Raw genomic sequence first — 144,179 nt, 5'->3', positions numbered from 1 at the left:
GTTGATTACAGTAGATATGATAGAGGAGTTCTGGCTTACCATAGGGGCATGTATGTCTTGGCAAGTTAACAGCAAGCCAGTCTATTCCTTGGGCGTGTAGGGTGAGAATTTGATCACTGTTACTTTGGCTCAACAGGAGGAGGTGTTTAAGCACCAGAAAAACCTGTCTATGTAAACTATTCAAACAGTCTCACTCAAAAGAAACCGAAGATATAGAGGTCAGAATGTCAATTTATTAATTTTCCAAGGGGAATTTATAATGAGAGAATAATAGCTCTACTTGACCAATTATATTACACAATATCTTTTCCTTAATCAATGATTCTCTATAGCCCTGAATAAATTTATTCAGTTTCTCTGTCACCATCAACTTACTTAAGGTTGGGTGAGACATTTTAATGCTTTATCAATGGTTGAAACCCTTGAAATGAATCAAAGCTTTTTGTACCTAGGATTCACCAAACTCAAATTACTCTTTCAAGCTTCATTGACTCCATTGCCTGGGATGCATGCCTGTTGAGTGAGATGTCTGACACAATTGTCTAAGTTAAATGTAAATGATTTCTACCTTGGGCCTTTTCCTGCAGTTTAATTCAAATAAATTAGATATATGTTTGCTGAAACTCCACTGTGCGTAGCAAATGACTCTAATCTGATGTCATTCTCCAATGCGATAGGGTGCAAAGAGCAATGGGCTCTGAATTGGAAGCACGGTGTGTGTGTCAGGCATGGAACAAATCACTCATCTTTGAAATATATTTCTTCAGTTAAGCGTTGCAGGGTTATATATGGTATATCTTACAGATTTGGTTTTTGGATCAAGTCACATGCGACAACTGCATACAGATGCTTTTAAAAACACAATTACTATGTCAATGAAAGATACTGTAATAAAAGACACAGTAAGAGGTTGATCTTAGCAGTGATCTAGAAGACTTTGGGCTATGCCCCTGAGTCAATTTTTTTCTGAATGCGCTGAGCCCTTCCTGGAAACGGTCATAGGGGATAAAGAATTGATCATCAAACAATATGCAGCCAGCTGTGCTCCTCAATGGGAGGTCACCTCACTAAGATAGGAGACCGAGGAATTAGACATTCCCTCCTGCCGGGAGCCGGTCCATCCTTGCTGTTTCAAGGGACCTGGCATATATGGCATACTGTTCTTAATATGTTTGCTCACCTTCTTGGCACTATGTGTTTTAACCAAGATCACCTCTCTGAGAAAGGTTGTTTCCCCAGGTAGGGATTTTCCCCTGAAGTTAGGGAGGGAATAGAACCCCTTAACTAAGTGCCAGGCGGGTAATTAATCACTTTAACTACGAACAATCATGCTTAAGCTACATAATCTTTACTCGCTGGAATGGAGATAAGAAACGCCCTAACCTTTGGAATAGAGATTGATAGGATTGGAATCAACTGGTATAAATACAGATGTAACAAGACAACAGGACACAGAACCTAGACACAGAACCTAAACAGAACCTAGACACAGAATGTAGAAGGCAGAACCTACACACAGAACCTAGACACAGAACCTAGACACAGAACCTAGACTCAGAACCTAGAGACATTCCTTCTTCGCTAACTCTGTCCACACCTTTGGGGACCCCTGGACCTGCTGGGGTTGGACCCCAGAACCCTCCTAATAATAAAATAAAGAGAATGAATATCTAGGAGATGATTTTCATTTCCTTGATGATAAATTCTGAGCACTGTGTTAGTTTGCTAGAGCTGCCATGACAAAATACCACAGACCAAGTGGCTCAAGCAGATGTATATTTTCTCGCAATTTTGGAGGCTGCAAGTACAAAGTCAAGGTGTCTGTGGGTGCAGTGTAGCCTGAGGTCTCTCTCTTTGGCTTGAGGATGGCCGTCTTCTCGCTGTGTTCTCATGTGACCGTCTCTTTGTGCAGGGGCATCCTAGCGTCTCTTCCTCATCACATAAGGATACCAGGCATGTTGATTAGACCAATATGGTACTACGACCTCTTTAAACTTAATTACCTCTTTCAAGGCCCTGCCTCCAGATGCCATCACATTAGGAGTTAGAGATTCAACATGTGAAATTGATGGGGGCGCAATTCAGTTCATAGCAAGGACCTGTTCATAGCAGTGGTGATGGGAATAAAAGGATGTACAAATTGTGAGACATTTTTTGAAGTAGAAGTAAAAGCATTATTTGAGCAACTAAAGGTAGGAAGCACATTTTCCCTTCCTCTCTGAAATAAGTAAAAATATATATTTTTTAAAAAGTGGAAAAAATCTTAAATCAGTGAAAATTGGTGTCATACCACATGGTATTTTTAATAAGAGGAAAACATAATAATATTATTTAAATGAAGTTTGATGTGGGCTTTTTAATCTCCCCATAGAAAAATAAAACCCATATATATTTTCTAGAGGAAGATGATCTGATTAATGTGGGCACTGCCAATACTGCTCTGTGGTAGCACCAGGAAAACAAACCTTCAGTGATGGCACATGACAGAGAGGATGGAGGACAGAAGCAAACTAAGAATGCATTAGTGAATGTACCTGAAACATGCACGCTCGCATGAACCAATGGCCAGTAGGTAGCTCATGTCTGCTGGAGGACTTGTAGATGATAGAGAAGAGAGATTCAGGAGATTCCAAATTTGATGAGAAACCATGGAAAAATAAAGAAACCTTTTCCCTTGTTTACTATTGTACAGCCCACTCTAAGTGAAATCACCTATATTTTGGATAAAAGTATTCTCCAAGGGGGAAACACCTCAATACTCAGTATGCCATAACATGGCAAAACTTTGCAATAATGAGGACTGTCAAAAGGTAGTGCTTTTCAAATGAAAGGATCTGAAGCAGCCACAGAAGCTATTTGAAACTGTCTACAGGAAGAGCCATAGATTAAAGACTATAAACTATTAGACACCTTAAAACAGGAGAGGAAGAGACAGCCGGATGATCCCAGGGACAGATAACAAGACCAGATGGGATTCGCAGCTGGAGAGCAAACTTGGGGCAGGCGGTGAGGGCAAGGCGACCATAAAACTCACTGCCAGGGAAGGAGAAGGGACGATGCCTGCAGACATGCGGAAATCTCAGTCCAAAGCCCACGCTGACACATCCAAGTGCATTTTCTATCTGATTTGCTTTCTCTTCCGCTTGGTACTATGTTTGGCTTACATGTTACCGAATGTTATCTTTCCAATCCATCTAGAGAGTTCTATTTTCTGAAGATTTCCTCTGGGCCACATTTCCAGAGCGCCTGCTTCTCATTAGCTGGGATAAACAGGAGTGTGTTTACAGTGTGCGCCAGACTTGACAGAATTCCCCTGTCCTCCAGGGAGGCCGGGCAGGCAATGAGCAGGCTGGAACATGGATTTCAGGGCTCAGCTGGGACATGGCAGAATGGCGTCATTAAGATAATCTTTAAAAAGCAAGCTGCCTCACTCTATGTGACGCAAAAAGAGAGCCTTGTTTTGAATGCAATTTTAAGTGGTTCTAACATATGAAAGTCCATTTATGTCAAGCATATAGTGTGTAGTGATTATAAAATGTGTAACTTCTGTTCAGCAAACGTCGACTGCCGACTGTGGGCAATCTAGAGATTATGAAGATGTCTAAAACATTCTTAAGTAGTTCACAGTCTAGTGACTAAGCTAACTTACTGTAAAAATAAAACCCTTAGAAATCACTTTTAATACTATAGGGGTGCTTAGAAAATAAAGTTGTCAATCACACACTGACTTCAATTGCAAATAACCACTATCCTATAAACCTGAAATAAATGTAAAATATATTGAATGTCAACTGTAATCGACAAGTAAAAAAATTATATATAGAAGTTGAAAAAAAGTTTTAGTTCAGTCAATTACAAACAATAGATTTTTATCAGTGGAAGTAAGTAACATTATCAAGGAATTGAGAAAGTTTATAAATACGTTGATGAAAGAGAATATTTGCACATACTTTTTTACTGCTGTAAAATACTTCTCTAATGTCTTGACTAATAAAATTGATCATCAAAAGCAAGGGAAAATCCACTCACAAGTAGGCAATCACACTATCTCCCCTTCATGGAGGTAATTTCACTATCATGATGGTCCCAAGCTATCAAGACCATAAGCACAGAGAGACTGAGAAATTCAGACAAAAAACAATAAAGGTAATTTACATGTAAGTAGTTGGGAGTGAGGTATTTAATGAAGAGACAGTAGAATCTGATTTAGAATAGCATATAGAGATCTTTCTGAATTTACACGTAACTGTTAACTGTACTACTACTATAACTGGAATAGTATGTATAGAATATTAGAAATAAGTATGCAATAGAGTTCCTTTAAATATTGAAAAAAAAACGTATACAGAGAATTTTTAAAAAGAATATGTTTTTATTACTGACTGTTTAATATTGAGCAGAAGTCTAGTCCCCAGATATTTTCAGCAATATTCTGGGACCCCTCCGTTTCAGGTATTAAAAGATAATATTGAACTAGTTCCAAAAGAGAATATTTAATCTAAAAAGGCTATTTATTTCCCAAACAGCTCATTAATTACTTAAGACTCCATGCTATCCCTACATATCCATATGACATTTAACTTTGTTATTTTTATTGCTACAATATAAATTGAATTTTAAATCAAACAGTTATTTCTCTTTATAAAATAATTTTTAAAAAAGGAATTTACACTTACATCCTATTTTCCTTGGTAATAAAATAGGAAGGTCAAGTTCAAACTTTTATAAAATATAACCTGTTTCTTGATGGCTCAATCAATTTCTCTGTGGGAGCTAAAAGACTCAAGCATTTGAGAGGCTGGCAAGTGGAGTAAAAAAAAACCACTTCAGCCATTCGGTGTAAAGAGAGAAATTTACATATATGGGGACTAGAATCTTTTACACTAATATTTATCATCATTACTTTTTCTGAGTATTGAGAAAAATATATTATGAATCTACAGCAGCAATAGAATTCTACTTCATATAGTGACGATCGTGTCTCACCGTGGAAAAGAAATCTGCAGAATGGTTTGGCCTATGAGAGAGAAAGAAGAGACACAGGACACGAGGAAGGAAAGGCAAACAGGCATTTGTACCATCGGGAGCGAGCTAAACAGAGTCGGCGCAGCGAGCATGAGCGCTGCTCACCTGGAAGTCATCCAGGGTGAGTTGCTCTGAGCACTCCACTCCGGTGCTCCCTGCAGACGGTATCTGTTGGCTGAAGCCAACAGCTGAAGCCCAGCTGACCATGGACCTGAATGCAGCTTTTGAGCATAGCTTAGAGGATGACAGGGTCCCACCCACATTGCAGAAAGGGAGGTGTTCGGGACGAGGCCCAGGCACACAGGCCTTTGTCAGGTGCAGCGCTTTCATCAGAGGATGGAAAACATCTTTCACTAAAAGAGAAACCTGGAGGAGCCATGGTACATGACTAGCGAGTCTGGCAGCTAGCACCAAGAGCCACTTTCCGGGTCCAAATGTAGTTCATTATTTCCCTGTATCTAATCAACAGCCAGGCCATTGGTTTACAGTCATTTTCTCAGGAATATTCAAAGTTATTTCATCGTCACAACATACCTCCAAGCTGACGCAAAGCAAAACACGAAACTCTCACTTCCTTGAATTTTAGCTGAATGATGTTTGGATGAGCAGTTCGTTTCTCAAAAGTTATTTGTAGGAAAATGTAAACTACTCAGAAGAGGAGGCTTAGGGGCCTCGGACCTAGAAAAAAGATGGAACGCCTGAAAATAAACGGAAAAAATATCCTCAGGCGAGGATTAACACTAACAAAAAGAATCAACTAGAAATTCTGGAATCAAAAAGTACAATAATTAAAAATTCACTAGAAGGTTTCAACAGCAGGTTGAGATAGCAAATGAAAGAATCAAGAGCTTGAAGATAAGTCAGTTGAGACTATCTAATCTGGGTAATAGAAAGAAAAAAATAATGACGAGAAATGAACAGAGCATTTTCTTCTCCTTTATTTTAAATATTGTTATTGATTTTCTTAGAGAGGGAGGCAAAGGGGAAGAGAAAGAGAAAGACAAATGTGAGAACAGAGCATTGATCTGCTGCCTCCTGCACGTCCCATCTGGAGATGGAACTCACAACCTGGGCATGTGCCCTGACTGGGAATTGAACCGGCAACCTTATCATGCCCAGGACCACACCCAACCAACTGAGCCACGCCTGCCAGGGCAAGGTCATTCCTCTAAGCAGAATAGTTGTTGTTTTTTAATTGAGCTAGAACTCACATAAATTCATCATTTGAACCTTTTTAAAGTGTACCACTTCAGTGGTTTGTAGTACATCCAAAATGTGTAACCATCCCCACTATCTAATTCTGAATAAATTTCATCCTCCCTCAAAATAACCACATGCCCAGTAAGTCATCATTCCTAGTTCCCTTCGCCTCTGGGACCCTGGCAACCACTTCCCATTGCTTTGGAATTGCCTATCTCTGGATGTGCTCATTCTGGGCTTTTCACATAAACAAAATCTAACAGTATGTGACCTGTTGTGGCTTAGACTTTGTTATTTGTGGCTTCTTTCATTTACCACAAATTGAGAAATCAGCTGACAGCCATATGGGCACTCCCTTGTAGGTAATCAACTGCTTTTCTCTTGTTGCTTTTAAGATTCTCCCTTTTGTCTTTAACCCTTGGCATTTTAATTATGATGTGTCTTGGTGTGGACCTCTTTGGGTTCCTCTTGTTTGGGACTTCCTGCACTTCCTGAACATGTAAGTCTATTTCTTTCACTAGGTAGGGGAAGTTTTCTGCCTTTACTTCATCAAATAGGTTTTCAGTATCTTGCTCTTCCTCTTTTCTCCTTCTGGCATCCCTATACTGTGAATGTTGGTACGCTTGAAGTTGTCCCAGAGGCTCCTTACACTATCTTCAGATTTTTGGATTTTTTTTTTCTTTTTGCTCTTCTGATTGGGTGTTTTTTGCTTCCTCATGTTCCAAATTGGTTTATTTGATTCTCAGAATCCTCTACTCTACTGTTGAATCCCTGTAAATTATTCTTTATTTCAGTTAGTATATGCTTACTTTCTCACTGCTGTTTTCAGGATTCTCTGTTTTGGTTTTTGACAGTTTGAGTATATATCTTTGTGTTCCATGATTACTTCTTCAAATATCTATTCTGCTCCCCTTTCTCTCTTCTTCTGAGACTCCCATTATAACTATGCTTATATGCTTGATGGTATCTCACAGGTCTCTTATGCTCTGTTCATTTCTCTTCACTATTTTTTTTCTTTCTATTACCCAGATTAGATAGTCTCAACTGACTTATCTTCAAGCTCTTGATTCTTTCATTTGCTATCCCAATCTGCTGTTGAAACCTTCTAGTGAATTTTTAATTATTGTACTTTTTGATTCCAGAATTTCTATTTGGTTCTTTTTGTTAGTGTTAATCCTTGCCTGAGGATATTTTTTCCATTTATTTGTAGAGAAATTGGAAGGGAGAAAGAGAAGAGAAGAGAAATGTCTATGTGAGAGAGACACATCAATTAGTTACCTCCTTCACACACCCCAACCTGGGCCGGGAATGAACTTGTAATCCATGTATGTCCCCTTGATTGGGAAATGAACCCGCCACCCTTTGGTATGTGGGATGGTGCTCTAACATTGAGCCACACCGGCCACAGCTCTGTTTGGTTCTTTTTTATAATTTCTGTCATTTGACTGCTATTCTCTATTTGGTGAAACCTTAGGCTCATGATCTCCGTTAGTTCTTTGGCCATGGTTTCCTTTATCTATTTGACAGATTTAAAATAGGTGACTTAAAGTCTTTATGTATTAAGTTTAACTACTGGCTTCATCAGAGCACTTTTTATTAATTGCTCTTTTCCTGTGTATTGGCCATTCTTTCTCGTTTCTTTGGATGCCTCATCTGCTTTTGTGAAAACTGGACATTTAAAATATTGTAATGTGGCAACCCTGGAAATCGGGTTTTCTCCCCTCCCCGGGGTTTGTTCTCTGCTAGTTACTCTGGTTGTTGATGCTTGTTTAGATATTTGAGCTAAATGTGTAAAGTCTGTATGTTTGTCTTATTTGGCCACTGAAGTCTCTCTTCTGTTAGCTTAGTGGTCACCAACATAACAGTGCTTTTGTTGTTGCTTTACCCACATCCTATTATTTTGTTTTGTTTTTTAGTCAAAAAAGAATGTAGTGATTAGACAGTGTTTTTAGATCCACTCTGTGTGTGTATTAGGACATGCCTTTCACACTCCGCGAGGCAGTTTAACCTGGCCTTCGCCTTCGCTTTCCACTTCTGCAGAACTTGAAGGTCAGCCAGAGGTGAGAGTTTATGGCATTTTCAGGACTCTCCAGAGAGAGTAAGTACAAAGCTCTGGACCTACGAATGGCCTTATAGATCCTCAGGAATATGTCAGAGATTTTTAAAGTCCCTATTCCCCAAAGCATCGCATTCCCCTGACTTGCCTCCTAAGCTCTTTACTTAGTCTATTTTTACCTCAACTTTCATCCACGGTCCCAGGCAGCAGCAAATAATACACTTGCCTGTAAATGTTTTTGACAAACATTGTTCTTTTAGCCAGTTCTCCAGGGAACCACCATACAAGTAAAAAAATAACCAACTCCAGTTCTCTGCAAATGAGGTCTATTCTGCTCCCTTCAGTACTGGCATCTGCACCAGGAATGTGGGCTGTTATCTTCAAGGCCACTGCCAGGGTGGTGAGTAGGGAATGGGACCAGGGTAAATTAAAACACCACAAAGCTCTGTGTCCTTACTGGGATTCAACCTTTTTTTTAATTTTTAATTTAAGCATTCCACTGCTTGCTGAAAGCTATTGGTTATATTCCAGATTTCCAAGGATATTGATTCTGACAGGTTTTGCCAGGATTTTTGCAGCTTTTTAGAAAGGATCAACTTTTTAGTTTTTTACTGCACCATTTTCTCTGACATTCTCTAAGCAAAATCTCTACACATGGATAAGCCAATCAGAGGTTTATGTGAGTTATTAAAGTGTTGTGTTGTTGTTTTACTCACATCCTATGATTTTGTTTTGTTTTTTATTAGTCAAGAAAGAATGTTGAATTTTACAGAACACTTTAGAGAAAATAGCAATGCATAGAACAATTTCCTCATTTTTCTAAAATCAGTCCCTGACCTTCTAAAAATTATTAAAAATATGTGACACAAAATAAATAATTCTAGCATGATTGTATGTAAAGTGTGCAACACACTCTCACCTGAGAACCATGCCAAAAATAAATTTTTGGCCTAGATTGCTCACTACAATAGTTCATTGTTGACAATCTTTCATGGATAAAAAACAAATACAATGTGTTGGTATAAACATGCAAAAGTGATCTTCAATTACTAGAATTCTAGTAATTCAGTTCCTGTTTTTTCAATATCTCATTATACAGTAAGCAATAAATGTATTATCATTGGAGTTAATATTATGATCAGACCCAATATTATAGGTGTTGTTTTTAAATTTTTTTGAAGCCATGCATTGCAATACTTTCATAAGTGGTTCTCTACACAGTGTCTTTGGTTCACACCTTTCAATATGAGAATTTTTGGCAAATGTTTAAAGCATTTTGGTACAGAATTAAACAAAATTGAAAATACTAAATTCAAAACAGCACACACAAAGTAAGTTTCATAGTGACTAAAAAAGCACATTGTGTTTGCACTGTACACTTGGTGCACTGTAGTTTGTGTATGTGTAGAAGTGTCTATTAATCCAAAAATAATGATCTCTTATATACTCATGAAGGCAAGCATTTGCACTTTCTAGTAAGAATTTTCCTTTTTTTGGGGGGGTGGAGTGAGGGTGGAGCTGGGAAAGAAACAGTCTTAAATTAAATTAACTGTATCTTGTACTCATGGCTAGATATGGCCTGGTCTAGAGTTCATTCTAGAACCTGAACTTTCAAACTTTTGATTAGGGTTGGGTATATATTAAGCTGCTATAGTCCAGGATTGCTAGAAACAGTAAGACTCAGGTTTTGAGGAGAGGGATTCAAAGAACCTTAGAGTGGTTTTCTTTGAAGAGCTGAAGGGTCTTTCAGGAAGTTCCTCTGCAAATAATTAAACCACTGATTGGGAAAGTCCTAGGAGAGTAAAAAAAAAATGCTAGTGAAGACAGCAGAATGGAAAAAGCATGTCAATGTCATCAGTGAGGAATGATCTCTGTTCCCATTGCGCACACGGAGTGTGTACATGGACAGTTTTCGTTTTCATGGAACATCGCTGATGCCCATACATGTTTAAGAAAATACTATGCTTCCGATTTTTATTCGTGATGCATCTCTTCCTATTCCCATTCTACAGGGTTGTCTTTCGATGGTGCCTGTAGATGAATACCAGTGACTGTGTCACTAAGAGTGTGGCTTTATGAGTATTAATGCCACTCGGGGGAAGGAATTCAGAGCATGCTTTGTAGCAGTCCGCTTATCTTCACTTCTGAACACAATTACCGTGACACTGATGTATTTGAGAGTATTGTGTTTGTGTCAATAAATAGTCACTTTGAGCTATGATTTTCCCTTTAAGAAACTCTCAGGCAAAAATAGGAAGTAAAGATGCCCAGGAAAAAGAGAGCTGAGTGTCTAGACAACAAGATTAGTCTTCCTCGCTTGACCTTTACTAACAAGAATTAAGCTCAGATGTTTCGGCGGTGACAGTTTTAGAGAATTCCACTTTTTCTTTGCCTTTAACACTGTAGGTGAGAAGACTACAAGGATTTCTGCTCTTTCCTCGTCTATGGTTCCATTGTCTCGCTACACATACAGGAAGTGACCTGACGTGAATGTCACCGGCTGGTCCAGCACCATGAACATGACCTAATCAGGACCAGGACAAGTGCCCTAAGGTCTTTCCTAAAATGCATCCTTGTGATTTCCAGCAGGTGACATTTCCTCCATTTCCTCCATGTACATACATGTGAAGAGTAAAATATAATGGGCATTGCGAAGCAGGCACCTCGCATTCTCATATTTTGCCATTTAAATCATCACAAAGCATGGGCACTGATGACAGGGACACCGTTTCTAGTTGCAGGAACATTTAGGGGCCAAAGGTCAAACCAGCCCTGCTTTTGGCAGGCCAGCAGTTGCTTTTAGAGGCAAGATGTAGTCCTTGCTTTTGTTTAAATTCATTTTCTTTGAGATAAGACTCCATATCTTATTTTAGAATATTTATTTTAAATCAATGACAAAAATCAAGTGTCCAACTTAATACTCAATCTTTTTTGGAAAGAAAAGTCATGTCCATTTATAGACGATAGAGTACACCCTATAGTGTATAGTTTCCAAGCACAGCGTGTAAAATTACTAATCAATCACGTGGACAAGAACAATGGTAGGTACGTGTGTCAGCCCAAAGGAACAAGCTTTTGGTGTTGACAAAGGTTGCCGACCGCCCCGCTCCTTGTGTACAGAGCACCTCAAGATTTACTGTGAACGAGCAAGGAAACTCCGCAAAGGAGCGTGGAGGAGATCACACTTCCATTTCGTGTGCCTTTTGAGGAAATCCCAACAGAGATTAGTAGGCAAGATTTCCCAAGGGAGACCCCATCCTGCTAGAGAGGGAGCTGAAATCAGCAACAAAGCACAAGGTCAGGGGTGAGGGGATAGAGCTGTAAAGGTTAATTCCTTGATAGTGAAGACATTAGCAAGAGAGAAAATGCACAAAGAGCAAGCAGAGGCAACATCTGGAGAATTCAAGTAAGAGAAGAAATATGTGAGCTCAAGCGATGAGGCAGGACTGGAGATGCTGACACCAAACCACAGAGCTGATGGAATCCCCCAGCATGAATGGAGGCACGAGGCAGCTGGAAATGAGGGTGAGCTCTTCCCAGCATGTCTATGTGTCCGAGCACCTTTGATGTAAAATATTGTGATGCAGGCCTCCTTGGGGTCTATTAATAAAGAGGAAACAAAGAACGCAGACTAAGCACCCATTCTGAGGGACCATCACATCACTGGAGGCAATTCTGAGTTCTGCAAGACCTGTGTTCTTAAACCACCCTCAGATCTGGCTCTGTGTGCTGGTGCCAGTTAGTCAGTAAATCAGTGTGACTGGGCAGAAAAGAGAGGATAAAGGGAGAAAGTGCAGGATTTGAGGGGCTGTGCCCCCAGTGTGGCCAAGGAGCAAAGATGAGGGGCTGGCCAAGTGGAAAAGACGGGAGGCTATAGTCTGAGAGAAGCACCTGGAAAGTGGAAGACTTCAAGGGCATAACGGTTTCATCTGAATGCAAAGTCCAAGGTGTGGTCCCCACAGAGGAGAGAAGCGGAAGGCAGGTGATGTGAGTTTGGTTGGAAGAGACCAGGGGATTGAACATGAGCATGTGAGTTGCTTGTCCACACGTATCTAATTCAGAGCTAGAATGAGAGCTGAAGCTGGGATTGTGGGTAAGCAAGGTCCTTCAGCACTGGGGAGCTCCCTAAGAAATGGTGCATGGCGGTGAGAAAAAGAAAGACTGCTAGATGGTGTGGGACTGACCACGGGGCATGGAATGATGGTCTAGAACTGCACTGTCCATTCTGGTGGCCCCCAGCTTCCCATGGCTACTGAGCACTTGGACTTCAGAGGAAGGTGCACTGAGCTGTGTCAATAGCAATGACATGCCAGGTGCTGAAGACTTTGTACAATAAAAGGTTGTGAAATAAGCATCCAATTAACGATTTTATATTGATTTAATGTTGAAATAAAGATATTTTGGACAGATTGGGTAAAATACGTATATTATTAAAATGAACTTCACCTGCTTCTTTTACTTTTTTGGAAGATGGTCACAAGAAAATCTAAAATTTCCTTTGTGGCCACTCATGTGGCTCACGTTATATTTCCATGGTCACAGCTAGTCTAGAAGCTTACAGGATGCCAGATAATCACTCCATCCTTTCTTCCTCCTCAGTGCTGAGCCATAAAAGCCGGACCTAGTTCTGTTCATAGATTTGATTTGGAGTCTTGTGATACAGGAAGAAAACACGAAGTTATTAAAAGTAGATGAGTGCTGGCGAGGAACTCATATTGGGACCAAGCTGCAGCCCCCGACCCCCTTCCTAGAGTCTGGGTCGGGGTTACTGTGAAGCTACAGTGAGCACAACTCATCCCTTTCCTGCTTCCTCGTCCTCACACAGGTTCCTGGGAGGAGGGTGTCAAGCTGGGTCACACATCATGTGACAGATAATTTTATATTAATATGATATTTTAAACTAAAAAAAATAAAGTTATAAATAATATTTATTACTACGTATACAGTTCCAATTCAACTGGTGTAATAGAATTCATGTCTGATTTGGGATGTCAGAAGACTTTAAGCTGCAACCTCTAATACAAACCAGTCTTTTTAAAAACATTTATTTCAGAGAGGAAGAGAGAGGGAGATAGAGATAGAAACATCAAAGATGAGAGAGAATCGTTGATCTGCTGCCTCCTGCATGCCTCCCACTGGGGATGGAGCCTGAAATGCTGACAGGGAATTGAACCTTGACCTCCTGGTTCATAGGTGAAAGGTCAACCACTGAGCCACACTGCCTGGGCCAAACCACTCTTTTAAAACAACTCCCCCAATTATGAGTCATGCCTCACATTCACAGAGGATAGAACATCCCCCCTCTCAACCACACCAATGTGATTTTTCTTCACACATGCGATTGTTTCCATACTACAAACAAAAGCATGGCTCTACAAAGAATAGCTTCATAGACTATGTCCTCTGGAGCAGACACCTTTTTCTGTGTGGCGACATATCTTTAGCGGTAAGTACTGATAACAGAAGGCACACTAAAACCTACAGTGACAGGCACCATCAGTTTAAGAGCCGGCCAAGGAGGACAAGGAAGCAGGGAGAAAACAATGGTCGTGAAACAATCGGAAGCAAACCCAGGAGAAGCCTGGCCAGTCCTCCATGATTGACTTCTCGCCTCTCGAGGTGGGTCGGATACTTGGCAAGGAGCTCTATAGCCCCAGAGAAAAGAGGGAACACAGTCCAATGGAATATTCATAGTGACCGTAAGAGCAGAATAAACCAGTTACCTTGGCAAACTATGTGTTTTCCTAGCAGCAAGCCTGAAGAATGATCCCTGCTGTGGTTCTTTCAAAGGAACGGACTACGTGATATTGTTTATTGATTCCGAGAGGAATTTCGTTTTTAAAAATCTGTAATGGAATATCTACATCCCTGAGCACACGTGCGCGCACATACAGTCCCCCCATCACTCTTTTTGTTGGCCTTACACAAATAATTCTCTGATGGTTCGATTTCCCTGACCCATGTTAAAGTGGCCTCGGCCTTATCATGCTTTGCCCATTAAAAATTAACTCTCCAGACTAACTTTTCAGCACCCTGGTCTCTCTAAGTAACTCATCTGATAAACTGAGCCTTTCCCGGAAGCAGTAGGTGATAAGGGGTTAATAAGTGGCCTTTCCGGAGAACTGGATTAACTTAACGGCTTCTGGTTATATGTCAAGCTTTGCTTTTATGGAGCAAAAACTGCTTTTCTCTATTTTGCAAAGTGGGCCCCTGATGTCTCAGACGCACAGAAGGAGCTGCCCACGTTAAGGGTTGGGGGGTCTGGAGTCCAGCCAGCCTTCGCTCTGCCTTTGACCTTCGCCCTCTGCGAGGACCCTCAGCCACACCCCAGCATTTATAGAGTGTTGGTTCAACACCACCCCCTTAAGCAAAAGGGATGACAAACTCCTACAGAGACAGTGGGGATGCATGAAGACTTAACCCCTCAGAGATCCCCACCTCGAGGGGTGCCCCTCTGCCTCTGACCAGAAGCTCCACTAACCTCCATGTTGCATAAGGTGTCCCAGAAGCAGAAAGTGAATGGGGGCTCTGGGAGATGTGGTGTTGGGTAGGGTGTACGAGGACTACGGAGGGGAACGGGGTGCCTGCAGTGCAACAGGGGCAGAAAAGTCAACTTGAAGGACACGGGTGATTCTCTACGGGCCGAGTTTATGAAACAGACAACGGGGCATGAAACACCTGGGGAACCAGGTTAAGATGCGAGTCAGACTGAGTGGGTCTGGGTCAGGGCATGGGATCCCAAATCTCTTAACTAGCTCCTCCATGATGATCAGGCTGTTGGTTGGAGGACTCCCCTTTGGATAGCAAAGCTCTAAGGCACCTCCTAGTAAATGTGACCTGGGGGAAAGAAACTCACTGAAACATACCCTTACCCGACGATCCAGAGATACCATACCTTAGTATTTACCCAAAGGAATTATAAAATGCTGTCCACGCAAAAACCAGCACACGCAGTTTATAGCTGTTTTATTCATAACTGCCAACATTTGGAGGTAACTAATGGATAAGTAAGCTGTGGTCCACCCACCCAGATAATGGGATATTATTCAGCACTGAAAAGTAATGAGCTAAAAGCCAGGAAGACATGGAGAAAATTTAATACAAGTTAGTAAGTGAAAGAAGCCGATCTGAAAAGGCTGCATCCTGTATGATTCCTCCTCGATGGCAATTCTGAAGGAAAAAAAAGCAAAACTATGGAAACAGAAAAATGTCATTGGTTTCCAGGGGTGGGGCGAGGTGGAGGATGAGCAGGAAGAGCAGAGGATTTTTAGGTCAGTAAGGCTAATCTGTACGGTGCTGTAATGGGTGAGTCCATGTCATTACACATTTGTCCAAATCCATGGACCGTACACCAAGAGGGAGCCCTAAGGTAAACGATGGACACTGAGTGATTATGATGTGTCAGTACAGGCCCATCCTTGGTGAAAAATGTACCACTCTGATGAGTGATGCTGATCACGCGGGAGGCAATGCATATGTGGAGACAGGGGTTGATGGGAAATCTCTGACCCATCCTTTGTTTTTGTTGTAAGGCTCAAATTGCTCCCCACCTCAATAGTCTTTTTTTTTTTTTTTTTTTTTCCTTAAAGCAGAAATTCATTGAAAACTACTTCAACTCCACACAGGGAGGACCAACGATGCTCAGAATTTCCTGGAATGAAGGTTTAGGTTAGGAAGCCTGATCAGCTGGGATGCTGAGGGCAAAGCAAACAGGATACATGGAGAGAAGGAGGAAGTTCGCAAATAAGGAGCATGACTCACAATTTCTTTCAGAAATGATGACCCATTGATTTTTTTTTCTGGTTCTGTTATAGGCTAATTTATTATTTTTTTTTTCTGTATAGCATGCCTGTCTTATATCAGGTGGGTCATTGGTAGGTAAGTTACAATTTAGTCCTTAGTCATAAGGTATCAAGTAGTGGTTGTGGCTGAAGCATAAGATAAACAGTTAGAAATAAAAAAACTATGCAACACACTCTTAAATTTGCAAACTGGAATTATATGTTCAATTAGACATCATCTGTAACAGAATTATACACTGGGCAGTAATCATTATGAATTGTGAGGGACAAGGAAGTCAGTATAATCTAATTCACTTCCATAATTAAAGGAAGTACCCAGAGGGCTTGAACAACGGTGATAAATTCAATACTTCTCGACACAACCATTCACAAAGCTTTTATTTCTGTACCATATACTAGTCTCTGTTAAATGGAAAAAGGGTAACAAAAACAGTTTACTCCAGAACTTTCCGAAGGGTCAGCTTAGCTTTATAAAATAGTGGGTGAAGTACAGGTGAATTTGTATATAACGTGTATGTGGCCTATTCTGGAATATCTCAACATAATTTTGGATAGTTCATCGTTAGGTTATTAACTTAGCTCTTTTTGTTGTTGTTATTGTTGAGAATTTTACCTCAACTCCCCAGAAACAAAACAGCTTCTGGAAACAAAATAGAAAAATGCCTGGGCCCATAGAAGGAATTTAGGGGCTAAAAGGGCCATTAAAGTTCCCTTGTGTTAATTCTGAGAATACCTTTCTCATGATCTAATTACTGAATGGTGTTAAAAAGTCTGAGATTGTCATTGTTTATATGTTCTCCTGTCTTTTAATTATATAAAATATCATACCTATACAAAATAAACAGGATATAAAGAATCTCCACCTATCATTACTCAGTTTCAATAATTGTAAAAATCTGCCATTCTTATAAAGGTTTTACAAAATTCATTTTTTATAATTTCCAAATATTTTGGACTTTTCTACTTTTTAAAAAAGATATCAATTGTTAATGATTTCTAATCTAATTTCATTATGATGAAAAAACACACTCTATAAAATTTCAATATTTGAAAATGTATGTATTGAGACACAAAATAAATTAGGGTTCCAGGTTATGGTCTATCTTAGTGAATGTTCCATGTTTATTTTTTAAAAAAAGTTCATATAGATATAGATATAGATATAGATATAGATATCAACATGGTTAATAGGGTCAATTACCCAGCATGTTTGGTGGTGTCATTCACATCTTGTATGTCCTTATTCATTATTTTTATCTAATTGTTGTACTGAAAAGGGGGTGTTGGAGCCTTCCACAGTAACTGTGGATGTGTCTGTTTTTATTTTGGCCAGTCATTTTTTCTGTCATGTATTTTGAAGCTGTTTTTATAATCATACATATTTATAACTTTCCTGTTTTCCTGATGCACTGATACTTTTACCATTTTCAATGTCCTCTTTGCCTTTAGTAAACTTGCTGTCTAGGAGTGGCTTTTCCCAAGGATATAAAGCAGCCATTCCAGCTTCTTATTAATAGAGTCTGCATGGTATACCTTTTCCAAAACTCTAACTTTCAACTCTTTGTGTCTTTGTAATTAAAGTATCTCTCTTATAGAAAACACATAGTTGAGTCTTACTTTTTTTTTAGCGGTAAAGAAGAACATTTTATAATGATAAGAAATTCATCTATTATGAAAGAAATAATAAATATTAAGTGAAAATAAAATAAATGGGAAATATAAAAAACAATTAAGAAAATCAACAAAAGAATCATAGCCTTTGAGAATATCACAAAATTGACAAACTTTTAGCTAGACCAAGGAAGAAAAAAATCAAAGCAGTTAAAACCTGGAAGTAAAAAGGGAACTTCCATCACTACTCACCGTACAAAATAGAAAAGATAATAAAGGGAACGTTATCTGTCTTGTAAGCTCTACCTCTGGCCTTCCTAAGGGGGCATTCCCACTGATGGCTTTTTTTTTTCTCTGTGTATGGGCCATACTCTACTGTTTCTCCACATGTCTCATAATTTTTTGTTGAAAACTAAACTTTTTTTTTGAAGGGGGCGTGGTGGTCTTACTTTTTTAATCAACCTGAAAATCTTTGCCTTTTAATTGGCGTGTTTAGTCATTTATATTTAATGTAATTATTAACATGTTTGATTTAGCTCTGCCATGTTGCTATTCATTTTCTTTTGGTTTTATCTGTTATTTTGCTCCTTTGTTCCTCATTTCCTGGTTTCTTTTGTGAAAATCCAATTCCTTTTTAGTTTTTAATTTCAATTCCTCAGTTAGCGTTTAAGTGCGTTGCATTATTTTTAAAGTGGCTGCGATAGAGACTATAATATGCATCTTTAAGTGAACATAATCTACTTAGTGTTAATATTGTACTACTTCATATAAAATAAAGAAACCTTGCTATAGTTCTTTGTGCTATTCTTGTTATATATATTACAACTGTTCACATTATAAATCCCTCAATATGTTATAATTATTGTGGTGTGTGTTAAAGAAATTAGTAAATAATGTATATGCATTTATGTATGTTTAAATGTTTAAATATTTGACTACATATTTACAATTCTGGTCATCTTTATCCTTCCCTTTAGATCCAGGTTCCTACCTATTGTGTAATTTCCTTTCAGTCTGACAGGCTTCTGTTATCATTTCTTGTCGTGTAGGTCCGTCTCCGTTTGTGGTTCAAGTGTAGACATTCCTCCAGTTTTTGTCTGATTTTGGCAATTCTCTGAGTGACTTCAAATAGTTGGGGTTTTTGAGGGAGTTAGGGGATGGGACCAATTTTATAGCTGTTATCTGCAGCAGGCTTAGTCTAACCAAGCCACCCACCATTAGCCCAAGCTGAAATCTCACTGTTTATATTTTAACACACTAAACTATAGCCCTATTTAGTCATTAAAGAAACACTTCTGAAGACATTAAAATGTGCTAGACATTAACAAAGGCAACGCTTATTCAAGGAATTCCAAGTGGTTGAATATCGTTAGAAGATAGAGCATGCTGGGGAGAGTGGAGAGCGTCTATGGAGGAAACAGCCAAGCAAACATGCATATATTTTATCTTGTGTGTGATAAGGAGCTGTTGACAGGGTTTAAGCAAGAGAGAAACATAAGCAGACATGGGGTTTTGCAAGACCAATGGTATGGATGAAGAAGTTTATAGAGTAATGCCTATGGCTAAGAAAAAATGATCTGGAATATTCCTAGACTTCCTGTGGGTCTGGAGAGGAGGAGAGAAACTCGAAGAGGCAGGAGGTAGAATGTGGATGTGGAATTACAACTGGTGAGTGGTAGACTTCCCATAATCCTTGTAGCAATCACAGAAAAGTGTCAAAAAAGTGAATCATGTAAATGTATCACATAAGAAAATTCATATGTGATATATGCATAGAGAGAAAGAGAAGAATCATTGATATAAACAACAAAAATAAGTTCAAAATTGGGGAAATTCTAGAATGTATTAGGAAAAAATGAATACGTGGAATAAATACAAGAAAAGTTTACATATGAAAATAAAGGTAAAATGTCTATACCTGTATACAAGAAATCCAAAAAAACATAAGGGGAAAAACAGTCTCAACCAATTATTTGAACGTATGACCCATAATTTCACAGAAATTACACACACAAACACATACATACAGATAAACATACATGAACTCAGATCAAAAACACCGAAAGTGTGCCAGGGATAACAAATAAATCAGTATGGACATATTGTGGCAAAATTTAATAAAATCAAAGACAAAGGAACATTCTAAAATTCTCCAACAAAAAATGGCAGGATGTCTACAGAGGAAAATCATCATAACATTTTGAAAGAGGCAGCAGAGGGCGCATTACCTACGGAGCACTGGATCCATATGGCTCTCAATCCAGGGTCTCCCAAACTCGAGCTCTAGAACAGCGGTTCTCAGCCTGTGGGTCACGAACAATGAAAATACATCCTGCATATCAGATATTTACGTAACGATTCATAACAGTAGCAAAATTACAGTTATGAAGTAGCAACGACAATAATTTTATGGTTGGGTCACAACATGAGGAACTGTATTAAAGGGTCGCGGCATTAGGAAGGTTGAGAACCACTGGTCTAGAACATTGAACATTAAACAACATCATCACCTCCTCCATCGCTCAGCTTCCTCATTTACATCCCATAGATCATACTAATATTTTTGCCATAAGAGTGTTGGGAGTACTAAGTGCAATAAAATATGTAAAACCCATCAAAATACAGCCAGATACATAATAGGCACACTATGACTATAAACTATATTTGTTTTCATATTTCTTGGTAGCAATATTTGGTGGAGAAATACAATAGAATAAAATTGTCAAAGTGCTTGCTTAAGGAAAGATAGTTGATATGAGAATTTCATATCCATTTGAATAACCATTTAAATACAAGGTAGCCTGGCCAGTGTGGCTCAGTGATTGAGCATTGACCTATGAACCAGGAGGTCACAGTTCGATTCTAGGTCAGGGCACATGCTGGGGGTTGTTAGCTTGATCCCTAGTGTGGGGAGTGCAGGAGGCAGATGGTCAATGATTCTCTCTCATCATGGATGTTTCTTTCTCTTCCTCCCTCTCCCTTTCTCTCTGAAGTCAATAAATATGAGATTGAAAAAAAAAAAACAGAAAAAAACATAATAAATGTAAGGAAGAAATAAAGATTAATAAAGATATTAGTATTAATTTGTAATTACTTGTCATGCTCTATGCAAAGTGTATTGAGAGATGGTTAAATGTCAAGTATTCTTTTAAGTTCTTTATGTGTATTAGCTCATTTAGTATTCACATGAGCCCCACAGGGGGAAGAGAGGTCCACCAAAGGTCAGCAGGGTTGAGCTGATAGGCAACAAGAGTGACCTCCATGGTAAGCCTTCTTTGTGAGGCCTGTGAATGTGAGACGGGCCTTAAATCCAAACCATCTGTCCTGGCTCCCTCCCTGAGACTCTGGGAGGGAGTCCATGGACGTTTGTTTACAGACCTTATCTCTGAGAAAGGGTCCTTGAGTGCGGGTTCAGTGCAAGCAGAGCCCTTTCTTTCCAAGGAGCTTTGATGTTGGTTACCTGTCCTGTCGCGTTCTCTTTCACATAAAACACCGATTCCTGGTTGAGTCCAGTTGTGAATGAAACCAAATATTCCACTAGCTGGTGAGCACTCTGTGTGCAGAACACAGAGCTTTGTTGTTTCTCTGGTCAGATCTTGCACCTGGTTCTCCCGTGTTTGAGTCACAGCAAAGAATGACTACAGGTAGATAACGCGGTATTAGAGCTGGAGGCCTTGACTTTTCACTGGCTAAGAAACAACAATCGTTTGTCAACCACCCAGAACCTTAAGCCTATAATCCTAAGGAGAAAAATACAAAACAAAGCATGCAGATTCAAGCATGTGCACCATCATCTAAATCTAGTTCTGTAGATGGGGTGGAACTGGCCATGACCTACCGCTGCCATCTGGACACAGAGCTCTGTGGTGAACGCTCTCTCTACCCAAGGACCATCGCTTCTAAAGAATTCTTAAGAATCCCTCATTTTAAATCTCCTAAAGGAATGTCCATGGGATGGTCGGAGGGGAAACCTTGTGTCTTTTTCACTGGGACACATGAATGTAGATAGTCACTCACGCCCTCAGGTGCTCTGGAGTTTGGCTGCCGTTCTGGTGGTCAACATTACCCGGGAGCTCCTTCCACTGTGCTTCCCTGGCATTTTTTAATGGTGTCTTTTGCGATGATAAAGTCTGTTGTTTAGTTATGCAGAGGCTGCTTGGGAGGATATGAAGGAAATGCAACTTTTATCTGTTGGTGATAAGACCAATTACATTTCACGACTCCCTTGTGGTGTCCCGCCACACCTGCCCAAAGCCAGGTAGACAAGAGGAGAAATATGGAAGCTTAAAGGGAGGCCTGTGCCATGTTCTTATGGTTAGAGTCAATGATTGCTCATTCGAGTTTAAAAATACCGCCCTAACCAGTTTGGCTCAGTGGATAGAGCATTGGCCTGAGGACTGACGGGTCCCAGGTTCGATTCCAGTCAAGAGCATGTACCTTGGTTGCGGGCACAACCCCAGTAGCGGGTGTGCAGGAGGCAGCTGGTCGATGTTTCTCTCTCATCGATGTTTCTCACTCTCTGTCCCTCTCCCTTCCTCCCTGTAAAAAATCCATAAAATATATTTTAAAAAAATACCATTGACTCTCTCTGCTTTTTATGAGGTTTGATAGTGTTCAGGACAATAAAATTTCTGAATAAACAGCAAAGCTTTGCAAAGTTCTCTAGTACCTATCCCAGCACAAGGAATACCTGTGTTAGTGGTGAGTTAGGTTGGAATTCAAGGAAGTTTTTGCTACTGTCAAAATCAGACCTTTCCAGCCACCAAAAGTTTTGTTCTACCTTGAAAACTAACATGCATTGACTGCGATATTCAAGCTCCATCGCAAAATGTAGGTGTATGAGCCCATTTGTAAGTGTTCAAACATGGCTTAGACTTGGGTTCTTGTCCATGCGCATCTGCAGCTACCAGGATGCACCTGGGGCAGGTGGAACACGCATCTGGAGACATTCTCAGCAAACTTAATAAACTTTTCTCACCAACACTGATAAAATATTGCAATCAGTTTGTCCCCCTCGGGGTGGGGAATTCCATATACAATGTTTGCAAGGTTCCAATGGAAGGCTCCTGGCGGCATTAAGCAGCCATTCCGAAGGGGGAGGCCATCCTCATGCCATGGTTCTCAGCAACTCTGTTCAAACTCCAAAACAGGTGTTGTGTCCCAAAGAGTATTCCTCAGCAAGTCTTTAAGGGTCCAGAGGAAGTGAGTGCTTGGTCCTTGATTGGAGCAGCCTCCTGGGTTTCCCCCTTCCTTTCCCCGCTTTAGTTTTACTTTTCAAGGGTTTGAATACTTTCCATTCCAGTATCTGATCTTGCGGACGAAAAGGGGCCACCTGCTAACCTGACTCTCTCAGGGGAGGCCTGCGTGGCGGCCTAGCAAACTGAAGAGACTGAAGTAACCGCATAGGATGGTCTGAAATCAAAATCTCTAATTAAAAAGCAGTTTATGGCGGGCAGTCATGTCCTAGGCTAGTATCTTCCCTGACAAAGATCAACTTTGACCTTTACTAAGCCTATTGTCTTTTTGCCTCTAAGATAGCACACCTGTGGACTGTCAGGGTAACTTTTGGAACTTCCATTTTCCCGGACCCCTCAGGGCACAACAAATGGAGCCAGGACTGAAACCACAAACTCCCTCACTGTTATTGTCATCTTGTTCATTGTTGACGGTTATCCGTCCTGTACCCGCCTGTGTAAAAGCATGGGTCTATCACTTCACTTCAATCCAATTCCAGATGTTTCTCCACGCTGCTTTCTCCCGCCTCCCTAATCGATCACCAATGGATTTCATGTAACCCACATATGTCTCCTCCTTTGATGGAAATTTATAAAACCACCATCCTTTGGAGCATTGCCTGGCAATTGTATATTAATCCCCTACTTCTGACTGCAGGCTATTCAGACAGAGTGAGGAAAGGGCTTCAGTCAGACCTGCTCCAAGCTCTGCACCCGTATGTTTCCTGAAGGTAAAGAGCCTATCCCTACAGTCTCCAATGGAGCCATCTTTTTGTTTGTGTGGGTGCATGGTCTCCAAATATGTTGTCTAATAGCTATAGTTATTCTAAATTCCTCTGGTTTTATTATGGAATTTAGGGTCAAATCATACTGAGGGTAGTCACAGAGCCTTTTCCATTTAATTTTATTGGTTCATAATAACACAAATACATTGACGTATATCTGAAAACCCTCAATTAAATGTTCCTAGAACTACTGCAAAGTGCTAACCTACCCTACAGAGGTTTTGGAAAGTCTTCAAAAATCACTCTCAGCTCAGATCACGATCAGGGATTAAATTCCACCACCAGGGTCTTCTTCTGACCTGGCTAACATTCAGAGTTTCTGGCTGCCCAGAGGAACGGGAACTAGTCCGAAAGAGTGCTGGGGCAGGGACACTAGAGGGCCACAGGGTGGAAGAAGATAAAAGCTTGTAGGTTCCAGTTAGGATGCGGGCAGAGCTAAAAGAGAGACAGCCTTTCACATTTTTCACGTGTCTTCCACAGAATACTGAGAGAGGCAATTGCGGAATCTGAATTTCTCTCACGCGCTTTCTCTTATCTACCAAGAAAACACCGGTCATCGAATGGTTGCAATGTTCCTCCCTTTTCACTCTAAGGCACTTTGCAAATGAACAATTTTGTTCTTATAAAAAGTTTCCCAAAATAGCCACTGCAATTCTAAACTATGGTTGGCCAATTATGCCATTTAGAAAGAGATGCGTTTGTGTTAGTGTGCAGATGCACATACGAGGCCGGAATCTGGTCTGCAGGAGACGTGCACCAGGGATTAGTCTGAGACAGGCACGTGACCATCTCGGGTGGTTGGTCAAGTCAGTGGTTGGTCCCCCCTGTGTCCTAGGCTCCCCATCCTAAGGGCTGGGCAGTCTCCAATGGCAAATCTGAAGTTCCGGGTAAATACAAGGGTTGGACATGAACTTCCTGCTGTCAAGTACCAACAGAAAGTGCCCATGAGTAAGGGCAAAAAGCAATGTTGCTGTAACAAGGCAGCCTCCTACCAGGCATGGGTGCTCTCAAATCTATCAAAAAATCAAAATCTTAGGGGAAAAATACACCTAGTGTTTGGCAGCTGGATAAAAAGAAATCGGAACAGAGACCTACTTTGAGACTCACCCCATCCCTGCAGGCCCCAGTGCTTCCAGGGTCTGAATTGAGGGTCTTGGTTACAGCACCAAGGGAGGTGGCAGTAGGCTCTTGGTGGGACTGGCAGGTTGTGGAACTCCCCAAAGTCTCGCCGGAAAACCTTGTAATGAACAAACGTATATTTAGCAGAACTCTCTGCAGGAAAGGAGAGCACCATTTTGACAGTCTTACTGTGTCTCAGAAGAGGTAAGTCAGAGTTAGAATAACCGGAGGACTTTGGGGTCCGGACTCAGATAGGGTCAGGCAGGTCTTTCCAAGTGGGGGTGCTGAGTAGGATTGGGCCAAGGTCCTGGGAATAGTTGAGGACTGGTTGGTTCAGGTAAGCGGGGTCCTCCCTGTGCAGTACTTTACATCCCGGGACTATGTTCAAACTGCCAGTTTGTACTTCTTAATCCCGTGAAATCTCCTTTTGTTATTCCAAGTGCAATCAAAGTGGAGAAACACTGAACAGGGAGTGGTTAAAAAAGAAGCTCCAGCCTGGCCAGTGTGGCTCAGTGGTTGAGCTTCAACTATGAACCAGAAGGCAGTTTGATTCCCATGTCCAGGTTGCAACTCAATCCCCAGTAGGGGGCGTGCAGGAGGCAGCTGATCAGTGATTCTCTCTCATCATGGATGTTTCTATTTCTCTCTCCTTCTCCCTTCCTCTCTCTGAAATCAATTAAAATACACACACACACATATTTAAAATAGCTCAGCTTCTACTTAAATCCTTCCCCAGCGAGTCCTCAGCTCTTCCCTCTATCATACTGAAGACAAATATGGCAAATTGATCAAATGTGCACCTAACAGAAAGACAGCAAGAGGACTAACACACTGGCAGGGTCCGCATCCCAACTCATTCCAACCAGCTGTGATGACGGACTGTCTCTGGGAGGACAGATTTAATAAAGATACATGTCAAAGCTCACATCCCGGGCACAGTCCACCAAGTTCACGAATGCGGGGTAAGTGACGCAGGCCTGACTAACCAGCGTACACAGGAAGTGTCCTTGAGAAATGCAGTCGATTTTAAGTGCCATGTGAGTCAGCGCTGATTCTGCTGCCAGAGAATAAACTCCATCTGAGGCTGCGCCAATCAATGCACTGACTCTGGACAAGGGAGACCCTCTCTCCGTGCTGGCTGGAACCCTTTACCGACTGAGTCCTGTGCTGAGCGGTTTGCTAAATGTAGAACCAGTTAAGATTAGATCATGGCCCAGGAGGGGCCTGGGAATTGTCCTAAGAAAAGATGTTTTACTGGGAGGAAGGCTAGTATAGGGGGAGCATAACACATTTTTCAAAGTATTTGAAGAATCACACATGGACGAGAGCGTCGATTCATCGTGGAAAGTTCCAGAAGTCAGAAGCAATGGGGCGATGGAAGGAGCTTTTCAGCAGCAGCCTTGGCCATCCACACAGGGAATGGGCAGGGCAGGCAGCAGAAGGCCTCTGTCCCAGGAGGCCTCGAAGCCTCCTAGTGGCTGGTGGCTGCGGGCATTTTCCCAACTTGTGGAGTTGATTCGGATTAAGAGAGTGTCCTCTGCATCTCGGATCTTAGATGCAGAAAATGGGCGTTTCTAGAAGTAGCTGGGGAGCGAGAGGGAACCTTTTCATCTGGCACATTACTGAATCCTCAGCTTCCCTGTCTGGGACCTGTCCCCTCCGCCCCCTGGAGGGGGACCTCCAGGGCAGCCAGCGCCACGCAGCCCCTGGGTGGTGCTCCTTGGGGGGAACTCAGTTGCTCCATTGCAGTTGTCACTTCCTACAATCTGTTGGCCACATGTCTCTCTATCAGCCCCTTCTCGCTTTAACCTAACTTCTTGCAGAGTAGCTGGGCCTCTTTACTGTCCATGGCGCCTCTGGCCAGAAGCTGGGGTTCCCAAAGGATCCTAGGCACGCACCCCAGTGGCCCGCGCTGCAGGCAGAGTTCCCCATAGCTCTGGCTTCACCAGCAACACCAAGTTCCCAGGGAAAGGGGGACCTCGGCTGGAAAGGGGGACCTGGGTCCCCGCCATGGCGATGGCTTTCTCAGGGACAGGTCAGCGCTCTGGGGCTATTTCCAGACCTTGCGCTGGGCGCAGCGGGCCAGGCCTGCTGGAGTCGGAGAGGCGCCCGGGGCTGCCCAGGACAAAGGGGCTCCCCGCGCCCCAATAAGTACTTTCTCCCGCTGCCACTCTGCCCAGCGTGGTCGCGTCGCCTGAGGCTGGGCCTGCAGCCCGCGAGCCCCGGGACTAAGCCGGCTCCTGTGCCCGCAGCCCCCGAGGGGAGGGAGGGATGGAGGGGCCCCGGGGGTGGGAGGTGGGGCTCAGGGGGAGGCGCGGGCGCCGGGGGCAGGAGTGGGCGCGCTCCGAGGGCGAGCGCAGGGGAGGGCGGCCGGCCGGCACGCTCCCTCCCTCGGCCTTTCTCTCACATAAGCGCAGGCAGAGGGCGCATCAGCCATGCCCTGCCCCGCGCCCGCCGCCCGCCGCCGCCTCCCGGCCCCGCCGCCCCGCGCCCGCCGCCCGCCGCCCGCCCGGCGCGCTCCGCTCCTGGGAAGGGCGGGGAGGAGGGGACGCGGGCCCCCGGGAGTTGGAGGGGCCGACCATCGCGGGGGCTCTCGGCCCGGCCCCCCTCTCTCCCGCCAGCGCCAGCGCCACGCGGGCCGCGCCGCCGTCCGCCTCGCCCCGGCCTCCCCTCGGCGGCCCGAGCGCGCGGGGGGCTCGGATGTCCGGTTTCCTGTGAGGCGGGGACCTGGCCCCGCGCCTCTCGCCGGCACCGGCTGCGACCGCGCCGCGCGCCGTGGGGATCGCCGCCTGCGGCTCGCCCTCGGGGGTCAGCGCGGGGCTCTCGGGCGGGCGCGGGGCGAGCGGCGGGCAGCCGCGCCCCGGCCGGTCCACCATGCGCCGGCTGCGCGCCCTGTGCCTGGCGGGCGCCCTGCTCGCCGCCGCGCTGCTCCCTCCGCGCCACGCGCCCGCCGCCGCCGCCTTCGAGTCGGGACTCGGCTTCTCGGACGTGGAGCCGGACGCGGGCGAGGCCCAGGTGGGTGCCGGGGCCGGGCGGCGGGGGGCCCGCGGGGGACCGGAGGATCCCGACCCGGCGCCGAGCGGCGAGCGCGTCCCGGGGTCACCGGGTGTTGGTCGCACCCGAAGTTCGGGAGCGGACCGCCCGCGCCCGGGAGGAAAGTTTCCTGCTGTTTCCACCGAAAGTTGGTGCGGGGAGAAACGCGGGGCGCGGGCGGGAAGGGCCGGAGCGGCCGGTGACAGGGATCGCGGAGCCGCCGGGGACCCGTCCCGCGCCGTCGGGAACCTGCGCGGGCAGCGCCGCCCGGAGAGCCGGCCTCGCTGGGGCCAGGGCGGACCCCCCACCGGCTGCGGGCGCCGCGCAGCCCCGGGCTGGGACGCAGCCCCGCGCGGTGTCTCCCCGCACAGCCCCGGCACGGGGAGCCTGCAGCGCGGGGCGCAGCTCTCGGAAACGCGGGGACTTGGCCACCGGGCCGGGGGGCCGGGACGTGAGCCAGTGCGTGAAGGTGGTCAAACTGGAGGTGCCACGGGGGGTCCCGCAGGCCCAGCCCGGCGCGACCGCCCATCCCATGAACGGGTTTCTGAAAGCTGCCGGGAGCGCCGGGCAGTAAGGTGGATCGTGCGCGGCTGTTGTTTCTCAAATAAGCGACGTCTTAACTCTTTGCCTAAAATGTTGCCGAGAGCAGTGTGAGACGTTCGGATCCGCAAGAAGGAGCCGTGTGTGCGTGTTCCCTCGGGTGAATATTCACCGACAAAGCTCGGGTCTGAGGGAGGTGGGCCGCCTGCTCCCCGCGGTCTTGACCCCCCGGAGGCCGCCCGGGAGATGCGCTGGGAAGCTCCTCCGTGGACACGGTGGTCCCTGCAGGGCCCGGACCGCGTCGCCTCATTGCACCCAGGGCCAGAGGGGAAGCTGTCCGCTTGGAACTGATTTATTGACTCACAGACACTGAACGGGTGGAAATTAACTTGCCTTCCCAGTTACATTTTGGAATACGTTTTAAGGTTGAGCAGACTAATTTTTTAAATACGAGGTTACTTGTGTCTTTACATTTTTTTTTTTTTTGGAGGGGGGAATGTTCAAATACAGAATATAAGGGGTCAAGGAAAAAAAAATCTTTGGAATAAAAAGAATATGAGAGTTCAGTTGCAGAACAGGGTGCATTCTGTGACCTGTAGGATAGTTTTTAACGCACCTAGTTACACAGGTATCACTGTTGTTGCGAGAGTGGCTCCTTGTCCTTAAATGCCACCCCAATGTAGCAGGGGGCCCACTGGCACTTCTGCTGTTTCACTTCCTGTTTCTGCAAAGTCAAACCATGGGCAGTCTCGCCTGTGGTAACTCCTTCGGCTCACAGGAGGGGAGTGGGAGGTAGGTCAAAAGAGAGGTCTTTCCTGATAAGCTGAGCGCCCCTGGCAGACTGTCACTGCTGGACAGCCCCGTGTGTGTGTGTGTGTGTGTGTGTGTGTGTGTGTGTGTGTGTGTGTGATGTGTAGGCAGGCGTGCTGTTGGACGATACAAGGTAATTCATTTTTAATTTCAAAATTGTCTTCATTGGTGAAGTAATCACATTTCCCCTTTGAAAGTCTTCATGGCTTCTGTGTTCGCTCTTCATAGCTCGCCATCCTTCATGCTCTGTACGGTGAACGTGGGGTGGTTTTCTGCATCCCTCACGGACTCTTTGCCACACGATGAAGCATCAGGTTAAGTCCCTGAGTTCCATAGACCACAAGGCAGCCCATTGGTTATCCCTGCACTGAAGTGTCCCCAGGGGGTGAGGAGAGGCGTGGCGAGGCGTGTGTCATGTGTCCCTGCCATGGAATCGCCAAGAGACAAGATCCAGACTCTCTGTCTCTCCCTTGGGGCCCAAACAATTGCCTCCTTTAGACATAAGCCCTAGCGAGGAGCTGACGGTTACTTTTCTGTGAACTACCTGAGCCCCAAGAGGAGATTTGAGAAGGTAAAAAGAAGGTGCTAAGCAGATATAATCTCCACCTCCAAAAAAGGCAAATTGTTGGTAATTGACACTTCAAATGCTTTATTTTTTATATTCAAAAAATGCAAAACAGCTCATAAACTATGAACCAAGGTTAGCCGGACAATCCTCTCCTCCCCCCACCCCCAGCCGTGCAAAAAACTGGAGGTAAAATCACAACTGGAAACAGACACCCTGTTCTTCCCCTTCTATGTGGTATTGGGTCCCTCTTCTAGTTATCTGGTTGGATGACGAACTCAACAATCCTGAATTGTTGCTCTGAAGGGTGTTAGTGCAACCAAGTCCGCATCAGCAAAGTGAGGCAAGCGACCTGTTGCCTATCATGCAATTAAAGTTAATTGGACACGATGGGGGAAAGAGGAAATATTTAACACTACCATCCCACTGAGGAACACTGCAAATCCTAGCAAACCACCAGATGGTTATCTACGATCCTGTTCCCACCTGCGATTAGGGAGCGTGCACTCCGGCTGGTTGGATTTGAGGACTTTGATTTTAAGAGAAAAGTTGGTTTACAGAAACAATTAAAAGGAAGAACTACGTCATGTGAAATATACTTATGGAACTTATACTTTACAGGACTTTTATTCCATGAATTGGGTTGGAGTAGGAGCATACACACCTACATCCTTATAGGTTTTTAGAGTAATACATGCAAGGAGCGCATATTTTGCATTGCAAATACTTACGTTAAAAATTAAGCTCAGCCAGGCTGGTGTGGTCCAGTCCTTGAGCATTGACCTGTGAACCAGTTCAATTCCCCGGAGGGCACATGCCCTGGTTGAGTGCTCAGTCCCCAGTAGAGGGCGTGCAGGAGTTAGGGGGTCAATGATTCTCTCTCATCATTGAAGTTTCTCTCTCTCCCTCTTCCTCTCTGAAATCAGTAAAAACGTATTTTTTTTTTTTAAAAAGATCAAACTCAACATAAAATTTACAACCTCTGTCAACTGAGTGAATAATGTGGAAAATGAAATATTGAATACACAAATATAGCGTCTTATTTTCTATTTTACACAACTTCAAATATCTTTACATTTATAATTTAAATGCAAAAGAACTACTTAGATTAGCTTAATATTAACAACATCAATTGCTTTAATGAGAATAGCTATTTTTAGTTACTATAATAAAAGCACATATAGCTTATTGTGATTATCACAGAAAACTTCATAATAACGACAAGTAGTTTGCAGCATGCCAGGTTTTCTTCCTCCACCACTTATAATTCTGCATACTTTTAGGCTTGTTTTATTTTTTATTTACTGCTTCAAATCCATCTGTAGTGATGTTTTTTCAAAATACCATCTGTGTGCTGACTGCAGCAGAATTCCTTGGAGGTCTTGACTTGCTTTTATTCTTACCTGACATTCATCAAATCTCTGGTCTCCGGCCTAGGAATATACTGTTTTAACTAGCATGCTAAGTAACTCTCATGCACAATGAGTTTTGGAGTCACCAATCTATGGTATGTAACAATGATTACTTTCATTGGTTTTTATCATCTTCATTATATGATTGTCGAGTTAGCGAGGGAAGGTATTAGGCATGGGGGAACTTCAGGCACAGAAGCCGTTTATTCTCTCTTCCAGGAGCTCACAACTCAGGTAGAAACAGAGAAAGGCTTAAGCACAGCCCCTCTGGGAGCTCTCAGGGGAACGGTACCAGAGCTGCCTCTGGATGCGGAAGTTGTGCGAGAGACGCATCTGTGAGGCCTCAATGGTCTGGGCGCCTGGACATGAGGCAGAACTTGAGTTGTCACTTGAATGAGAGCTCCCAGCAGACGACTCCGTCAAGCACAGGGGCCCCTTTTGTGTCTTAGACGGGAGAGAAGGGGCAAGAAGGCAAATAGGACTGAGGGGTTCTGTAGGGTAAGAGTGAAGGCTCTTAAGTAAGAACAAGTTTGTAGAGATGGATGGGGTCCCATTGTATGTGGCCAGTTTCAGGAATGTGACCATCATGCTGTGGTCATGGGGGGCGTTGTTTGTGCATGACCTGAGCGCCTGAAAGACAGCTAGGAAAAAGGGTATTGAACTCGTGTATGGGGTTGATCATTCAGGACGTTGGCTGGGGTGTGTGGGGGGCGGGCATTGGTCTTGTTAAGAAGCAACAGCAACAGTGTAGAAGGGGAGCCGTGAATAGTGCAGCAGGGGCAGTGATAACAGAAGAGAAACTGTTAGAGGAAGAATCCATAGGTCTGGTGACTGACTAACAGGAAAGACACGGGAGTGGGAGAAAACGACCTTGACATCAGTGTTGTAATAGGACATGTTGAGCCTACTTTAGGCTGAGGGCGCTTCAGAGAGCGATGAGACTGGTTTTCATGGACGCGTGGTGGAAGACGAAGGCATTGTCCCGTAAATCCCAAGATTTTACTAAACGAAGCCATCTTTTCAGAAGCAAATTAAGCTCTACCAATCCATCTCACTAAAGGGAAAGAATTGTCTAGGATCAGCCGGACTTAAGCTGCATAATAGAGCAAAAGTATTTAAGTGTTTGACAAGCGTTATTACAATCCCTAAAGGAAACTGAACAGAATGCGTACCCCATTACAAGGCATTAGAAATAAGCAGGTAAGTGTTATTCCAGTAAAATGGGTTGTGATACTAGTATTTAGCTAGTTACTCGCAGCCACCTCTGAGCTTGGTGGTATGTACCTGGGGCCTTTCTCTGATGTACTTCAAATTCCCATACTTTGGGGCAGCGACCAACCATGAATCTTCAGAAGGTGGGGTCACTGTAGGGAAAGGTGCCCTGATTGTGGAAGTGGAACCCTCTTCAGCTCATTCTGCATCAATCCGTGCGAGGGCCTCGGTGTCTGACCCACTCACAGCCCTTTCTGCGCCACCAAAGGGCTGGATTCTTGTCCCCGCCCCCGCGGATCTGATGCCTCCGCAGCAAGTCTGTGGAGGCCGCGGTTACTGTTTTCCCACCTGTCTGCTAAGAGCTCTCTGACCCCAACTCTGAAAGATGCTGGGGTGGGTGGCCTTGGACATCGCAAGCTCTATGCATCTTTCGTTCTGGTTTCTGCTTCTTTATGTTCTTTCTTATCAACTTTGAACACCTGCCTGGCGGCCGTTTATCCACGAGATGGTGATCATCAACACTGCAGTCTAGGAAGCTGCTTGTTGCTGGTCTGGGCGGCTCCCCAGTGGGCATCTCCTCTTGTCTTTCTGCGTTGGGCTGGGAAGGGGGGTGGGTTGGGAGAGTTCACTCTGGGTTCCCAGTCTGGGGCTCTGGAGGGGGTGACTGGACCTCCTTGTGGGCAGCCTGGGTCCACGTGGCGTGCGGTTTCCAGTTGTCACCTGGTGCCGTGGGACACGGGAGCTGGTGTGAGTTCGGTGAGCGGTCCCTGTGCTCCCAGCAGGGTCACCTCTGGCAGCCGGAGGGGACTCCGCAGGCTCAGATCGCCTCTAGATACCAGGCACACCTTCGTGTATTGAGCAGGTGCTTCCATAATGAGTAGGTTACACCTGCGGCACCCTGAGCACGTGTGCCCTGCACCTCACAAGTTGACGTTTCCTTTGTCACTGCACCTCCGTGGGATGGATGCGATCACATGTCATTAGAGACAATGAACCTAGACTCCAAGGACTTAGCCAGGAACAAGAATGCTGCTCTCTCCCTCCCCCCCCCCCACCCCTTTTAAAGAACCTTTTCAGCATCCGTTTTAGAAAAGTGTGGTCATGTGTTTGGGCCTTCAGGGTTTTCGGACGCCCGTGACCCATCCTCCTGCCTCCCACAAGCGGTAGCTGTGCAGGCCACGGCTTCAGCCTGCAGTGCGGCCCCTGCGGTACATTGATTTCTATCCCAGGTCCCACAGGACGGTCTGCAGTGAACTGGGACCCCGCCCCCCGCTGGGTTTGCACACGGAGCCCCTTCCTAAGGGAAGGTCGGGACCGGCTTCTCCCTGGCCATTGTAAGGGTGGCCGCGTAAGGAGGGCCCCACCAGAACTCCCGGCGGCAAGTCAGTTCTCCTGGTTGCCCTCATCCAGCCGCAGTGCAAGTCTGGTGGGACCTGTGCCCAGGGACCTTTCACAGACAATGGGGCTTGGAAAGAACACGCGTTGCTTGGCGCCGGCCTCACACCTCCCCCGCCTGCATGCGGCTGTGGTTTCACCTCTCACCCTGGTGGAGACACGCTCCGCACATGCACAGACGCCTCCACGGTGTTGCAGAACCAGGTTTGTGACGGGTTTGCATCCCTCGTGAATCAGGGTGTCAGTAGCGGAGCACCTGAACCCGGGGGGAGATGCGGGTGCTTTTGATTTGCAAGGTGATTCTAAACTTTCCCACCAATGTTTCATGTGTCAGAGCAATGGCTTCTTCTCATATTTTCTCACAGGGAGCAGCCGGTGGCTCCGTCCTCAGCTGCGTTACTCTGTTGGGGTCTGTAGTTTCCCTGTTGGAGAGAAGAGGTGGTTCCTCGGTTTGCATCCACCTCCGAGCCCATCGGATGGGGCCTTGACCCGCTCTGCAGGGGACTCTCACAGCCCCTGCTGACTGTGCCCCAGGCCCCCCTGTGAGAGGGAAGCGGACTCCCCTGGGTCCTGAAACCCTGAAGCTCTTTTTCCTGAATGATTTGGGGTTATCACCCTGATCTGATCTGATCTGACTTAGAGCTGTTTACAGTCTTTGTTTATCCATCACATCGGAGTGTTTCTGAACTTGGTTAAATACCAGGTATGTATGTGTGAGATGCTGCCCTCGGCCCTGCTGGGGCGGGTGAGTTGGTGAGATGGGTGTGGCCTGGGTGCCCTGGAGGCACTGGGACCTGAGTGCCCCCTGGTCCCAAGGAGGGGCCTGCAGGGCCTGCTCACAAAGGCGGCTCTCAGGCCTCAGTCCCCTGACCGCCTGGGAGGGAAGCCAGGGGCCCAGCAGGGGACCGTGTGGACGCTGCCAACTCCCCCCACCTGTCAGTGCCTGGTTTCTGTTCTTTCAAATCCAAACTCCCCCGTTGCAATCCGCTTCCACGCGGCGTTTTAATTTGTTCTCACCAGCGGTGGCTTCAGCGCCAGGAAGGCAATGCCGAGGCGGTGGGCGATGCAGAGGATGTCCAGGGAGGAGTCCTGTCCGTAGCAAGCATCTCATCCTTCATGAGAAACATGCTCATTCAAGTACCAGAGATGAGTTAACTGTACGCCCCAACATGTCAGGGATTTTGTAAGAGTCTCCTGATCTCCCAGAGCTGTTGGCCAGGCTGCCTGGGCCGTGTGGGCAAGGTGCGGGCAAGTGCGGGTCAGGTGCAGGCCAGGTGTGGGAAAGGTCAGGGCAAGGTGCGGGCCAGGCGGGGAGATGTGAGGTCAGGGACACCAGGGAGGCAGGCAGTGAAAGCAAAGCCCAGAGGTGGTGATGGGTGCGGTCAGGGTGCTGGGGGGCTGGGGACAGAGCTTCCAGGGAAATAGGGGACATAGTGGGAGACCCCGAGACCCACGTCAGAGTTCAGGCTGAAAGCGCCAGGAGCCTCTGAGATTCTCCGACGAGAGGCTGGAAGCGGTGGAAGGGCTGCTTCTGCTTCCCGGTGCAGACGTGTCTACACAAGCAGGTCAGAAGCCGTCTAAAGCACCCCGGTGGGTGTGAGTGTGTGTGAAGGCTCCTGGTCCTGAGGGTGACAGTGACAGCCCCTCTGACTCATGCAAACACCCAGCTCCCTCCTATCTGGAAACATTTATAAAGCGTATTCATAAATGTCTGGCTTGCATTCCACGCGAAGCAGTGTAAACAGTGGCCATACTCACACACTCACACACAGTCATACACTCTCACACAAACACACAGTCATACAAACACATTCACACTGACACATACACACACACATTCTCAGTCACACACTCACACAAACACATTCACACAAACACACACAGACAGGTTCACACTCACACATACTCACACTCAGACATCTAGGAGAAGACGGACCTACTGAAAGAGGAAACGCCCCCATGTGCAGCTTGGTGTAACTACCAACACTTCAGAGTGTAAAGGCCAACTTCTCAACACATTCAGCTTCGGTCCTGTCTGCTTGGACAGGGGGAGGAAACAGACACCTGAGAGTCGTTAAAAGAGATGTGGCTTACAATACCATTCTAAATTTACAGTGAGATCACCCCAGAGTAGCTAAACGATGAAACATGCTCTCATCGAATTCTATATAATAAAAGCATAATATGCAAATCAACCGAACAGCCGAATTGCTGATGAAACAACTCGTCACTATGATGTGCACTGACCACCAGGGGTCAGACGTTCAATGAAGCAGCTGCCCCCAGCCCGCAGGCCCTGGCCCAGCCAAGGCAGGTGCCAGTGGGAGCCCCCCCCTCCATCACCCCACCAGTCACCCCACAGATTGGCCCTAATTGCCAGCCAGGCCTAGGGACCCTACCCATGCACAAATTTCATGCACCAGGCCTCTAGTTAAATATAAGAAAATGTAAATGTAGGCCTGGCCAGGTGGCTCAGTTGGTTTGAGAATTCACACTCACACTAAAAGCTTGTGGGTTTGATCCCCAGTCGGGTGTTATAAGGGAGGCAACTCATCCATGTTCCTCTTTTATATTGATGTTTCTCTCTTTCCCCCTCCCTTTCTCTAAAATCACTGAACATATCCTTTGGTTGAGGATAAAGAAGAAAACATAATCGTAAAATGTCTTGTGCAAGAGTTAAACTTGTGTAAACTTGTTGACAACAATGGGATTGCACTGCTCTGTTGGGGTGCTTTTCCAGAATGTTCTGTGCTATCCTTGAGAAACACCCGACTCCTAGGGTAAGTCTGGTCACTTGAGTGCTCTACTGTGCTCACCATGGTTGATTTTGTTTGATGGTTCTATTTGCCAGTGACACTGAATTTCTTGGTGCTGAGCATGGGATGGCGATGCATTGGAGGCGGGTTGCATTGGAGGTGCCCGAGCAGACTCGAGGAGGAAATTCAGAATAAGTGATGGACACAGTTCCCTGCTCTATAAGAGCAAACAACATATTTTTTATTCAGAATCATCTTTTAAGTATTCACTTCCTTAGGAATCCAATATAGATGCTGGCTGGAGTATTTTAGGAACTTTTGATCAGATACCATATTTCTAAACAGAGACATGTTTTCCTGACTGAATCTGGAACAATGATTGAACACTAAATTGATACTCTGCTAATGTGTAAGTGAATAAATAATCGGATAATATAGATAATACACTCTCTATACAAATTTATACATATCCATTTACATTAACCATACGAATCTACATGCAAATACTGGTATGATCTTCTCTTAAAATGATTTTTATATTTTTATTTCAGAATTAGAACCGTATGTAATTATATAAAATGAAGCTTTATATTTAAGTGCTTGTTATGGTTCCCCTGTTTGAATTTTAATGTAAAGTGATTTTCTTCACAGTGATTTCTCATTCTCATACTAATTTCTTTTTCTAAATAGTTGTGCTGTACTTATTATGGGGGGATCAGAAACAGGATTAAAATAACATTGCTTATTTAATATTATTTTGTGCATAGAGGAAATGTTCATGAAATTAATACTACTTTTCTTCCAACTTGATAAAATACTTAGAAAGAATGAAAAATCCCACTCTCCCTTCCCTCTCCCACCCAAAAGGCAGACGTTGCCCTGTGAGGGGGCACTGGGACAGCCACTCCTCCTCCCTCCTGGGCACCGACTGCTTAGCGCTGCCTTAGCCTACTGGTGCTCCAAGCTTGAGCGCCTCTTCCTGAAATGGCAAAAATAATTGCCTTGTACTGGTCACAGCCTCTAACCTTTTCTCCAGAAAACTGTACTTCTCTTTTCTTTGTTGATGCTTAAAGAGGGTCTTTTCTTCTCCTCGGTGACATCGCACACGCACCCTCACCCACACACATACCAAAGAGTGGGTAAGTTCGGTAAATTTAATCAGACTGAAATCTTTAAGAAAATGGTCTTTCTTTTTTTTAAAATATATTTTATTGATTTTTTTACAGAGAAGAAGGGAGAGAGATAGAAACATCGATGAGAGAGAAACATCGATCAGCTGCCTCCCGCACACCTCCTAGTGGGGATGTGCCCACAACCAAGGTACATGCCCTTGACTGGAATCGAACCTGGGACCTTTCAGTCCGCAGGCCGACGCTCCATCCACTGAGCCAAACTGGTTAGGGTGGTCTTTCTTTTTTTTTTTTTTAGTTTTGTTTATTTTTTAATTTTTGTGGAACTTGTTGGGTTGACATTGGGAAAAAAGGGAATGGTCTTGACTTGCTTTCACCTGGTGTGAGCACAGCGCCCATGAACCTGCGCGTAGAGCCCAGGACCCCTAAGGGAACTGCCGTGTCCTGGCACTCAGCGCTCAGCGTGCCTGGGAGGAGCCACTGACCTCACAGACCAGACGTGAGGCTGCTTGAAGCCGCTCCAGCACCCTGGCCTCCACCGTGTACTTCTCACTCTCTCCTCTTGTTTGTGTCTGTTGTGTGTATTTAGTTTATCTTTTCAAAGTCCTCTTCCAATTTTATGTTTTTTGTTTGTTTGCTTCTTTTTGAGGCAAAAAGCTTTATTGTTTCCATTTGGCCCCATGCATGGGAGAGGGCTCCAGGGTGGTTAAAGAATGGCTAGTAGTTTCGGGGAGAGGCTCGGGCAGAAGCCAGATACCAGGGGGTGCAGAGGGCCCCTCAGAGGCCTCGGGCTCCAAAGGCTCCTAGTCCTGCTCCAGGGTGAGCCTTTCCGAGAGGAGCTCGCCCAGCCCAGCCTGGGGCCGGCCGCCTGCGGAGGTGAGTCAGGTGTGGCCCCTCTTCTTGATGAGTTTCCCCTCCTCACCCCGGAAGTGGTTCTGCAGGAAGTCTCAGAGCTGAGGGTAGAACCCGGGGCTGCAGCTGCAAAAGGGCCTGGCTCAGGCTCCTCTCCAAGGCCGGGCAGCCTGAGCTTCACCCACTTGTCTTGGGGAGGCTCCTGGAGTCCTGGAAGAGAATTCAGCGGAGCTGGTTTTGCATCTCATTTAAGAGACTCCCTGGAGCCTCTCCTCCAACAGCTCCCCAAGAAGCGGCCGCCCTCCAGGTACCATGGTCGCCATGGAAACAGAAGCCCAGAGGGAGGTGGGTGTGGGAGGCCCTCAGATGCAGGTTGACCGCAGCCTCCACCTTGGTGGGATACTGGTAATTCTGGCGAATTTGGGAGCTCCTGGTTGTTTGGCGATAGGAGTTAAGGGAGGAAAAGGTGTGTTGGCTGGTCTGGGAGGTGGCCCCAAAGGCGGGGAGTGGAGGGTGGTCAGAGGCTGGAGGAAGGGGTGTCCCTGGGTCTGTTCCGTCCAAACACCGTTGAAGCAGGAGACAGATCCGGGACGGCCGAGGCACTGTCCCAAGTTTGTGTTTTGAAAAACGAACACTTATTTAGGTTCATGTTTGCTTATGGGTCGTGATATTTATGACTTCCCTAAAAAAACAAAGGATTTTGTCTCAGAGCCAGATTTCCGTTTTGGGGATGGCAGTGATTCCTCCCTTTTTGGTCTCTTTGAATCCTGGGTCTATTGACTTTGGTGTCTGTCCGTGCCAAATTAGAGTGCTATCTATCGAGGCCTGCATTACCCATGGGTCGCGGCATCACACTCAAAGTTGGGTCATTTGAAGGCGCTTTATGCTATGCAGATTGGGCATATGATGATGTCATAAGTTCTAGTGCAGATGACACATTTTTTTCCTCCCACACATATTCTCATATTCACTGGCTGCCATTAACAACTATAAATTTTTTAGTCCATGTGTTCTTTTGATAAGTATAAAGTACTTTGTTTAATTAGAAGGGATTTGGTGATCATTTTTATTTCTAGAATTGGCAGCAAGGAGGCCTGCTCAGGTGGGGACCAGTGCTGCAGAAAGTGCACCCTGAGTCACCGCGCAAGAGCATGGCATAGTCACATCGCTGTCATCCAGCACACTGTGCCGCCTAGGCTAGGAGGTACAGATAGACATATTGCCCAGCAGGCATGGCTCAGTGGTTGAGCATCGACCTATGAACCAGGAGGTCACGGTTTGATCCCTGGTCAAGGGCACATGCCCAGGTTGCAGGCTTGATGCCCAGTAGGGGGCATGCAGGAGGCAGCCATAAATGATTCTCTCTCATCATTGATGTTTCTGTCTCTCTTCTCCCTTCCTCTCTGAAATCAATAAAAACATATTAAAAAAAAAAAAAAAAAAGATGGACTCCACACAAGACAGGACCAGCTCACGTCACAGGACAGCCACGCACCCACATAGAAGAAAACATGCTCCCTTTGTATTCAATTAACTGTTGGAGAGACACTACTATTTATTTAATTCTTTTAATATTTATTTTATATTTATTTTTCATTTACTTTAAAGGCATCTTAAGGAACGGTTTTCCCTCCAGTAGCATTCTTTTCTAGAAGAAGGTTCTTTATTTATTTGCTTTTTTAAATAGATATGCTTTTTTTTTTTTGCTTTTTTTTTACTTTTGGCATTGTCTTTCTTGCTTCCAATTATAAATGTGAGCAAATATCAATAGGAAATTCTTTGTAACTTCTAGCTTGGTTAGTTATCAAAGTTTACCAGCAAAAATATGTCTCCCAGAGAAAACGGAGTTGGCCACAGCTAGACCATCAGTGTCTAGGAAGTCCAAGGTCCTATACTTTTATATTTGTGTCTGTCTTTTTATAACATTAATTTCTTTACCAAGTAGTTATTGCCTCTGTCTGTTAGTGTTTAAACTATTGAATAAAATCTGAGGAAAACAATTGTATAAAATTCCAAGATATCAACTGTCTTACCAGTACATACTTTAAAGTTTTATATATATAACTAGAGGCCCGGTGCACAAAAATCTGTGCACTCGGGGGGGAGGGGGAGCCCTCAGCCCGGCCTGTGCCCTCTCGCAGTCTGGGACCCCTCAGGAGATAACGACCTGCTGGCTTAGGCCTGCTCCCGGGTGGCAGAGGGCAGGCCCAATCCCTAGGTGCAGCCCCTGGTCGGGCTCAGAGCAGGGCCGATTGGGGAGTTGGGGTGCCGCCCCATCATGCACAGAGCAGGGCAGATTGGGAGGTTGTGATGCCACCCTCAGTCACACTCAGGGTAGGGCCGATTGGGGGGTTGGGGCCCCATCCCCTGTCACACTCAAGGCAGGGTCGATGGGGAGATTGCAGCGCCACCCCCTGTCACGCACAGAGCAGGGCCAATCCGGGGGTTGGGGCGCTGCCCCCATCACACACAGAGCAGAGCCCATCAGGGGGTTGGGGCACCGCCCTCTATCACCCACAGAGCAGGGCCGATCAGGGGGTTGGGGTGCCGCCACTCTCACACTCAGGGCAGGGCCAGTGGGGAGGTTATGGCTCTACCCCATCACACACAGAGCAGGGCCCGTGGGAGGAGGGGAGCTCCCCCCTATCAGGCACAGAGCAGGGCTGCTCAGGGGTTTGGGGCCCCACCCCCTGTCACACACAGAGCCACAGGGCTGCTCAGGGGGATTGGGCCCTGCCCCCTGTCACGCTGATCCCGGTGCCGGGAGGCATATTACCCTTTTACTATATAGGGTAGACGCCTGGTGCATGGGTGGGGCCGGCTGGTTTGCCCTGAAGGGTGTCCTGGATCAGGGTGGGGGTCACCACTTGGGTTCCTGGCCAGTCTGGGTGAGGGGCTGAGGGCTGTTTTCAGGCTGGGAGTGACTGAAGTTCCCAACCGCTCCTTTTTTTCTTTTTTTTTCTTTTTTTATTCTGGGCCAGCTTTACCTTGAGGCTTGGCTCCAGCTCTTAGGCCTCCCGCCACTGAAAGTAGGTTTCTGGCCTTTGCTTACAATGTTGCGAATCTGCTGGCTGAAGTCCAGCGGTATTTGTTACAATGTTTCTTAAACTGCCCGCTCAGAGGCCTGCAGCCGCAGGCGGGGAACATTGGTTTCCTCCGTCACTGAGGCAAGCAAGCCTCATGTTAGTTTCAAGCTGCCTGGCTGCCGGCCTCCATCATGGCTGACAGTTAATTTGCATATCTCGCTGATTAGCCAATGAAAAGGGTAGCGGTCGTACGCCAATTACCATGTTTCTCTTTTATTAGTGTAGATAGCGATTAATTTTTATGGGATGTGGATATAGACAAGGACTTAGACTTAAGCGACATGCACCTAGTTCTCCAGGCCAGTGAAAAAGCTATTACAAAGCTCATGCAGTGGCTGTTAAAAGTCAATGAATTTATAACCACTCCATTACTGTTAAGGCCAAATAATACGTATCGAAGTATGACATTTTGAATGAGATTAAGATCACTAACTGGCCGAAACCCGTTTGGCTCAGTGGATAGAGCGTCAGCCTGCGGACTGAGGGGTCCCAGGTTGATTCCGGTCAAGGGCATGTACCTGGGTTGCGGGCACATCCCCAGTGGGAGATGTGCAGGAGGCGGCTGATCGATGTTTCTCTCCCATCCATGTTTCTAACTCTCTATCTCTCTCCCTTCCTCTCTGTAAAAAATCAATAAAATATATTAAAAAAAAGATCACTAACTGGGTTGTCTATAATTTAAAACACTAATCTATAATAATAAAAGCATAATATGCTAATTAGACCAGACATCCTTCCGGACTAAGCCAGGGTTGTAGCCACCATGGCTGCGAGGGAGGGATCCAGGCAGCTGCCTGTGGCTGCAAAGGCCTACGCTTGCATGAATTCCATGCATCGGGTCTCTAGTCTATAATAATAAAAGGGTAATATGCTGATTAGACCGGATGTCCTTCCAGATGACCTTCCATATGATGCCCGGGCTGCAAGGGCCCCAGGTGCCAGAGGAAAGCCGTTGCTGGCAGCCAGGGGAAGGAAGGCCTACTCTTGCATGAATTTTGTGCATCAGGCCTCTAGTTAAAGATAATCTAATAACTATCAAAAGTAATACTTCATGAAGCTTTTATAGCTTGACAAATCCAAGTTGTTCATTTGATATGTACAAAAAGACAAAATAAGGCAAAACCCAGGCCTTGTGCATGTTAACAGCTTTCTATGTTTTCCCTAATCACTGGGTCATAGCATCACGTTTTATGTAATAAAAGACAGCCCCAGGGTTCCGGTTTGATCCACTGGGGTCAGGATCAGAGATGCTGATCTGCCGCTCCAGGTTCCCCTGTCCTTGGTGCTGCAGCTCCTGGCCTTGGCGGCACCTGGGACGTAGCCCACCCGGGGCACGGACGTCCTGCTTTCTCGCTCCGCACAGACCCGTCACATGTGTGTCTTGTGCTTGTGATCATGCCTGGGTTCTGCCGGTTGCTATTCATCTTCTTAGTGTGATTCAAAGGGTTCAAAGGAAAGTTTAAATGTAGTTGAGACCAAGCAGGGTTTGAAGTCGTGTGCAGAGACAAAGCTGATTTCCCAGCTGTCTTTGCAGCTAGTGCTCCCATAGGATAGCTCTGGCCACTGAAATACAAGGCAAAACGTAGTAGGGATTTATGGGGAAACTTTGCTGTTCTCATCGGTACTGCCTTTCTTATCTTATTTTCTTCCCTGGAAATCAGAAAATCCCTTCTAATTAAACAAAGTACTTTATGCTTATCAAAAGAACACTTTTAGACTCATGTGGACTAAGATTTTTATAGTTGTTAATGGCAGCCAGTGAATATGAGACACCTTTCTAAATTTGTATTTAATCTGTTGCCCCTCGAGTTAAAATAATTTAATATCCAAGTTGGATACAATCTTTATAGCCAACATTCTTTGCCAGCTGATGGAACCTTTTAAAATTCTCTGTTTATCTTCTGTAAAGATGTTAAGAAGTAGCCACATTTCAAATAAGTGAAAGTTCTGTTTATTAGGAAGACTATAGATTTTGTCCCTTTTAGCTGTTAAAAACATTAATACGTTAGGCGCCACCCCTGCCCAGCTCTAATTATTTTGAAAATGGTAACTAGAACAGAGAGAAAGAGAATCCCCCTAGAATTTAGAGAGAAAGTTCGATGAGCATTCTCAGGAAGGACAGGAAAAAGTGTGCAAACGAGAAGATTTGTTTATCGTCAGACAGATTAAAGAGTAAACACCTGGACCGCGCACTGTGCTGGACTCCAGGCTTGCAGAGCCTGAACTGCCATCGTGGTATCAGCATGGGAAACTGGGAGAGAAGCTAGCTCAGATGTAAAACAGCTGGGACTAGATAGAATACATGGCGTATACACGAATCTCCTCGTCTGTCAACAAGTTGCTGCAGATGCCCCTCGAATTGTTTTAACTGCAATTGTAAAACTCAGTGGAATGTTTATCTGTGATTCCAAAAATGTGATTTTCCAACACACAGAGGAGTCATTCTTAGTGCTCTGTCCACCACAAAATGTGCATGTACACAATCCCTCCGCCATACTGATGCTTAACATTGGGGGAGGGGAGAGTCACTGTCAAATAATAAATATGAAATTTGGTTCTAGTCTGAGGCTGCAGCAATTGATTTCTAGAATATTCTTCCCTACAGTCTAGAGAGTACAGATCAGCACATGTCATGTGCAGGCTGCAAGACTTTAAAAGCATGTGTTCTAATATATTCCTTTAAGACATCATCTGGCCCTAACCGGTTTGGCTCAGTGGATAGAGCGTCGGCCTGCGGACTGAGGGGTCCCAGGTTCGATTCCGGTCAAGGGCATGTACCTTGGTTGCGGGCACATCCCCAGTAGGAGGTGTGCAGGAGGCAGCTGATCGATGGTTCTCTCTCATCGATGCTTCTAACTCTCTATCCCTCTCCCTTCCATTCTGTAAAAAATCAATAAAATATATTTTTTAAAAAAAGACATCATCTGGACCTTCAAGTGTAATTTTACTTAGTGAGTTTCTATAGGGAGATCATTTTTATTTCTAGAATTGGCCATATTTTTCCATTTCTTGATTCTCTAATATTTAACTTTTCAGTTTCATCATGTGTTTTTACGTGTTGTAGCCATCTGATATATGCAGAGATCATGTTTTGTTTGCCCCAAAAATCAGTGTCGGGCAAGCTCAGCACAGATGGACTACGTGGTGTAGCTAAGCACAGTTGCTCCATCCAGTCAGAAGCACAAGGTGGGTGAAGGCGACGAGGATTCGGGCGGTGAGCACACCACAGAGCAGAGAGATGTCATATTATCAAGCTGTACACCTGACTACTTTGGAGATATAGTTCTCACACAGAACACTTATAGAACATGAGACTTTCAAGCCTGCTAATTTTATTGTGTCAAAGTTAAGTGTAGTCACCAAGAACAGAAAACCTTGGGTAAGCTAGTGCTTTTGAAAAGTATTGGAGTAATGTAGATTCTGGTTTAAGACAAATGAAATAATATCAAATAAGTAAATAGAACATTCAAGTTTTTTTTATAAATTTGTCTTTAATATATGGGTGTTAACTTTCCTTTTACTCTCTATTTTTTGTAAAGTTGGACAAAGAACATTTTCAGATTTTATTTTTTTCTAATGGCTTCGTCTCCATCGCTTAACATGTGAAGGGTAACAGGGCTTTCTTCAGCCACCATGCTCCTCTCCTGTTCAATGGGCTGTACTTTTCTGTGAGACCAATTTGGTGTTCCTGGAGATGTCCTTTCCTTTTCCTCACCTGTGTCTAGGATGAAACACGTGTGAGGAAACAGTGTTGTCGGATCTGATAACAGAAAATCGGTAGTCCTAACTTCACTGTGTTGATTAACAGACCACACACCATGTGATAAAGACAAAACTAAGCAGAAGAGGGAGATGGGTGGTTAAACTGTCTCCACACTACCAATCAAACACGCACTCCAGGTTCTGTCGTGGCCCAGGCGAGTGTCCCAGGCATCACTACCAGCAGGGAGCACCTGTCCTCACCTGGGTTCCGCAGTGCCCTGCCTGGCCTCCTCCTGTGTCTTATACTAGTACATTCTCTCATGGAGACGGGAGAATGGGGAACGTGAGCCACTCAAAAGATGTACTTAGTACATTTCTGATGCTAGTGGAAACATTTCTGTTATTCCCTTGTCGTCCTTAATAGTTCATCCTATTGACTTTATTATTCAAATGTGTAATCATATATAGTGTCCCAAAAATGTGTACACACACTGTTAGTAATTATAAAGGCAGTGTTTATTAAAATACATTTCGTTTTCAAAATTGAGCTATCAGCTGTTAAAGTGTGTGTACATTTGGGGGGAGGGGGCACCCTATATGTTAAGCATATTTTTTCAGTAATTTGTCCATTTCTCAGACTTCATGGAAATTTGACCTGAAAAGACATTTCAAAGAGGGAGGGAAGCAGCTATGACAAGAGCATTTAAACTTTGAGCTCGACCTTGTTTACCTTCCATATTATCTTATATACTAACCAGATTTGATCAGTTTATACTGTGTAACATTTTTCCCTTGCAACTGAATTATTTGTCCTTAATCTTTTGAGTTATTCTTCTGAATGCACCTCTCAGGCACTTGTCACATATGCTGATATTTCAGAGTTCACATAGAATGCATTGGATTTTAAGTATCGGTTATTTTTTTTTAGGTAAATTTCCTTGAAAAAAGTGAATTTTTGCATGTTCATTGGTTATTTGCACTTTCACTTTTAGGAAAGGTGAGAGCATTATTGTGTTAGGGCAGAGGGGGGGAAGAAATGGACAGCCCCACGGGTACCTTGGAAACCAAATCAGAATCAGCCACTCTGCATGGTAGCGGGGAGGAGGTGCCCCAGGTGTCAAAACCAAGATTACAGTCTGTTCATGCTTCTGGGACTCTGGGTCTATTTTGTATTATCCGTTTATTTGGTTCATTAGGAGGGAAGGCAGGGGAGGCTGGGTGGGAAGAGATCAACCAATGAACTTGTATGCATAGATGCATAATCCGTGGACACAGACAGTGGGGTGGTGAGGGCCTGGGTGGGGTGGTGTTGGGGGAGGACGGGAGTGGGCTGGAAGAGGTTAATGGGGGAAGAGGAGGACCTGTGTCATACTTTAACAATAAAGATTAAAAATAAAAAAAGAGGAGGTAAGACTCCAAAAACAACAACAGAAAACCAAGATTACATAACAGGCCTCAGTGGGTGCCAGCCTGTAGTGAACTCTGTCTCCTCTTCGCTTTAAACCCACCCGGGGAAGGCCTGTGGCTAACACGGGAGCTCAGTTACTTTTCGGGGGCAGTGGTCCAGGGGACACTCTGATGGAAATAGATCATTTCCAAGGTGAAAATGTCTGAGATTCTATTTTTATCCGGCTTGGAAAGTGTGCACTGAGACGTTATTCCATTTGGCTTTCTCAGGGAAAGGCCCGGCTCAGGGCACTGGAAACAACACGTCAGGTTTGAAAAGAGAGTTCACATGTAGCCAAATAAACCCGCTAATAATGCTTAGAAGATCATTCCAGGGAGTAATAGCTTCAACTGTTTCCACAATAACCATGTGGGTAACAGGATTTTCCCTTTTGCAGCGGCCTTGACCTGCCGAGTCTGAAGGGAGGCTTGGACAGGGCAGCCAATTATACTTGCTAAGTGTGTTTGGGAAAGATTTTGGCTAATATAATTTTTTTTAACAAGACTATTTATTTTAAGCAATAATATTGATTGATGTCTTTGGGTAGCTGGGGAGGGCAGTGAACCTACTCTTGGTTAGTATAACTTTTTAAAAACATTTTCAGTTTAATGGGAAAGGGGAGTAAGAGCCAGCCACAGTTGGAAGTTGGTGTGGTTAGCCTACTTGAATGCTGTTTTTTTCAGAATGACTGTTTTCAAGATCAAACATCACAATCAGATATTTGTTAAGTTGTCTGATAACTTCCTCCTACTAAATAGATGTTTCTTCTTAAGCTTTGCAGGAATATGTTCTGTTGCTGTCTCATTAGCACGGGTTACAGAAAAAGGTCTTTCAGGGAGCACAGGGCCCATGATGGATCCCCAGATAATGCCTGTGAGCCGTCCTGAGTCCTTCAGTTTTACTTTATTGTTAGAGAGCTCAGGGGAGTTGGAATAGCATGGACCTTGGGGTCAGAACTGGACCTGAATGTAGCCCTGCACTTTGGGAGCTGCGTGATCTCAATGTTTCTGAGTGAGTTTACTGTAATTGGGTAAAATAGTGTCTGTCTTAGGGCATCGGAAGAGCATGCATTTACTTTTTTAAAAATATATTTTATTGATTTTTTACAGAGAGGAAGGGAGAGGGATAGAGAGTTAGAAACATCGATGAGAGAGAAGCATCGATCAGCTGCCTCCTGCACACCCCCCACTGGGGATGTGCCCACAACCAAGGTACATGCTCTTGGCTGGAATCAAACCCGGGACCCTCCAGTTCCCAGGCTGACGCTCTATCCAGTGAGCCAAACCAGCCAGGGCGGAGAGCATGCGTTTAAAGTGCTGCCTCACGTTAGCTCCTAATAAAGCATCCGTTCCCTCTTGGGGGCCTGTCAGAACCACTGAGTCCCTCACTGTGGCTCACGCATTTGCCTTCAGAGTCCTCAGTTCAGGTCTGTGATCCAAAACCCACCGATGGAATAGAGTCAATCTAAATCCATTTATCAATGTGATATCTGCCAGCTACATCCACGGGGGCTAAAACTGACTAGCACGTGGCTCTTTTCAAGACAGTGGTGACCTTGGGGTTTCGAAAGCCAGGGGACAGTTCTCAGAACTCCTTGTTCTGTGTGATGGTGATGGTCAGTCAGGTGTGGCCACAAGAAGAGATACAAGAAAACAAAGTCTCAAAATAAAAAGAAAGAAAGTCTCTATTCTCCCAGGAAAGGGTCACACAGGGTCACAGGGGAAGGATTGGTGAGGAGGTAGAAAGAGCAGGAACAAGGGGGAAGTGGAGGCTAGAAGGAGTCTTTATTGAGGTTTCCCAGGGAGAGACAGTTGGGGCAGGATGAAGTTCAGGATGGGAGTTTGCATCATTTCCCTGGGCTCTCAGCTAGAGGGTGGCCTCCTGTTGCCTGGTGCCTGGCCTCGGGGTGACTGAGGCAGAGGAGCACTGTGCCCTGAGGTGTAGGGGCCCCGTAGAGGAGTGTGGCTCCCATGGGCAGTTTGCTCATCAAAGGCTTGCTCCCAGTGACTCAGCCCTATCTCCAAAAACTGGCCAGTCTCTCCCTGGCCAGAAGGATATGGTTTTTGTTTGTTTTTGTTTTAACTTTAATAGGTCAAAGTATTCTAATACACAGACAAAAGATATATGCAATATATTCTGTACCTTAAATTAGCAGCATTTGATCTCACTGGTGGCTCTTTCTTGTTCTCCACTGCCCATGATTTTTTGTAATTTCTCTCAATTATATAAAAACCTAAGTTTTCTTTTTCTGTAGAGGCCTTGTGCGTCTTTCGTATGGGTACCTAGGTATTTGGCATTTTTTAAGCAATCGCAGAGGGTAATTATTTTTGCATTTCATTGTCTGTTTTCTGGGTAACAGTGTTCTAGATTGGCATTTATTGTCTTTCCCTATTTTAAAGATTTGTTTCTATCCTCTTCTGATTTTCATTGTTTTCACTGTCAATATTATTACTCCGTTGAACAATAAATGACTTTTATTGTTGACTTTTAACATCTTATCTCTTTGGATTTTAGTGGTTAGATTACACTTTTAGGTGTAGCTTCCTTTGTGTTTATTCTGCTTGGAGTTCATAGCAATTCTTGAACTATTTGCTTGATGATTTCATTAATTTGAAAATTCCTAGAGTATCTCTTGAGACATTTCTTGTGTCCTGTTGTCTCTGTCTTCCAGTTGAATGGATATTTGACCTCTTCGCTATCTTTTTGGGTCACTTTTCTGCATTGTCTCCATCTGTTATGCTGTTTCCTGTGTACATGTCCTATTGACCTATCTTCCAGTTCACTAATCTTCTCTTTTGCCCTGTCTAATGCTATTCGTCCAATCTATGGAGATCTATCTTCAGTCATGACATTTTTCAGTTCTCAAATTTCTCTTGTCTTTTCTTTTTTTAAAATAAATTCCATTCCTCTGGTAACATTCTTCATCTGCTTTCTGTTTTCTTAAACATACCAGTCACAGTATTTCCCAATACCTGTTTCAGAATCTGACTCACCTTCTGTTTTTTTTTATTTTCTGAGTTTCTTGTTTTCATTTTTGTTTTCCCTTGGTCTGATCTGCATGGCAGAAACTATCTGATTGAGTGCTTGACATTGTATATGAGACTTGATCACTGCCCGAGCAATGCTGTGTCCTCTCAGAGAGGGCTTACGATACCCTCCCAGAGTCAGCTAAGATGGGGACAGGTCACCCAGTTCAGCCTGAGTATGCAGGACCAGTGGCTTGTCCGGCATCTTTTATGGACAGTCTGCTCTGGTTCACCCACATTCCCAGGGAGCTGTCATTCCAGAGATTCATCTGATGATGTGATGGTCAGTCAGGTGTGGCCACAAGAGACACAAGAGGGGCACAAGTTTATGAAGTTATGCCATTCTTCTTCCTCAGCAGGTTCTATACCCCAATTTTTGTTTCTTCAGAACTCTGAGGCTGCTGATAACATCTTTGTGCTTTTCAGATTTTTTTCTTTTGGTGTGTGTGTGTGTGAGTGTGTGTGTGTGTGTGTATGCCGGGAGCCGGTCCATCCTTGCTGTTTCAAAGGACCTGGCATATATGGCATACTGTTCTTAATATGTTTGCTCACTTTCTTGGCACTATGTGTTTTAACCAAGGTCACCTCTCTGAGAAAGGTTGTTTCCCCAGGTAGGGATTTTCCCCTGAAGTTAGGGAGGGAATAAAACCTCTTAACTAAGTGCCAGGCGGGTAATTAATCACTTTAACTATGAACAATCATGCTTAAGCTACATAATCTTTACTCCCTGGAATGGAGATAAGAAACACCCTAACCTTTGGAATAGAGATTGATAGGATTGGAATCAACTGGTATAAATACAGATGTAACAAGACAGCAAGAGACAGAAGAAGACAGAACTTAGAAGAACACAGAACTAAGAAGTCAGAACCAGGAGGCACAGAACCTACACAGAACGTTCTCTAGAGACAGAAGAACTTCGCTGGAGAGAACATGGCAAAAGATCCTGGACAGAAACTGGCCTCAGAACCTAGAGACAGAACCTAGCGAGAGAACATGGCAAAAGATCCTGGACTGAACCTGACTATAGAACATGGCAAGAGAACCTGACTAGAACCTGGTGACTGAACCTGGCTGGAGAACCTGGACAGAACCTGGCTGGAGAACCTAGCGAGGGAACATGGCTACAGAACCTGGCTGGAGAACCTGGAGAACCTAGCAAGAGAACATGGACACATAACCTGGCTGGAGATCCTAAGCAGAACCTCTTTGGAGATCCAGACCAGAACCTGGCTGGAGATCCTGGTTAGAGATCCTGGCTAGGCTGCTGATCAACTGAGCGCTGTCTCCTTGTCCTTCCTTCTTTGCCGACTCCGTCCACACCTTTGGGGACCCCTGGACCTGCTGGGGTTGGACCCCGGCATGTGTATGTATGTGTATGTGAGTGTGTGTGACTATTTTGCTTCTTTCCCTGGACAGTTTGAACATTTAGCCAACACTTCAAGTGGAAAACGTAAGTGTCTGTCTTGCATCTCTTGCCTTACCTTCTGTCCAGGACCAGAGCCCCTGAAACCCTAACTGACCTGCAGCCCCAAGCTGCAAAGCTCTGTGTCTGCAGCCCCATAGATTGCTGGAAGTCTTAAAAAAAAAACCTTTGTTGTTCTTTGCCTGAATGCCAGCCTCTCGCCCACGCAAGGACTGGCATATGGCCTAAGGAAAAAATATAGCTCTCAAATGTCACCTTTCTGAGATTATTTTTCTATCCGAGATCTTGGCCACTAAAGCCTTGGCTGTCTCTTACAGTTATATCATCAAATAGGTGTTTGTTGTTTTAATTTTACCTCATATTTTCCGGTTCTCAGCGGAAGCATTGTTTCGTCACCAGCTGCTCCATCGTGGTTAGAAGTGGGATTCCCTAAATAAGCCATCTTGATCATTGTGGCGGGGTTCGCCTGGCTTAGTGACTACGGGGGCACGGTTTTGGGGTAGGCCTGTGGCTTAAATTTCACTTACTGTGTTTGAGATACTTATCCACTGAAAGCTCTTTTCTTTATTGTTGACTCTATTACAGATATGCCCCATCCCCCCCTTCACCTCCCTCCAACCTACCCCTGCCCCGCCTAGGCCTTCACCAAATTATTGTCTATGTACATGGACTATGCAGTTTTATCATCTATAGTCGGAAAACCAGGTCTTTTTTATAAGATGTTTGTGAGGATTAATTGGAAAAAATGTGCATGAGTAATTTATTATAGCAAGCATCATATAATAAATTTAACAAATGTGCTAAAATAATGTGAAACCTTACGACATCTACAAGACTAAATAATACATTTCTGAAATTAGAAATAGCATAACTAGTTTAGTCCCAATGGATTAATATTTACAAACTCATTTGAAGATGTTTCTTTTAAATATTGACTACATTTGAAAAGACTTTTTGTGGTGTGTATCTTCATGTTACGACAATAACAAGACTACCAGTGTACCCCCACTCAAGTTAAAAATAGAACATGTTCCTTCGAGTGCTGAATATGTGTGCTCCTTATAAGTATTTTGTTGAGTTTTGCTGGCTTTGGGACTTCATATAATTGGAATGATGTTTATGCATTCCTTTGCAATTTGCTTTGTTCACTTAACATCCAGTCCCTGTGATTCATCCATGTTGATACTTTGGAGCTGTAGCTCCTTCATTTCCCCTCACTTTCCAATATAGTAAGATTGCATTGTCCATATATTACCCACCTACGTATTCTCCTATGAGTGGAAAGGGTAGGTTTTCTGACCTTTCACTTTGGGCTTTTTTTTTTTTTTCTTGGAACTGTATTTGTGTGGGTTGAAGGTGAATTTCTGTAGAGCCCAGGTGTATTGCTGTGTTAGGCACCTGCGGGTCTACACATACCATTATCAAAGGTATTTCTGGCTTAAGCCTGCTTGAACCACAAGGCAGATTATCTCAGAACACAGACCGGGTTGAGAGCTTCCGTGTGATGATGTCACAAGCAGGCGATTTCTTCCCTTCTTCCCCTAGACCAGTGGTCGGCAAACTCACTAGTCAGCAGAGCCAAATATCAACAGTACAACGATTGAAATTTCTTTTGAGAGCCAAACTTTTTAAACTTAAACTATATAGGCAGGTACATTGTTATTAACTTAATTAGGGTCCTCCTAAGCTGGCCTTTGCTACAAACATCCTCAATCTGAGGGGTCGACCTCAGCGAACATACCCCCACTTCATCTAATGCCACTTCTTCAAAATAGACTCGCCCAGGCTGAAAACCGACTTCTGCGCACGGGCCACGAAGTTTCAATCGCACTGTACGTGCGTGCCCACACGTGGTATTTTGTGGAAGAGCCACATTCAAGGGGCCAAAGAGCCACATGTGGCTCGCGAGCCGTGGTTTGCCGACCACTGCCCTAGACCCAATGTGGAGACGTCCAATTTCCTTGTTGTTTCCTGTGGACATGAGATTCCCCCGCCCCCCAGTTTGTGTGTGGATTGAGAAGACACTGTAGATTGGGGGTTCTGGCTAAATACATGGGTTTTCTATTAGACGCCCCACTCTAGGGGAGTTCTGAGCTCCCTCTACTGTGACAGGTCCATGTCAGAGCTCTTGCTCCCAAGCTGAGTATGACTGAGTGCTTGCTTAGGCTCTGGCTTCCCTCATTCACTTCATTTTGGGCATCCTAGGGTCTTTACTTGATTAGGTGTTCACTGCACATGGAGACACATACACACACATAGATAGATACATACATACATACACACATACATACACACATGCACACAAGTGCATAGATACATACATACATACACACAAATGCATAGATAGATACACACATACACACATACACACAAGTGCATAGATAGATACATACATATACACATACACACAAGTGCATAGATAGATACATACATATGCACACAAGTGCAAATATAGATGGATAGATACATACATACACAAGTGCGTAGATACATACATACATGCATACACACACAAGAGCATAGATAGATAGATAGATAGATAGATAGATAGATAGATAGATAAAGGAACTTTTTCAGGAAGAATCTCTTCCAGCAAGCTGTTAGAAACAGAAGTAACTAAAGCATGCTTCACAGGAGATTTTAGGGTTGTCCTTACGACCTGGTGACAAGAAGGTCTCATGTCCTGGGTCTGCATCTGACGTCTGCTGCAGTGGTACACGCTGCACAGCCAAGGGCATGTAGTCATGGCGACAGGGGGAAACAGAAGACTCACTTCCTCCCGAGCGTGGCTGGCACAGAAGAATGGACAGTGGCTTGGTCATAGTGAATACATTTATTCCGAATAAAACTAACAAGCAGGTCAGAGACAGAGGGGCTGCTCCCTACCACTTTCTTACCTTGCTCTGTCTCTGGCCAGATTTCCTTCCCAGGCTGGTGCCTTCCTCCTACTTGGAGTGAATTCTAGTGCTTTCTGCCAGCTCACTGTGTGTTCTGTGCCTTTCTCTCTCCTCTGTGACCCCTCCATCTACCTGTGTTGGGCCTGCAAGTACTTCCTTTCTATTGCCTTTGTGTCCCGTAAGATAAAATTAACAGAAGTGCTTAGTAGGTGTTTATTTCTCTAATGTTACTTGGGCCTTTGATAATGAGCATAGGAAAGCTGACTGACAAAGACAGACTACACACACACGCGCACACACACACACACACATTTATTGTTCTCCTTGATGCAACAGTCAACATCACAAATTTCTATACGTTTAATTGTGACATAAGTTTTTTTAGGGAGTACCTATAAAAGCTACATATATATCTGCTCCCCAGAATACTCATGTGCACAGAGTCACTAAAGAGTTTACATGGTGCCGACCTGGTTCTCTCCTCTAGCCCCTCTTATTTCCTCTGGAATTCCTACCTTCTGTGTTGAATCTCCTGGAATTATTCCTAATTGTTCTAATTTTTTCTTATTTGTATAGCCTTGCTCTTTTGAAAGACCTCTGAATTCTGGAAGAAATTGCAAGGCTTATCTCTTACTTCACTGATCTTTTGCACAGTGTACCTCTTTAGCAGTTTTAAATGAAGTAGTCCACTACTTAACTCAATGTCAACTTTTCTCATTTATCTTTTGTTTCTGGCCCTTTTTGTGGAATTTTTAAATAAATATCTTGTGCAGTACTTGATAAAAAAACTAATTTGTTTTAGCTTTCAAAGTGAATTTTTGCAACTGTTGTGTTTTTTCACAGCTGGTCATTTTTCTATGATTCCCATCCTTATAAGTGAATGAAAATTGTCAACAGTAGATGTTTGGTGGACTTTGTTAGAGGATATGTGAGTGCTTGTCTGATAGAACATTTTACATCCAAAACAGCTAAAAGAGTTTGAATTCTTTTGGCTTTATGTACAATATTTTTGCAATTAAAACTCATATATATATATTTATATCAAAGAGAATCTTGAATGAATGGACTTAGAAATATGTACTCAAGCCTCCATTTATGTAAGTTATGTATAGGATTGCAAAGCAAAAGTAAAACAAAGCAAAAAACTAGATATCAATATGATGGGCTGTTTCCATATGCCACTCTTTTAAAAATAATGTTTGAAATATCCTAATGGTTAGATTTTTCCACAAGTACCTCTTTCCACTCTCCTAGATGAATTGGCTGAACCCGCAAAATGCCAAGTCTAAGAAGTCTTTCCGAAGGGAAAGCCATTAACGTTAATTTCTAAATATACATGGAAAATATATCTCAATAATTTTAAATTTCAGCAAGCAGTATAGCATAGTCATTGAGTTTTTACCTCCGTGAGATGTTATTTTAGCTTTTTATTTGTGAATTTTTACAATTCAGTTGTGATGTTTTACTGTGTTATTTTTTTAAGGAAGTGAGATAATTTTCATAACAACGAAAACTGCCTTCTGGAGGGAGTTTCTTAGCGTTTTTAGAAAGTCTCCTAGTCATATCGAAGGGAAACTCTGGTATTTAAAATTTAACTTAACAGTGGGTTTGAAGGTGCTGATGTTGGCTCTAGTCACTGGGCGTGGATGGCAGTGGGATGTGCTCACAAGAGCTGGGACGCCCAGCGAGGGCCAGCCAAGACTAAATGCATGAAGAAACCAGTGTCTGTTTCAGGCGTGGCCCTGTGCTAGTGTGAGTGCAGAAAGGGCTAGAGCTTGGAAATCTACCGAGAAAGAGATTGGCAGCTTGCATAGGAATAAAGTCTGCTATGTGATGCAGTGCAGGGCAGTGGGTGGACATCCTAAAATGTTTCAGACTTGTAGATGCAAACTACACCTGCTAATAACCAGGGTTGGAAGAGGAGGGCATTTTCCGGGACAGGTTACCCAAAGTGAGAAAAAGGCAGCAAGTCCTGCATGGAGCCTCCTTGGGAAGCTACTCACTCATGTGTGTGACATCTGGGTGGCATGGCTGGGGATTGATAGCCACACTTAATTCAAGGCTAGTCAGCAAGAGGGGCTCCCAGCTCCTGCTGCTGAGGCTGGAAGGATGCGCTGGGCCCAGCCCCAGAGGGGATCTGCTGTGATTGATGCTTGGTCCTGGTGCATCTGAATATGAACTCACTGCTGTGAAGGAAATTTAACTGCTGGGTATTTATTTAGTATTTCAGATCAGCATGACAACTACTAAAGTGTAGCTTCTTACGGGATGAGGAATAAACCTTAATGAGAAAAGCTTAGTTAAGTTTAGCACCATCCCTTGCTTCGGCAATTCTATTACAATCTAACTGTCCTGTTTCCACTCTTTCTACCTTTGGCATCTGATCTACTCATGGCAGCCAGGGCGTGTTTTCAAAATTGTAAATGAGATAATACCACTCCTCAGTGTCAGCCCACCAATGGCTCCTTCCCATAACAGTTAGACTAAAACCCAGACTCCCCTGCGTGGACTGTAATGTGAGTAAGACCTGTCACCATCCGGCCCTGAGTGCTTCTGGCTCCATCCCACTACACTGTGCCACCCCCCACCTTTTTGAAAGACTGCACCCCCTCCCCCCCTTTTTGTCTGCCACGTAAACACATTCTTTCCATAGAGCCTGGAATGTTCTCTGGACAAGCATGGCTGGCTCCTTTTCTTGGTGGAAATCCCAGCTTCCATACCAATTGTTATGTTTTCTTTGTTCCCCTTCACTTTTTGCACCCAGCCCCCACACCCTCCCCGCTGGAAGCTGTCAGTCTGTTCTCTGTGTCTATGAGTCTGTTTCTATTTTATTTGTTAGTTTATTTTCATTAGATTCCACCGATGAATGAAATCATATGGTCCTTGTCTTTCTCCGACTGTCTTATTCACTTAGCCTAATGCTCTCCAGGTCCATCCATGTTGTTTCGAAAGGTAGGATTGCCTTCTTTTTTATGGCCGACTAGTTTTCCACTGTGTACGTGTACCACGGCTTTCTCATCCACTCATCTGCTGATGGGCACTCGGGCTGCTTTCAAATCTTGGCGATTGTGAATAACACTGCAGTGAACGTAGGGGTGCATATGTTCTTTCGAATTGGTGCTCTGAGCTTCTTAGTTTATACTAATTCTTTAGGGACCTCTCTTCCTTCACCTTCTATTCGCAAGTGGCCACCCAGAGCCTATCGGGAGCCTCAGTTTATTGCCATCCCTGCCTCATGTTTTTAAATCTATTTATCGCTTTATTTCATAATTGATTCTCTCTCTACTAGAAAGTCGGGGGGCTTTGGGGTGTTTTATTCATAGCTGAACTCCCAGAACCTAATAATGCCTGACATTCAAAAGACATTCATAAGCACTTAGAACACTTCATTAATTAAGAAAATATTATGTCGTATCATTCTCAGAATACTATTATAGATTTAATTCTGCTATTGTCACTTAGCGGATAAAAAATGCAGGATTTGAGAGGTCACCACCTCGCCCAGGGTGATTCAGTGAGTTCAGGGGAGAGTCTGACTTTGAACTCGGCTCTGCTGACATTGGAACCTCACCTGTAGTCTTTAACCTGCGCTACAGGACGCCCCGGTGAGCTGCCTTATTCTAGCAAGTTACACATGAAGACTACATCTACCAAATAACCTTTGGCACCGGGCATGTAGTTGTCCTACACTAAGTCAGCACAAATTACCTGGCTACATGCTCCATCTGTGTAGTCCAGCACCCAACCTAACAATGTCAGGCTGGCCACCAAGAGTGCTGTGGCATATTCTCATGGAGAGACAGACTTATGGGTTGGGTACTCATCCTTATGTGACTGTGAATATGTGTATCGAAGGCATCATGCTATTTTTGACTCCCTTAACTAGGATTGCGGGGATTTGAAGTAAGGGAGGTGTATTAGTAAGGAAGTGATAAGATGAAATGGGATCGGATGGGGCCCAATAAATGGCTCATTGTCAAGCGAGCTACCACGGCATCTGGTGTTTCATTCCACCAGGGACCCCTGGGATTCACCCTAGAGCGTGCCCCTCAGTTACCCCAGCTGAGGGGAAGGGGGCAGGGCTGTTTCTATGTGCACACCCTGCCTTGTTAGGCTTTGGCGAGGGCTTGTCTGGGAGCAGCATGCCAGCATGGCCGGCCACAGGTGTGCGGAGTGAGCCCTGGCCCTCAGAGCAGGCGGCTAGCTATACATGCAGCTGGACTGGAAGTGACCGATGTAGTGAGGACAGGGACACATGGCCCAGGCAGTGACAGGGTCTTCCAAAGTACTCATTTTCATCTGGTCATTTATATGCATTTATGCGTGCATATGTCTTTGTGAATTAAGGACCAACAGATGAAACGCAGCTAAGGGCAAACTGTAAAATCTAGGAAGTACTTAGCTGTAATAGTAGAAGTAGACTATATAAGTCAGTAAATTGGTTGCTTTCTGAATGTATATGTTGGTGTAGTCGGGTGACAGTCTGTATTTTAGGAATTGTGGGAACACCTGACTAAGTTATTTACTCATGTAGCAGCCCATCTACCCCGCTCTTGCCTCACTTCATTATGCCTCAGTTGCTTTAACCATAAAATGGGGACAATATCCATAAGCAGGAGAGACTCAGATGTCCCCTGGCCTCCCCCTGCCTCCCTCCCCGCCCGAGCCCAGGGAGCCATGTGACAGCTTGCAGCTGTGGCTTGTGATGGGCTGTTTGATGGGGGTGCTGCAAAATATCAGCAGGGCCCCTGACAAACAAAATATCAGTACAAAATATTTAGTATCAATATCAGCAGGGACCCTGACGAACGTCCTATAGCTCCCTGTATGTTCATCCACCCCAGGCCCCATTGAGGTAAATTCAGTTTTTCTTATAACTCAGACCTACCTGTGTGGTAGGCAGAATAGGGGTCCCTAAAGATGCCCGCGTCCTGTTTGCAGGTTTTGAGAATACGTTACCTTACGTGGCAAAGGGGACTTTGGAGATATGGTTGCGGATCTGGAATTGGAAAGATTATTATCCTGGATGATCTGAGGGGGCTCAGTGTAACCACAGGTCTGATAAGTGGAAGAAAGAGGTGGGAGAGGAAGATTCAGAGTGATGTGGGGTGTTCCCTGGTCGGGTGGCTCAGGGGGTTGGAGCATCATCCCGTGCACCAAAAGGCTGTGGGTTCGATTCCTGGTCAGGGCACACACCGAGGTTGTGGTTCAATCCCTGGTTGGGGTGCGTAGGGAAGGCAGCCAATCGATGTGTCTCTCTCACATAGATGTTTCTCTCTTTCCCCCTTCTGCTCTCTAAAAACAATAAATATATATTTTTTTAAAAAAAGTAGAGTGATGTGGCGTGAAAAGACTCCCCTGGCCGTTGCTGGCTTTGGAGACAGTGAGGAGATGAGCCAGGGATCGTGGTAGCTTCTGGAAACTGGAAAAGGCAAATGGGTTTTATTTCAGAGCCTTTGGAAAGGAAGACAGCCCTGCCAACACCTTGGTGTTAGGCCAGTGAGGGCACGTGGGACTTCTCCCCTCCAGAATGTAAGCTAATATATAAATACATTGCATCTAAGTCTGTGGTAACTTACTCCCGCAGCAACAGGGAACGAAGGGCTGTAATGAAATGCATGGACCTCACATGAAACACAGAGTTGCCAGGTCACCAGGTAAAAACATGTTGGCCTGTATTTCAAAACCATAGCAGTGGTCACCATACAAAGACACTATGAGGCTGCGGACTGTATTCCCTGCAGAAGACATTCCATCCCTGACTTACTTCACTTTAAAACTGGGAGTTTGCACATCGGGTTCCCGCTCACCTTTTCACCCAGCCCCCTTCGACCCTGCCCTCTGGCAGCCAACAGTGCACCCTCGGGTCTGTGAGCCTGTTTCTGTTTTGTTTTGTTTGTTCATTGTTTGGTTTGTTTTCCAGATTCCGCATATAAGCGAGATCACACACTATTTGTTTTCCTGGGTCTGGCTCAAGTCACTTACCATCGTGCCCGCGAGGCCCTCCATGTTGTCACACATGACGCGAATCATTATGCCCTGCACCTGAAACTAATATAATATTGTGTGTCAGCGCTACTTTTTTTTTTAAAAAAGAGTGAAACAGAAAATCCTAGAAATTTTCCAATCTAAGCACATGGTGATGAACTTTGGAAGGAATTTGGGGTTTGGGGAAGCGGAACTGGTCTGGCATCCTGCCTAATGGCTCTCCATTTGATCTCAGTCGAGGTTGAATCTCTCCGCTTTAAGCTCATCCTCTGCAACGGAGGGGCAACGGGGTTGTCTTGCTCCTCGCGGGAGTTTGTTGTGAGAGTCCATTGAGGTAGTCCGAGCGGAAGCACTCTCCAGGCCAGGAGATCGTGCCTGCAGCCTTCATTGGCTTGGTTAGCAAATGGCCTTGCCAAAGCGTTCATCCCAGAAACCCCAAACTCAAAAGGTAGAGGTCAGGCCACATCATTCTTGTCAGTTTATAGATTTCTCAGCATCTCTGAATCAAATGAGCAGGTATGTATTGTACTTACAGTGACGAAGCCATCATTCTGTATGAAAGGTTGCCTGAGAGTCAACAGGGCCTTGTTCTCTTTCTGTCTCTCGTGCACCTGAAATTGCATTGTTCTGCCCCTTGTTAGCGATGCCTTAGGCCACTCACTGAGGCGGGAATACAGTCACTGCAGTGACTGCTGGGGACTCGGCTCTGCATCTTCTGCTTCGGAGAAGCCCTGGAGCTAGGTTCTGATTCTAGCTCTTCTCAAACCCTGGCAAAGCAGCGCCTTCCTTCGCACCTGTCTCCGCAGAGTCTCTGGGGCCAGAGCAAACAAGCCTGCTCTGATGACAGGGTCTCGGAACCGCTGATCAGGGCGAGCTACCTGCCGGGCAGCTGTGCAGCCCTGGTCCAGGCCGAGGAGTTACCAGGGAGGAATCCCCGCTGATCAAGCCCAGGAGGTGTGGTTGCCGCTTCTCTCTGAAGTCCTGCAGCCCAAGCCTGGGCGGTCAGGTTCTCTCCAGCGGCTGTGCATCACTCTGGGACCCCGCCCGCTATGACCTGCCCCTCCCCACTACCCCAACACAAGCAGAAGAAGCAATGGCTGTTAGGTTTCGAGGCAGCACCCCCATCAAACAGCCCATCGCAAGGCCACCGCTGCAAGCTGTCACATGGCTCCCTGGGCTCGGGCGGGGGCGGGAGGCAGGGGGAGGCCAGGGGACATCTGAGTCTCTCCTGCTTATGGATATTGTCCCCACTTTATGGTTAAAGCAACGGAGGCATAATGAAGTGAGGCAAGAGCAGGACAGAGTGGGCTTCCCAGCATGTCGCCTGGCAAAGCTCCCACGGGGAGTCAGGCCTTGTGCGTTCCAGAACCTGCTCTCCCTACAAGCTCAATTTGCCGAGTAATTTGTTACCGTAAAGGAATTACTCGCCACCTCAATAGCTACCGAAGAGCTATTTTTGAAAGACAGAGAGTCTTCTCTTACATGTGACTCTATAATGTGGCCCGTCGTTCAGATCCGGCCTGGCCAGTCTTCGTCTTAGCACAGCCCGCAGCGCCCAGGTGATACTCAAGACCCTGCTTTTCCTCCGGCTCATCAACAGCTTTGTCCTGATTGTGTATCACCAAACGATTGGGATGTTGATGCTGAACTCGCCCCTGCGGGCATCACCTTTGACCCTAAAGTCGCTCTGCCTCGCGTGGGGACCCTAAGTTGTAAAGAGAATGAAGAGCTACTTTGTCATTTAGAAAATGCGCTATTTCTTTCTTCTTAAATTATGTATATGCTGCCCTGATTCTCGATGTGTGATCATTCTTTATGTTCCAGCTCAAAGCCTCATTCATCCCGGATCCACCCATTCACAGGAAAGCATGTGTTAATGTAGAGGCTGGGATTGGACAACTTAATTCATTAAGATAGTCACATAACCAGTGACTTTATGGCCAGACAGAGCCAATGAATTCTCAGCAATGAGTTTTCAAGATCAATTCACTGCCAGACATATTTAACAGAGAGTGATTTTTCTTTCTTAGGGTGGGGTTTTTATTACGTGTAAATTTTATTAATGCCCTGTGCATGGAAAGTAATGTCATGATAACAGATATTTTTTAAAAGTAACAAAGGTTTCTGGAAACTGTGGCTATCTTTTCCTTTCTGGAGGTGACCAGCATTTTTGGAACTCTAAATTTTGAGAAGTCTTTGTGGATTTACTAGTAAGTGTAGTGTAGAGGTTTGGGGCCACAGGTGAGAAGTAGCGTTTGCTCCACATTTACACTGCTGAGGCCCAGGGAGGAGTGCAGAAAGGTGCTAGTCCAGGGGTGGGCAAACTTTTTAACTCGAGGGCCACAATGGGTTCTTAAACTGGACCGGAGGGCCGGAACAAAAGCATGGATGGAGTGTTTGTGTGAACTAATATAAATTCAAAGTAAACATCATTACATAAAAGGGTACGGTCTTTTTTTTTTTTTAGTTTTATTCATTTCAAATGGGCTGGATCCGGCCCGCGGGCCGTAGTTTGCCCACGGCTGTGCTAGTCACTTAGCTTGCAGAGTAAATGTTTGAAAATCACTGCATAGCATACACTATTAAATGCCTACACACATTTGCCATGTGTGTGAATAAAACAGTACAAAGATAAGTGTAAGATAACATCCCATGCTGCTGGAAGATTTTTCAACTACATATGATTTATACACTGTATGTATTATTTACATATTATATCATTTCATATATATTGTTTTATATATTACTTTATAATATATAATTACAAAGAATAGTTATAATGAAGCATATTTAACCATAATAAAACTGAGACCCAGAATGATTCTTCATAATCATTCATTACAAATTCTATATAATATATAAATAATATAAATAATTTATTATATAAAATTAGTAATAATTCCAAAGTTGTTCATGATACACCCAATTTCTAGCCTATTGTCATTATAAGACATTTCATCATTTAGCCTTATTTTACGATTCTATTGTATAATTTTTATTGGATATCATTTCAATTTTTAGGGCATATCAATACTGCATATATACTTTATTACAGATTTCCCCCCAAATATTTTCAGCACTTGTATTTTGTTGGATGAAAATTAACACTTTGCAAACCAACTCTGACTGCTCTGCCCTCCGTCCTTGGGTTCAGGTGGGCTTCCGGGCACAGGAAGGAGAGCAGGACAGGAGAATGGGCCGGGCTCAACATGGGGGTGAGTCCGTGGCCCTTGTCCGCCTGACTTCCCTCTGGATCTGATCTTACCCTTCTCCTTTCCGTGGGTGGCCGGTCCTTGTTGATCAAATCCAGCCCGCGGTGCCTGATTCTCTTCCCTTCAGGCCGCACCCACCTGGGCTCCCTTCTGCAGTTAGCTGACCCTGGTTGCTTTGATAGCAGCATCATTCCCGTTGCAAATTAGGACCCATTGTCCACCTGCCATGTCCAGCCCTTGGCCCAGTTCTTGCCCAATATTTGTGGGAATAAACTTAATTTTTGGCCTGTTAGCATTTCTATGGACAAGATGTATACCGCCAATCATAGAAGGATTTGAACAGACTTAAGATGAGAGTTGTTTTTAGAGTTTGACAGCTTAAGAACTAGTGCCAACAAAATGCATGATTGCGGGTATGGACACGTTGAGCATTTTCATCTTCCGAATAACCCTAAACAGTTATTATGAAGCACATTTAAGAATAACAAAACTGATACTCAGAATGATTCTTCATAATTATTTGAAGATAAATCAAAAAGCAAGTGGAGCCCTAGCTGGTTTGGCTCAGTGGATAGAGCGTCGGCCTGTGGACCAAAGGGTCCCGGGTTTGATTCCCATCAAGGGCACGTACCTTGGTTGCAGACTCCTCCCCGGCCCGGACCTGGTCAGGGCTTATGCAGGAGGCCACCAATTGATGTGGTTCTCTCACATTGATGTTTCTCTCTGTCTTTCCCTCTCTCTTCCACTCTCCCTAAAAATCAATGGAAAAATATCCTCAGGTGAGGATTAAGAAACAAACAAAAGCAAGTGACACTAGGATTTGAACCAACGTCTGTCTGATCCCAAACTCATGATCTTCCCTCAAGCCATGCACTTAGAGTTGATGGAGAATGAGAAGAAAATGAAGGAACACTTAACTGAATCAGGGGATTGATTTGCTACCACATCATTTATAGCTTTTCTTCGTGGATATGGACACAAGCCCAGAAAAAGCATCATGGTCTCTGCAGTTCACCTTTTCCTGAGTAGATATTGGGAAGAGTCCAGAAGCTTTTTCCCCTAATAAACGGCACACCTGTAACAGTTGCACCAAAGATTTCTATTTAAACTGTGCATTAGTGGTGTTTCCGGTAAAGGTTACACTTTATATTTTTGATGATTCACCAACCTAATGTGTTTCGGGGTGTAGGGGACACTGTGTACCTTCTTACTTTGAACTTAGGAACTAGAGGTCTAAGGCATGACATAGGCAGCATAATTCAGTTGCCACTTGACAGTTTCCCAATGGCTGTGCTACGAAAGGCAACCCCACCCGATAAATCAAGCCCCAAGGAGACCCTGGCCTGGCATCTCTTGGAATAATCGTCAGGTTTAATGTGCCTACAGAGTGTCCCAATACACTTTGCATCAGCTCTGATTGTCCAACTGCCATAGCCCTGGGCACTCAAGTGATTTATACAAACCAAGTCACTTCTTCAACAGTTAAATCAACTGCAATTAGCATAAGCTTTTCTGTGTTTTTACATTAAGGATGTTTCCATGCAACAATGTTAGATTTTTAAGTCCAGTAAACATGACCTTCCCTGTGTTCTAGAACTTTCCAGTTTCTGTAAGATGATGATTTTATGGAAAGACATACTATCCAAATAGAGCTTTTGGTTTAAAAATGAGTACATAGATTCTTCCATGGGGCACAAATGAGCCAACACAGGGGATATAGGTCAATGACATTGATACATTAAGAATGTAAAGGTAGCCCAGCCAGTGTGGTTCAGTGGTTGAGCACCGAAATATGAACCAGGAGGTCATGGTTTGATTCCCTGTCGGGGCAAATGCCTGGTTGCAGGCTCGATCCCCAGTTGTGGGCGTGTAGGAGTCAGCTGATCAATGATTGTCATCATTGATGTTTCTATCTTTCTCTCCCTCTCCTTTCTTTGCTGAAATCAATCCTATATAATAAAAGGCTAATATGCAAATTGACCGAACAGCAGAATGACAAGTCACTATGATGCACACTGACCACCAGGGAGCAGACGCTCAATGCGGGAGTTGTCCCCTCATGGTCAGTGCACTCCCACAGGGGGAGTGCTGCTCAGCCAGAAGCCAGGCTCACAGCTGGCAAGCACAGCGGTGGTGACAGGAGCTTCTCCCGCCTCTGCAGCAGTCAGACATCCCCCCCAAGGAGATGTCTGCCAGAGGGCGCAGGCTGGGCTGAGGGACACGCCCCCTCCCCCCATCAAGTGCATGAATTTCATGCACTGGGCCTCCAGTAAAAATATATATTTGAAAAAGAATGTAAAACCAGATATCTACTCTTTACCTTCCTTTTTTGTATTTATCACTCAAATTTAGAGAATTCTATTTGACTTTGTTAATTAATGGACCAATAACTTAATACTACAAACATTTGTTGAATGTCTGCTATTGACTCCTTGATCATTGAGTTATTCATTTAAATTAGTCAGTGTTAATTGAGGTCCTACTAGATGTAAAGTACTGTTTAAGGTGCAATGAAAAAAAAATTTACCTGAACTTTGGACAAATGTGAAGTTTTTGCTTTTGCTCAAGACATTTTGGGAATATTTACTTCTGAAAATGTCTCCATGGTCTGTAGCAGTTTCTTCTTCTGAATATTCTAAGAGATGCCAAATATTTTAACAGCCAGAGTCCGTTGGAGCCAAGTCTGGTAAATATTTTGAGGATTCCAATTATTAGAGAAGGCTGGTTTTGATTAAAGTGTCTATGTAGCCATGAAATGATCATTTTGTGTGTTCTTGTGAAAACAGTTTCAGATCTACGGTTTTGGCATGTCCCTGGCCCTGTTCTCAGCCTGAGGACAGTGCCCCCAAACAACTTCTCAGCAGGGTCATTGCTGCTGGCCGGGGGCTCACGTACATTTTTCTGCACAAGATGAGTAGCCTTGAGGGCCAGCCTCACTGTCCGCAGGCCATGAGCAAATAGCGAGGGCCACACATCAGTGTGGAAACGACCCAGTCACCCCATCATTTAACTGGTTTTTACCAAACTCTCGTGTCTGTTGCGTGTTGATAAGTTGATCCACAGCGTGGCTCTACATTTTTGAAAATGTGACTCCAGCTACATGCAGAGGCGCTATTAGGGCCCAGAGCTGACTTCATGCAGTTCTCCCCGTCACCTGCCCATCGAGTTACAAAATCACAAAACATCGCCTCAAGTTAGCCTGGCATCTGGATTCAAAAGCTTCAACCGATTACTTTGTCTCACCTATATTATGTTTTAGGAGATTTCAGACGTTTCCCTTGTGGCTTTAAGCTGTAGTGCATTCCCACCTCTTGCCTGGGTTGAGCATTGGATTCTGTCATGTTGGAAATCTTCTATTCAGCTTATCATTCTCATAACGATAAACCTTTCATCGGCAACTAGAGAAGGTGGAACAACCTCTGAGCATTTACAAAACATATTCTGCTCATTTTCTGTTTTCCTTGTCTGCAGCTTATAAAAATTTATAAAGAGATTTTAAGCTCAATTTGGTAATTATGCATAATGGGATCCATGGGTTATTTTAAGAAATAACATATTATGAAATGAATTATGAGGAATTGTGTGATTTTTCCAAGGAGAGTTTTAGTGGGTGAGAGCATAGTTATCCTTTAAAAGTTTTATAATTAGACTATTTTTTTAATGATGATTCTCTTCAGAACACTTTTATATAGTTTTGGGGACCCTTTTTTATCAGGTGAGAAGCATATATTTTCCTTCTTAGGTAATTTTTAATTCTGAGCATCACATTATATGAACACTTAAAGACAAATTATTTTTAGAAACATTGAGTGAAGGCTGTGTTTTATCTTTTTTATTTGAAAACATTTCACATTTAACATTCTGATATTAAACGAACAAATATATAATATTTTTAGAATATTTTCAAACGAACATCTTTATAGTAATTCCCTCCTTTAACAAAACATATTTCTGAATTTCATGGTAGTTTACATTTCCTCTTTAATGTTGCTCTTCATTTTATTTTAGGTTGTTTATTAGATAATGTGAGTAAGTGGGGAATCTGTTAATATCCCCACTCATGTTTGTAAGTAGTGCATGTTTTGTATAACCATTTAAAATTCAGACGCTGATGCATCAGATATTTGTCTAAGGACAGTGTTTTAAAAATAATTATCATTCGTTAAACTAGACGGATTCTTACTTTTAAATGCATCCTCGAGAATAAAACGGGTTATGCTTCATCATGTAGCCCACTGGTAAATATTTAGTCTGTAGTTTCTATCTCTCTGTGTTTAACTAAGAATTGTTTCTAATTTGGTGAACAGTACCCTATTTAGAAATATGAGAAACATTAGAGCAATTATGAAATGCTTATTTTTTTTTAAAAAAGAAACATTTTAAAAATCACAAAAGATATTCTCACTGACATGAAGATAGAGTCTTTCATTCCTCGTATGTGTACAAATTTAACTTCAGACACACAGAGAGAGGACTGAAGGGGAGAGGGTCAGGGGCCCGGCTGGAGAAGGGGAGGGATAAGGAGCACAGATTGGCAGTCAGAAAGCAGTCCTGAGGGTGTGAAGTGCAGCACAGGGAACACAGTCAGTAAGATGGTCATAACTATGGGTGGTGCCAGGTGGGTCCGAGAATTATCGGAGGGAATCACCTCATACGCGATGTAAGCATCTGTCCACTAGACTGCACACCTGACACCAGTGCAAAATAATATTGAAAGCAAACGATAATTGAAAAATAAAAGTAATAATAAATGCTTGCTTTTCTTGGAGCCTCAGAGCAGATATTTTCATGTCTATGAAGTATTCATTATGTCCACCAGGAGTGATACTGAATTCTGTGCATACATGATCTCTTAGAAACATCACAGGACGGTGTGGGGCAGGTGGTTTATTATACCTTCTTTACAGCAGAATCAATTGTAGCACAAGGAGCCTAAGTAATGTGCATGCTGCTGAGCTTTTTACCTCGGAGGCCAGATCTACAAACTACACTCTTGCCTTCTATATTGACTCCATAGGCAGACGAGGAGTTATGTAACGTTACAAATCAAGAGAAAGCAGCACGCAATGTGGTCACCAAACAATAAAATATGGGTGAACCTTAACAAATAATGACATCCAGAGATATCATCGTCCAAAGCAAGCAGCCTTTTATTTTTGTGTGAGTGATTTAGGTGCAAATTATTCCCATATTTTCCTTCTTATTCAAGAAATAATTTTCAGGCCTGGAGCCCTGACAGAATTCTCAGCTTACAAAAATTAAGGCATGATTTTCCATGGAGATGGACGATGGTCCAAGGTGGAGCTGATGCCTTTTTTTCCAGCAGGAAACCATGGACATGAATCCATATTTGAATAAGCAGGCCCATCTATCTCATTTGAGGCCAATTAGTTTCCAGAGCCATTGCTATTTCAGACATTGTAGGGGGTATTTAAACGAGCCAGTTTCCATCAGATAGATTTCAGAAGATTATGAGAAAGGATTTTATGTACCTCATTGAAACAGTTCCCTAGTCCTTTCCAAAGGTGATGCTGACCGTGTGGCAAATGGCGGGCACCTGTCTGCAGCAGTGAGCGTGATGCTGTGTGGCCAGTGTCCCCTCACACTGGTGAGTCAGCGTTAGGTCCTCTAAGGTTAAACCTGGCGGTGTTCGGCTCAGCGTGTCACCATTCAGCCTGCATCGGTTCAGCAGAGCCAAACCTGGCAGCGGTTCTCAACCTGTGGGTCGTGACCCCTTTGGCAGTCGACCCTTTCACAGAGGTCGTCTAAGACCATCCTGCATATCAGATACTTATATCATGATTCATAACAGTAGCAACATTACAGTTATGAAGTAGCAACAAAAATAATTTTATGGTTGGGTCACAACATGAGGAACTGTATTTAAAGGGCCAGAAGGTTGAGAACCACTGTAAGAGCAATCAATTTAATTTAAAAATAAAGGAGATTGCATCCCCTTAAATGTGACTTTTCACAATCTTTTGCTCCAAGAAACTCTTCCTATGCACCAAACTGGGCAGAGATTATAGGCAAAGATAAGCATTTATTTCATCTCTGGGAAGATTTGCCTGAAGAGCCTCTGTCCAAAACCTCTAGTGCTGAAAAAAGAGACGGTAATGGTGTATATCTACTGGGATTTTGTTTCTTTTTCTTTTCTTTCCTGTTCTGTAACATGTAAAAAATAGAACTGGGTCAACTGTGAGTTAGAAGACTATCTTTTTACATATAAAAATGGATAAAAGTTATTCTAAACAGTCAAACTTAAAGTTGTTGAAATAAAAACATACTCAAACATTGATCTTGCAGTGGTCACGTAACAAGACTGCAAAGCCATCTTACATTACATCTAAGGGAGGTACCGGATGGTATGTATCATGTACCATTAAATATGGATAAAAATGCTTCATACAAGAAAGTCTGAGCAGTATCTGAAGGGAAGGAAAGAACGGGAGACATTTTCATTTGTACCTGAAAGAGCGTGAATATGTAATTTGTAATGAATATGTATCTATGCATACAGACAGAGGCATATTCATTCTAAACGTTTTCTTTTCAAATACTTTTGCTTTTCGGTTTCTCCCACTTGGCTTTCACAATTTTTTACAAATTCCTTTCACGCAGTTTTCCCAAAAGCAGTTAGCTAATGCTGCCTTCACATGAGGCTTTGTAACCCATAGAAGTAGTTGATTTTAGTTTGAAAAAATATAAACATTATGTTTGTTTTAGAAATTCTTGTGTATAGCCCTCAAGCTTGTTTACAGTCTCCATGTCCACACACACAACAGTCCCTCACACAGAAGAGGAACCCGTTGACTCATGACGATGGAAGCTGCCACTTCCTGAAAGAGTGAATAATCAAGGGCCTCGATATGAAATTCAAAATATGACTTAAATGACCAAAGAAAAATTCAAGCAGAAATGACTGTGTAAACACGGCCTTGAGCAAGGGGAACCATTTTGATGGATGAGAAGAGGAATGAAGTCATTAGCGGAGAGAGAGACAGAGATTGCTGGTATCTGGTGGTACACACACCGTGCAATTTATAGAGATGTATTCTGGAAATATACAATTGAAATGTATGTGCTCTTATTAAACAATTTATTGGGGAATAAATTTTTTTTAAATCCTCACCCGAGGATATTGTTCCATTGATTTTTAGGGGGAGTGGAAGAGAGAGGGAAAGACAGAGAGAAATATCAATGTGAGTGAAACACATCAATTGGTTGCCTCTTACCAGGGCTCCAACCAGGGCCCAGGCCAGGGAGGAGCCTGCAACCGAGGTACATGCCTTTCTCTGGAATTGAACCTGGGACCCTTTGGTCTGCAGGCCAAACAATGCTCTATCCACTGAGCCCAACCGGCTAGAGAAATAAATTTAATTTAAAAATAAAAGAGATTGCATCCCCTTAAAATAAAATAAAAAAGCTAGTTACACATGTGGACAGTGAGAATTGTTTGCCACAGATGCATGTTGGGAACCGGGGGAGATAAGTTGTTTAAAGAGTCCGGTCTTAATTATGGAAGATGTTAAAATTTTCCTACTATTGTGCAATTACACATGTGAAAATATTGGGTTATGCATGTCAAACAAATTATTGAATTGTTGAAGATTAGATCATTTGTAATTAAATGATACATGAGAATAGTTAACAGTATAATAGTATTATAAGGTTGCTGATGGCAAAGCTGTCCCCACCACAGCCTTTCCTGTCCTTAAGTTCTGGGTTCCAGGGACAACCTTTTTCTAGTCTTTTAATGGTCACTTTTTGTAATTACCCTCATATTATAATTTTGGTACTTTCTTACATTTAGATTTAATCTATTGGCTTATTGTTATAGGAAACAAGGATCTGGCCTGTATCCCTTCTCTTATCCCTCCTTTTATTGTCCTACCCCCACCTACTCATTCTTCTCTACCTCCCCTCAGTCCATATACACACTTCTCCATCCTTCACCTTAAGGGGGGTATGGCATACCTGAATTTGTGGGTAAATATGTATTTGTTATTTATTTTATCACGAGGTTCTATTATTTACTCTTGAGTAACTTCTTTTTTTAATACAAGTGTTTTTGAGGAGTTATTTGGAACTAACTTTTACTTTTGTTTGCTTGTCCCTACCACAAATATTTCCCAGACATTCCAAAATAAGTGTAAACTGTTATTTTTTACCTGATAAGAGGTACGGGCCAAGGAGGGTCCGTGACAGTCCAGTGAGGCCCTGCGTCCTGCAGACACAGGCATGGGCCCAGGAAGGCGACTCTCCAGGGCCTGGACTTCTGATTGCAGAGTCTGAGGAAGAGGCCATAGCAAGGGCTCTCCCTCCCTTATAGAGCTCGCAGCCACATGCAGCTTTCCTGGTGGGGGAGGAGCTGGAGGTGTACTGTTTCACTTGCAAGGGAGTGGCCTTTCCTTTTCACACCCCAAACTATGGCCCCAGAATATAGTTCTGAGGCCAATGCTTTCATGCACCATGCCTTACAGAAAGGAAGTAAAATGCAAGTATGTGTATAAAATTGTTTCACTTAAAACACAAAATGCAAGGGATCTTCATGAATTCCATGTTAATTAGTCCTGGAAGGAATAATCACTTCTTTTGTTACTTTTCATGAGGTCTGTATGAGAGACTTTCTCCCTTCCTTCCTCCCTCCCTCCCTCCCTCCCTTCCTCCCTTCCTTCCTCCTTCCTTCTTTCCTGTCTTTCTTGCATTCTATTTTTCTTTAAAGACAGGATTTTAAAACCTTTTTTTAAAATCTGACTATCCATATCTTTAGTGTGAAAATAAAATGGAGAAAAATGTTCAGATTAAAGAGGTGTGAGTTTTCCGTGTTTACAATCTCTACTATTGACTTCACCTAGTCAAAGAGTTTAAATATTAATACGATAAAATAGCTAGTTAAAATGCAAGTATTATACTGTCTCTTAGAATGTTTTTATTTTTAAAAAGAAAATTGTGTTTATTTTCTAATTTCTTGATTCAGACTAAACAAGGAACAGCTTCTTAAATGAAACCTTAGTCGCCTTAAGAAAACAAGCACATCATTAGCAGTAGTTACTTTTTGGCAATTTTAATCAAATTTGAGTGAAATTACCTTTAACTTTTTTCCCCCTCATGTTTCCCTTTGGTTTTAGGAAAGTGTTCTTTCTAGAGTTATTCCATGACATGGAAAATGACAGGATACTGCGTCTACCCCTTCTGCGCTCACCTTTATCCCTTCACGCTTAGCGGGGCCAGATCTGCCATAGAACAGCATACAGAAGGCAACAAAGCGGGCTGTGGGGAGTGAGCTGGAGTCAGTAAGTTAGTGTGTACATGCCTAAATGGCATGAAAAGAAAGCCAGGGGAGGGGCTAAAACAGAGCAGGAGGCTGAGGTCCTCTGGGCGGAGTGGCTAGAAAGCTGCAGGGCATCCTGGCGATTCCGTGGAAACTTCACCACGTGTTGTGCAGGACAACATGATTCTCCCAGAGGGCTTACAGCCTCGGAGACCCCGTGCTCTGTGAGTGCCGGCGGGATGCTATGGACTGGAGCCTCAATATCTGAAGCCACTGAGCAGATTCCATGGGAAAGTGGCACTGTTGAGCGAGTGTCCCCAAGGATCCGCTGTCCCCTGGAGAGTCAGAGGGCCCCCGAGAAGACAGGGCGTGAAGGGGATGCAGTGAATGAGGCCGGAGGTAGCAAAGGCTCCAGCCAGGTTAGGGGTGCACCTGGAGACAATGGCTGTATTTTCGAGGTGAGATCCTCAGCACGTGCTGGTGGATCTTCTTTAGAAACAAGGTAAAAGGAGGCGAGGGGTGGAGTTCCCAGAGCCTTGGTTAACGAAGCGGGACGAGCTGAGGTGGCGATGGATCTGGAGAGGAAATTCGTGAATCCCAGTTCGGATGTGTTAGCAATGGGACCTTGAGGACTGACGCCGGTTCCTTGGAGGAGAAGGCGGCCTGGATGTGCGAGCTGGAGTGTCAGTCCTCAGATGCAGCCCCTCCTTGCAGAGGGAATGATGAAGGTCCCCTGAAGGGGCACAGGAAGGATGTGAGGGTGACGATTTCTGGGCACTGAGAGCTCCAACATGAGGACTCTGCAAAGGGAAGTCGGCATGGGTTACTGAGGGTGCGGCCACTCTAGAGAAGGGAAAGCAGAAAGTGTGGTGCCGGGGACAGAGAGCCCCTGGCTGCGATGCAGTGACAGGAAGGTGGTCACAGGACAGAAGGAAGGGCGGTGGGGCCAAGAGTAGCTTCCAGGGGGCTTGTGAGACCTGGTTCTCCTGGAACAGTGGACACAAAGCACCGGAGTGCGGACAGGTGACTGGGGCAGGAGGAACAGGGCAGATACAGAGAGCGCCCAGACCACGAAGCTACGGAGGGGCAGAGATGGTGGCGCTCAGGAGGGGTGTGGGCTCACACGTTTGTATTTTTTAATTTGAGAGAACAGCAGGTCTGTATGCTAATAGGAAGACTAAAATTGGGGTAGGGAGAGAGAGAGAGGGAGAAGGAGAGGGAGGGAGAGGGAGAGGGAGAGGGAGAGAGAGGGAGAGAGAGAAGGAGAGGAAATGAATAAGGTAAAAGAGCCCAGCTGGTGTGGCTCAGTAGTTGAGTGTTGACCTATGAACCGGGAGGTCATGGTTTGAATCCTGGTCAGGGCACATGCCCAGGTTGTGGGCTCGTTCCCCAGTGCGGGGCGTGCAGGAGGCAGCCGATCAATGACTCTCTCTCATCATTGATGTCTCTCTCTCTCTCTCTCTCTCTCTCTCTCTCTCTCTCTCTCTCTCTCTTTCTCTCCCTTCCTCTCTGAAATCAATAAAAATATATTTTAAAAAAGAGTAAGGTAAAGGCTTAGCCAGTTGCTCTACACAGAACAGAAAGGACACAGCCCCTGTGGAGTTTCCAGCTTTGGAGAGGATGAGAGGAAGTATTTTACTAGTTTTCCCTGCGGGAGGAAGACAGATTGGGAGAGTGTGTGTGTATAAGTGAGTTGCCCTCCAACATCTTCTATTGTCTTCATGGAGGATGAGTCAGGTTTATCCAGCCAATGCAGAGATGAGGATGGAGGACGGAGATGATGTGAAATCAGCGACGGAACATATTGGCATAGAGCAAATGAGCTGGCAGCGAACAACGTTGAAGAAAAACCATCCTGATACTTGGGAAAATGCCACAGGAAGTCTGTTCTTTGGGACTTTGTCCAGTTGAGCAGAGTTGTTCCTAAAGTAAACAGTTAGGGGTCCAGGGTCAGTGGTTTGATGAGGGAGTGTCTGTGCTTTCCCCAAAGCTAGCAAGCGATTCTGCCCCAAGAAACACTTGCCAATTCCTCAGTGGTGGGTTAGATAAGGTGCTAACCTTCCATCGTTCTCTAGTTTACTTGTTTACTGAGTGTAAACAAGTATCCTTGTTTATAGAGTTATTCCAATATCCTCAGGATACTCCAGCCATTCAGCACACACACACACACACACACACACACACACACACACCCCTTCCAGAGTGCACTTGTGTTCCAAAATCAGTAGCATATACAACCAGTACATGAATTTAAAATAAAAGCACATATAGGATTTATGCTTTTGCTAACTTTGAAATAAATTCTGTAATAGGTTTTAATTATAAAGAGAAAATTTATAGCTCAAGGGCTAGTAAAAATACAAACTGGAATTTTTGTGTTTCAGACAACAGTGCTTCTGGTTAAATAATTCAACTTTGTTTTTTACTCAACATAGTTTCATAGCAACAAATTACAATTCCACTTCTTGCCCCTTTAATACATAATCTGGAATCTTTTAGACACAAGTGCATCTGGAATTAATTGCAATACACAAAACAGGTATACCTGAAAACTCACACATTCCATGGAAAGAACAACTTTAAGAATATTGTAATTAATATTCTCCAACCTCAAAATAAATTTATATAATTTCTAACCTGTAAACTCAATGGAAGGAGAGACCTTGTTTACAACCAGCATGCCTAGGACAGTCTGACATAGGAATCCTTCAATAAATGTCATAAAGTCATAAAAATGTCCCTCCTTTGCTATTTATTTAAATTAAATTATCAGAGACAGGTGAATTCTTAGTGTACCAGCTTTCTTCCTACATGTTTTACAAGTATTAACACAGTAGCTTTATAAGATATATTTTATTTTCTACATTTTATAGGCTTGAGGTTTTAATATCATTATCTACACTTGTTAAAAATTTAGCATAAAAAAATCTCTGGGCTACTTACATACCTTATTTCAAAGTAGCTCATGTAATTGTTATAGCAGTCTTCATATTTCTTTTTTAAAATATATTTTTATTGATTTCAGAGAAGAGGGGAGAGGGAGAGAGAGATAGAAACATCAATGATGAGAGAGAATCATTGATCGGCTGCCTTCTGCATGCCCCCTACTGGGGATCGAGCCCACAACCTGAGCATATGCCCTTGACCGGAATCGAACCAAGGACCCTTCAGTCCATAGGCCGATGCTCTATCCACTAAGGCAAACCAGCTATGGAGCAATCTTCATATTTTACATGGGGATATGACCCTCAGAGGTCACACTCATAGCAAGCGGAGAAGCTGAGATTCAAACACCCAATCCCATGCTCTTAGCATTGTGTTGTACCATTCATATGTGACTCTCCAAAACATGACCTCCGCTAGAAAACTCAGAGTCCAGTTAGTCATTTTATCAGCAACATATCTCTGTGCATGCATTGTGTGGCTTTAAGTAACATGTACATATGATAGGTTAAAGTGAGGTTTTAAGAGAATAAGAGTTAATATCAAAGTATGCTTTGAGAATTGAGAATTGAACCTTTTATGTAGTTTAGTGAATATCCCGTAACATAATTATTGTCCATGTATTTACTGCTATTGACACACTATACTGCTATCCTTGAGTGCCTAGTACTAGTACATGCAGACACTGGCAATGTATCTGACTTATGTTATTCAATGTCATCGAGAACCTCAAATGTGTTGACAAAACCATTATTGAAATTACTCTTAGAAGAGGAAGGAAATGAAATTGCAATTAATTTTTGTCCATCAATGATAAAATTTGGGTTATCAGAGATATAAACTAAATAATATACTTAATCTCAAGATTAATTATTAAGCTGTTGTAGTGTGATACTGGTAGAGGGTAGACAAAAGAAAACCAATGGTACAAGTTCAAAAGCCCAGCATGAATAGTCATGTGATTCACGGCAAAGGGACTTTGCAGCACTCTGGGGAAAGTGCGGGCTTCTCAATGCACAGTCCTGCATCAATTACATATGAGAACAAACGGAATCTTTACCTCTATCTAACACTACACTCAGAAATCAATTCTAAGTTAGTTGTGGGTCCAAATGTGAAAAGTAAAATAATAAAATTCCTAGAAGATAATAACATAGGACAAAAATTTCATGACTTTTTTCATAGGTAAAGATTTTTTAAAAGAATGTACCAAAAGCACTAACCATAAAGAAAATCCAGACATCATTTATATCTGAACTTTAATTCATCAAAATACACCATAGAGAGTAATAATATGGGTTTCATAGTGGAAGAATATGTTGGCAATAATCACACCCAACAAAGAACATACATGTACATTAAGAACTCTTACAAACCAGTAACAAATAAGACAACCAACAGAAATTAATAGCACACTTTTAATTGGCATTTCTTTAAGGACGACAACCAAGGTCCATGTAACACAGAAGTGCTCAATATCAGCAGTCATGCAAGGACTACACACTGGAGTCACAGTGGGATACTGCCATATATCTGTCAGAATAGCTAAAATTAAAAACCGACACTCCTCGTTGTTGGCAAAGATAGGGAGCGAGGAAACTTTTATATACAACTCTAGGGCGTGTAAATTGGTACAATTACTTTGCAAAAATGGTTTGGCCATATGTGTAAAGGTAAATATATGCATACTTCAGGAACCACAATTCTGTTTCTACTTATATACCCACCCCGGAATGTATACTCCTTCCATCAAAAGCCATGTAGAGGGAAGCCATGTAGAGGGTAGACTAGATCAATAAATTGCAGTAGTTCATAGAGGAGAGAAGGAGACAGCAAGGAAACCAACTGCTTCACATAACAGAGAAGAATGTCACAAAGATTAACTTGAGGAAAAGAAGCCAACACAAACTATGACATGCTGTCAGATGACACTTATGTGTAATTTGAAAAGGAGCAAAAACTAATTATGTTGGTCGAAAACAGAACTATAACCAATGGTAACGTGGTAGAGAGTTAGAACTAGAGTTAGGACTAAGAGCAAAGAAGGATCCTAGAATGTGATCAGTGCTCCGTGTCTTGATCCAGGTGTGATTACAAGGGTTCATTCAACCTGTAAACATTCATCAAACTGTGTTCTTGTGATTCGCTCACTTATAGGTGTGAATATACTTCGTTGGTTAAAGATTTTTTTAAAAAGCATCATTATTGCTTTCAGTATTAAACAGCATTAACAAAAATTGGTCTTTAAAACATCAGAGAAGGAAATATTATAATAACCCGTAACATTTTTTAATTGCAGTCGGACATCCCCTGAGGGATCCTGGATTGGAGAGGGTGCAGGCTGGGCTGAAGGACCTCCCCCCACCCCATGCACAAATTTCATGCACCGGGCCTCTAGTATTATAATAACCCATTACATTTTTTAATTTCAAAATAATTTTCTGAATAAGCAATTTTGAAAAGAATATGTAAAAGTTGTGTTTGAAATTAGCTGAATCTTCAGCAAAATGATTACAAGCAATGAAAGAAAAAATAGTTCTGAAACATCTCTGATGTACTTACCTGGGAAGCCTGTGTCTAAACCCCATTCTCATCTGTCATGAAATGAAGAAACGCTGTTGAGAAGAGGCCAGTGTAAAAAGAAAAACACTGGGTTACCCTGGCCTAGAAGTAAGTCTCCCTGGAGCGTAAGCCCAGGCGCTGTGTCTTCCAGCCATGCATTCCCTCTTCCTGCTGCCTCTGGGCGTTTTACAAGGTGAAACTCCTGCACATTTTGAACCCTGTCACTTGTTCCCAAGAGGCTACCGAGTGACAGGGCCCGCCCTTCCTCAGCTGCAGGGCTCCCAGCAGCAGTTCTGTGGACATGTGGGCCTGGGTCACGCTGTTTCCCTGGGGCCTCCTGTGCAGGGATGCCGAGCAGCTTCCGTGGTCTACACACTGGGGCCCGGAGCATCCCCCCGCAGTCTGGAAGCAAACATGTCTGCAGACATCGCCCAGTGACGCTGGGGGTCAGGGCAGGGGGCGGTGTGTGTGTGTGTGTGGGGGGGGGCAGTCATGCCCGCAGAGCCCACTCTCAGAGATGCACGTTGGAATATTTGAGTAATCCATTTTGGTTCCCTGGCATTTCCTTCGTAGGCAATAAATGTGCTTGTTATTCTTGGCTTCACCTACCTGGTGCTGTTTTAGCAATCATTTCTGGGGAAAAAGTGGGAATTAACATTTCTGAGGTCATTTTGCCCTTCTGCAAGGAACGGAAGTCAATTCCATAGACGAACAAGAGGCAAGCGAGTGGTTTTCAGTGTCCAGGGCAAGAAGTCAGTGTGTATAGAATCTCATTGTCCGTTGCGTTGAATAGGCAGATATGACCAGTTATCTACTTTGGCATTTAATTAGAAACTTATCTAAAACAATAACATAATTGAAAATGAATATTTAAAATATGTTCTAAGAGTCTACTAAACTCAGACTTGGATTAAATAATTTTGATTTTCTTTTAGTTAATTCATATATGTGATAAATTTAAAAAGTGACTTTTATTTTTAAAAATAAATAATTTATGCTGGTAATTCACTCTTTATTATGGCATTATTTTCAGCATTTACAATATAACATTTCAGAGGATTAGGCAAAATTAAATTAAAATTTAAAACTTAAAAGTTCCAATCAAACACGTCCAACATTAAACTGAAATCTGTCTCTGCCTCCAGGGTTCTCTGTCTGAGGCACATCAGGTGGGGGTAGTCATGGATGATGGGTGCCCTGTGGGCGCAAGGGTCCTGCCCTGACACCGTCACTGAAGCATTAGGTAAAATGGTTTGCTGAGGCTCTGCAAACATTCACACTCTTCTGTTCCTTAGGAGAACACTCATTGGGTTTCCCATGTTCATGTATGTTTCTCTATCAAAGGGTCATTTTAATATTTAATTTTATCACAGTGTATTGGATGATTTTTCAAATCCAAAATCCTCTCCATTCTGCTACTGAGCCCAAATTTTGTTTTAAAAGGGTATTTTTAAGTAATTAGGGTATTCTTATTAAATGTGCAAATTTGCCGAGCAAGTACTGTTAGCGGAAGGAGACAGAACAACCACAGCTCATCTGTCATGCAACCACCGTGGTTGAGCAAGAAGGATGAACAGCGAGCCCGTTGACGTTTCAGGGGAAGAATAACTCAGCCACCGCCGATTCTAATAATGGCCCTGACCCTCTTTCCAAAGAAAGAAAAACTGATGATCGTGTAGCTATTGGCCTTGACCACTGCATTATGATACATTGATTCCGCCTGATGATTTGTTTTTTTAGGACAAAGAGATGACGGAGATGATGAGTAATATGAAAAATATTTCCTTTTGAAACCCTTGAGACTATTACGCTAAATGAGATAAATCAGTCAGAAAAATACAAGAATCATATGATTCTACTCGTATGTGGGATATAAAACTGAAACTCAGAGAGACAGATAACTAACTGTATGGTGGCTACCAGAGGGAAGGGCGTGGGGGTTGGAAAGGTTAAAGGAGGACAAACATATGGTGAAAGAAGATGATTTGACTTTGGGTGGTGGGCAGACAATACAATATACAGATCATGTACCATAGAAATGTACAGCTGAAACCTATATGACCCTATTAGCCAATGGTACCCCAATAAATTTAATTAAAAAATAAAATAATTACACACAAAATCTTTTAGTACATTTCCTATCTTATAAAACTGATAATTTGACCAAGTAATCATCCTTTTCCTACATTTTATGAGATTACTCATAACAATATACACTTTTTCAAATATAAAATATTACTTAAGCCAGACTTCTAAAGATAATGTATGTGCATTTTAAGAAAATTATAAATGTCACTTATTTCCTCTTTGAACACTAAGTTATTTCCTCCCTCTTCCCCAAACATAGATTTATTGGATAATTAGCCAGATTTGCCCATGGCCCTTTTTGGCCACTTTGTGAAAATGAAGTAGTGTGACCAAACCTTTCTTCAGTGGACTCTTGACTATCCTTTTAGTTCTGATTATGAGTATTTGACAAGAGTATATGCTTTTAAGTGAGAGTAACTTTTCCTTAATTCAGCCATGTGCATTTCCCCGTGCATTGTCCCCATCATAAAACTATTAAATGAGTGTGAAATTGACATACGGCATAGCCATGAACTTGATTGTTGTTTAAAGGGACTGTTGATGTCGGACTAATCCCACCGCTGACTACAAAATTTCTAATACACGTCTATAGCAAATGTCTGTCTGAATTATCACAAAACCTTCGAGGAGAGGCAAAGGCCATTATTGTAGACCCGGAACAAAGTGGATTTGAACGGTGCAGGTCCGCTTATACACAGATGTTTTTCAGCAAATGCCTGTCCTGTTATCAACCTGTGGTGTGCATTGTTCTGTGCCATTTCATAGGCAAGTGGAGCACCCACAGAGTGTGGTGTCTGCTGGAGGGGCCCGGACCAATTCCCTGTGGACACTGAGGGAAAACTAACTTTTAGGGGAGTCAGAAGTTATACGTGGATTTTCGACTACACAGTGGTGGGTGTTCCTGACCCCCTTCCATGTTGTCAAGGGTCCACTGTATTCCCACTTTACAGAGTGAAATGGTGTTCAAAGAAATGAAACCTGATGTTACGCAATTAAATAAGGCGTATAGCCAAGATGGAAAACTGGGTCTTTTGACAAGTACTAGTAAAGCTTATTTTTCTTCCACACAAGTATAAGAACTAAAGTCTAGTAGGAATAAGTAAATTAATTGCTTAGTATCAAGCTATTTTTAAGCCTTTTGTCTGTGATAGCTTTCACCAATGATTGTGATGAGTTAAACTAGCAACCCAGTGCATGGATTCGTGCACATTGAAAGGAAATTAATTAGAAGGTGGCCAGCAGGGCGTGACTGGGTGAGATGGACCGGACACACCCTGGAGCCAACCTCCTGCAGTTCCTCCCTGGCCAGCCACACCTGGGGTGGCACTGAGCTTGAAAGGCGTCTGTGGAGTGAGCAGGGTCCCCTCTGGCAGGTGCAGTCCCTCGGCCTGGCCTGCAGGGATCGGTTTCACCAGCTCTCCAACATCCCCTGAGGGGTCCCAGAGTGTAAGAGGGCACTCTGCAAAGTTGCTGTCGTACAGGGTGTGGAACACAAACCCAGTGTGCAGTAACCAGATTTGGGGCCGACAGTGCACCAGCAACAACATAACCCACGGCCATGAAGGTGGAATCGTGTGACCCTGTGAGGAATCGGGCTCCCTCCTCTCTGGTTTCAGGGTGCATCACCCAAGAACCGCTGATGTCAAGTCACTGCAACTTGGCAGCTCCTGCATTGAGTGTCTGCCCCCTGGTGGTCAGTGTGCGTCATAGCAACTGGTCGAATGGAGGGACATTTAGCATATTAGCCTTTTATATATATAGATTAGCCTTTTATATATATAGATAGCACATTGAAGGCATGCGCTATGCAGAAATAAGAACAAAGTATATAAAAAACTAAGATGAGCAAATACTATGAACTGCCTGCCAATATGCTTAGACACGATTACTTAAATATGTTAACACATTGTTTGTGGGTAGTTTTTATCGTGTGCTAACAGGTGGCGCGGGCCATTTTTGCTAATTTTTTGCGCAAATGGCAACGTTCGGTAAAACTATGATAACTTTAGTTTATGTATTTATACGTTACCCGCATTCTACCGCTAGTCTATAAAAAACGTATTAATACGTGTCCCATGCTCTACTACCAGTCAACGTAAAACGTATAAGTAAAACATATAAATACATTTCCCGCATACAATGTGTTAAGTTATATATGTTCATTATTTAAAATTTAAAATATAGAAATATAGAAAGAACATAATAATTACCTCAATCCTGCAGTTAGGGGAATATGACTGTTGTTTTTGCTGCATTATCTTTTGCTCTTAAGACTGTATCTACATATGTGAAAAGATTTGTCAACCGATGATCCTAGGCATCAATTCCATGCCAGCAGGAATCCCCAGTTTGAGGTTTGGTGAAGAAGGAAACTTCATTCAGTGCAAACCAGCTCCACTGTGAGGCAGGGCCAGGTGGCCCTGAGGCCAGGCCACTCCCAGCGAGACAGCTCTGCTCTGGAATGGTCTGCTGTGCACTGCTCTGCTCTGCTCCTTGCTGGTCTGCTCTGGCCCGTGCTGGGCTGCTCCGCTCTGCATCTGATATCTCTTCCGTGTTTCAGCTCAGCCAGGGACATGCAGGCTTCAGTCTTCCATGGAAAGGGAAAGTGTGCTCTTAGAGCCTGAGGGGAGCTGGCCTCTATGGACAAAAGCCCCTGCCCCAGGTCCCTCTATGGCAGTGATGGCGAACCTTTTGATCTCGGCGTGTCAGCATTTTGAAAAACCCTAACTTAACTCTGGTGCCGTGTCACATATAGACATTTTTTGATATTTGCAACCATCGTAAAACAAAGATTTATATTTTTGATATTTGTTTTATATATTTAAATGCCATTTAACAAAGAAAAATCAACCAAAAAAGTGAGTTCGCCTGTCACCTCTGACACGTGTGTCATAGGTTCGCCATCACTGCTCTATGGTCTGTCCTCATGCAAATGAGGACTCCAAATCCTTGATGTTTGATTGGTCCAAAAGGTACTATCCTGATTGGTCAGAATAGAGCCACTGTGTTTGGTCAGACCTGCACAGCTTCTATTGGTTGGTGGAAATAAGATCCCAGGAGCTCCTGTGTAAGGGCTGGCTCAGCAGGCAGGAACACAGTGCAGGCAGGCAGTTGAGTGCTGGCTTCTCCCTGAAGTGTGGTTTGTGTGAGAGGCCCCTGAGAAGAAATGGCTGCTAGGCTCTGATTTTTAAAATTTGATCCCAGTTTGCCACCCCACCAGGAGCCCTTCTTAGTAGGTGTCTTTTTTTCTCAGGGTTCACAGAAAGTACTGCGTAATGAATATTATGTGTATGCTTATATTGTGTATAAACTGGGTATTCTACATTTGCATAGAATATACTCTTTTCATGTCTAAATTATAAATCTCTATCATTATTTCATACTCTCCTGGCATTACTTTCTGTGCTAATTTCTTTTTATTCTACACATTATTTAATCAATTCTTTATTATTATCGGTATAGATATTTAAATTCACTATTATAAACAGCCTCATGATAAATTTGTACATACTAGTATATCTGGCAGAATATACTAGTTATATTATAACTAGTATAATATAACTATAATTATATTATAATTTCTGTTGGATAGAAAATTTAATTCCAAAGTGAATTTGCTGTCTAAAATGGAGCTTGTTTTAAGCCCCTTTGACTTGAAATAGCACATTTTTCTTGAATAGCTGTACAAATTTATATACTCACCATGATTGGAAGGAATTTTACTTTTCTTCACTTTTGCCATAACTGAATATATATATATATAACTTATATTTAGTCTTTGTGAATATTCAGTTCAAGTTCTTTTCCCACTTTTTACTGAAGTGCCTGTTTATTCTTTCTCATTAACATGTTCTTGCGATATTTTAAGATTATTAGTCCTTGCCCATCTTTCATGTGTATAGCAAATGGTTTTCCAACTTTACTGTTTGTCTTTTGCGTACAGTGTTTTCTACCATACAGATAGTTTATATTTTACTATTATAGTCACCCTTAGAGAGGCCTTTTTTCTGCCTAAGAATATAAATATGTACAATAACCTTTATTTTCTATAGTATTTTCCCATTTTTTAATATTGTATTTTATTGTGAATTGTATGCTTATTATGCTTATTTTTTCTCCTGTTGATCTATTGGATATCTTAATGTTTTAATGTATGTGTGTGTGTGTGTGTGTGTGTGTGTGAATTGTTCCCTCTGAAGTTCAACCGGAGACTGGGAGTTTGATCGCTCGCTATGACGTAAGCTGACCACAAGGAGGCGGTGCAGAACGAAGGAAGGCCCTGGTCAGCAGCCAGCAGCCAGAGAAGGGAGGCCCTGGCCGGCAGCCGGAAGGCCCTGATTGGCCCTGATAGCCAGCCAGGCCCAGGGACCCTACCTGTGCAAGAATTTCGTGCACTGACCTCTAATATTAATATATATATATATATATATATATATATATATATAGTTATTTCCCATTTCTAGATTTTAAAGTACAGACCTTATTTGCCTTAAAACTTCAAGTGACACTTCATTGGAAGTCCCTCTCCACCACCACCCTTCCTTACTATTCGGTGCGCGTCTTTCCTGTGCTGTAGAACATGGGTGGTTATAGTGCGCCTGCTCTTGGTAGAGCGAACACTCATGCCTGTTTCATGTGAGGTTCTTGTGGTCAACTTGGGTCACAAGCTGACTTTAATTCCGGCTGAGTTCTGGGGAAGAGAACCCAGGGACCCACCAAGCACACAGGGCCATGCGTGCAAGCGCGAGGCAAGCAGACAGATGCCAGCCCTCTGTGACATGGCCCTTCAGGGAGCAGTGACCACAGATACATTCGTGCACTTCAATGAGGCTTTTCTCCAGCAGCAGTCCTTTTCGATTCTGAAACATTTTTGATTCTTGCATTTTGTGTCATATTTGAGATTTCCTGAGACATGTGTCTCATAAACATTTAATTAGGAAACTGTGTGAGGGTATGCTGTCACTTTCCTTGAAGCTAAGATCTTTTCTCCACCCCCATCTGCCATGTAGTCAATGGAATGAAATGTAGTATAGCTGTATGGTATATCAAGAATCATCACATATATTCCAGAAGGTAATGGAGAAATATCAATATGCTCATAATGTGATATTTTATTATGCTCAATTCACACAATAAAGGGAGAAAGGGAAACCCCAAAATTCACAGCCAATTTTATTATGTAGTAGGAAGGGACACATCTCACACTCCACTGCTGGGTAGGCTCTGTACTGAATAGGAAACCTGCATTAGATTATGTTTCTCAAAATGTTGTATAAAGATTACCTACATCAGAATATCTTGGATAATTAAAAAGAGTGGTGAAAAGTCTTTCAATTAGATAATATGTTGATATTTTAAAGCAAATTTCTTAATTTTCTTCTTCAAAAATTAGAAAGACAAAACCATTACTAGTTAGAATGTAGTTTCTTCATCCAAGATGTGCGACTGGGGATGTGGGAGGCGATTACCTGCATTGTTAACAGATGCGATGCCCAGTGTCCGAAGTATTCTATATCTAGACGCTAAAACTGGAATAATCAAGGCAATATAAAATAAACATTTCATGTTGTATTTCACTTTGCAGACAAAGTTAATGTACCAGTTTCCATAATTTCAAAGTATAATTTAGAAAAATGATGTATTTTTCTCAGGTACAGTAACTACTTGGTTGTACTATAGGATGCTCCGCTTAATTGGATGCACTAATGTAGACAGTTGCCTATCTATAAGCGGAATTAATGCTTTCTGGTCTCTTCCGTGTCTTTTTCATGCCAGACTAAACCTCAATGCTTAATTTTTTTGAAATACTGGCGCGTCGGCCAATATGTAAACCTTACTGTGATGATGTTGTCGGAATCCCATTCTTCATGTGATTATTGATGCTAAAAGGGCTTCTGTAAGACTGATTTCAAGCATCCTGCTTAATTGCATTTTATCGGGGCCGATAATTAAAAATGAAGCAAAGCATGAGAGTGGATTTCAGTTTAATTTTATTTATGTTGGAAGTGAACACAACCTTGACTAAATTTCCAAACTTTTGAGTTACCCATTTATGTAAAAGAACTGTCAGTAAAACCAGCTCCTGCAGAGATTATTTTAAACATTATACCACATGACTTTTGTCTGAAAACCCAATATATATTTTATATTTTCACAGGGAGATGTAACTTCATGTTTATGGTGCTATTGATTCAAATGAAAAGTATGACTATGTTACCAGGGAAAGTTGTCTCATCCAGGGGCCAGGCATCCCATTGGAATGTGGATCCAGCCTGCATGCTGTGAAACCTACCGGTTTCCAGTGCGTCCGTTTCCACATCCCTCACTCACTCCGATGGGCGATTGATCGTGCGTGTTTCCCCGACAGGCGTACGCGGGCAAAGACCTGGAGGAGCAGCTGCGGGCGGTGTCCAGCGTGGACGAGCTCATGAGTGTGCTGTACCCGGAATACTGGAAAATGTACAAGTGCCAGCTACGGAAGGGAGGCTGGCAGCAAAGCCCAGGCCAGCCCGGCGCCGATCCGAGGACAGAAGACACTGTAAAATTTGCCGCCGCACATTATAACGCGGAGATCTTGAAAAGTAAGTACTGGGAAGAAGAGACACAAGAGGGTCCCATAGCAACCCAGGGGAGGGTGGCCAGCCTGTGGCTTGAATTTTAGCACCAAGATCGCCGAATGTTTTTAGGGCCAAGAGTAAAGGCAGTTTTCCAAAGGCACGTTTTTAGGATTTCACAGTGAGTGGTGAGGCTGATTTCTTGAAATAGAGGAGAATGATGCCTACCACACACTTGAATTTTCAAATATTAGGTGATATCTCATTGCAGAATCTTAAAACATAAGGATATTTTACACAGCCTGTGAGTTTAACCATGCAAACACTCTGTAGCTTACAAAATCATTGCACACGCATTTTCTTTCTGGTTTGGAGTTAGAAGTGTTTGATTCCTAACTCATTCCAGCTCACCTTTTCAAGTGCCACTTGTTGCCCTGTGGTCTCACGGTCACTGGCTTCAGAGAGGGACTTCGCGGAAGCCCCCGAGGGGCCCCGCAGAGAGTGTCACCAAAATCAGGATGCTGCACAGCATGGCGTAGTGTAAATGGGGGCATTGCTTTTCACAAGTAATTCCCTTCAGTTACTAGATATTAATTCCTGTAAAGATTTGAGGTTGCAAAGCATTTTCAGAACAAAACCAACCAAACAAAGTGGCTTCATGGTTGAGTCATGAATCGTGTATGTACTCTTTCCCCAAAGAATATGGTTTTAAAGGGGGAAATGAACTGGGACATTGGAGATGTACACGCTTCATAACGCAGCATTTAATGAGTCAACGGGGCTAAAAGCAAAACGTGAAGTCACTGCAGGTGGATCTCTGAGAGAGCACTTTGCTGAGCAAACAGTTCAGGATCCGTGTTCCCAGTTGCAAATACCTTGTATTTCAAGTAGCTGCCACCATGGCACTGCCCCAAATGGCCACACAGCCTGCCTGACCGTCATTGTTGAATGGAGTCCCACACGATAGCCATCCTCTCATTGACATCTCAGCTTAAAGGAGGAACCCAGCATTTCCTATTTGCTCAGAGCCCAGGGAAGCCGTGCATGTCACAGCAGATGAGCGCGGCTACCTCTGCAGACCATGGGAACGTCTATATAGCAAATGTCCTTTTTCTTACTAAAACCAGACATTCATGCTGTGGAATATCGGTGTTGTTTTAAGGAAGCACATCTGCTTCAGCTGGTGACAGGGCGGTAGAAATGGGTTCTTTTAGAAAATATCCTTCGCCGCTGTTTCTCATGATACCGTGTTCCAGCTCTCAGGGCAGTGCAGGCACCGTCAGTGATTTCTGTAAAGTTACCTATGAAACTTGAGTCTTAAAATCTGAGATCAAATGTAAGTGGCTCCCCGCTGCTGGGGGCGCCCCCTGGTGGCTCTGTGTAACCTCTGGCCTTCCCTATGACTCGCAGGTATTGATAATGAGTGGAGAAAGACTCAATGCATGCCACGTGAGGTGTGTGTAGATGTGGGGAAGGAGTTTGGAGCAGCCACAAACACCTTCTTTAAACCTCCATGTGTGTCCGTCTACAGATGTGGGGGCTGCTGCAACAGCGAGGGGCTTCAGTGCATGAACACCAGCACGGGCTACCTCAGCAAGACGGTAGGTGTCCCCGCCTCCACTCCCGCCCCCTAAAGCGGCCTGGTGCCATGCCGAGTGGCCTGTCTTTTCTTGGGGGGATAAAGTGAAGCTTTCAATATATTGTGGTTTTGATGAGCATTTCACCAAGAAAGTGATGTTTTATGAACTCACGCAGTGGGATCAAAACCAAGTGAAGAAAATAAATATGCATATGAATGTGTGTGAGCATATACTCATGTCCACACACATGCACACTTGCACACACACATACATACACATGTGTGCACACATGTGCATATACACATACAAACACTCACATACACACACGTTAATCTTTGAGGATAAAAATTTTCATTTGACAATGAGTTACTTTTAAATCCTTTAATAAGTGTTGAAACTAAAAATCTCTTTTCTATCAAATAGAAATACTTAGGCCAGTAGGATAGTCTCCAAAAAAAGTTACTTTAAAAAAGGTATTAATATTAAAATTTTGCTGGTTTTATAGTCAGCCAAACTCAATGAAAGCATTTTTGGCCTTCTGAGACTCTGGGGAAAAAAAGTCATATTTTTAAAAAGAAAAGAAATATGGGTGTTGTAGGAATTAAAAGAAGTTTGTGGAATACATTTGCTAGTGTATATTTTTAAATAATTCAGTTGAGCAATATGATATATGTCCCAGGTTATACTGTTTATTATTATGGTGTTTTGTTTAAATCAAATAGCACTGTGGCAGATCTTTCAAAGGTATTGATATCCTAATTGCATTTTCCAAATACTGAAGGGTCATGTTTCTTTTAGTAATGGAATGACCTGGGATAGACTCAAAGATGAATTTTGAACATCTATTCCATCAAATCTGTCTATTCAGAGCTCATTAATCATCATTTTATAAAGGACTTGTTAGATTTAATTGTTAGATGAAATTTCACTTTCAAAGTGCTCATATTTTAAAGATGTAGAGTTGAATAATAATCATTGTAGTATTGGGATTTCTTGTTTTGTTCACTTATTTCTTTAAATTCCCATTTTGTTTTTAATTCTTTATTGTTGAAAGTTTTACATAAATTTGTATTTGTTAATTGTTAATTTATTTTCCTGGTGAAAATCAGTTGCCAATTGACAATATCCAAAGCTACTTTTTATTACTAATTTCTTCCATAAATTTTATTTTGCCTTGCTAATACAAAAAAAATATTTTAAAATGAATTTTCATTTAAAAATGTCTCAACTTCTCTATCATACAATTTATTAAATAGGACTTTCATATTTAAATTAAATACTACTTCCATATTTAAATATTTCGAAATATGTCTTCTTTAGATACGGATGCCCACATGTTTTGTATACTATTTCCTGAGACAAGCTTTTTCTCCCAAAACCAAACTCATCCCAAACACCACCACCACCATACAAAGCATCCTGGTCTTCTAGCTTACCTCTCTCATCATGTGACATCATTTCTAGTCAGAAACATAGGTTCCTTTCGGGCATCTTCATCATCACAAATCCAGTCCATCACCAAGTCAGATGTTAATTCCATCCCTCAAGTGTCTTGAACCCCCATATCCACCACCACCCCTAGAGTCCCGAAGACTTCGACACTCTTTCCAACTAATGAAATAGCATTCTCTCTGCTCTTCTTGCCTCTGTTTCCCCTTTCCCGATCCTTTCTTTACATTGGCCCAAAGTGTGGTATTTTAAAAATTGCACATTTGATGTGGGCAGTCTCAGGCATACAGGCCTCTCGGGGACCTCCCATGGTGCTTGGAGTAAGCCCCAAATCTTTGCCTCAGCCTCGAATGTCTGCCTGTGCTCCTTTGCAGCGGCAGCGGCCCCTGGACCTCACGTTCTGTCTCCCAGTGTTCTAGGCTTCTTTCAGTTTCTGGGAATCCTCACTGCCCCAGAGCCTTTGCACATACCTTTAGATTATTCTGGCCTTCCAGTCCCCTCCTGGCTACGGGACCAGTTCTTCAGGTCTCAACTCAAGTTTGAGGTGGCACAAGGAAGTCCTCCTGGGAGATTTTTCTGATTTCCGTGAGATAAGAGGTCAGAAATAGGCCCAGCATTTACTTTAACTATTTAATAATTTCTCATACTTTTCTTTGAAACACTTACTATAGCTTATAATCCTATAGTTATAATAATATAGTCACCATTAGTTGATTAATATCTATCTCCTCCACCACGGCAAAAGCGAGTCTGTTTTGTTCACTAGCAACCCAAGTGCCTACCACAGATTTAGTGAACAACCCCTTGAGAATCACATAAAAGCTATGGGTCCTTCAGCAGGGAAACAATAATGATGATACGGATACATCCACAGCATTTACCCCCAGTTTCCGCACACACTCCCAGTTTCAGGAAGTTGGTTCTCTGATACGTACGCGTTTCTGTTGAGCCAGATTTTCAAATTACTGCCTTCAAGATTAATCATAATAGAATAGCTGATTAACTCACCCGGGTAACTTTTAATGAACTGATCCCTTTGCCTAACTAAAGTGTATGCTCTAAATTTTAGCTCAACTTTTTAAAAAAAGCTGTTTCTTTAACCTATCAGGGAGAAAATTCTCCCCCTTCTTTTCATTCATAGTTACAATGAGCAAAAACCAATTTTCCAGTCCTCTAACAACTACTGGTTTGCTAAATGCATGCCTACTTTACACATGGGCCAAATAGGTAACAGGAGTCACTTAGGCAAAATCTAAATTCAGAAAACAGCACACAGCTCATTGTTAGTAAACAAGAGAAATACATACAGTCTTCAGTTAAGCATTCCTGTCACCCGTTTTTCCGTCACCATTTTCTATTTCCCTATGTTGTTCTGGTTGGGCCCCATATTTTCCTAACTGGTAAATAGAAGTATTTACTTACGGGTAGGTGTGTATTCAGGGCAGCATACAACCAGGTAGGGGGCCTTTGAGGGGTTGAGGCTTAGAAAGTAGAAGGCTTAAGGGCCAAGTTAGAAGAGCATTTAGTGCTAAGATATGTGCAGGTGAAATGGAATTTGGTCAGTAGCCTAGTACTTATATGTTTTTCTACAAGAAAATTGTCTACTTTATGTCATTTAGAATCAGCTCTCATTCTCTTTCTCTTCTTTCAGAGAACTTAGGATTCCTTCTGCTGTAATAGATTGATCGTGTTGATAATTTCACCTGCTTTCTCTCAGTCATCTGCTCATAGAGTCAGGATTTATCTATAAAATTTTAGAAGTCAATCTGGTGTTTCTTGTTGGTTTATGTTGTTTTTCAGTTTTATTTTGGTCCTTTATTTCAAATATTTATTGCAGTCATATTTTTAAATGTATATCATTATACTAACAGAGTAGTTTTCATGTGAGCATGTGCATTTTAAAATATATATTTTTATTGATTTCAGAGAGGAAAGGAGAGGGAGAGATAGAAGCATCAATGATGAGAGAAAATCATTGATCAGCTGCCTCCTGCATGCCCCCTACTGGGGATCAAACCTGCAACCTGGGCATGTGCCCTGACCAGGAATTGACCAGTGACCTCCTGGTTCATAGGTTGATGCTCAACCACTGAGCCACACCGGCTGGGCTGGCATGACCATCTTTTAGATTTGCAGATTTTTGGAATTAAAAATTTTAGGTTGGTTGAAAACAAGGTACTGGGTCCTCAGGGTTCTTCCCTAAGCTACCTTCTTTTCTGATTCCGCACACATACCTTAGGTTTCCTCATCTATGCTTTCTGTTCCTGACGACTCCTCCCCAGTCTTTATCCCCAGGTCACAGTCTCCTGGTTTCATACTTAACCCGTGGGCTGTCCCTCAGAAGGGTCAGAGTCAATCTGTGTCACACTGAGGTTGTGACCTATATATTCTCCCCATCCCACCTCGCCCTCACAATTAAACAGGCAAGTAAATAAACCTTCTTTTTCCAGTAACGTCTGACTCAGTAAATGACACTTCATCTAGCTGGCCATTCCTTTCACTAAAAGGCTAATCAAATATTCCTGCTAAATCTACCTTCTAACATCTCTAGAATCATACCCTATACCTTTATTCTGCTGATCCCACTCTGGCAAAGGCCACATTCATCAATCACCAGTTGGTCATCAAACTGCGGCTCATGAGCCACATGCGGTTCTTTGGCTCCTTGAGTGCGGCTCTTCCACAAAATACCACGTGCGAGCGCGCATGTACAGTGCGATTGAAATTTTGTGGCCCATGTGCAGAAGTCGGTATTTTGTGGAAGAGCCACACTCAAGGAGCCGAAGAGCCACATGTGGCTCGCGAGCCACAGTTTGAGTGTGGCTCTTCCACAAAATACCACGTGCGGGCATGCACGTACAGTGCGATGAAACTTCGTGGCCACACTCAAGGGGCCAAAGAGCCGCATGTGGCTCGAGAGCCGCAGTTTGCCGACCACTGACCTAGACCATTACATCTGGGCCAGCTTAATAACTGGTCTCAGACCCCCACTCTTTCTTCCCTCAAATCCATTTGCCACATGTTAACAGTGAGATTTTTCTTTTCTAAATGATGTATCAGATACCACTCAACTCTTCAGGAACATTGCGTTCAGTTGGTGCATTGATAAGCTGCTCTTTTCTGATTGGATGGCTCAGGCTAGCATCAGTTCTGATTGGTTGGTGCAAACATTCTAAGTTGTTAAATATTTTGAATGGCACTCACTCTTCTGTAGGTTAAATCCTTAAACATGGTTTCCAGGGCCCTTCATGATCTGGCTGCTACCTAAATCTATAGCCTCAATTGTCACTGCCTTTTCCCCAAAGACTACTTTCCACCAGCACCCAAATGCTTTGATTCCTTAAATCATATCAGCATCTCTGACCTCTAAGTCATTACAACACTGTGCCCTGTGTTCGAAACATGCCTCCTCCCACCATTCCCATATCCCTCTTATCTAGCTAATTGCTCCTCATCCTGAGACCTAAGACCACACTGTCACTTCCAGGCCTGTGACAGCATCATTTTGCCCGTATTTTAGCATCATTACCTTACCTATCTCTCAGATGGTTTATTCCCTAGGCTCTCAACTCCGTGAAAGCAAAGCTTGTGTTTGGTTATTACCCCAGGGCAAAGTGCAGTCGTTGGCACATAGTAAACACTTGGCACTAAATCGAATGAATAAATAGAAGGGAACAGATTTGGGGTCCAAGTTAGAGTCTTGAGCATGCTGATTTTGAAGAATCTGAGTGGTATTTAGATGGAGGTATCAGGAAAAGACTGGGCATGTCATTCTAGAATTCTCCGGCAGTGATTGGATCGTCAGCTGCAGATTTGGGAGGAAACATCATGTTGATAAACATTGTTGGAAGCCCTGGTGTAGTTGTTAGTAAGTGAATTCCTGGACCAGGAGAGAAGAGGGAAAGCCAGTATTCATCATTGACCGCCCACCATTTCTTCCTTTGACTTTGTAATTTCCTGTGCTTCTCCTGCATAAAGAATCCCTCAGATTTTTTTTATTATAGCGAAAGGGGTAGTTTTATTTTGGATTTAACTGACCAGGTGTGGTGCAGCACCCACGATGTGTGGACCTGCACTAAAGGAGCTTATAGTTTAGCAGGAAAATCAACAGTTATCAAGTGATGGAAAGTAGGCTCAGTGTTGGAAAGAGAAGTGCAGTGGTTTGTGCAAATGCGTATCCAGGAGGTTTACAGGCCACGGGAGAGCCAGGCATGGAGCCCCTGAGGGCAGTATGTTCATTTGCATTTCACGTTTTACTGAGATTGCAGCTTGTAAAAGCTTGCACTCAGGTCACACCTTCTCCTGAGTTTATTTTATGATATTTTCAATGTCGTATAAATGGGAGCATGTGATGATTTCTTTCAAACATAAAAGCCAGTTTCCTACTGCTCTAATTTCTGAAGGAAAAAAAAAAGAGGTTTTGTTTTGTTAAAGGAGTTCCAGACACATCATTTAGCAATAAAAGTCACCAATTGGAATCCCATAAATTGTAAGGACAATGTACTGTAAGTCATGTAAAACCCACGTGTTCTGTGGAAACTTCATAGAAATTCTTTTATGGGGCTGGACACAGGCATGTTATCAGAATGTGTGAGGAAGCCTGGTTAGTTGCAAAGTAAAACCATATGCATGACGCATTCCAGGGACCTAATCCGATAGCAGCTGCTCAGACCTCCCTGCTCAGATCTGAGGGCCTTTGGAAACAGAAGTTGATTGGATGGGTTTTTGACCTCTCTCATGAACATATGCTTTCAGTGGATTGTCTTATGAGAGGTTGTATATTTAAGAGATGTAACCAAAAAGCAGACAGTGAATTTTGCAGAACATCAATCATTTGATGACTGAAGTAGCAGTAGAAGAAAGTCATCTGCTTTCGAGCCAAACATTTGAATTAAAAAGCTATTTAAATGCTGGTATTTACCTCATATGTTTTTCCTGAAGATGACAATGGAAAAGGACTTCTGAGCTCATGGGGTTTCCTTGGAAACTGGAGCCTCTTTGCCCTGTTCATTAGTGTCCATGGAGGAAGGTGGCTCCACCGGGAGCAGGTCTCCAGCTCATTCTGAACGACTCCAGCAGTATTCGTTCAAATTCCACATTGCCATCTCCTAAAGAAATGATTACTTTCTTTTCTAATTATGTGATAAAGAGACAATAAAAGCAGGTGTGTTCACAAAAGCATTCCAGGTCATATTTGAGTTACACTGGGCGTTTCATAAAATGTTCTTTTACCGCAATATTTTTTAAACCCAAGAAAAATGTGCAACTCTGGAATGAAACTCATAGGTGCCCATTTGTGCTGCAAACAGAGATAATTCTTCCATTAATGAAACAGAACTCTGTGGCAGCCTGGAAAATTAGCTTATTGCATTCATATGTATGCAACGAGTGGAATGTGATTTGTTTTGAATTTTTAGCTAATTCATCTTTGGCATATACAGTTGTTGGAAATCAGGTTTGATCCAGATGTGGAGAAAGAACTCTCCACCTACACCAATACCAGTTATCAGAAGTCTCTTTAGGAATAGCAGCTGCCTAAAGAAAAAAAAAAATTAATGCATCTATTATAAGTCCACTATTTTTTCAACTCAAGGTACTGATCATGTCCACAAATTCTACTCAGTGTTTCTAAACCTCCTGGATGGGTTTTTGTTATAATGGTAGCTCTGTGCATACATTTCATGTGTAACAATATATTAAAATGAATGCAGAGCCAGATGTTGCTCTGTTAGGATCTACTATCCCGTGTTCTCCCCAAACTCAATTGAAGGTCCATAAACGTTGTTGGAAGCCCTGGTATGATTGGTACTAAGTGAATTCCTGGACCAGGAGAGAAGAGGGAAAGCCAGTATGTGGTTGGTATGCTCAGTGGAAGTACTTAGAATAAACCCTCAATTTTCACCTTCTTCCATTTTTAGGGATTATTTCTTTAAATCTTATAGAGTTTTTTCCTCTGACTTTACAGTTATTAATCATATTCTTCAGGGACTGCAGATGATTCCATAATTAATGGACTAAGGTGGGAATGTTTACATTAAATACGGTAGCGAGATATTCTGCTCTGAGGGGAAACTGGCTCTATTTGGGGTGTAAAGAGGTTGTAGAGGAAGGCATTTTTATGTTTCCTACTTGTACGCACACAGACATTCCTTTAGACTTTGGTTAATCCAGGACTTTTTCAGCAAGGAAGTCCTACACCTTGTTCTTGAATAGCTTGCCAGATAAGTAGGGTTAGGAACTGTTGCTTTACAACGGTTGCTATGCCGGGTAAACAAGCTATTGTTTCAAAAAGTGGCTTGATATGAAGTTCATTCTTGTTGGTGAGAATTGACTATTAAACATTCTTATTAAAAAATTCCAGTTGATAGCAGTGGGGAGCCTCTCAGTTGGAAATGATCGCCACTTCCTTTTTATTGCAGTTTTACAGCATATACTATTGTATTTTCCCCAATTTCCAGCCTTGTTTAAATGCCCCCTGGATATAAGTTCTTTTGATCTTCTTTAAAATGAGCAACTCTTTCAATAGGCATATACTGATGGCCAGCCTGAGTTTCCATGGTGACTTTCATTAGTACTGGAACCCTAAGTTAATTACAAGTTTATATCTTACTGTTCAAGAACAATTCACTTCACAGCATAAAACTGTCTTAGGAAAATCATCATGCTGAAAATATCAAATTATGATTGTCACCATCATCCATCAGTATCGACTAAGTGCCCATATATACATAGAATTATTAGCTAATGCTGAACCTAATACATGAATCTTGCATTCTATGAGCATAAATCTAAAATAGAAAACACTACTGTGTACACATTGAAGCACAAAATAGTCTGACAATAGTATAAGGATTCTTATTTTATTAAAATATAAAGGATCCATTATTGCCTCAAACACTCCGGTGTATGGCTAGAACTGACTCTTTCGAGAGTAAATTATAGGTCCTGCGTTGATTCAGATCTTCATATAATGGCCAGCATGCATTTCCATAAGACAGGTAAACTGAGGTTCTTGCTCACTAACAGCATTTGTGGTAAACAAGTTGATATTTTGATAATTCTAACATAGAATCATAATATATGTAAAGTTTTCTCTAGTTCCCTCCCTTTGTTTATTTGGCTTCTTAAGAATTGCATGGAGGCAAGACTTGTAGACTGATAGCTGTTAGCTTGACAGTCCAGTAAGGCACTTGGCACTTGGCATCTTCTAGGTTCTCAATAAACAGTTATTGAAAATGAAACAAGGAACAATTTTAAAGAGAAACTTAATAATGTGTAATCCCTCTACCAAAGATTCAGCTCAATCTTGAAGAAGAATGGGGAGGATGAGGGGAAATCAAACAGCCCAACAATGAAATCACCACTGTATTATCCCTATTTTAGAGAGAAATGGAGGCTCAGGGCAGTTGGGCAGTTTTTCCAAGGCCCAGGAGTGCCAAACTGCAAGTGCAGGCTCTGCCTACCGCCTGCCTGTCCTTGAGGTGATGCTTTTGGTTGTTCATGCATCCCTAGTGGAAAAGGGAAGCTTCCAGGTATTTTAAAAGTGCACTGATTTATTTTAGGAGCGGGACCTGTGAGTTTATAATGTGATTCTAATTGTTAATATTTTTAGTTCAAAAAAGTTTACATTTTTAAGTACCTATTATCTAACTAGGGAAAAAGGTATATGGACATTCTTAGTAACATGGGATTGCATAGAGCTATATGAAATTCACAACTTGTTCTGTAAAGAAAACAAGTTACTGTGCTTATTAGAAAGGTAGTAGAAATAGTTAATCACGTCACATGAGAAGATGTCAGTCAATGTATGCACCGTCAGAGTCGGAAGAGGGAAGAGGCCCCTTCTCTGTACGCCAGCCCGCGGAGGTCAGATTAGCTAAATCACCCGCAGCACACTCTCAGGTGTTCCCATTTTTTCTGAAATTGATAAATGAATAAAACTCAATGAGTACGACGTTTTCCTCCTTTTTCTATTGGTCTGAGACATCCTTCTCTGGACCCTTATGTGTTTCCCATACTGGGACACTCAGGTAGAGAGTTGAACTACTGGAGAAACTCAGGTCAAAATTTGAAGGTAGAAGAAGTGTTTCAAGAAAATATCTTTTCTAACTTTAATTTTTGACCTATTTATTCCTTTTGATTAAATTAACTAATTCCAGCTGGCCAGTTGCCTACTTAGACTCAAACAAGAGGAATGAAACATCAATAATTACATTTTTTTCTGTTGTTTAAATAGCTAAACTATAAGTAGATTTTTCTCCCAAGCTGTCCTGTAATTTGAAGGCATAAGATTTCTTCAAGTTTAAGAAAAAAATAAAAAAACAAACTTCTCTAAACAGTGACTTTTTTTACTGCCTCCTTGCCTGTCCCTTTATCCTTGAAGTAGTGGGTCTGCCAACACAGGCCTCTTCTGCTCTTTGAAAGTGTAGAGCCAGTCTTATTTTTCCAAGAAGATGCTTTCTTCCTGGGCATTTAACTGGTCTTCATCTCTCTGGAACATTCTTCACCACCCCCGTTCCTGAATACACACTTGGTACCTTTGGGCGGGTCTTGACTGTGGACATTACCCACTGGGAGTGGCGGAAGTGGCCTGAGATTGCTGATAATGGTCCCTGAGCTCTTTTTTGGGGAGGCACGTGGGGTGGGTCTGAAGTGGCCACCATCACGGAGAGCAGGAAGCGTGCCCCTGAGGTCCAGGGGTGGGGAAACCCCCTTAACTCCTCCGCAGTAGCCCGTATCTCAGACAGGGCCTTAGCCTTCCCTCTCAGGCTCTGTCCTGCCTTGTGTCACTTGAGACGATGACAGATCCTGCAAGAATTACATGCACTCTGTCAGGGAAAGTGTCCCTTGTGGCCAGAGCCATCTGAGCCCCTTCCCTCCAGTTCTGTGGGGCCCCTCTTGTCTCTCCATCCCTATCGCTGCTCCTGTCCTCACGCCTGGCCTGCCACAGCCCTTAGAGCCCCTCTGGTGCCCAGCTGTCCCTGCTCCCTCCTGACGTCCTTGATTTCTTTCCCAGAGACACTGGAGCCTGTGACCACACACGCCTTTTTGAAGCCCTCCTCTCATTCTGTGCCTTCCCTGGACTTAACACCCCCCCTGGTGTTCTACCTGTCACACCTCTTCCCAGGCTAGGGAACCGCTCACCTGCCTCTGTTCACCCTGAAATGTTCCTGCCCCAGCTTTCTGTTATTAGACATTTTTTATCTCATCAGGTCATCGTATCGATGCCCAGACTTCAATTCCAATGTTAATACGGATGATTTTTCAATGGTTCTCCAAGCTCCAGGCACAAACATCTACCTGCCTACTAGATGTACAATCAAGGCTTTTGCGAGCTGACCTGCACACCTCTCTCCTGTTCCCACTGTTGCGAGCTTCAACAAGTCCTTTGTAAAAATTACATATGCACCATATTAAAATGGCTTTGTTTCTAAGCCACTTCATGTTGCCTTTGTCACTCTGGTTATTAAGGTAGGGTCCGCAGATGCCATGCAAGTAGAAAAACTGTAGCATTTGTAGACACTGCAGAATTATCTTTCTTTAAATAGTTACACGTAGCACAAAGGGTTTCTGCCAGTGTGACATGTCACCTAATCAAAGGTTTCAGCCCAACTGCATACACCCAGGTCTCTTAGAGAAGAAACTGGTCAAAACCATCATGCTGGGACACGTTGAGGCCCTATGGAATTATCGATGGAGAATGGACAGTATTCTGGGGAATATCTAGAAACCTGAGAACATATGCAAATAATTAAACACCCACATCTATACAGCACTCAGTATATAGAGCACATTCATGTTTCAGCCTCTATAATTTCATAACAGTCTCATGAAGTAATGGGCCAATATCATCTTCATTTTACTGGTTTTTAAGGAAACAAACAGCTTTGAAAAGTTAGATGGCATTTCCAAGTTCACACAACTCACAAGTGCGGTCGCTAATAAAAGTATCCTGTCTGGGTGTGATCTGTGCCCATTCCTCCTGAGGCACTTATGCTAAGAAAATAGCTGCAATTGGGAATGAATGCATTTCAAGTGAAGAAAATATGCATCTTATAATTGAGATATCTCTGCATTTCATTCTTCAAAAGCCCTTTTAATACATCTCTCCGCAGTATGAACAAAAGGGCAACTAATTCTGCTCCCTCGACCTTTTCAATGATCTTCAACTGTTGGTATGAAATCGCAGCGAGGCGCCAAATCACGAGGCTCTGGAGTATGTCATGCTCTTCACGCTGCCCAGATTGCCATAAAAGTCCCACACCACCCGTGGTTCCCTGCAGATGAGTTACTGCGCGCTGATCTTATCGAGCAGACAATGGACAGGGTTTTACTTTGCCATTGGTACTGAAGATCATCTAGATTCTCAGAGCCTTAGGAATTCAAATCCACTTGGCTTTACTTAATGTTTCAAAGCACTATTTCGGTAGAAGGAAGAGAACTGGAGTTCTCCACAAACAAGGCATTCTGAAGGAGACTTCAGTCAAGCTAAATGTTGAGATCTAACCCACAGTCACGTAAAATGTTCTACCTTTCTCTAAGATTATTTTTTTCCTAATACCTTTGTCAAAGCAGCAGAAACAGAGCTTTAGTTGTTAAATCATGAATGTGGTTTTTTTTTTCTTTTAAACATAATAAGTTTATAAGAGATCTCATTACAGGTAAAACTACCCTGAGGTAGAAATTTGATTTGGAATGAAAACCAGCTTTTCATCTATATGTTTTTTGTCTGTGTATTCAGTTTATATACAATGGGACTTAACCAAACGTTTTGAGGTGGCCAATAGCTTTGCTCTTACATCACAATGAAATGTACATCGGCGCCCCTTTCTTACCCTTTAAAACAATCTAGGTCTCCCAGCCCGTACGGCTCAGTGGTTGAGCATCGTTGACCCATGAACCAGGAGGTCATGGTTCGATTCTTGGTCAGGGCACATGCCTTCTCCCTTCCTCTCTGGAATCAATTAATATATATAATAATTTAGGTCTCTGAAACCGCTCTTCTCCTTGAACACATTGGTTTACTACATCTCTGCTCTATAATCATTAGTTGATTATTAAAATCCTAATTTGCTTTGTACCAGTGATATGAGGTAAGCATAGGACCTATTGATTAATTGACAAAGGATATTGATGTTCTGCCTATGTTATGCAGCACTCTACCTGTTCATGAAGAGTTCATCTCACTCTTTGTGGACTCCAACATTTACCATAACATGCTGTGCAGCATCTATATAATTGTTTCTCTTTTTGTCCCTTCTTTGTAGTTGTTTGAAATTACAGTGCCTCTCTCTCAAGGCCCCAAACCAGTCACAGTCAGTTTTGCTAATCACACTTCCTGCCGGTGCATGTCCAAGCTGGATGTTTACAGACAAGTCCACTCAATTATTAGACGCTCCCTGCCAGCAACACTGCCACAGTGAGTATGAATCAAGTTTACCTTCTCTGCCTCCTCTTCTAAGGGAAAATTGTGTTCGAGTAAATAGTTTATTAAAAGCCGTTTTGTGAACTTTTCTGTAGCATTCTTTGCATGGAAATACAAAAGAAGGCAAACGTAATAGTGTGCCCGGCAAATGAAATTAAGCTGAAACAGGGAAGCCCACTTGATAGACACAGTAGCTCACAAAACAAAAGAAGTATTTCTGTGGAATCACACACATCCCGCTCATATCCAACTAGCAGTCATTTAGATACAGCACCCATAAAGTTAGGTGTGCCAACTCATAAACGGTGTTCAAGCCAAAAACATTTAAGTCTTAATGAGATTTTGGTCCAAAACAAAAAAAATAAATTATCTTTTGCCTATGAGCATCCAGTTGCTTTTCTTCACTCTCAATTATTTCTCCTCCATATATCTCTTCCTATTTCTATTTCAGCAAGAATTGAATATTGATTAATTACTTGAAAGAATTTTCTCTTACTATTACTTCAAAACAACATTGAAACTGACACGTGTTATTCAGATTCCCTTCCCACCCTGCTTTTTTGGTTTGGTAAGTGGTAGCATATGCGTCATGTGATCAGACAGAAGGACCCGGATGGAGTGTCAAGCACGGACCCCCACCCCCAGGAGGGTGTAAGGAGCCATTAAGCAATGCCGCCTGAGATAGGGCAGCACCCGTTTCTGCCCCAAACAAGGATGCAGCTCTTCGTGCGTTAGGACATACGGAGTGTGCATCTGAACAAAACCGCAAGTCCAGCATGTGTGACACAAGTATGCACAAATTGATGGGCAAAGTGTGTATTACTTTTGAAAAGAAAACCAAGCTTGCATTTTGGGGGATTGGCCATAAATGTGATGCGCCGGTGGCAGGTTCCCCACTGGATCTCTCTGAGCTCCTGTCCTCTGAGAGCAGGTAGGAGCCTTATCTTCCCAGGGACTTTAGGGAAATCGTGAGGAGAGCCTAACTGGAGTGACAGAGACCTGTCCTTTGTGGCCTGAGAAAGAAGAGGCCTCTGGGCTCTGGGAGTACCTTCGTGCCGATGCCAGCAGACACCACTCCTGGAGCTGCTGGAGCTGGGAGTCCATCCTCGCGGCTCTGAGAGTCTGTGCGCCTGCCTCCCTGGGCTGCTCATCCATTCCCAGCGCTTCAGTCATCATCTCTGTGAGGAGGGTACAAATTACAGTTCAAGTCCTGATCGTACCATTGACTTAAAATATTTTATCTAAATCTATCTTATATTGCCATGTTTATAATTCTGTGAGCTATCATGGACACAAATCTAAGCTTTATTAGATGTCTTTAGTCCAGTGGTTCTCAACCTTCTGGCCCTTTAAAGACAGTTCCTCATGTTGTGACCCAACCATAAAATTATTTTCGTTGCTACTTCATAACTGTAATGTTGCTACTGTTCTGAATCGTAATGTAAATATCTGATATGCAGGATGGTCTTAGGTGACCCCTGTGAAAGGATCATTCGACCGCCAAAGGGGTCGTGACCCACAGGTTGAGAACCGCTGCTTTAGTCCATATTATTCATCACAATGTTCTTAGAGACCTTGTACTCACACAGTGGCCATGAATTACTTCTTTTCCTTATATCTCACCCAAACACTATTGATTATTGGGGGAAGGGAGGAATATCTGCTCCAACCTACATTCATTCCCATCACTGCCATCCTCACCCACTTCGTTCTGCATGGATTTAACGCAGTGGTGTTAGTACCGGTTTTCTTGTAGCAGATATGTCTCCAGCTCCTGGATCGTGTGACAGGTAAGCTTTAAAGGCACCATGTCATTCATCGGACCAGGAACTGGCAGCGACCTTTAAAGGCTCAAAGAACTGAGCTCAGGTTTTCCCCTCCAGTTTGGCATCCTTCCTTCTGTGTCCCACTGCTCACACATCTGCGCCTCACCAAGTCTGACTCTCTGATCACCACCCTCACTTCCTGCTCTGCATCTCATTTCCATTCTGGCCTGGTCCTTTCTCTGCTGCCTTCCCGACGCCTCATCCCCTCCTCAGATTCAGGGGAAGGCCTTTCTGCTGCACTCATCTCCTCCAAATACCGCGGCCATCTTTGCTTCTTGCATACCCGCGGCGATGACTGCATTTACTTGGCCCTCGCCTGCCTGGGTTTCTAGGGTCTGTATGTGAGTCAAAGACTGGACTGTGAGAGGCAGGTTTGTATCCTCCATAGTATCCAGCTAACAACACTGAAGAGTAATCGAGCCGTCACTATACTTTCAGCCCTGTGAGTACATTGTCTGTCTCAGTAACCACCAAAGTCAGCTATGACATTGGCAGTAGCATTAGCCTTATCCTACAGGTGAAGCAGATTTGTGGGCTAAACAATACACTACACTATCAACAAGTGCTTGTTAAATAAAACAGCTTCCTTATCTCTATCCCATATCATTTGCATATTTTACTCATGTTTTCATTATTTCGAATTCACTAGTTGAGGCGAGAAGAGACAAAAAGAGTAAAGAGACCTTGGGCCTGAGAGTAAGCCAGATGTCAGCTTGAATGCTGGCCCACCACTCATAAGCTTGTGAGACTGGGTGTTTCATGTCTCTGACCCTCAATTTGCTTCTATATAAAGTGTCAAAATGTAAAGAGAATGGAATAAACTGCTGAATAGGTGCAGGGCGCTGATGCTGCTTGCGTAGCTGCAGCCGCGTGTGGCCCGAGAGGCGCGCAGGAGTGCGTACATCTCACCAAGGACGAACTTTTCCTTCAAGTCCTCCAGGAACCACTAAGAGATTCATGGAGGGGTGTTATATTTACATGGTATATTATAGAAAGAACAGCCTGGTGGTAATGTAGTTGGTGGATTAGAGAAGCAAACAGGAGATGAGAAAATTGGAGAGGAAGCTTCTGAAATAATCCATCAGAGAAATAATAAGGGTGGGAACTGAGGCAGTGGAGACAGGATGGAAAGAGAAGAGGTGGGAAGACATTGGAAACAGAAGAAAGTAGGGCTTAGGAACTAGGTGTGTGGCATAACAGAAGTTTCACTGATAATATTTAAAAAGGCGGGAAGGCGGGTTTGAAAAGAGTTTAGTTTTTATGTGCGTAGTGTGAGTTTTTGCGATATCTGAAAGAAATTAAAGTGGCCATTCCGCAGGCAGTTGGATGTGGGGGTGGGGCGAGGTTGCTCATTTGGTGGCTACCAGCATATCATTGGTAGTGAGAGCAATTGGAAGAGACAAACCCAACCAAGGGAAATACAGGACGTAGCAGAGAAAATAAAACCGTGGGAACATCAATATTGAGAAACTGTTCGAGAAACGATGGTCTGTGCAGGAGACTGAGAAAGAGCAGGCAGAAAAATGAGCGGTTAAAACTGAGAGAAAGATATTACAAAATTCCAAAGATCTTACAAAAAGCCGACAGAGTTCAAGGAAAGAGGAAGTGGTGAGAGGATCAACTGTTAGGGGAAAGAAAGCCCAGGGATGGCCAGGACTGACTCATTAGCTGAAGGACTTGGAACGAAGATAACCTTGTCATTTACTGATAATCTAGCACCCACGCGGCACAGAGAGAGTGTGTGAGGAAGTAGGAGAGAAAGTGATAGAGAGACTGATTCCCAGCTAGATATGAAAGGCAGAATCATCAGCGTTAAGTAACTTTCTCCAACATCCCACAACCGAAAAGGAGCACTTCGGAGATGCAGACTAAGGTTGGAGTCAGTTCATTCCTTAGGATTTGCAGTCATGCCTGCATTTTTAACTTATTTAAGTTAAAAAAACTCAAACACTTATTACAGAACAACAGAGACAAAAATGACCTATTCCTCCTCCCCAATTTAAAATTTAACAAATACTTCCTTTGTATTTACTTACGATATAACCCAACGGTCCAAGTCACCATTCCTTGTCCCCCATGCGCAGAGGTACTCACTCCTCTGAAACTGTGTTATTTCCACTCATGCTTTTCTGTTTTTATGGCATACCAGAGGCCCAGTGCAAGGATTCGTACACTGGTGGGGTCCCTCAGCCTGGCCTGAGCTCTCTTGCAATCCGGGACCCCTCAGGGGATGTCAGACTGCTGGGTTTGGCCTGATCCCACAGTCCCAATCCACACAGGAGGGAGCCTGATCCTGTGCGTTGAGCGTCTGTCCCCTGGTGGTCAGTGTGCGTCATAGCGACCAGTCGACCAGTCATTCGGTCATTTAGTCGCTTAGGCTTTTATATATATAGATGGGTGAGTTAATGTGCCACAAGAGGTTACATAGCACAGCTCTGAGTGTTTAACATTTTTTATGTTAAAATGGTGACATTACCTTTTTTTCTCTCAGCGATATGTTTTATAGACTTAATCTTACTGGTGTCTGCAGGCCTACTGTGTTCATGGGCGGGAAAGGGAAGTTAATATATTTACCTACGATTCTCAGCATAGACCCACTTTACCAGTAATTGCAAACTAATTTGTAAACATGTTAATATGTTCACCCATTAATATTCATAACTTGCAGTTCTAATAGAACAAAAATGCTCTGGAGATAAAGATAAATGAGATATGATTGTGCTAAACCTATCCACCATGAAATCATTGCCTTTCATTCTAAAATGACAGCATTTTGGAAATTGTGTCTCTAATTATTTTCACGTGAGAAGCTTTAAATGCTAAGCAGTTGTGTCTCACATTTAGATCAGGAACTTTTCTAGGAAATTATGAAAATGTATTTCACCCAAATATATGTTTCTTTCATTAAGTTGTATGTAGCAGAATTTCACATTTCAACTTTGAAATATGTGTTAACATTGATGAGTAGTAGTTTCTTACTTTTGGTAGCTTCGGAAGTCATATTGTTCTAGAAATTTAAGTTTTAAGAGTATTATAAATTAAAATATTTACTTTTCTTTGAGCAAACCATAATTAGCAGTATAAAGTTTAAGTGGGCACAGTGTTTGAAATAGAACATAATTGAGTGTTATTCTGAAGGCTGTATTTTTATTCAACATAAATGTGCAAAAACTAAAGAGTTAATGTAGCTAGATCATATGAAATCATTATTTAATTCTGTCAAACTTGACTCCTTGCTTTGTATGGCATTCCCAGAAACATATTTCTACATTTATCCCTACATTCGTTTCTACACCCAGTCCATACTTTCGAGTTTATATTTTTGAAGATGTTGAAATATTGTAGAGAAAACTCTATATTTTTTCCTCACTACATGCTAGGAAATTGTTTTGTTTTTGTACCTACTTAGGATGAACAGTTGTGTATCCATTTTAAATGTAAGCACAGACATTAACACATATGCCTGCAGTTGGAAATCTCACCTTTCACCAGTCTTACTTGGGCTAGTGATTCGGATTATTCTTGACACCTCTTTGTGCCATTGTAATAGCTTAGATAGGTATTTTGTCACTTTTCCAGCTGTGACTAAAACCAAATATATTTGACATTGCCATCACAGACATGCATACACACACACACACACCACATGGGAAAAGGGGAGTTATGTGTGTGAGGGGTTGTATATTAATATTCACACATATATATTTGTATATGTACATTACTTATATTAAAATATGTATATGTGTATATATATATTGAAATACAATTGCAGAAAACAATATCACATGCACTTTACTAATTTCTATTTTATTACATGCCATTCTTTCACATTGAAAAATGCATTTCCCAATTCATGTGGTTAATTTTATGATCCACGACTGGGTTACAACTCCCAGCTGGGAACACAGTGGCCGAGGTCATGCCAGCTTCAAGCGCACGTTGGTAAGTTCTAGCTGTGACCCCACAGCACTGTGCCAACAAGGGGGTGTGCCACTTACACCACGTCAGCACTGAGGCAGCATGGCCACGGTCAACTTGCACTTACAGAAGAGTGACATGAGTTTGGTTCAACCAGGATTAACTGCATTGCTGTTACATAGCTAAACATAACTGCTGTCTTATTTGATGGAGGAATGCTCACGTTTTGAATAGAGAGGTAAATAAAAAACAACAATGATACTGTTTTGGAAAATGGATGAGCACTGTCTAGCTTTTACGTGCATCAATATGGGTTTGTGATTAGCCTACAAAATAGCAACAAAAATACGTAATGAGCAGAGACTTGCTCTTGGGAATACCTGAAGTTATTATGCAGGTATAACATCCTCCAGGAAATAGTGTTCAGTGAAAAATCAAGGTTTGGAATCTACGGGAGGATATCACCTGTGTAAGAGAATGAGATAAAATGCATGCACACATGCGTATATACATACGTGTATACACACCTACATACTTATTTTCTTTCATTTGCAAAAGGAAACTCCAAAGTCATAAATCAAACGCTAAGAAAAAGAACTTCATGCTGTTTAGCTTTTACCAAAACAAATAAGATGGAAGGAAGGGAGGAAGGACTAACACTACAAAACCCATGGTTGCGGATACCTTTGTGGTGGGGAATAGAGTGGGAATTTTGCATTAATGGACCTTGACAGTATGGGCATCTGTGCTTCCGAAAAGCAGTCGACAAGGCACAGGTGTAAGAATGCTTCCTGGAGAATCCTTGGAAGAGGCCAAGGTGGAAGCCACTTCAATAGCTGTCAACAGGGGGCTGATAAAGTAAATGCTACATCCTTACAGGACCCCTGTGCAACCTCTATGGGTAATGGAGCAGACCTTCACAGCCTGTCCTATGAGATGGACTGTTTAGTGGAAAAGGACTTTTGGAGTAAAAGGCGTGGTCCCATTTTTGCACAAATGAGGACGCTATATGTTTGCACAGATCAGTGCATCACCGTAAAGAGGCGGGAGCCTGGAGTGGTTCAAAACCATCCCCCTCACAGTGCTCACCTCTGGGATGAGAGCGCCATGGCCCATGGGGGTGGAGGTGGTTTGAGAGGGAACATCCACATTTCATTCCCGATGTTCTGACATCATTTCGAGCACTTTTACATGTATGTATTGATGTGATACAGAGGTAAGGAAAGCGATGACCCCGTCTCCGTGCCAGTTATGCTAATGCCTCCCCGTCTGTCTCCCCAGGTGCCAGGCTGCCAACAAGACCTGCCCCGCCAACCACACGTGGAACAGCCACATCTGCAGGTGCCTCGCTCAGCAGGATTTCATGTTTGCCTCCACCGCTGGCGACGGTAAGAGCGTGCTGGCTTTGGAGACTAGATGCCGGGGCTCTCTCTTGTGATCGGCACGCACTTTCATATCAGACCCACACGCACGATGTTCAGGTCATGACATGCACTAGCTCACTACACGAGAGGCCCTTGCTTGCCTCCCATTGGTATTGCATGGGCCGCTCCTGTAGAGGCACATGCCATGTTCGTGCACAGCCCTGTAATGAACAACATGCCAGGGAAGGTGCCGTCGACGCTTTTATTGCATAACACCACCCAGGCCCGAGTGAGGTGTAGTAACCATGTCCCGCCTGGTTGTCTAGACGCGGCCGATGGATTCCACGACGTCTGTGGCCCCAACAAGGAGCTGGATGAAGAGACATGTCAGTGCGTCTGCAAAGGGGGGCTGCGGCCGGCCAGCTGTGGGCCCCACAAGGAGCTGGACAGAGACTCGTGCCAGTGCGTCTGCAGAAACCAACTCTTCCCTGGCTCGTGCGGGCCCCACAGGGAGTTCGACGAGAGCACGTGCCAGTGCGTGTGCAGAAGAGCCTGCCCGAGAAGCCAGCCCCTCAACCCAGCCAAGTGCGCCTGTGAATGTACAGAAAACCCCCAGAAGTGCTTCCTCAAAGGGAAGAAGTTTCAGCCTCAGACGTGCAGGTGAGCAGTCGTCATGAACCATGAGTATTTCTCTTCCTGGAAATCGTGTTCTCAACTAAACGCAGTTTTCTCAACACAAACAGCAGCTGCTGGTTGCTATTGTGGAACCAGTAAATTCTGGAAGAGTTGTTCTGATAGGTTTCAACCAATGCCACACTTTCAAGGCAGGAAAGGAGGCCTGGAATGCACACCAGATCCAGGCTCAGAGTGCGCTCTGAGGCCTTGTCCCAGAAGCTGAGGTGGTAGCTCTCGACCCAAGCTAGACAGGTGCATAGGACAGTCACCTGGGAGCATTTTCCAAATGCAGCCAGGCCCTGGCCGGTGTTCTCAGGGGTTAGAGCATCAGCTGCTGCACGAAAGGGTCTTGGGTTTGATTCCCAGTCAAGGGCATGTACTTGGGTTGCAGGTTCGATCCCTGGCCTCTTAGGTGCATGTGTAGGAGACAACCAATCTATGTGTCTCTCTCACATCAGTATTTCTCTTTCTCTCTCTCTCCCTCCCTCCATCTCTCCCTGCCTCCCTCCCACTCTCTTTAAAAATCAATGGAAAAAATGTCCTCAGGTGAGGATTAACAACAACAAAAAACATACAACTGGGCAGTGCACACCTGCCTCCACCACACTTATGATTCCATCAGATGAGATTTAAACAACTGTTCTAAGTGCAGAAAATTGTGTCCAAAATTTACAAAGGATAAGACATTGACAATTACTGTAGAATTGTATCTAGGCACAGAAATATTTAAGCAAAGTGCTTAATGGAATTAGAGGAGTAAATGAATATGCTGTTAGAGGTTACTCCTTAAACCTTGAGTCTGCTCCCTCTTCACCAAGAAAAACATGGCACGTTTGGACCCGAATCCTTTCTGTGTGAGTCCTGAACTTGGTCCTGTCTATCCTGGGAATAAGGTGCTTGACTACGGAAGCCAGAGTCGACATTCGACATGTCCTCCCATGTTCCTTCAACATTGCTTCAACCATCGTGCCTCTCTCTTCCTGACCTTTACACCTTAACTCTGCTGTCCTTTCCCCTCAATTCATAAAAGCTCCCAGATGTCTTCTATCTTATCAACCTGTCCCTGTGATGCAGAGCTGTCCACCGAGATCTGTCCTCCTTGCCAAAGATGCTCAAGGCCAGGCCTTCTGCATTTGGGTCCACCTCTTTCCTTTATTAAAATTTGAGTTATTACATTTATTGGTGTGATGTTGGTTAATAAGATTATATAAGTTTCAAGGATACAATATTATAACACGTCACCTGTATATTGCATTGTGTGCTCATCACCCATTGTCTCGTCTCTTGCCATCATCATATATTTTACCCCCCCACCCCATTCCTCAGCCTCTCTGGTAACCACACAGTCACCTCTTTCATCTGAATTTTCTCTTTTTTAAATATATTTTTATTGATTTCAGAGAGGAAGGTAGAGGGAGAGAGAGATAGAAACATCGATGACGAGCTAGAATTATTAATCGGCTGCCTCCTGCACGCCCCACACTGGTGATCGAGCCCGCAACCCAGGCATGTGCCCTGACCGGGAATTGAACCGTGATCTCCTGGTTCATAGGTTGATGTTCAACCACTGAGCCACGCTCGCTGGGCCATCTCTGAATTTTCAACCAACTAATGGGGTTTGTGCCCTAGAATTAATTCCATGATAGATTTCTGTTTAAGGTATCAGTACACTCTTGATTGCCACATGCACTGGACAAGTTGGTCTTTCTGTAAGCGGCCCTTTCTGTAGCTTCTCTTTAAGTTCTCTTCCTTTTCTGTCTGACATTACATTGCCCTCTCCTGGCTTCTCTGAGTTTGCTCTTCATCACCTTCACGGCTTCTCTTCTCTTTCATCTGCTCTTCGCGGATGGTGATGACGCCTTTCAAGGATGACTATGCACAGGACTCCACGCTTTCATTCCATCTACTTACAGTTGCGTCTCTGCATTGATGTCATCAGTACTCTCTTCCTCAGTAAACTGAGTGTCCACCTTTTTGTTCTCAAAAGTTCTGTGGTCTCATTCTATGCTATATTTGAAGATCGGTCTGCACTAGCATTTTAGCTGCTGCATAAGGAGATTCACTGAATCTACAGATATACTTGATGACATATTTTTTCATTATTGTTTCAGAATGCCTTACTGGAACCATTTTTTTCTCTTTAGAATATTTTAAGCAATAACTGTATTGAAATTTTACTCACATATCTCTACTCAAATTACCAGGATACTTAAAAAATGCAGAATATAAATATCAAATCTTATGGAACCATTTTGTATGTTGAGACTTCTGAGTGAACCTAATTCGTATGTATTTAAAAAGCTGAAATTTTATGCTTATAAAGCCTAACCAGTAATCATATTTTTTCTCTAGAATTCTTTTAAGTTAGTAGAAAAGATTTGTATCATTGTATTTCTCTTAATAGTATACATGCTTCATAAAGATTTTTATTTACTGAAACTCTCCGTATGTTCACTTTTCTAGGGGTGTAATTCCAGGTTTCATGTATATATTGAAGCAAAAAATAATAATTTATATTTTGAAATATTTACACCCATTTTCTCTTAATATTTATTCCAAAAGTGTAGTGAGCAGCATATACATGCTTTGGTCCACTGCCTTATTCAGTAACTTTCATTGCTCATTGAGAATTCTGTCTTTTTCCTTAAGGAATAACAGTGGACCAAAATTGCACTTGTATTTAGAAGCTTAAAATAATCACATTTTAACTAGATGTACTTCCTTTTCTAAAGCACAAGAAGTGAAATGATAGCATCAGCATCACATGTGTAGTTTTTCTGCAGTGCACTGTGGATTTCCATGGCAGGCCATTTGCATTCTTCCCTGGACACCCATCCCCATTCCCACATGTTAACCAAACTCATATGCCAAAAAAAAAAAAAAAAAAAAAATCATCTTCAAAGATCTCTCCCATTCCTCAGAGCAACAGGGCTTTGGATGGGATTAGTTGCTTGATCATTAATTTTTTCACCACTGCTGGAAACTGGAAGTCCAGGGGTGGCAGAGAGGGGCCCCCAAGGGAAACTGTCCCTCCCTTTGCACATGGAGCCGAGGTGGGGCGTGTGGGGGGGTGAGCCCCCACCACGATCGCAGCTGCAGGTCCCGCAGATGGGAGTGAGGGTGGGGCTGCCCCTGAGGACCACAGTCCTGCCTGCAGATGGCTGGCTTGGGTCCTTGGGTCCCTTTGAAGCCCTGGTTCCCTGAAAGTCTCATGCTTATGTGGTCACCCTGAATCGCAGACCCGGAACAATCACTTCCAACATTTCCTCTTCACATACGAAGCAGAGAGCACTGCAAAAACACCGACGCTGGCAGTGTCTCACTCTTCCATTTGTGACATCAGCAACCCAGACACTCTGGAGGGTGAGGGTCCATTCCCCTCAAACTGTGTGAGTGTAAGCACCAACGAACAATTTACAAACCTGTAAACCTACTGTTATGACAAATGAGTGACTTCATTCTAGTTTAAAATTTAGACTAACACAAAAGTGTGTTTATAGCATAACGAATTCCTCCCCTTGGACTTTTATGTATTTGTTTATGTAATATATTTTTTATTGTTGATAGTATTACAGATATCTTCTGTCCCCCTCCTTTGCCCCCCTCCTCCTAGCCCCTGCCTATCCCCCAGGTCTTCACTACCCAATTGCCAGTGTCCATGGCTATGCATATCCTATATAATAAAAGGTGAATATGCAAATCAACCGAACAGCAGGACGACCGGTCGCTATGACGTTCACTGACCATCAGGGGGCAGATGAGCAATGCAGGAGCTGTCCTGGTGGTCAGTGCACTCCGACAGGGGTTTGGGGGGGCGCTGCTCAGCCAGAAGCCGGGCTCACAGCTGGTGAGTGCCGTGGTGGTGGTGGGAGCCTCTCCTGCCTCTGCGGCAGCGCTAAGGATGTCCCACTGACGGCTTAGGCGAGTGGGACATCCCCCAAGGGTTCCTGGACTGTGAGAGGGAGCAGTCCGCGCTGAGGGATCTCCCCCACCAAGTGCACGAATTTCGTGCACCGGACCTCTAGTAAGTATATAAATTCTTTGGTTAATCTCTTCTCCCCACAACCCCACATCGAGGTTTGTCAGTCTGTTCCATGCCTCCCTGCTTCGGGTCTTATTTTGTTGGTCCATTCATTTTGTTCATTTGATTCCACAACTAAGTGAGATCATGTGATATTTGTCTTTCTCAGTTTGGCTTATTTCACTTAGCATAACGTTTCCCAGGCCCATCCATGCAATACTGTGCAGCTGTAAAAAAGAGGGATCTCTTTTCCTCGCCTTGGCCTTTAACGAGAGTGTGTGTCTCTGTTTCCCTAGCTGTTACAGACGGCCGTGCACAAACCGGCTGAAGCACTGCGAGCCGGGCCTCGCGTTCAGTGAGGAGGTGTGCCGCTGTGTGCCCGCGTACTGGAAGAGACCACAGTGAACTGAGACGGGACTGTTTCCCGCCGCCCCGTTTCTGCCATGGCAGACTGTGCTGCCCCTTTAAAACTGTCTGTGGACAGAGAGACGTGTGTGGGGCCACGGTGACAGAGACAGCGGTCGGTGGGTGTTTCCCGAGCCACGTGGATAACGTCACGGAAACGGGCCCCAGCTCATCTGCAAAGACCTCTTATAAACACTGGTTTTCTGCCAAGGACCGAACAGCCGAGGTTTTTCTGTTGTGATTTAAAAAAAAAAAAGACTATATAATTTATTTCCACTAAAAATATTGTTTCTGCATTCATGTTTATAGCAATAACAATTGGTAAAGCTCACTGTGATCAATATTTTTATATCATGCAAAATATGTTTAAAATAAAATGAGAATTGTATTATAAACTGCTGAGTTCGGTCTATTACCATCTTCCGTCGTAAGTAGAACTTGATATTATGGACCATTCACCCCCCCTAACCCCACCCTTTTTCTTTTTCTCCAACCAGATGTCAGATTGGGCTTGTGATAACAATCTAAACCTACAAAAGAAATGTTCACAAGGATAACAGTTGCTATTACATTTTAATCTCAACATTTTCATGAGTATAAACATTTTAGCACATGATACTCTTGAATTTATAACCAAATGAATCGATAAAGAGCATACCATCTAAAAAGGCGGTCTGCTTATTAACATCCATGTGATTGAGTTATTCCGGCACCGGGAGCACTTGGACTTCTAACTCTGGGTGTGATCTCTCTCTCTGGATCTGGTGAGTCATTTTTAGTATTGATACATTTTTAAATACATTAATTTTTTAGCTAATGCAAAAAAATATATATCTACGTTTTGAATGAGCCCCTAAGGCTATGTAACTTGATACAACAGCTGTTATCAGTTATCAGCTTGAAAGTCATCTAAACTATGTGTTGACAATTAGTTTCTCAGAAGATATGGGTAAGCCAAAAAACCACTGGGCCAAATATTAAAGCGCGAAGCATGCCAGAAAAAAAAGACATTTAACTTGTCCCTGGAGATGTAATCATTCTGGCCAAAAGCAGAAGTAACATGGGCAAAGACACAAGACATTGCCGGTGGTACTCAGACAAGTTTATATGGACCATAAAAACCTCGCTTCCCTCCATGGCAATAACTGAGATTTTTGGTGCCAGCTAAAGAGGTGGACCGGAGAGAAAGCTAAACAATTCTGTGGAGCATTAGCAAGACCGACTCAGCAGAAGCTAAAAGATACAGTGAAAATGCCCACAAACTGGCCTCGAGCCTCCAGACCCCAGGCGGGCAATCTGCAGGACGAAGCCGAGAAAACACTGGGCGTCTGAGGCACCAGTGTCTACATGGGCATCTTGGAAGTTTGAACACAGAATTGTATGCCCTGAAACCTAATGCTGTGTCCTTAGCTGAAAAGACTCGAGGGGAAAAGATATTTTTTAAGCGGCGGTATAAGCTCTAGCTTCCAGACTTTTTTTTTTTTTGGAAAGGGGTTTTGACATTGGCTGACTGATGGAATGAAACAGATTCCAGTATTAGAGTTTCTAAAAATAGCTTTGTTCTCTCCATCCACGCTAACTCCAAACAGAAGTGTGGGTGGCGGCCACGAGAAGGCCCCACTGGCATACCCAGGGTGCATCTCTCCGAGGGAGGCAGGCAGGGCCGGCTCTGTCTTCCTCCGGGTGGAGACCCTGCTCCGAAGGACTTGTCCCAGCGGGTAAGAGGGAAGCAGACGCACAGGCGAGGCTGGGATGGCAGCCGGTGCTGTAGGGCATGGCCAGTGGTCAGGACACTCCCACGTGGGGAAGGTCGTGCTCACCTCCCAGGGGGTGCTACGCTCCTGCGCTTTCACTGGCAGGTTGACCAAGGGCTGCTGTTGAGGGACTTTGCCTTTTGAACTGAAGGTGAGCCTAGCCGATCACTTCGCTATGGTAGAAGAGAGACATTGGCGAGTCTGGTTTTCATGTTGATAAATTCTAGAAAGTTCTGAATAAATCCAATTATTGTATCAAAACAAGTGCCTTCAGTACACCCGAACACTGTTTGAGGGAGTCAGTGATACTTTATAAATTAATACCGGTTTTCTCTGTCCTTGAATCTTTTGTATATGGGATACTTTTTTAAAGGGGGTAATTGTTAACTTGCATAAATGCAGTTGGAAGGTTAGAGGCGTTGAGGGTTTGGAAATCTCTATAAAAACCAGAGCTTCACACGTGCTTTCCTCTTCGCTCCACAGCTAACAAGCCGGTGCGGGGAGAAGCCCGGGGGACGGAGGGACCTGGCGGGAACCACAGCAGGTCCTTAGCCTGATTCCTCGGCAAGTGCAGCTTCGTCTCAGGAACGAGCGAGTGGAGCTAAATGTCTGTGAACCCCCCCCCCCCCCCCGCCCCGCTGGTACCAGGCTGGTGCTGGGCCACAGCAGGGGCCTCCGGCGGGAGAAGGGAAACATGGAGCACTGCTGAGAACTCGGGGCGGCCCCGTTCTTGAGAATAGCGACCCATTAAGAGGAAATATGAACCTTTTAAACATGTTCTATGTAAAATTCATAAGTAAAGTATCTCCCGTAACCATAATTCTAACTAGTCTAGACAGCTCAAAGCCCCGGAATTGTATCAAAGGGGACACCTGTGGAGACTTTGGAAAATGTCTTTCAACTGCTGATAAAAGTACATATGTTGAAAAAATACAGCAAGGAGACGTTTCATAAAAAAGCAAAAGTTAAGGCTGCGCCTGCTCCGAACCTGGGCCAGGTGCGCCTACACTTACTGCGCTTGGTCCAGACCAGGCTGTGGTTGCAGAGCTGAGTCCTGATGACCCGGCTTCATTAGGTCTCCGCCTGGTGTCACTGGCTGACGGCACCGGGCCTGGTGTCCACAGCCTCTGAGAACGGGCCAGGTGCCGAGGCTGCCGGGAGCTCACCCACGGGCTGACCACACCGGGCCTGGTGTCCACAGCCTCTGAGAACAGGGGCCAGGTGCCGAGGCTGCCGGGAGCTCACCCACGGGCTGACCACACCGGGCCTGGTGTCCACACCCTCTGAGAAGAGGGGCCAGGTGCCGAGGCTGCCGGGAGCTCACCCACGGGCTGACCACGCATCAGGCTTGACAAGACGTGGCTGTCCACACTGACACAGTAACTGTGGATTAGGTAGACAGGGTGGTGACACACCCTTACCAACGTCCTTTAAATTCACAAAATAATGGGTGGCTGGATCAGAGACTTCACAATTGCCTCAATCAAAATATTTAACTTTATGAACACAATGCATACACACTTTTAAAAGAAAAAAAGAACTTTCACATGTGCTCTGCACACTGCTCTGTCTCACTTTGGAACACTCGTGCGTTGTTAAAGCTGGGACATATTTTTCCATCATTTTAAGGCAGCTGCACATTTTCTTAATCTTTTTAAAAATTAATTTTGCTCTATTTCAAATGTGCAGATTTCAGTTAAGTAGGAATTGTGTTTTGAGGATATCATTAGGAATGCAACTAGGTGGCTGACAGGGTCATTCAGTGTGAAAAAAACCAGCAAATCCTTTTCCTGGGTGCCAGGGTCACATCCGGGAGTACCGGGTGTGGAGACTTCCCATGGCCCAAGTTCATGAATGACAACTGAGCCCTCCACGCCGCCCATGCTTACACTCCCTGTCTCCTTTCTCTGACAGCCCCCTACAACGCCCCCACGGGCTACTGTCCTCTCTGTATCTCTTACAAATCTTAAACGATGACCTTCAACCCTGACTCTCTCCTATTCCCAGCCCCGATGTTTCCTGTGGACAATATGTTTCCTGTCACTGCTCAAGGGTAAGCTGTCCCAGGAAGCAGACAGGACTGGGAGGGGCCGCTCCCCCGATTCTTTTTTTTCTTAAATATATTTTATTGATTTTTTACAGAGAGGAAGGGAGAGGGATAGAGAGTTAGAAACATCGACCAGCTGCCTCCTGCACACCCCCTACTGGGGATGTGCCCACAACCAAGGTACATGCCCTTGTACCCTCAGTCCACAGGCCGATGCTCTATCCACTGAGCCAAACCAGTTAGGGCTCCCCCCATTCTGATGCCCAGTTTAAGCAGCCTCTCTTGGTTTTGATGATATTTGTGAGGCTTGCGTTTCACAGGGACCCAATAAATGAGGGGTCATAGACTCTCATTGGGACATGCTCATAAGAGGGAGGAAAAAGAAAGGAGGGAAGGGAATGAAGAAAAAGTGAAAACAGGAAGAAAGAACAGGAAAAAATGAGAAAAGGTCAGAAGGGAAATCGAGAGGAAAAGCAAGACAACTAGAATTTTAAAGAAAAAATGAAGATGTCCCCTGACCTGTTGGGACGAGGGGTGGGGGTGGCGGGGGAGGCCAGTTCTGGACGTGCATGGGGCATTTCTGCAGCTTGTGACCGAGAGTGGCAAAGGCAGGGTGATGATGTCTTGCGCAGCCCTTGCCTGGGATGATGGTGAGGTAAATGCCAGGGCCCTTATCTGGAAAGGTCAAGGGGAAACCCTGATGTAAGACACTGGGCGGCATTTACTCGTGCCCATGGACTCTGAATGCCACATCTGTCACCGTCATTCCTGTGGTGGTCAGTTGCTTTGGAGAAGGTCTTCGGGAAACAAAGAATGTCCTCATTTCTGCCTTTAAAGCTGATGCCTTCATCGGCCGTTTCAGGTCACACGGCAACGTCATGGCGACTTTGCCCCCAAGTTCCATGACTGGCGTGGCCTGTGTGAGCAAATGGCAGGCGCTGTTCTCCTGTGGCATGTGGGTGGGCGGCACAGGAATGAGAAGTCTCCCTTCCTCCCGAGGCTGGGCTCCCCCTTTGGGTCTCTGGGGAAGCTAGGCTCTCACAGGCGGAAGAGGGCCGGAGGGTGCGAGTTCTCTCGAGCAACCCAGTCTTTTCTCTGCACCTGAGACAACTCCAGGAGTTTCGCTAGGCCTAAGGTGTTTCTACAGGGTACAGCAGTCGGCTTCTCATTTTTATGAAAAAAGCATTGGTTGCCCTGAGCTGTTCAAGGTTTCTCCTGAGACAGGCAGAGCCCACACGACAACACCACAGGGGATCGTTCATGGCACCTTCTTCCTCTTCTCCAGAGACACCCTGTGTATGTTCCGCAGCGCCCCAGGCTGGGCACCAGCCCTTCCCTCCTCATCCCACCAGAGCTGCCTGACCTGATCTGTTTTATGTCAAGATATTGAGGGGGAAAGATTTTATTTTCTTTTGAAAAGGCCCTTTGACAATTCCTTTTTCAAGTGTTCTAAAGCATGACCTTTACCTTCTAGAACTCCCTGAACAAGTTCTTGCTCTCTGCCAAAGCCAGCATCTCCCACGGTGCAGCTGTGGGGGCAACCTCAGCAGAACCCTGGAGCGTGCCAGCGCCTCCTCCTGGCCAGGAACCAACCTGGGCCACACCAAGCAAGGCTATGAGCTCTCACCAGGTGAGGGAAGGAGTCCCCCACGCAAAGAGCCCTGGCTAAAGGATGCTCCACAGAGGATGTATGGAGAAGACATAAATTCAGGTAGGTTTTAATTCAGGTTTTGCTTTTTTAAATTACACTCATTTAACAGCCTTCGACCAAAGCTAAAACAACTCAACATGAGCTGGGCTGACGCATGCTCTGGGCTGGATTTATAACCGGCTCCTCCCTGTGAGCCATGAGGCATTATTCTTGTACCACATTCCCATGAGTTGATTCTCTTCCCCCTTATGTCTCGTTGTTTTTACCAGGACTTTGAACCTGCGAACAATAGAAGCCGCCCTCATCTAGACACGCCGGATTGTTGTCAGAGGGCTGGTGTGAACTCAGCTCATTTTTACACACACTCTGCCCTGTCTTCGTCTGCTCAGCTGCCATAACAGAACACCACAGACTGTGGGTGTAGGCAACAGCAAGTTATTTCCTCACAATTCTGGAGGCTGGAAGCCCAAGATCGAGGTGGCAGCAGCCCTGGTTTCTGGTGCGAGCGAGCTCTCCCTCTCCCTGCGTCCTCACCGGGTCTTCCCTCTGTGCTGTGCTGGGAATGAGATCTCTGGTGTCTCCTCCTCATCCTATAAGGCCACCAGCCCTTTAGAATCAGAGCCCCATGCTTATAACCTAACTTAACCCCAGTTACTTCCCTAAAGACCCTATTTCTAAATGTGGTGACATTTGGGGCTAGGGCTTCAACATATGGATTTGGAGGGGACACAATTCAGTCCATAGCAGTCCCCTCTGTACAGACAAATGTTAATTGTTAAGAAAGAGTTGACTCTGATTCAAATGCTTTGAGACCAAGGAAAGTATTTATCTCAAGGCAGATAGTGCACCTAAGCAGGGTTGTGTGTGGATGGAAGGAAAAGTAACCAAGATCTGCAGAGAGAATAATTAATTCCACAGCAGCCAAGCTATACCTGAAACTCCACCTGAGAGAGTTGGTTGAAAAATAGCCTCACTGAGCTGTGTATAAAAAATGATAAGATACCTGTATATAGAAGCCAGATTTTACTCACAACTTGGGTCTTAAATTTATCTGCCTCCTAGTTGGTACATTAAGGTACTCCATAGTGTAAGAAGCTTCCACTGGCCAGCTGCCTGGTGCTTTCATACATGACAGGACAGTCATTAAACTGGCAGAAGGCACCTGGGGATAACTGTGGCTGTCTCGGGTTTTTCCAAGGGAAAGATAGAAGCTGATCAGCCCAGTCAGCACTGAGATTCTATAGGCGACCGAGAGTCAAAGCCACAGTTGTTGATTTCAGAGTATTTAATATTTTGGTTGCTGATTGAACAACTGGCAAATATGTCCATGTTAAATTAGTGTTTGATCCACAAAAAAACCTCAAGAAGCAACTTCAATCATCCTTGTTTGGCAGTTGCAAATGCCAACTCTTCTTTTTAACTTGAATTAAAGTTAAATTTAGAAATTCAGCCTTATTTACAAATCACAACAAAGTTCTGAGAGATCAACTGTCAGTATAGTCAGCCAAGTATCAGAAGATCAAGGTAAGTATTCTGAGAATGAAGGGCACTTTGAACATAGTAAAGTTTTGTAAAAAAAAACAAAACATATATATATATATATATATATATATATATATATATATATATATGTATATATATATATATATATATTAACAGAATGAAAAATAAAACATGAAAAAGATTAAGATGCATTTGAATAATGACATTAAGTTAGGAATAAACTTTTTGTTCAAATTTCTACTTGATTAAGAATTTCTCATACTATTTTGGCAAGAATTGCCTTCATTTTTAAGAAAATGCACTTTCCTCAAAAAAAAACAAAAAACTTAGAAAGTCAGTTTAAGTCAGCGCTTTTCAAACATTAACTCATAGAGAATTTCCACTGCATTTGGGAAAGACAACATGATCTGGGAAATGTCACCACCGAGGCCCCGTGTCCCTGGGCTCCCACAGGAGGCAGCACAGGTCCTTAACATGTCACTTGCTTGTGAGACAGATTAACCGGCCATTGGAGGAAAATACATTCCTCAGAACCAGAGAGGTTGGGCATTCTGACCCATTTCCAGCAGATTCGAATTTCACTTTTTATTCTTTCTCTCCTCGAAAGGAAATACATTTCTAGAGATGTACTAAGATCCGGGTACCTTTTCTAAGAGATGAACAACAGAAGGCTCAATGTCATTCAAAAAACAGTTTGCTCAAAAAGTTAAAGTGTAGAATTATAAGAGCTTAGAAGAGAGGAGGTAATAATTTTAAAGTAAAACTATAGAAATCTCCTGGCCAAAGAGTGTGTGCATATATAATTTTAAAAATGCTAATAGGAAAATTAAAAGTAAAACAGGACTCTAGTGTTAATAAAAATATAGATCATCTTGCATACAGTACAAACCCCAAGTAAGTCTAAATGTTGTTAACAAACTTCAACTTTCAGGTGATACTTTTATTTTGCTCTAATCATATAATACTCTCTCGTATAATGACACATTAGGGAAATAAGCTGGTCTTGAAATAAAACACTCCTCTATACAAATTTTGATTAGACCCTTGGCATTAACTTTGGCAGTAGGTATGGAATGTATGAGGTGCTTATTGGTCCAAAATTAAAGACCTTGAAATAAGGGTCTTCAGACTCTGCTTGTGGTATAATTTGTGTCTGAAGATTGGAATCTATTGGAATTGGAAGAGACTTCTGCAGATAAACTGAACTCTAGTTGGTGGTTGATTAAGGGGTTCAGGATCATTAAGCATGCTTTAATGATAATTTCCTTTTTATGTACGTGATCCACTAGGCTGTTGTAGTAACAAGATCTTGTCATTGGCATTGGATATTGGCTTTCCTCCTTATACAAAACTTGCAATGCTTTGTATATTTTGGAATTTTTATTACATCAAAGGGGACTGAGAAATTAAAGTCACTTACAAAGCAATCTGAAAAAATATAATTCTTCTGTTGCATTTGCCCTAAACCTTGATAGTTGGTGGCTCAGATCTAACTGACACCCTGCTTCTAATTGCCTCTCCTGGGCAGAGCTTTTCCACAGCATTTCATCTGTTTTCCTAGAGTCTATGTTAATTTTTCCATATACCATGGTTACTTTCATTGAAAAACGTTGAATAATTATGCATTCATTCATTTCACATAGTATCTTACAATATGGAGATGACCAAGTTTGGGTCATATAATTCCATAAGCATTAAAAAAATTAAAAAAGCAATTCTTTTTTTAACTAAAATAGATGCATGCATTATTAAAAGATTTCAAACTATGGACTAAATGCTACTTTTTCACTTTTCAAGATTTCCATCAAATGTATAAAAACAAACAAAAGTATCAAGTCAAACGTGTGCAAATGGAGGACATGAAACTAATAGTGTAATTTTGAGGGTCAGTGGGTGGTCTTTCTAGATTTTCTCCTTTTATACCTTTCCAGTAGCTGCAATACTCAGGCCCTGCTCCAGATTAACAGACTAACCTCTGCAACCTTTAATTTCCTCGTCCTTTTTTTTTTTCACTTCCCAGCCCACACTCTACCCTCTCAACCCTGCAGGAAGCAGCTCCAAGCTTCTCCCTAGGAAACATCAAAATAATGAAAGCTGAACGAAGCTGTTCAAAGCTATGCTCCTCGGGATAAAGAAATAATCCGGGAACTGGGATGGAACCTCTGACCTCTTTGAGCCATGAAATTGGCCTTCCCGTCACATTGCCGTTTACACTTTCTAAACAGAAGCCAAGCGCGTTGTACCTAACAGTCAATTTGAAACATGAAACCTGGCAACCTTTTATGTATTTTCCTGCCTGTAATGCAGTTAGGAACAGTAGTCATATTTGAAAGGAAGGACCGAAGCAGAAATCACCTAAAATTTTATTTTTCTCTCTTGCCCTGATTTTTCCTCTTTTTCAGAGAACACTTCTGAGACCCCTGCACCTCAGGATGTGCCCATTGGCTATGGAACCATATGCTTGAAGCAGTCTTAAGCTGTCAAGTTTCATTTTAGTAAATAATTTTTAGTAAATCTCTAACCATGATTGTAAGTTTGTGTTTGTCCCTCCTTCAGACTAAAATATACAAAGGTTCAAATATCTGTTTTCCTTTATCACCAAAGAAATCTGATGACTTTTCTGTCCATAGGTTTATTGCGAATGAAATGCAGAAGTTTCAGGACTGCAGACAGCACCTTATCCAGCGGTCCTGGCAGGATATGGCCACATTTTCCTGACTTTGTGCTCTCCTATGTGCAGCCTGCCTGACTAGCCTGCTTTTTTAAAATAACAAAACAACCTAAATTCCCCATGGCCTCGTGAGCCTCCGCACCACAGAGCTCCATTTATATTAAACCAGACGTGTCCACGTCATTTCATATTCTCGGCCGTTTTTCTCCATAGCCAAGTCAACTCAAACCAGCTAAGTTTTGAGATCATATCTAAAAAGAAAATCTCAGTTCCTTCCCACGAAAGGAATGGGTTTCATTTAAATGTTTCCTGTTTTCATAAATATATTGCCTGATGGAACTATTGTGTATAACACAAAGTCTGCTTCAATGAGAAGCTAATTGTCACAATGAAATTTCAGCTCAAGCCATAGAAAAAAGGCAAGAGAGGTGAAAAAGAGGGTGGATGCCGTTCTTATTGGGGAGGTTGGAATGTCCTGCATTGTGGGCCAGGACCTCCGTCATTGGACTGACAAGTTAGTTGAAGGCATGGTTCAAAGATCAAACAATCGACAAATGAGGAAATTCCATCTATTTTTGTCATTGTCAGCCTTAAATAAATTGAAATATTGGTCACATGTATCCATCTATATCTATATGGGAAACATTATACGCAAAGGCATCTACCAAGTTGAATGATAATGACACAAGATCCACCCTGCTTAGGATCAGAGCATTTCCAAAAAGAATCCAGTTTAACAGAAGCCTCCAGCACCTGCTTGTGTACATGGTCGGCATACAAGTTAATGACGTTGATTTCAACTACCTGTTTAATTATGAAGAGTGTGTTTTTTGCCCATTAGAGTGATGTGCTTTCAAGTCAAGCTGGAGTGAACATGTTTTACACAATATCCACTTTCTTCTATTCAATGTTTTTAATCCTACAGAACTACATTGTCTGATCATACTGCAACATTTTTCATTTAGTTTGCAATTGCCTCTTGGTTTTCAGTATTTCTTGACCCACTTGGTTTAAGCGTGTTTCCTGAAAACAGCATATGGGTTTTATCTCCTAATAGAAGATTCATTCCTATTTTATTGAAGTCATATATAATTGGTTATATTTTCCACCTTACTTGATACTGTCATTTTTGTTGGTGTTACCATAGGTAGTTATTGTTAATGGGAAGAGAGCAAGGGAAGTCAGATATTGTTGAGCACAGTCAACTGGGGACTCTGAGCCTGTTTGCTTCACCAGGCTACAGCTTCACATTCCCCACAGGGAGCCACCAACCCATTCATCAGATCACTGTGCGTAGGGATAGAACAAAGGGGGAGATAAGTACATGCAAAATAAACGCAATATAGTGCAGGGGGAGGTGCTTGACCCTAGAGGCCAGTCAGTCTAACCTGGGGAAAAGATCATTGGCTGGGGGGTAGAGCCAGTGCAAGCCCTGAAAAACTTAGGAAGTTGGTTGATTATTTTGAAAAAGATCCTGATTAAAAGCCCAAGAGAACAAAGAAGTTCTCTCTCTCTCTCTCTCTCTCTCTCTCTCTCTCTCTCTCATTAATGACCCACACTCTCCAATTTATTCGCATTCTCTCTTGCCTGGAAATATGCTGACCATGTGGATCACCAGCTACCCAGGCCTTCAGGAGACTTCGTTGGCTCCAAGGGACTAAGCCAGTGGTTCTCAACCTTCCTAATGCCTCGATCCTTTAATACAGTTCCTCATGTTGTGGTGACCCCAACCATAAAATTATTTTCGTTGCTACTTCATAACTGTAATTTTGCTACTGTTATGAATCATAAGGTAAATATCTGATATGCAGGATGTATTTTCATTGTTATAAATTGAACATAATTAAAGCACAGTGATTAATCACAAAAAACAATATGTAATTATATATGTGTTTTCCGATGGTCTTAGGCAACCCCTGTGAAAGGGTCATTCGACCCCCAAAGGGGTCTCAACGCACAGGTTGAGAACCGCTGGACTAAGCTTAAATATGAAACAGAAGCTCTCTATGCTGGCTTTTATGTTGGCCCTGCTGAAGACATGGTGTAACAGAGAGAGATGGGACATTGGAAGCCCAGTGTCATCATCACAAATAAATCATCTTGCCGCCATACCACAATCTCCTGCATGTAGGTCCTTGGAATTCTTTCCTCTTGATCCTGTGGAAGAGGCTAATTTCCACCAAGAGCAGCATGATTGCCGGGGTGTCTCTCAGCATCTAGAAGGGTTCAGGAATCTGGAGAAGGGCTGCACGTAAATTAATAAAGAGACTAGACATGAAATATAAATTTGGAAGGCATTTTGGGGCGCTAGAGGAGACCTACCTTCAGTAACCAAGTTCCTTGAATCTCTGGGCCCCTATCTTTTTATTAACACAAATTGCCCTAAAGCAAAGGAGATATACATATCAAAGGTAAGGTTTAGTATACAGTAGGCATTGTCAGGTTGGGGGAACTTCCCTGGCTGTCAGGCAGCAGACAATAATATATGCAAATCTTTAGGTTTGGGGAAATGCTTTCAGCTATTTCAGCAGCAGGTACTATATTCAGCCCTGCTGAATATAGAAGTCCATCAACCTTTTGAGGACTTCTTGCATTTATTGTGACCTTCTGGAAATAGCTTTCAACACATGATCAACAAAATTCACTTCAAATATCCACTCTGGTCTATGAACGTCACTCTCTGTCCTATCAGTCACAGATGCATATTCTACTATTAGATAAAAGCAAGATTAAAAACTACCTTATTTAATAAGACCCATAATCCTCTTGTCAATTAGATGACAGCTTTGAAATACATTTATTTCCATCCTTCTTTCCCCTCTCCCTGTCTTCCCCACGCTAGCAATTCCCCAGTTTTTTCTCTCCCCTAAGTTGGCTGAGATCCTTTGGTGGTGCAGCACATAGCCGTAGTGCTCGTCAATGAAGAATGGAGATCCCCTTGGTTTTCTGTGTGTCATTTCCTGGCTCCCTGACACCTAGCTGAGGTCACATGACAGATTCTGGCCAATGAAATGTCAGTGGAAGTCATGGGGGTGGTTTCTGAGCTGAGTCCATGAAAAGTTTTGTGCACTTTTACAACCTTCCTCTTCCTCTCTCAGAAAAATCATGGAGAAGCCTTGTCTGAAGACGGTAGAGCCACACAACGTAAGCGGCTTCTAGATATTTGAGAGGTCTGCAGAGGTCAGCTGTCTAGAAGAATCTCAGAAAGTAAAGAGGATTATCAGTATAAGCAAGGGAGAAGTAGGTTTCTGTTGCAGAAAAACACAGAAATTTGGGGGCTGCTTGTTGCCAAAATAGAGCTTATTCTAGCTTCCCTTTCATGGGTCCTTATTTGTCATTTGTATTATCTGTCCTCGTATAAAGATTCTTGTTAGCTTTTCAATGCCTAATATGTAAGGGGCAAATCAATCCTTTCATTTTAAATGATATGGAAATGCAATCCAGGGAACGTTTCAGCTCAATAAAAGTTATTTTTAGCTATTTTTAAAAAATGAAGTACCTCCTATATAGTAAGCATTAGACTACGTGCTTTACACATTTCTTAAAAATTCTTTAAAATCCTACAATTTTAGTTACAATGGTTCCCATTTAGAGGTTTGGAGAATGAAAAGCTAGTGGTTAAAAGCATATGCTCTGAAGACAAAAACAACTGGTTATTTCACCTTTCATATCAGTTAGACGGAAAGAGCAACCGTGTCTACCTTTAGGATTGTTGCAAAAATTCAAAGTGGAGGCCAAAGAAACCAAAGGCGCCCATGGTGATAAAGGGAGTATTGGAGTTCACAAAATATTTTCATGGTTAGTGTTTTGGGCCAAGAAAGTAAGTCAAATGTGCTTGGGAACACTCTCCTTCAAAAGTTTAAGAGAAATAAGAAGCAGTTTCTAAAAGCTCAGAAGTAGTGACTGTACATGCATATTCACAGACATATTTCAGCTGTTCTGAGTGCAAAAGCACTCTAAAATCAGGATGATAAAGCAAAATTTTGCTCCAAAAGGCTCTTTTTCTTCTTATCAGTTAAAATTCAGTCCAAGAATCTGCCAAATCCTGAATAATTATGTGAAAGATCTAATCTTCCTCCCTTGTCATTATAACTCACAGAAAACAATGTTTAGTTTCAGCTCCACAGAGTTTTGCCTGCAAAGTTGCAAAGAGCATTTCGAGGGTCACATACCAGCAAACAAAGCCATGGCTATCACAATACTCACACACGTCAACAAAGGAAAATAAACCAAGATGTTGGAGGAGAGATATCCTATAAACCAAGAACACGCACAGGTGACCGCCTGGGCATTGGCCCACTGTGAGAGCATGACATAAGGTGGCCTGCTACGGGACTCCAGCCCTCCTCTCCTGCACACAAAAACAACTATGATGATGACAGTAATAGTGATGGTAATGAGGATGATGGTGCTGGTGACAATGGTGATGATAAGAAGTTTCAAAAATTCCTCAGGTCACAAATTCCTGTGTTGACGATCTCACTTAGACAGTGGCAACCACATCTTTACAGGATGACAAGGTGACTAATGAGTCCTGCGGGATAATTGGAAGACTTCCAAACTAAAAAATGATCACATATTAAAGTCAGTGGCAGAGGGGAGATGAGAAAGGGAGAATCATTCCTCCACGAAAGGACATGATGACACTAATGTCATTTTGGAGGTGCTGAAGTCTAAAGAAACCAACCCATGCTGCCACAAGTCCAAAGTCAGGAGAAAACTAAAAATCATTCATTTCTACATGTAGTCAGAACTACACCAGGAAAAGTCTGAGGCCAACTTCCTATGACAGGAACTAAAAACAAACTATATTCAGTTTTCAAGAGCAACTGGAGAGGGTTTAGGAAAGCATTTTCTGACAGAAAAGGCTTCTCAAATAAGAAAGGAACTTTGGATCAAATATTAAACTCAGAGTGCAAGCAGAAAAACACTGACTCCGCGTAAGGATGCCCCCTTAGGTGCCTTCACAAAGACCTCAGAAAGATTTATATTCATGACCTCTAGGCACATTCAGATGGGAAATGTTCTTTAGGAAATGCCTCTGTTAAGACAAAAGTTCGGGTTTCTGAAAATCTTCAGGATGTGATTCCACAGATACAACAGCCACGGGGGGCCCAAAGTGGAAATGGGCTTACCTCTCAGAGGCTTGTGCCTAAAGGATTAGGTTCATATGTTGACATATAAAAGTTCCTACAACATTTTAAAAGAAATTATACTCACTGAGACTAAAAGGGACAGAAAAAGTACAAAATGAAAAAGGCCTTTGCCTGGCTGGCATGGCTCAGTGATTGAGTATTGACCTATGAACCAGAAAGCCATGGTTAGATTCCAGTCAGGGCACATTCCCTGGTTGCAGGCTCAATCCTCAGTGTGGAATGTGCAGGAGGCAGGTGACCAATGATTCCCTCTCATCATTGATGTTTCTCTCCCTCCCTCTTTCTTCCTCTCTGAAATCAATAACAAATACATATATTTTTTAAAAGTCTTTGCACCTCTGAACTTTCACAGACAAAATATAGGATAAAAACAAAAATAAAGAAACAAAAATCTGCTCAGCTGTAAACATGGGCTTCAGATCATGAAAAAGGAAGAATGACTTAGGGGGAAGAACAAAGAGCCCAGGATGGATCTAAAAGCCATTGGAAATGCCTCTTGGGTTGTAGGTGGAAGCCTTAAATTGAGGATCTGGTAACCTGTTCCCGCTGGATTTCAGAATTGCTATGAAACAGTGGTTCTATTTTGAATACAAAAGTCTACTATGGTTGCCCTAAATCTATCTGATTGTATATTTGCTAGTTTGGGGACAGATAACCTGTCTCTTTAGTTCACAGATCAGATTGGGAGAAACCCTACGTGAGGAATTGTATTCAAGGTATCTCATGCACATTTCACCTGATTTAAATGACAAGATTCTGTACCTTCAGCCTGAGATGAAAGACAAAATAGAATGAAACTTTTGAGGGTGTTGAGAGAGAGTGGCTGTATTTTGTGTGCCATACGATATGAATTGTTTTGGACAGAGGGCGAATGGTGGCGTACGATATTTCCAAAAGATGGCCACCAAATATATCCCATCCAAAATGCTTCTGAAATCTGCTTTGCTACTCTCCCAAGGAAAAGTGCAGTCTATTCACCTCCCTTGAAATCTGGACGGGCTTGTGGTTGTTTTAATCAGCAAAATACAGTGTGAGGAATGCTGTGTGTCTTGTAGACTGGGGCATAACTGCCATGGTGTTCGGATGGTCCAGTCATCTGAGACTCTCCCCTCTTAGACACATCTATCCACCATTCCATGTCTATCTTATCTCACCCAGAGAGGCCATAGGTAGGTAATCCAGCCAAAAGTCTTAACTAAGTCCAGCCTTTGAGTCAAACCAACCCAGAAACCAGATACGTGAGTGAAGAAGACTTCAGATGATTTCAGCCTTCAGATATTTGAAACTGCCTCCACTGAGGCCCCAGACATTATGGATTATACACAAGCCATCCTTGCTGTGCCCTATCTGAATTCTTGACCCACACAATTAGTGAATGTAACACAATTCCTGCAGTTGTAGAGTAATAAGTATGGATTGCTTGTTCCATAGCAATAGTAACTAAAACAAGGTAGATCAAAGAGTATGAACACTGGGGAAGAAGTGACTGAAGAAATGTTGGAATGGTGAACAGACACAAATACTACAAATGCTGTGTTTACAGGCCTCCACCATTTCAGCAGTTTGGCTTTCCATGGGCTATAATGCTCCTGAAAGGACTGATGAGACCGATTAGTGCTCAATGCATTGTACGTGGCTCATGAGAAAGAAGCCAGTTTCCGACACATATAAGAGCAGTGTGGAGAAAGCCTGCCCATCAACATGTTTTTGTGTGATTTTTAGGGAGATGCTTGACAAAATGTAAGCCAGTAATTTGTTTTCAAGTCCGCCTGGATTGCCAAAATACCAATGATGTCTAAAGCATGGGGGTTGGAGGCAGGGAGAAGGGAAAGTGGAAAGAAATTTTAAATTCTCAAAGAAAGGTTCAGCCCAATCCATTTTAATGAAAACAAGACTTTATAGCAAAGTTGCCAGATAGTCCAGTGGATTCAAAGCATTTCTAATTCTCCACGGTCCACAAGATGCCTTTTCCGTGATAATTGTTTCCTCCACAAGCAGAGATGAGCATTTTATAGGCAGACTCTCCTACCAGGTAGGTCTCTATGTCTCTTATTGAAAACATGGCTCACTCCCTGTGCAGATAAGAAATATTAGGTTTTAGACCAAAATCCACCCTCTTTTTAAGCAGATAATGTTTAAATCAGGAAAAATGACACAAGTCAACCTGCTCGGATAAAGAAAAGGACTTCCGGGTGAGGAAATCTCTTCATACTAAAGAAAAATCACAAAGTGATAGAGACCAAGTTCTTGACTAAGAATTGTGTAGAGAGCAATACTGGCATGTGTTGCTAAGTGCCAACAATGTGAATCTGACCCGTCGCTCAATGTATTAGTTCTCTGTTGCTGCATAAGAAAGTACCAGACCTGAGCAGCTTAAAACAGCGCCCATTTAGGACCTTACATTCCTGTAGGTCAGAAAGCCAGAGGGCTGACTCTGTTCTGAGTCCCAAGGCGACTTCATGGTGTTGGCTGGGCGCACTCCATCTGGAGGTTCTGGGGAAGAATCTGCTCCAGGCTCATGGATGCTGTTGGCACAATTCAGTTCCTCCCAAAGGCCACTCTCAGGTCCTTGCCCCAGGGACCCTCCATCTCAACAGTGTGAAATTTCCTCACATAGATTTCCTCATGCGTAGGACCTCTGTGAGTTACTCAACTGTAGCCAGCTGGAGAACATTGAAAAGCTCATGTGATTAGGCCAGGCCCACTCTGAACATCTCCTTCTTTTAAGGTCAACAGATTCATAATCCTAACATCAGCAAAGTCACACAACTAAGGGAGGAAAAGCCATGTAAAAGGTCATTGGGGTCATCTTAGATTTCTGCTACCACAGATAGTAAACATCAATGGAACCACTTTGTTAAAAAGACAAACAAAATCCATTGACCTTCACTGCTCTTTTTTTTTTTTCAATCCTCACCTGAGGATATTTTTCCATTGATTTTTATAGAGAGTGGAAGAGAGAGGGAGAGACAGAGAGAGAGAAACATTGATGTGAGAGAGACATATCAATTGGTTGCCTCGGAATGCACCGTAACCACGGCCAGGGATGGAGCCTGTAACCGAGGTATGTGCACTTGACTAGAATCAAACCCGAACTCTTCAATCTGCAGTCAATGCTCTGTCTACTGAGCCAAACCGGAAAGGCCCATTGCTCCTTATTTAGATGGTCAACTTCAATGCTTGGGAACTGTGGCCTATCAGTGGGAGCTTGATTTCAGAGTCAGAAAGAAAACTCTGTGTTCCACTCCTTCTTCGGCCAACTCACGTATCCATTCATCACACTGGATGTCAACATCTACATTTGAGGGGGGGGGGGGAAGGAGACAATATATATATCATAGGTTTTTAAAAATAATTAAATGAACTAATAAGGGTAAATAATTTCTAGTTCTATGCTTTCTACATGGTGGGAATGCAAAAGAAATCCCCAGGTTCAGACTGCCCTTCTATAAAATCCTGGTGGGCTGTAAATACAGTGGTTACTTCACCCCTTATCACCTCAAGTAGCAGCACTTTTTATCCTTTTATTGGGCATCCGTCACATGTCAACCTTCTGCTTTATATAACACTCAAATTAAGGCAGAGCAATAAGTCACCAGAGGATTAATATTGGAAATTAATTCTGGGTATACCAATATTTATTGAGTTAGGCTACACCAGTTAATATCAATGTATAGTTAGTGGGAGAATTCAATATGGAAAAGAGAAAAAAAATGAAAATCTGGTGCATTTGTTTTCAATTGTAATGGTAATAAACCCTGGAAATAGTCTATTAATTTTTATAACAACCTTATTTTTTAGGAGAGTAGAATCAGGAGGCAGTCATATCTCTTTCTCTATTAATTTATAGCATCAGTTACTAATACCTATGTTTGTCATGGGTCAAAATATTTTAATGATGTCGACAAGTATACTCACTCCTATTTGCTGATGAAGTTTGGAAATAATTTAAGTAGCTCCTCCAGGATCCTTAAGTACATTAATGCTAGGATCTAGAAAATTCCAGAATAATCGTCTCCTATGGCAGAGCAAGCCCTGAGTCTTACATCAATTCATGGGCCATAATGCTTCAGTGACATTCCCACACTTTTCGGATGTTGCTATCCTCACCTGCATGGAGACAGCTTGATGAAATGAGGTAAGCACAAGACAGATTCGAATAGCATGTGGACCCAGGTCACATATTATTTGGTCTGTTAAGAGCTTAGAACTTGTTGCCAATCCAAAGTGCATATCTCATGGCTTCAGAAATACCATATTCCCAAGTTAATTTATTCCTGTTCTGTACAGAGCCCCCATAGAAAAGGCACCCAATTTACAATCAGTTGTTGGTAATAATAACAGACATGGAAATTCACAGAGATTTGAAGGAAAACAGATGTTTCTGGGCTTCCCCCCAGTATTGAAAGAACAACAGAAAAACATGCCTTGCTTGAGTATATTTTCTACACAAAAACAAAAGTGGGGGGGGGGGGGGGAAGACTGCATTTCTCCTATAAATGGATTCAAAAACTACTACCAAAATAATCACACTAGGCCAGACCAGAGAGTTGACATTGGTATTGACTCATCTGAAACCATTCCAGAAATTTGGAAGCACAGAGCTGGTTGCTATCAATGGATTTTTGGAATGGAAAAAAAGAAAAGCTGAAAGAATTTTGGAAGTATATTACTAAGTGGAACTTCCCAATTAAAAAAAAATGTTTTTAATTCTTGAAAATTTTCTAATATTTGGAAATGTAGGTGAATTCAAATCTTAGAATTATGATTTTAAATAAATACATGACTAGTCTATAGACATAAGGGTCATACTTATTAAGGCAAAGTTTAAAATTAGCTTCCAAGAAGTAAATGCAAATTGTTTTCTGATTTGCTCAGTTTGCCTAAATCTCTTTGGTTCTTTGTCCATTCCTCTCACTTGGCCAATGTATCCCCAGTTAAACAACTCAAGCTACATAGCACTTCATTTGGGCTAAGAGCCATTGTTTCAATTGCCAGTCCTCTAGTAATCCAAAGTGGCAATCACAGAAATACTTTGTCAATATAGCGTTAATTCAGAAGTGTTTCTTGATCTTAAACCTAGTTAATATTACAAGAACTTTATTTAAGAAAGAACTAGCATACAGAAACTCCTTTGTAAATAGGCTGGGTTTTTTGTTGTTGCCTTTTTAGGGTGTCAATGAAAGAAACATTCAAACCTGCAGGGAATTTTTATGAGCTCATTGGAGCCAAACTGACAACAATTGCCGGAAGCAAAATCTCAATGGATTGAGAAAATGCTTCAGAAAATGACAGTTTTACCACTTATTTAAAAAAATCAGAATCAAAGTGGAAACAGAAGGAGGTTCCATGAAATCCATTGGAATTGGATAAAAAGTAAAAGGAATAAATACATACTTCTTTTACACTGGTGGATGTAAGATTGTTAATAGTCAACAACGTACATGATAAAAACAACAATGAGGGGTTTTGTGGCCCCTGTGCAGGTGTAGTGGTTATGCCCTGAGGTGTTCAAGGTAAAAAAAAAAAAAAAAGGAAATTACCCTGACATTCCAAAGGTATGTTATCCTAGATGCCAAAAGGCAATAGACAGGCTCAGGTAAGGAAGATACTGGCCCAGGACATGACTACATACCATGACTTACTTTTAGCTGGAAAGTTTTAATTCACACCATCCTATGTGGTTACTTTGAGGTCTCCTGGAACTCTTACACAAATATGCAGCTTATCCAGGGGTTACATATTCAATAACAATTCACCTTTCACAAAAGCACTATTTGTGTGTGTGTGTGTGTGTGTGTGTGTGTGTGTGTGTTAATCCTCACTGGAGGATATTTTTCTATTGATTTTTTAGGGAGAGGGAAAGACAGAGAGAAACATCAATGTGAGAGAAACACATCGATTGGTTGCCTCCTGCATGAGCCCCGACCAGGGCCAGGGCTGGGGAGGAGCCTGCAACCAAGGTATGTGCCCTTGACTGGAATCGAACTGGGAACCCATTGGTCTGCAGTCCAGTGCTCTATCCACTGAGCCAAACCAGGTAGGGCCAAAACCCCTTTTAACAGAAACAATATTAAAGGAATGGAGGGGTGGGTTACATAAACATTTATAATCTTGCCTCCCAGATTATAAGCAGAATCCTCCTTTTGAAGCATGCCGCAGAAATGCCATTAGGATTTTCCCACTATTGTTTAGTTTAGATAAGTCTGGACCCTCCATGTCTCCCAAATATACCCTCACTTTTCCCAATGCCATACTTTCCTGGCACCACCCCCTTTCTGGGAGTCTGTCCTATTCCCACTCTCCTTATTGACATTTTATCTTGGTTAGGTTTTTTTTTTTTGCTCAAAAACGATTCTTCTATTAAAAACTACTCTATCAAACCAGATTGTAAAAAGAATATTACTTCATAATGAAACACTCAGAAAATAAAGGACCATAAGAATAACATTTTAAATTCACTTTAATTCTAGCATCAAGAGATATGGTTAACTTTGATGTGATACTCTTGGCAGACTTTTTTATTTTTTGTGTATACATGTAAAAACACATATCAGAGTATATATAGTATCTCATCAACTCTATTCTCATTAGTGACTGCAATATAGACATGCTAACAAATAGAGCTATTTCCACACTTCTTCCCTTGATTGTTTCTCTAAAGTTGTGTATCAGTCATCTTCGTGTACCTTGCAGCACCCAACACAGAGAGTGGCATGCAGTCACAAAGAGCAATGCGTGTGAGGTAGGTGTCTGATTCCTGGTGACCCTATGAATGAGTGGTGTCTGCAATGTCGTCTCCTCACAGCCCTGCGCAGCCCCTGCACATTATTGCCCACGGCTTCTTTTATGGAGTCAACCCATCTCATATTTCGTCTCCCTCTTTTCCTGCTGCCTTCTATTTTTCCCAGCATTATCATCCTTTTTTCAAAGAAACCTGCTTCTCATGATGGGCCCGAGAGCAATATACATTCAGGTATAGATTTTGATTTTGCAACTTTTGTCTATTTACAATGATCAGAATAAAAAAATTTACTAATGTGGAGTGACTTTTCAGTTAGATTTTATATAAAATTTTGTTTCATATCAGAGAAATACAGAGAAAATTTGACCCATAAACCATGCATATGATGACATATATTATTATCTATAATATAACATAAATACTCAAGTATTTGTTAAATACTTTTAAAAATTTTTAAAAATCTAAAAAATAAGATGGTTATAGAGAGAGATAAGGCTCTCAAAAACAAATTCGGGTCCTTGTTACCCCTGGATAAGGTGGGAGTTCCAACTTCCCACCTAATACCACCTTGGATGGCAGGGGTAGGAATTCCTTCTTTACTGCTCCCATTTGTCCTGATACCATGGAGTAATGGCTCAGTACCCCTGGACCAGGGTGAAAATGCTCCACTGACCTCACCCCAGCAGGGAATGGAAGGATGCATCAATTCTCAAATAGGGTTGGTAGACCTGGATCTTCAACCGTCTCCACCTACTGTGTGGGGAGTGGAGGGATACATCTTTACCGTCCCATCAGGCAGAGGTGAAAGTGCCAGCTCCACACCTAACCTTCTCTAGCACCATCTTGAGGAGTTGGGGTACCTCATTACTGCCTGACTGGCACGTAAGTCTACCCACTGATCTTTTATTGGCATGAGTGGGACTGGGGCCACGATTTTTTCTGTAGTGTTTGGCTGTAGTAGAGAGAGAGGTTAGTATCTAAGTTTTCTTGCTAACGTGCCCCTTTCCTGGACCTTTGGCTAAAAAAAAGAGGCTTCTGTTGGGGCTTTTGTGTCTGCCCTTGTTGGTGTGTCTGGCTTGCCAAGTTCTTTGTCTCCAAGTACAGGCTCTATGAGTCTAAGAGAAAAGGCAGGGAATGTCCCCCTGTGCTAATCCTTGGACCCTGAGTTTCCTACCTGATCTTCCTTCTTTTCTCCATTTTTAGAGCTTGTTTTGTGTATAATGTGTTGCCATGACTGACCAGCAGACCCTGAACGACAGATGAATGATGACTCTGACACATGTTTCTGTGAAAGAGAGGCTAAGGGACTACCTGGCTATAGCCACCAAGTAGCCTTGTTCACCTGCCTCCTTAGGCTTTCATTGTAACAGCAGCTTGAACTAAAATTAACTACTATCAGCAGGGTAAGCATCCTTGAGGAGACACATTTGTCCTTCAAGCAAGGACGTGTCTAAGTAAACACCTGGGAGCTCAGACATGTTTGGAAAAGTCAAGGCAGGGGCAGGCGCCTTCAGCAAACTCCTGTCCCATGCCTCCCCACAATGGGTGTGACTTTTAGTCACTCATAGAAGAATAAATGTCTATTCTTCCTTCTCAGAGCACAGTCTTATGGCATGATTTTAAAATGGTGCTGTTTCAAAGGCATACCTGGAAAAATTCACATTATTAGTGATTTTACAACACATTGTGATCCCCAAGTTAAAACTATTAATGAAAAACCTTCATGAAAAATTACTATTGAAAATCTATACATAGAAAATTCTGCCAAATATCATTCTTGTGATTAAACACATGCTAACATATGTAGTAACTCCATATGTTCATGTATTTCCAATTATCTAAAATTTATTTGAAGCACAAAACACTGTTGGCAGACCACTCCAAAATGATTATTCTTTCTCATCTTTTTGACGGGAAAAGAGAAAACCATATGATATGAGAAATCCTTTGTATTAGCAGCCTGAGGTAGGTGATTTCTTCCACAGCTTGCTCAGTTTCTGATTGTCATTGTCATCGGACCACGTCAACCTATCATCAAGGTGGAAATCACCCAGAAGTCCGCCCTTGGGGAATCAAGATGCTAAACAGCGGGCTGAGACCCATAAAGAACTGCTTGCATTCCAGATGAGGGAATAATTTCAATCCATATTATTCTTACTTAGGAGTTTATGACATCATAAAAACAGTAGATGTTGAAAACCAAAGGAGGATTGGTCACAAGAATACAAATGTTCTGAATAATGAAAAGAGCAGTTCATTGTAAAGGCTTTGGTGTTGAGTATAAGAAGTCTGAAAGGGTATAATATGTCTAATGGTCACATTTTGTATTGCATTTACTTGAGGCCAAGATTTTGAATGTAAAATATCTGTCAATCTGGTGGTTCTTTCTAATTATCTGGATTTTGACTTCCTATAAGTGTGGTCTCAAATTTAACATCAATTTTGGTACACAGTACACAACACACAAAACCACACTGAGATGCTAAAGAGAAAACTAAGAATGGAAATGGGAAGGAATACTAATAAAAAAGCTCAAATATTTTCTAAATATATGTCTTAGAATCTAACTTTTGGTGAGGATTGTGTATACTTTAAGATACAGTTGAGCAATGCGCAGGGCCATTCTCATGGTTTCTCACCATCTAGTTGCAGTCACATATCTAAGATGAGGAAAATTCTGCTCTTATGACATTTTGGCAGTAAATGATGTGAGCTTTTCTGCAGTAGTTTGACACTTCAGGATCATCAAAAGTGGTAATTTAAGCAAAATGTAGGGGTCTTTCATTCTAGATACAAAGAAGTAGCAATGATTATTTTGGGGTAATGTTGACATCCTGCAAATCTACACAACCATAAAGGACCCTAGTTTACATACTAACTCACTGAGAAGCTGTCCCATCTAATGACTTAATTAACTTGATAAACATTACCCAATTTCTTGTAGTAATGCCTCCTGTGAATTCTTTCTCCACATGTCTTGATTGCCTAGGGAGTTCCTAACAGCATTAAACATTACCTCCTGTCTGAGGCCTTTCCTGATACATTCCCATAAAGTTTCTGCTCTCTCCATGGTCCTCTCATCATTTCTTACATATATTTAGGTAAGGGGTTTCCCATTGGAGGTGATTCTGTCGCCCAAGAAACATTTGTCAAATTGTGGAGACGTATTGGTTGCTACAACTGAGGGGGTGTCACTAGAAACTAGCAAGTAGAGACCAGACATGCTGCTTAATATCCTACAACTCATAGGAAAACTCAAGACACATATAGCCTACAAGACCCAATTATGATGAAATAGAAAATTTGAACAGACCAGTAATGAGTAAGGAGACTGAATCAATAATCAAAAAATCCCATAAAGAAAGTCCAGGACCAGATGGTTTCACTGGTGAATTCTACTAAACATTTAAAGAATTTTCATCAATCCTTCTCAAACTCTTCCACAAAACTGAAGAGTAAGGAACTAACTCATTTACTGAGGAAGCAGTTACCATGATACTAAACAAGATAAGAACACTGTATGAGGAAAAAACTACAGGTCCAAATCCCTGATGACTTACGTATGCAAAAATCCTCAATAAACACTAGAGCACTGCATTCAAAGCACATTAAAAAGATCATAAACCATGATGGAAAGAGTTCATCCCTGGGATGCCAGAATGGTTTAACATAGCTAAATCAACAAATGTGATATAACACATCCACAGAATGAAAGAAGAAAATCTTACATACTCAACAGAATCTTTATGAAAATATCACATAATCATTTCATCCTTCAAATATCTGATAGTTATTTATATTAAAAATCATCGTTTGAGAGGCATCCTGGATCACTAATTAACTTTTAATTATTAAACATTTCATTGCAATTGACTAGCACATATTCTTTGAAAAGCAATATTTTAATCAATAATTTATGAAGTCTAACTAAATGAATGAATACTGTGTTGAATAAATGATTCCTTAAACCTGATGTAATATCAAGTTTTTTGGAACTTACCTAATTAATTTTTTTATCTTTACATTATTGCCATTTATCTACTTGGTTACCCACTAGATACTCATTAAAGGCAAGAATTATATTTTATTCAGCTTTCTAGATTCACTGAGTTATTTACCTGAGTATCTTCCTGAACATTATTATGAATATACTAGTAGCCCTGCACATGAATCTGTGTACCAGTAGCTCACTGGCACCCTCCTGTAGCTCTCTGCCTGCTGCCCCGCCCTCCTGTAGCTCCCCCCGCCCCTCCTCTGCCCCCACCCACCCCCTTTTTAGCTTGCTGCCCTGACCCCTCCTGTAGCTCTCCACCACCTGCTTGTAGCTCGCTGCCCCACCCTCCTGCTGATCCGTGATCCAGTGGTTACAGGGTCAGTCTTTATGTAAGGATCGTTTTCATATTACATATTTATTATATAGGATTAGAGGCCCAGTGCATGAATTTGTGCATGGGTGGGGTCCCTCGGCGTGGCCTGCAGGGATTGAGCCAAAACCGGCAGTGCAATGCCGCCTGCTGCTCCTGCCTACCGCTCCTGCTCATCCTGGCCCCACTGCACTAGCCATGGGCTCGGGCCCAGTCAGTCCTGATGGTGGGAGGCTTGCGCCCCTGAAGTGGTGCTCGCCAGCCATGAGCCCTGTGTCTGGCACTTGTCCCAAGAGGGATGGGGGCTGGGGGGCTGGGTCATCATCAACCCTCTGGGCAGGCGGTGGGATGCCCTTGTTGGCCCGGGATCCAGATCTGTCCCGCCAGGTGTCAGGAGCCACCTGGCAGCTGCTTTTATATTGTTTCTTCCTTGCGGAGTGTCTAGGGAGGGGAAGTGGCCATGGTGGCTGAGGCAGACTTCTAGGAGGCTGGTGGTGCTGTTGGGTTTGTGCCAGCAGCACTGGTCTGTTCGGTGCCTGGCCCATTCTCTGGCAATTGGACCTGCAGGACTACTGAGGGAGTGAGTGGCTGCTGCCAGGCTAGTGGGCTGCCAGGACAGGTCAGTCAGCTGATTGGCACTCCCGCTGTGGGAGCGCACTGACCACCAGGGGGCAGCCCCTGTGTTGAGTGTCTGCCCCATGGTGGTCAGTGCATGTCATAGTGACCACTCGATGTTGCTTAGGCTTTTATATATATAGACTAGAGGCCCGGTGCACAAAAATTTGTGCACTCGGGGGGGGGGGGGAGGAGGGGTACCTCAGCCTGGCCTGTGCCCTCTCGCAGTCTGGGACCCCTCAGGAGATAATGACCTGCTGGCTTAGGCTTGCTCCCAGGTGGCAGAGGGCAGGCCCAATCCCTAGGTGCAGCCCCTGGTCGGACTCAGAGCAGGGCTGATTGGGGAGTTGGGGTGCCGCCCCCTGTCATGCACAGAGCAGGGCAGATCAGGAGGTTGCGATGCCACCCTCAGTCACGCTCAGGGTAGGGCCGATTGGGGGGTTGGGGCACCGCCCCCTGTCACACTCAAGGTAGGGTCGATGGGGAGGTTGCAGCACCACCCCCTGTCACACACAGAGCAGGGCCAATCAGGGGGTTGGGGCACTGCCCCCTGTCACTCACAGAGCAAGGCTGATCAGGGGGTTGGGGAGCTCCCCCCTGTCACACACAGAGCAAGGCAGATCAGGGGGTTGGGGTGCCGCACCCTGTCACACTCAGGGCAGGGCCGATGGGGAGGTTATGGCTCTACCCCGTCACACACAGAGCAGGGCCCATTGGGGCGGAGGGGCTTGGGGTGCCGCACACTGTCACATACAGAGCTGCAAGGCAATCAGGGGGTTGGGGAGCTCCCCGCTATCAGGCACAGAGCAGGGCTGATCAGGGGGTTGGGGTGCCTTCCCCTGTCACGAACAGAGCAGGGCGGATAGGGAGGTTGTGGCCCTGTCCCCTGTCACACACAGAGCCGCAGGGCGATCAGGGGGGTTGGGCACTGCCCCCTGTCATGCTGATCCCGTGCCAGGAGGCCTCGCAGCTCCATTGATCCTGGTGCTGGAAGGCATATTACCCTTTACTATACAGGATAGAGACCTGGTGCATGGGTGAGGGCCGGCTGCTTTGCCCTGAAGGGTGTCCTGGATCAAGGTGGGGTCCCAGTGGGGTGCCTGGACAGCCTGGATGAGGGGATGATGGCTGTTTGCAGCTGGTCACACCCCCTTCAGGGTGGGGGTCCCCACTGGGGTGCCTGGCCAGTCTGGGTGAGGGACTGAGGGCTGTTTTCAGGCTGGCGGGTGACTGAAGCTCCCAACCGCTCCTTTTTTTCTTTTCTTTTTTTATTCTGGGCCAGCTTTAGCTCTGAGGCGTGGCTCCAGCTCTTAGGCCTCGGCTGCTGAAAGCAGATATCTGGTTTGTTTGGGTTCTATAATTGAAACACTGTTTCAACTCCAGCTCTGAGATCCCGACTGGCTGAAAGCAGGTTTCTGGGGTTTTGTTTAGCTTCTATATTTGTAACAATGTTTCAAACTGCAAGCTCAGAGGCCGGCAGCGGCAGGCGGGGAACGTTGGAGTCCTCCATCACTGAAGCAAGCAAGCCTCATGTTCACTTCAAGCTGCCTGGCTGCCGGCCGCCATCTTGGCTGGCAGTTAATTTGCATATCACCCTGATTAGCCAATGGGAAGGGTAGCGGAGGTACGGCTAATTACCATGTTTCTCTTTTATTAGATAGGACCAGAGGCCCAGTGCACAAAACTCATGCAAGGGGCTTGGCCCTTGCAGCCCCACCTGCCTCGGCCAGCCCTCGCAGCCCCAGCTTCATCCAGAAGGTCATCGGGAAGGACATCTGGAAGGTCATTTGCCTGTCAGGCCTAATTAGCATATTGTGCTTTTATTATTATAGATGTGGAATTTAATGTGATTGCATTAAGGCTTATTTTCATGATGAAATTAAAATTTGACAATAATGGGTTGAAGTTTAGGATATTTTGCTGTTTTACTTTATCTGTGTTTTCTATATATTCTTGAATACCCTTCAATAATTTAACAATAGAAAAGAAATAAAGTAACATTTGATTTGGAGTAAAAGAGGAGAAAATATAGCATTCACCAAGTGACCAAACTTAACATCCCAAATAGCTAACATTTTGGACAGAAAAGAATAGGGAGAGCTGGTTTTTCTAGTGTTTTTCTTTTGCTATCCTGCCCCCTAGAGAAATCCTTACAAGATCAGCTTGGTTTGAAGCACTTATGAAAATAAGTATTTATAAAGTCATGATAATAATTCCAATAATGTTGCCCATTTAGATGGGCCCACTGCACCCTAAAGATAATTTATATTTAATTTTGTTTGGTGTTACCTTGATCACTTCTTAATTATATGATTAAATCCCTGAAATTATGACATTAGGAAAGTTTAGTGAGTTACAAGGACTGAGGATTTGGGCTTCATTTAGAAAATGAGCAAAGCATCATTACCGAAACAAATATCAATTTAGATGACTGTCCTTATTTCAAGCCTGGAAGCAACGGAGCTCTGCCCATCCCACGCGCATGAGGAACTCCCTTTTGCACAATTATGTAATCATGCTGCGTGGGCGGCTATGAGGTTTAGTACCTTTGCTCACTCCTTCCCCATCCGCACTGGAATCTAATTGAAATGCAGAGCGCTGAGGGGCTGTAATCAGCGGTCACTGAGCCCACTATCTCTGCAAGACTCCTGTACTGCTTGTCCTGCCCTGGGCAGCGCTGTCTGCACTTTGTGTTGGAAGTCACATTGCCCTCATGCTCTTTAGAAGTGACCATGCCTTTCTATTCTTCTACCAATGAATCCTGCAAGCCACAGAGTTTAAAAGAGAAGCTCTTTTATTTCAACAGGTTTTATTTCTTCATCTTAAAATTACTTTTCTGTCTTTACCCAAAGATATGAGTATTGATATGAGAGAGAGAGAGAGAGAGAGAGAGAGAGAGAGAGAGAGAGAGAAATCCATCAGTTGCCTCCCACTCCCATACCTGCCTGGACTGCAGGATGGAACTAGCAACCTAGGTATGTGTCTTCTTTAAAATATTTTATTGATTTTTTGCAGAGAGGAAGGGAGAGGGATAGAGAGTTAGAAACATCGATGAGAGAGAAACATCGATCAGCTGCCTCCTGCACGCCCCCTACTGGGGATGTGCCCACAACCAAGGTGCATGCCCTTGACCAGAATCGAACCTGGGACCCTTCAGTCCAAAGGCCGACGCCCTATCCACTGAGCCAGACCAGTTAGGGCTAGGTATGTGTCTTGACTGGGAATTGAACCCGCAACCTTTTGGGTATATGGAACTATGCTCCAACCCACTTAGCCACCTGGCCAAAGCAAAACTCAATAGGTTTTAAGCCTTTTCTTCCATTTTTGGCGGTAACTCCATTTGTTGGTTTCTTCAGCTTCAGAAAGTCCAGTGCGGGCAATGCCAGCCTTGATGCTGAAATTATAACAGACTTTCCTGGAGTTTTCTGTGTGACCGTACACATGAGGGCATGCTGCCCCGCTCCCTGTAGCCATTTCAGGAGCCTGGAGTGTCCCCGGGGAGCTGTCGGAACAATCAGCACCTCCTGCAGGAAGAGAGGAAGTGCCACCCAGTGGAAATGCTTAACTACCTGAAGTCCAGGCTGAAATAACAAACCTCCTTCTGACAAGCCACCCAGGGCCGCACAGAGACATGGAAACACTCTCACGGGGGCAGGGAATGCTAAGGAGGATTCTGTTAAGAATTTTGTTTCCCAAGAAGGAAGACGGCAATGTGGTCGTGCAAAATAAATTAAGCACCAGCGAGAAAGTTTCCCTGACCTAATGCGTTGCAGGAAATCTGCAGACCTTGGCCCCTGTGTCAGAGCGCAGGCTTGTCACCATCCCACGCGGAGGGTTGGGGTGGGGGTGGGGGGCGGGGGGCGGGGAGGGAGGTCCCTAAGCTCAAGTGCAGAGTTAAACAAAAACCTGCCTGGGGGATCCGCTATGCCACAAATTGTGGGAAATGGAGAGCTTGGTTTCTCATGCCTGTGAAAAAACTAAGGATTTAAATTCATTATCTTCTCTCTTTCCCAAGGAGCGCTCTGTATTTGAGAGAATCTGGGGACTGAACTGGGGCCGGGAATGTCACCCCTTAGGTCAGCTGTGCTCAGAGGTTGGTCAAGTGGGAGCCCTGGCTCTTCTTTTGGACTTTCTGAGTCAGAGTTTGGGTGAGAACCTGTGAACTGTTCATCTCTGTCATCCCAGCAAAGGACGTCTTCCCTCCCAGGGCCCTCCACCCATACTTCCTTTACAATGTTCCCTCCTCTTCTGAAAGTCTCCTTCCCGCC

At 43.3% G+C, this 144,179-nt stretch overlaps 1 protein-coding gene across 1 annotated transcript; it reads left to right on the top strand.

Annotated features, from left to right (window-relative positions):
* Window positions 1-27,606: 27,606 nt before the first annotated feature.
* On the top strand, window positions 27,607-113,797 carry VEGFC (vascular endothelial growth factor C). Its single transcript, XM_081085097.1, has 7 exons — window positions 27,607-27,847; window positions 86,556-86,769; window positions 88,153-88,343; window positions 101,039-101,190; window positions 108,222-108,328; window positions 108,631-108,964; window positions 113,297-113,797. The coding sequence occupies exons 1-7, from the start codon at window positions 27,707-27,709 to the stop codon at window positions 113,403-113,405; spliced, it is 1,248 nt and encodes a 415-aa protein (XP_080941223.1). The 5' UTR covers window positions 27,607-27,706; the 3' UTR covers window positions 113,406-113,797.
* The last annotated feature ends 30,382 nt before the right edge of the window (window positions 113,798-144,179 follow it).

Source organism: Myotis nattereri, assembly GCF_964212035.1.
Source record: "Myotis nattereri genome assembly, chromosome: 2".
In the NCBI taxonomy this organism is placed as follows: domain Eukaryota; kingdom Metazoa; phylum Chordata; class Mammalia; order Chiroptera; family Vespertilionidae; genus Myotis; species Myotis nattereri.
The sequence above is the reverse complement of the archived record's forward strand: the minus strand, read 5'-3'. Positions and strand labels throughout refer to the sequence as shown.

Bases quoted from the DNA above. Each gene is read 5' to 3' on its own strand.
- VEGFC (XM_081085097.1), top strand. From the start codon at position 27,707: ATGCGCCGGCTGCGCGCCCTGTGCCTGGCGGGCGCCCTGCTCGCCGCC. The intron at 86,770-88,152 runs GTAAGTACTGGG...TATGACTCGCAG, and splicing joins TAACGCGGAGATCTTGAAAA to GTATTGATAATGAGTGGAGA. The intron at 108,965-113,296 runs GTGAGCAGTCGT...CTGTTTCCCTAG, and splicing joins TTTCAGCCTCAGACGTGCAG to CTGTTACAGACGGCCGTGCA.